Below are 144,179 nucleotides of genomic sequence, written 5' to 3'. Positions count from 1 at the left end.
GTGTGGGGGGCTGTGAATCGGTTGGGCAGAGGGGGGGGGGGGGGGGGGTGTAGACATGTCGACTATAACACTATGAAAGTAAATATGTACACTTTTGAACAAGTTCACACTGTTCACAGTTACATTTATATTTATGAATTTGCCGAACACTTTTATCCAAAACGACTTACGGTTTGTAAATTGGGCTTAATAAATTATTATTAAAAATAAATTATTACATGCTCTATTATTTGGGCTAAAGAAATTATTATCCAACATGCAGCTTGCAGAAAATCTGTAGAAGCAGTGAGAAATTGACCTGTTTCATGTGAACATATGAAACTTAGGAGGCAATTAAGCTGGAAATGATGTCGACATCAAATGGCAGTTCAACATGAATTTTCATTGAACTAAAAACAGCAATAGAGATAAGTCTCTCTCTATGCACTTTCAGTTAATTGTTCATTTAGGGACAGAGACAGAGTCTGCTTGTACCCATAAAAAAATGTTTTTTAAATTAATTTCAGTGAAAAAAATAATATTTTTTTGTCATGTTCTTGCATGATTCTAAACCAATCATGAAAATTAATTTTCACTATTAAGTGTGAAGTTTTCCTTATTTTCTGATTTTGATCTCTGGTGGTGGTGTGTGTGTGTGTTTCGGGGGGGGGGGGGGGGGGGGGGGTAGTGCTCAAGTCACGGTTTGGGGGGGGTAGTGCTCAAGTCACTCAGCAAACCAAACCTTTCTCACTCAAACATTCAGTGAGTGCACTCCCGGATGCACAGTTTTACTGCAGCCGGTCATGTTTTAAGTGAAATAACTTAAATAAAAGAGTGACGTGGACGAGTACAAATTAACCATTCTGCTGTTTTAATCGAATGTTAAATAGTTTGCTTATTATTATTCAGTGGTGTGCCGTCAGCAGTGTTGGGAACGTTACTTTAAAAAAGTAATTAGTTATAGTTACTCACTACTTGTTCCAAAAAGTAACTGAGTTAGTAACTGAATTACTCTATAATAAAAGTAACTCGTTACCAGGGAAAGTAACTATTTGCGTTACTGTTAAATTTTTTTTTGCTATAATCCAAAGAATTTGGATTTTTGTGAGCAGTTTTCACAAGTCAGTTGAAATGAGTAGAACAGACGGGTGTTTGTACATAACTTTCGATATTTATTGCACGTCGACAGACAGCAAGAGGTTTAACCTGCACTTCAAGTATTATCTTTGTAAGAAAAGTAAATAGTTACACCATATAAAGTGCATAACTCTAGCAAATTAAATTAAACTCTCTCAACCAGAGACAACTAAGAAAACAACCTGGCGAACTAGCATCTGTGGTGTTTTTTGCCACTAGCTTTGTAGATGCGCGTGTCAATGTGAGATGCTTCATTAAATTAGAGTGGCTTACAACGGATGTCGACAAAGTCTTCGCTCCTGGACATAATGTACACATTACATGCACGTTCTTGCTTTTGACCACAATGAATTTGAAGTAGTGCTTATATCTCCACCAACTTTTCATCGGATTGCTCCTGACTCGCCATCTCTGCTGCTCCGTTAAATCTGTTTAGCGGTTGTGTGTGTGTGTGTGTGTGTGGCGCCTGGCGCGTGTGCTGGCATGTGTGTAAAAACATCGGCTCTGATTGGCTACCATGAAACATGACTCTGCCTTAGCCAATCATAATCGCTTGCATCGTTATTAACCCACCTCCTCACTAGCTGTGAGCCAGCGGTGCGTTCGGAATCAGATTACACAGTTTATTCAATCAATGCATATAACGCACCGCATTTAACATCCAGTAACGTTAACGGCGTTGTAACGACGGGAAAAGTAATTAGTTAGATTACCCCGTTACTGAAAAGCCGTTATTTTAAACGCCGTTATTCCAAACACTGGCCGTCAGAGCAGCAGGGCCTTCTCTGCGTGCCCTGTCAAAATCAAAAATATATATTTTTTCATAATTAAATTAAATTGTGTCTGAACATGTCTAAATTCAAGTCTATTAGTACGTTACGATTATATTTCCAGAAAGAATATGGTTATTTTTTGTGAGTCTGAGCTGGATTTTCCATATGTCATCCAAACGCAGCTCCGTGGACCAGCGCTAGCCTTCCCTGAAGCTGCCATTTTCCATTTGATCATAACTTTGACTGGCGTGTGTTATCAGCCAATCAAATTGTGATGTGTAGTGACAGAACGCCCCAGAGGCCCAGCGATGTGTCGACGGCTAGCCCGCGCTGATCTCATCAACATGGGTGGGGGGAGGTCGCTGTATAACGTTAAATCAGACACAATACATGTGAACAATAACAATTTTCGGGAAAATAACATTACAAAATAATATTGCATTGTAATATTATTACAATGCAAAAACCAGTATTCAATATGGCATGATGTACAGTGTTAGCATGCTTGTCAAGAGTTTAGTATATAGAATAAGTTGTGTGAGAATAAATTGTGTGAATAATATAAAACACAAAGTGGTGGAAAGTAATGATTAGTTTTTCTTTCTGCTGAGCTATCCCTTTAAGACACTGTATAAAGGGAACTGTTGACATAACTTACAATTTCAACTCAACCTGATGCTGAGTTTTCTCTCAACTTGTCTTGAAATTGTCCTAACTAACACGACTTTGTTTTGTCAATTGAATGTGTTTGTTCACTAGATGCAATGCCTCTTTTAGCCAATAAATTCATCAATGCTAGAATATATTTCTCGTTTAGCAAATCTTCAATTGGTAACAACAATTAGTAACATCTCTTTATGTTGAATTGTATGTAGTTTGAAATAGCTCGCATTTCTTTGTATTTGTGGCTTAAATGTTCCCATAAACTGGGAAATATGTAGTTGCGTTGTTTACAGTGCAGACTTTACCGATCATGTTCCTGGAGATCTGCCGTCCTGGAGTTCAGCTGGATCTCAGGCGGATCTCCGGGGACATGATTGACATCTTGTTTGTGTTTGTTTCTCCAGGTGGCTGTTCACAGAGGTGATGTGCATGTGCTATGCCTTCTGTGGAGTGTTGTTTGGACTCTGCAGCCTCAGTAACCTGACCGTACTGTCCTGTGTGTGCTGGCTCAAAGTCTGCTGCCCCAACTATGGTAAGAGCTGTATGTACACAGAACAACCAAGCAGAAGATGCTGTGGTGTCACATGCATCTCCTGTGACCACCTGATTAGAAATTGTGCATTGTGTAGGCATTTATTTCATTTTTATTTACCTTTTTTTTTTTTTTTTTTCATGCGGGTATAGAAGTTCTTATTGAGAATTGACCGAGATTTAGATGTTGACGTTTTATTGAAAAAGTTTGGTCACCCTTTAATGGTGATCGGCATTTCCTTTAGTTGGGCAATTTGACTCTTGGCTTTTTATGTGAGTTTGTGGTCTTTGTAACGGTGTTTACCAAAACACATCATTTGTTGCAAAGAAAGCCAGAAACAAAGATGATCAGGTGATACAGTTTTCAGCATTGTTAGATAACTTTAATATTTCTCCTGACCAAAAGTGGTTATTTGTTATTAATAGTTTTTATTACCCAACAATATTTTCTTGCTACAGATCAGAGATTCTGAATTTATCATGTGAATGTAATCTATTAATAACAAATAACCACTTTTGGTCAGGGATAAGATTAAGGAATTATTATATTTTACGATGCTGAAAACTGTATCACCTGATCATCTTTGTTTCCAGCTTTCTTTGCAATAAATTATGTGTTTTGGTAAAGACTGTAACAAAAACCACAAATACATATAAAAATACGAGAGTCAAGCTGCCCAACTAAAGTGAACACTGATCACCATAATGGTGAATACATTTCAATAAAACAACAACATCTAAACCTCTGTTAATTCTCGATAAGACCTTCTGTAGACGTCGGACAGAAATAAGGTCAGTCTGGTCAGTAATAAGTGAAGCTGGTAATGCTGTGTGTGGAGTTGTGTAATCCTCCTCTGCTGAGATCTTCACAGATTTAATGTCTTCTTTTCTCTTCAGCTGATTTTATCTAAGTCTGTGTCTGGAAGTCAATTTTAAGGCCTTTCTCAATCTGTGTTCTTGTCTGTACTTGTGTTCTTGTGAAACGTCATCTTTTGTGGCCCAAGTACTGTCCCAATACACAAGTTTGCATTATGGCAAGAACGGTTAAAAATCCCGGAAGTGTTCTTGACACGTCCATTTTACCGAGGATGCATCGGTTGGTAACTTGTGTGAACTTGACGGCTGAAATACCCCAGCATTCATTTCGGGTTTCGAGGAAGGAGAGGCAGGTCAATACAGAAAGTTGTTTTTCTAGAATTTCGTACGCTATTTCATCACTAAATTCACTTCTGAGGACATTTGATGCGAGAAATCAACTGTGTAGATTTTAAATATTGGCATTTTTACGAAAATGTATGCCGAATCGAAAATGTGCTCAAACGTTTTCGGAAGTGAGAATCTCCATAAGCGCTTGCGGGTGTTAAGTTAGCTTGCGAGCCAACCGGCCAGTCTCACAGACTCGTGTTACCCCACGGTCAAGAGACCATTGCCTTTTACCGGCGTTTTTTCCCGCAATTGGCTAGTAATGTATACAAAATCAAACAGCAGACAAGCAGAATAAAAGGAGACAGGCGTTGCTTTATTGTTATGAATATACATTGTAGTGTACAGTTGTAGAGTAATCCCTTGAGCTGAGGGTAGGCTTGGGCGATAAAGCCTGGCTGTTATCGCCAATAATTCTCGTTATGTTTGGGTACTGCAGACGGCGTCTGTGCGGGGGTATTATTGCGCAATACCAGCAAGAAGACATCGTCTCAAACTGTCAGCAGCGTTCTGTGTGCTCGTCACCTTGTGAGTTCATTCTTCCTAGAACAACTAGCAAGAGCGTTCTCCCCAAGAACACAAGTCCGTTTTTTGCGTTCTTGGTTTTGAGAAACACCCATAGTTTTTGTGTTTCTCTTTCCTTCAGTGATTCTGCAGCAGGTGTTCATCACTAATGCTCAATCATCACTTAATTAATCACTTTATTATCTCATTAACTTTAAGACGGATTCAGAGTTACTTTAACTCTCCGTAGAGAGGGACCAAATGTTCTCTGAGCAGAGCTAATGTAACTCTGGGGATTTTGCTGTGTGCTCATTTGACGCAATTTTTTTAAATAATTGAATTTATCGGATTGGATTTTCAGATGCAAAATCTTTCTAAAAAGATATAGTATCACTACCATTATCTCTCAGGTGCTGATACTGTTCTTATTTAATCTCCCAAAAAAAAAACAAAAAAAAAACATTAAAACAATTTAATACCTGTGTTGGGTTTTCTGTCTGTTTTAGACTATAGTTTGCACTTATTAGCATCTTGCCGGGTTCTGTTGTACATTTAGCCTTTTTGTTAGTTATTAAACTTCGTGTTTATGAAACTTATGTTGCTGATGAATGAGGTTGGAGGTGTATTAAAGGGCACCTATTATGACATTTAAAATGTTCCTAATGTTGTTTAGGGAGTCCCCAACAACAGTTTTACATGCATGCAATGACAAAAAACACTGTTGTTTTCGTATAATATGCATTTATTTTTACCTGATTTGCTCACCGACTCCCAAATGATTCGTTTAACGACTCGTGTTTCAAACCCCTCCTTTGCGCGACACTAATCTGCGTTGATTGGTCAGATGACCCAGCAGTGTTTACAGAGATAATACTTATTTTTAACACGGAGTACAATGATGCTTTTATCAATTAAATTGTATTATAATAATGATTATAGTCCACTGCTTTATAGTTTGTAGTAAAAAACGAAAAATAAGATAAATAATTTAATGTTATGTTAGCGAGCATAGCCCAGAGTTCATATTGTAAAAGCACAATCAGTCTTTGTTTGCATTTGCCCGATGCATAAACATAACGTTTTTACAACAACAAAAAAATGCAGTTACGTTACTACGAGGTATTACTCTATTCTTTAGACAACTCCGAAAACAACGACAAACACTTCACATATCTCAATACAATTGTCATTGAAGACCTAGAAGCTAAACGGTGCTTACACAACAAACAAAATAATTATTAAGCATGCTACATTAAATATAAAAGCAAAAATGATTAATAACACTTACAGGTTGTGATACGGAGGAGGAAGCTGATGCAAATACACTTGGAACTGAACCTTCCTTCAATATCAGCCAGCTCGCGAATCCAAGTTTGATTGCATTTAAAAAGCAATCGTCTTCAAAATGGCGCGAACAAAGCACAAGGCTCGGACTATACTTCTGTGGTATAGTTGTATATATGATGAATTGTAGCCACTTAGTCTTCAAATGCTCCTCCTTGGGCAGATGAAAAAAGTTTGCTTTTGAGCCGCACTTCAGAACACAGCGTCTCGTCGCCATGATATTTTCCCTGCTGGCCTTGGAGAGCAATAAGTGGGCGTATCGTATTCAAATAACTTGACAAGTTGACGTCATCTAGTCAGAGAAAAAGCTTCGGTCTTCTAACGATTCATAACAATGACTCAGAGTCGACTCTCACTTTTGAAAGACAATAACTTTATATACGGTGCACTTTCATATTTCAAACTTTGCAGGATGTTTTTGTTCACTTAGATCTATGTTACACACTACATGAAAGGTAAATTTCAAAATTCCATAATAGGTGCCCTTTAAGGATATGAGACCTGTGGGTTTCATGATCTGGGAGTGTGCTGAATCTAAACTGTGTTGAGTGTCTTTAGGCACAGTCAGCTTAATTCACACTTTTTCAATCTTTTGGCTGCAAATCTGCTTGGACTAAGTATTTAAAAAACCCAGTTTCTGAACAACATTTGCCAGAGGCAGCTGGAGTGAGCCAGGTGATTACAATCGCCACCATCCACGGTGTGTTATCTTCAGTCTTCACCCCAGGCTTCACTTCTGCGAGAGATATTCTTCAGCTTTCCTAGAAATAAAACAACAACACATGAATACAAATGTATACAACATATAAAATATACGACCATAAAAGAAGATTTAACACTCAGAAATTATTTGTAGTTATTTTTATTATTAATACATTAAATTATTTATTGAACATTGCTATCTTTAGTCATATTGCTGCTGGTACTGTTTTATAACCCACAGAATCTTTGCCTGCTAAAATCTCCACAGATTTCCACAGAATTGGAATGATAATCATTTACAAAACCCCCACCCTGCAGTGAAGACACTTACATGTCTGTGTTACTTATTTAAAGTCAAATGTCAGAGAACGTGACGCCATTTTCTTGAGTGCTATAGTCCCTTCATGTCTGAATTTATAACTATATTTGTGTGTGTGTATATATATTTATATATATACACTCTAAAAAATGCTGGGTTGTTTTAACCCAATTTTGTGTCAAATATGGACAAACCCAAATGTTGGATCAAAAATGCAATTATAAAAGTTAACCCAATGGCTGGGTTTGTCCGTATTTGACCCAAAATTGGGTTAAAACAACCCAGCATTTATTTTAGAGACACTATTATCCCATTTTATTGTCATAGTCTGATTAGCATACCAATATGCCAAAATTCTTAGTATGCTATTAGGCACACCCCTTTGTCTTAATTTACCAAACATTTTTTGATGATTTGATGATTAACTCTATCAAAAGCCCTAGAGGCCTGAATAAAGCCAATTATAACAGGAATTCTGTCTTAAAATGTTGTTTTTAGGTCCCACTTTATATTAAGTGGCTTTAAGTACTATGTACTTACATCTAAAAATAAGTACAATGTACTTATTGTCTTCATGTTATATTGTAAAACACTTTTGCTGCTATTGAGGTGTGATAAGGGTAAGGTTAGGGACAGGTGTGGTGGTATGGTTAAGTTTAAGGGTGGGTTAAGGTGTAAGGGAAGGGTCAACAGTGTAATTACAAATGTAATTACATACATTAATTACAGCTGTAATTACATGCAGGTATTTAAAAAATATAGGTACAATGTAAAAACATGTATGCACACAATAAGTCCATCGTATCAAATTATGAATTTCAATGCAAGAACATAGTACTTAAAGCCACTTAATATAAAGTGTGACAGATTTATTGTCATTACTATTCATTTCTAATTGAGTATTGTTATTTCTGTTTGTTAAGAACCACTCATTCTGTGTTACACTTCAAACTACTCTGTAATACTCTGCCGTACCCACTCAACCAAACTCTACGACTGTAAATCCCTCTAGAAGCCTCAAGCCATTAAAGTGTACTTCATCTCTGATTGAAGGACTTATGTCTGCTCAATATCCACCAGCACCCACACTAGTCTTCCCCACAAATGGTCCTTTGAGCCGGATTGGGGAGGTTTCATAAGAATGATGCATCGGAGTGATCCCAGAGATGCCCACAGTCGGACCCAGACGAGCAATGCGGCTCCCTAGTCACCTGTCAGATGTTCAAGCTCACTGATCATCAACAGAGACAACAGTCAAGACAGAGAGTAGATTCTTCCCCTGAGACGAGTGATGATTCAGAATCACGAGGAGCGGCTACAGTGTCCTACTAGTGTTGCAGAAGTTGTGGAAGGAGACTGAGGAACTGCAACGTCATTCCTTTGAGCAGATAAGGAAACTGGAGGAGAGGAATGAGGTCCTGGAAGCACAGTTGAGCCTACTTGCAGTGAGTGATCGAAGCAGTCGCCATCCACAGAGTACATCTTTCCCTGTTCCTCAACCCCACGTCCATACTCCACAGATCACTATAGATGCCAGGCCCATCCCTCTGCCTCAATCCAAGCTACCTCAGAGACCAAGTGACAACGCGGCAGAATCATTCAGACAAGATCACCTGAGGCTTCAGCAGCTGGAGATGACGTCACAGCTTACCCACACAGTGTCAGTCTTTCCACCAGACATCTTAATTCAAAGTCGATGATAGCAGAAGTGGCTACAGCTCAATCAGATTACATATTCCTCACCTTATAGGGGACCAGCTCCCACCATCCCAAACTTCGTTAAGAGCCAGATCCGAGAGAGTTCTCACAGCTGCGCATTGCTCTGGAGAACATTCTGCCAGATAAATATAAGTACCAGATTATCATTGATCACCTGAAGTTAGAGGAGATAATTAAGTGATTAATTAAGTGATGATTGAGCATTAGTGATGAACACCTGCTGTTAACAAGCAGAATCACTGAAGGAAAGAGAAACACAAGAACTACAACTGACTTAAAGCCACAGCCTTAAGGCTGGTTCACACGGCAGGATAATTAGGCCGATTATAGCCCCGATTCACCCCTTCCGACAATCTTAAAGATGCTCCGATTATCGTAAAATAATCTGATCAGATATTCCTGCCGTGTGTGGTGTGTTAAGACTGCTCTCATCTGCTCGGAAGGACGTCGGGATCGCTCCGATCTCAAATCGGGGATATCCAACATGTTGGATTAATTTGGCCCGATTTCTCCTCGTGTGTGGTGTCCCCCGGGGACAAACGAGCACGCAGCTTGTGGACTGTGGTGTGTAGCCAATCAGAAAGCATGGCGGCGAGGAAGCACCGGGAAACAAAATCAAAACAGCCGGCGGCATGGCGCACCAGAAAGTCCGGTGGACGTCGGAGATGGAGGATAACGTTTTTTTGGGGGGGTTAAAAACAAACTACAAACTATCGCCACTGCATCCTCTTCGTCCGCCATGATTGTATACTCTGAAGTTGATCTCGAGGGATTTTGCGAGATTTCCCGTCTGACCTGGGAATGCTCGGGAGTCAAATCGGTTCGTGTGTGATGTGTTGATTTTGCCGTGTGGTTGCACACCACACACTGTACGACCAAAACTGTTAGACCCGTGATTTTGTATCGCCGTGTGTGGGGTCTCTCAGGTTTGAAAATCGGCCGACAATTTTTAAATCGTCCCGTGTGAACCAGGCTTTAGATTAAAAAATCGTAATAGATGTAATGATCGATCCTTTGCAAAGATGCCTGAGACGCCTAAGATCGGACATTCAGAAAGCTGCTTGGTAAACAGACCACCAAGACACTGTGCCTAGATAGGCCCACTGAAAACCTGCATGTCTTGTTGAAGATCTTTAAAGTCCTCTTGAGAAATGGCTTTTGCCCTCTTGGATGATGCACCACCCTCCATTCAGCAGTCCAGCAGCTCGGATTGACTGGTCGACCAGAAGAACTTGTACTGCGTACAGTCAGACAAGCCCTCCACATTCTGCGAGGATCTACAGTTCACTTTGACCATTGTTCCACCTCTACACCATCCAGGAGCAGATAGGGTGTTTGCTAAAGTGTGCCGTAAGTACTGGATATTGAAAGGTTGAGAAGCTATTTGGCACCACCAGAGAATGTGCTTAGATTGTAGACATTGAAGAGGCCAGCCCAGCCTTCCCAAGCTTTTCGAGACTGCGCTTGCTTCAACCGGCCTTTTACTCCACTGGAGTTTACTTCTGCCCTGACCTCATCGAGATTTGGCGCAGATATGAGAAAAGATGGGGGTTTAAGTGTGTGACAAAGAGAGCCGTTTACCTGGACCTGCTCTACCAGATGGACACAGATTCGTTCTTAATGGCCCTCCCAAGATTCATCTCCCGCAGAGCAAGCCATTTAAAATCATGTCAGACCAAGGTTACAAATTTCAGAGGTGGCGAGAGGTCGCTGACCTCCATCCTTCCCTCCAGGAGCAATTAGCCAGCCACCAGATTAGTTTTAAGTTCAACCCCCCCAGGCGCATCACACCTCGTAGGCTGCTGGGAAAGATGGATAAGATCCCTGAAGTGTGCCCTCTCTTCTACTATAGGGGATCAAATCTTGACGAAGGAAGTCTTGCGTACCATGGTCATTGAGATTAAAGGCATTCTCCATTCAAAACCACTCGGATATACATCCTCAGACGTAGCAGACCCTGACCAGTTTCTCCTAAAATGCTCCTCATGGGGCGCCTGACTCATCACTACCTCAAGTAATATACTGTACCCCGAATCAGAGTTGCTGAGCAAAAGGAGTTGGAGATATTGTAAGCTTTTAGCAGACCACTTGAGATACTTCCTCTATAACTATTTCCTAGAACTACAAGTCCGCCAGAAGTGGCACAGAGAGGCAGAGAACATTTTCGCAAGTGCTAATCTAGTCCCTACATCTCTGAATCGATCGCTATATATATATGTAAGTATATACAAACCTCATTACCAGAAGAGTTCAAACATTTTGTAAAATGTAAGAAAAACCACAATCTGTTATTTGTTCATACTCTTGAACATTTTTTTTACTGACAAAAGTACAAAAAAAGATTTTCAATGTTTTCACTGACCAACGTAATTGTATTTTGGAAACAAAATGATGGCTGCAACACACTACAAAAAAGTTGGGATAGAGGCAAAGGGTGAAAAAAAGAAAAGATTATATAATATCCATTATATAATAACAGTTTTTTAAACAGTCCACAATTAGCAGGTGAATTGGTAATAGGTGAGGGTATCATGACTTTGCAAGCAAAGATGGGTCATGGCTAACCACTTTGTGCCAAATAATGAGAGAATTATCAGACAATTTTAAAAAAAATCACATTTCTCCATGCAAGATTTCAAAGAATTTATGTTTTTCACCATCTACCTTACATAATATTGTGGAAACATTCAGGGAAACCAGAAAAATCTCAGTACATGTAGGGCTTGGCAGGAGGCCTCTGTTGAATGTGCGTGACCTTTGAGCCCTCAGATGGCACTGCATGAGAAACCGTCATGCTACTGTGTTAAATAAAGCCACATGGGCTCAGGAGTACTTTAGAAAACCATTTTCATTTAACACAGTCTGCCGCTGCAACAAGAAATGCACCTGGACTCTCTGTTATTCAAGGAGAAAGCTATACATATGTTCAATGCAGAGGTACTGCCGAGTTCTCTGGGCCCAAGCTCATCCCAGATGATCTAAAAGACAATGAAAATGTGTGCTGTGGTCAGATGAGTCCATGTTTCAGCATAAACATATATTGCCAAAGATGAAAGGGACCATCCATCAGCGGGTGCTTCAGTGCAAGCGCATGGGTGACTTGCATTTGTGTAAAGGTGCCATTGACATGGAGGCATATGTTTCGATAGTACAGAGACATATACTGCCATCAAGATGACTTATTTCCTGGGAAGCAAGACAATGCCAGGCCTGCAGTCCATATCTGCCTCTTAGCGAACATGTATGGCCCATCATGAAAAGGAGAATGAGACAACGACGACCACAGGCTGTTGAGCAGATAGATGTCTTACACCAGACGAGATTGAGCAAAAATTCTACTTGCAAAACTTCGACAATTAGTATCCTCAATTCCCAAACAAATTGGGTAAACCTGCCTCTGTCCCAAATTTTTTGTAGCCATTAAAATCAAAATGTGTTTATATTTACAAAATACAATTAAGTTGGTCAGTGAAAACATTGGAAATATTCAGCCCGATCTCATCCCAAGGCGTCATATACTGACGCTTTTGACAAATCGTCTACATCCAACGCACATGGCACCCTTTAGCGTCAATATGAGACGCAGATAGATATGGGCCAGAAGGCGCCTCCTAGCGGTCTAACCCTAACCCTACCCCAGACCTAAACCCAACCATAACCGAACAAAGCTCTGTGCGTGTCATATTGACACTAAAGGGTGCCATGTGCGTCGGATGTAGACGATTTGTCAAAAGCGTCAGTATATGACGCCCAAGGATGAGAATGCGTTGAAATATTTCCTTAGTACATCTTTTAGTTAAATAAAGCGAAGTATTTCTCAGTAGAGCATGAAAGCTTCGGGCTTTCTGTGGCACCTTTAGGCATTTACTATGATTAACTATGTCTCCCTGGACGTGTCCTAACTGGATGTTGACGCTTAGTTAGGCTGTTTTACGTTAGGTTGTGCAGTGCTCTGGCTCGCTAAGATTGTCTTTTTTCACACCCTGGTATGTAGGAATTTTAAAACGAAATATCAACTCATAAATGTAGAAAAATGTCTATTGTCATATTTAGTGAGGAACAAATGAAGAAAACACAGCAATGGTACAACATGAAGAAATTTTCAGAGGAGACTGTTGTTCAAATCAATATTTATTACAGATTAAATCTACTTTGTCATTTAGTCTTTCACTTGTTTTCAGATCTTTCAATAATTTAGACTGTTTGGCCAAAAAATAACCTTCACCTGTTGCATGAGCCACAAGCAGGTTTCATGAGAAATATGGAAGTGGATCACGAAATTTGAAATCTAACTGGCTTGATGGTAATAATGACGGTTTCATTTATTTGCCTTTTCAACCACATTTTTCAAGGAAATAAATTATTATAATTCAGTTTACTCATAAGAAGAGTTTTCTGTCAGCATCTTTTGACATTTTTGCTTCGATTAACACTTTATACATTGTATGCATCTGAGTTGTACATCACTTAGAAGATAAACTCTTTTAATTTGACTTGATAAACGTAAAATTTTGAATATAATACAGATTTTTTTTTTTTTTTTTCAATATTATTTTGGGAGGCTGAGCCTTCTTTTCCTCTGAACTGCCACTGTCACACCGCAAGAATGTGATTGGTTAGATTGGACGGGGGACAATAGATCTTTCAGGATTTAGAGTCAGGTTAGTAATTGTGTCGAAAATGTCAAAGCCAGTCTAGTTCAAGGATGAAAACAACATTTCCAGACAAAGAAACATGACATCTCAAGAGATGGACAGCAACAAAAGGAGATCAAAAAAGGAAAGAATGACAGAAAGAAAGTGCTTTTAACTTGAAAGAAGATGGTCGAGACAGACTTCATAAACTAAGAGGATTTACGGAGACCTATTTAACCCTTAGAACTATAACAAAAAAAGGTTGTTCATAACATGGCATGGTGATTTGGGGGCTCGCAGTCACACTTTGTACTTCAGTGAATATTTTTGGGTTTGTTTTTGAAAGTCAACCTTAAAGCAGGGCTCTCACATTCAAAGCTATAGATCTATACATTGTACAATAAAAAATAGGCACTCTTTACAGAGTAAGGCTGCAATATCAAGACAAAAATCATTATTGTTTATCATTGTCCTTGATACTGTAATATTGATTATTTATGTTGATTATAGAATACATTAAAACGTGTTGTTTCGTGTAGGCTACACAAATAAAAGATGAGGATTGCATAACTTTTTACATATTAGAAAATCATATACAAGGAAAAAGGAACACTTGGAACGATGACGGTCTAATTAACAGAAAAACTAAAAACTGACAACAAAATGTTGCTGGAAACAGAAGGCAGCACAATAACCTGCACAACCTTAAAGTCTCTGAGTAACAAAACACAAAGTACACAAACGAAGAAAATGGCACAACAGTTACAAGGACATTTTTTTCTGAAAAATTTACAGAATCATTGTGAAAGAGGCTTTATTAATATAGAACGTCTCGGTTACGGATGTAACCCTCGTTCCCTGAGTAGGGAACGGAGACGTTACGTCGAAATGACGACGAATGGGGGTTCGCTTAGAAGCCTATCCTCTTCGAATATTAATAAAACGAGCCAATGGCAAGCAAATGCCATGGGTCTGCTGAATTTGCATAGCGTAACTCCGCCCCACAGTGTGGGTATATAAGGAAGTGAGCCGGCAACATGCAGATATGTTTCTTCGCTGAAGGAGCCAAGCTGAACTCAGGCTGTTCCAGCGGTACAGCGGAAGTGGCAGGAAGACGTAACGTCTCCGTTCCCTACTCAGGGAACGAGGGTTACATCCGTAACCGAGACGTTCCCTTTCGTAGTCACTTCGAGTTACGTCGAAATGACGACGAATGGGGTTCCCAGTCCAATCACGCCACCTCGGCTGTCTTCCAGTGCCCTGCGTAAGTCTGAGCTCCCTGTCGTGAGACTAGCACGGACGAAGGACTCCTACTTAACACAGGAATACCAAGGTACACTGGGAAGCATATCACAGTGGAAATATGCAATCAGTGCCCGCCCGAAGGGGGGGGACTTAAGAAAACACATATGACCCGGAGGGGGGTGCATACGGATAACACTGGGGTGTCCAGCCCGTAGGGTGGAGTATTTCAACCCCAGGGGTGGCAGACTGGCTTGCCAAGGGAAAGACACATGCTCGAAGGAGGCTTACAGTGGAAATACACACGTGGGGGTCGCCCAGCGGGGGAACCATGCACATGGTGGCACCTAGCCAACGCGAAAGCTGCCGGAGGCATAACTCTGGCGTTGACGTCAACAGCGCTGGAGGAACTCAGGGCTTATCAGGCTCACCTGAGGAGAATATCGCACGTATCCAGTCCGTGGAGTGGAATGGCGAGCAAGCGAAGACACCTGAGCGGGTCCTAGCACCGGCTGGTTGAAGCGAGTACTCGGGAGGACACTGGCTCCACTCGGAGATTGTAGAATCTGGCGAATGTGTTGGGTGTCGCCCAGCCTGCAGCTCTGCAGATGTCTGTTAGCGAGGCGCCATGCGCTAGAGCCCAAGAGGAGGCCACACTCCGGGTGGAGTGGGCCGTCACACCAAGGGGGCACGGTCGACCTTGCTGCTGGTAAGCCAAAGCAATGGCGTCCACTATCCAGTGAGACAACCTTTGCTTGGAGAGAGCCCTTCCCTTCAGCTTCCCACCATAACAGACAAAGAGCTGGTCTGAGGTCCTGAAACATTGCGTTCTGTCTACGTAAGCACGGAGGGCGCGTACTGGACAGAGCAATGCCAAGGCTGGGTCTGCCTCCTCCAGGGGCAGCGCTTGCAGGTTCACCACCTGGTCCCGGAAGGGAGTGGTGGGAACCTTGGGCACATATCCAGGCCGGGGTCTCAGGATCACGTGAGAAAAGGCCGGCCCGAATTCCAGGCACGCTTCGTCTACAGAAAATGCGTGCAGGTCCCCTACCCTCTTGATGGAGGCCAGAGCAACCAGGAGCGCTGTCTTAATTGACAGGAACTTAAGCTCCACTGATTGCAGAGGCTCAAAGGGAGCACTCTGCAGGGCAGTTAGTACCACTGAGAGGTCCCAAGAGGGAACGAGAGGAGGGCGAGGAGGCTGTAGTCTCCTCGCTCCTCTCAGGAACCTGATGACCAGGTCGTGCTTTCCCACGGACTTACCATCAACTGCGTCGTGATGTGCGGCGATAGCGGCAACATATACTTTCAGGGTGGAGGGAGACAGCCTTCGCTCCAACCCATCCTGCAGGAAGGAAAGCACGACACTGATCGGGCATGATCTGGGGTCTTCTGAGTGAGAAGAGCACCAAGAGACGAAGAGGTTCCACTTCAACGCGTAGGCATGTCTAGTGGACGACGCTCTAGCGGAAGTGATGGTAGCCACCACCGCTGGTGGTAGGGTACTCAAACCTGCCTCGTCCCGTCCAGGAGCCACACGTGGAGGTTCCAGAGATCGGGACGAGGGTGCCAAAGGGTGCCCCGTCCCTGAGAAAGGAGGTCCTTCCTCAGAGGAATTGGCCAGGGAGGTGCTGTCGCGAGGAGTACAAGTTCGGAGAACCAGGTTCGGGTGGGCCAGTGCGGCGCAACCAATATGACCTGCTCCTCGTCCTCCCTGATCTTGCACAGGGTCTGTGCAAGAAGGCTCACTGGGGGAAACGCATATTTGCGGAGGCCCCGGGGCCAGCTGTGCGCCAGAGCGTCCGTGCCGAGCGTGCCCTCGGTCAGGGAGTAAAACTGGGCGCAGTGGGACGAGTCGTGGGAGGCAAACAGGTCTACCTGTGCGTCCCCGAACTGATCCCAAATCAGCTGGACCGCCTGGGGATGGAGTCTCCATTCTCCAGGAAGAGGCTGAAGCCGTGAGAGCTCGTCGGCTGCACAGTTCAGGTCTCCCGGAATATAAATGGCTCGAAGCGACCTCAGATGCTTCTGACTCCATAAGAGGAGGTGGCGGGCGAGTTGCGACATACGGCGGGAGCGTAGACCACCTTGTCGGTTGATGTACGCTACTGTCGCGGTATTGTCTGATCGGACTAGTACGTGCTGGTTCTTGAGCAGCGCCCGGAAGCGGTGCAGAGCGAGACGTACTGCCAGCAACTCGAGGCAATTGACATGCCATAGGCGGTGGGGTCCTGTCCAGGAGCCCGCGGCAGCATGTCCATTGCACATGGCACCCCAGCCCGTGGAGGAGGCATCCGTTGACACAACAACATGCCTGGAAACTCGTTCTAAGGGCACTCCGGCCCGTAGAAAGCTGAGGTTCGTCCACGGGGAGAAGGTCTGACGGCAGGTCGGAGTAACTGGTACTCGGAGCTTGCCCTGGTGCCATGCCCACCTCGGGACTCGATCGTGAAGCCAGTGCTGAAGCGGTCTCATATGAAGCAATCCGAGCGGCGTTACCGCGGCTGCAGATGCCATATGCCCCAGGAGCCTCTGAAAAAGTTTCAGTGGAACCGCACTCTTGCTCTGGATTTGTCTCAGGCAAGTCAGCAGTGACTGCGCGCGCTCGCTCGTAAGCTGCGCGCACATGGCGACCGAGTCGATTTCCATACCGAGAAAAGAGATCCTCTGCACGGGGCAAAGTTTGCTCTTCTCCCAGTTGACCCGAAGGCCCAGACGGACTAGGTGCCGGAGCACTAGGTCCCTGTGTTCGCAAACCTGGTCCCGAGAGTGAGCTAGGATTAGCCAGTCGTCGAGATAATTCAGGATGCGAACCCCGTGTTGCCGTAGCGGCACAAGGGCTGCCTCGACGACCTTCGTGAAGACGCGAGGAGACAGGGCCAGCCCGAATGGGAGGACCGCGTACTGGTATGCCTGCCCCTCGAAAGCAAACCGTAGAAACGGCCTGTGTCGAGGAAGAATGGAGACATGAAAGTAGGCGTCCTTCAGGTCGATCGCTGCAAACCAATCCTGTGGCTGCACACATTCGAAAATGCGCTTGGCCGTGAGCATCTTGAACGGAAGCCTGTGAAGGGAACGGTTCAAGACGCGCAGATCCAGGATTGGTCGTAACCCACCGGTTTTCTTGGGGACAATGAAGTAGGGGCTGTAGAAGCCGGACCTCATTGCGGCTGGAGGGACAGTCTCGATCGCACCCTTCGCCAGCAGGGTGGCGACCTCCGCTCTCATGACAGGGGCATTGCCACCGACCATAGTGAAGCGGACTCCCCTGAAGCGGGGAGGAGACCGCGCGAACTGAATCGCATAGCCGAGCCTGATGGTCCGCGCGAGCCAGCGGGACAGGTTGGGAAGCTCTAACCAGGCTCCCAAGGACTGTGCCAGCGGGGTCATGCGGACGACAGACGTCCCCGCGGGGGTGCAGCGAAGCGGAATGACCGGCCCGGACGTGGGTGGCATAGCGGCCCGGTGTGGGGGCACGGTCATTAGCCGCGTCCTGCCAGAGGGAGCCAGGGAAGGACCAGCGTTCCACGGGGGCGTGCTCTGGCAGGGGTCTGGCGACAGAAGGGGATGAGAGCGGCGGGGCCCGTGGGCGGCGCGCACTGTCATTCCCTTCTGGGGGCTCAGAGATGGGGATATCAGTTCTTTCTTTAACCACATTAGGGTGCTGCCCACCCGTGGGTGAGCAGCGGGAAGTGGAGAACAAAGGATTCTCCCCCGGCCCTCCACCGGGGGAAGGAGTGGTCCTGCTACCATCTCCTGAGAAGAACTGATGGCCATCTCTGAGCAGCCCGTCTCAGGAGCGCCGCTTGGCCTGGCGTTTAGCGGGGCGCGGGGCTGGAGAGGGCTGGGGCGCCTGCCTGCGGCGTCCTCCACGACGCGGCCCGGGTGAAGGCTGCTGCTGGGGCCGTGCGGGAGGGGCGGGAGCCGCGGGAGGGCGCCCTCGGCGGCGAGCAGGCTGAGGCGTCTGAACCGACGGCTGGGTGGAGGCAGCAGCGGGCCGTCGGGGCAGAATATGACGAATAGCCTCAGTCTGCTTCTGGGCGGTTGAAAACTGTTGGGCAAAATCTTCAACCGCTCCGCCGAAGAGGCCAGCCTGGGATATGGGGGCGTCAAGCAGACGAGTCCGCTCAGCGTCCCTCATATCGGCCAGGTTGAGCCAGAGGTGTCTCTCCTGGACCACACTAGTGGACATCACCTGGCCCAGGGAGCGTGCGGTCACTTTCGTCGCCCGGAGAGCGAGGTCAGTGGCGGCACGCAGCTCATTGAAGAGCCCTGGGTCAGTCCTCCCCTCGTGCATGTCCCTGAGCATCTGGGCCTGGTAGACCTGCAGAGTGGCCATGGCATGCAATGAGGCGGCTGCCTGCCCCGCAGCTCTATAGGTCTTCGCCACCAGGGTCGACGAAAACCTACAGGCCTTGGAGGGGTGCTTAGGATCACCACGGGAAGAAGCACTCTGTGGACACAGTTGCATCGCAACAGAGCGTTCAACCATAGGCACCCCAGTGTACCCGTAAACAGCCGCCTGATCGAGAGGAGGAAAGGCGGAGGAGGTCGCCGAGCGATCACGGGAAGACAAGGGTGTCTTCCAGGACCTCGAGACCTCCTCATGCACATCCGGGAAGAAAGGCATTGGGGTTGGACGCCGACGTGAATCGGCGGCCGCGCCCAAAAACCAATCGTCCAGACGCGAGCGCTCGGGGCAGGGTGGCGGATTGCACTCTAACCCGATGCTCGCGGCTGCCCGGGAAAGCATGGCCGTCAGCTCGGGATCAGGATCGGGCAATGCTGACGCGCCCGGAGGCGGCAGCACAGCCGACCCCTCATCTCCCGAGGACTCCTGCCCACCTTGTGATGCTGTGATCGACATAGCATCGTCATTAGGAGCGCCCGACGGCGCACTCGGTCCGCCGCCGACCGTTGGCCGGGACTGATCGAGCGCATCATCTGGTCGGCTCGCGGGTTGCGGCACTTGAGAGGGGGATGTGGCCCGAGGACGAATCGTCGGTTGTTGTTGCCACACCGTCACCCTCAGGTCACCCTGGCCACCAGCCGAAGTACCAGCTCTATTACTAGAGGGGGTAGATCGGGGTGTGGATGAGGGGACTCTCACTCTTTCGAGATCACTGAGTCTCGACCGTAGTGTCGCGATGGTCATGTTTCCGCAATGAAAACATGAGTCATCCACAAGCGCTGCTTTGGCGTGCTCTAAGCCCAAACACGCAAAACAGCGATTGTGCCCATCTAAATCAGACAGCCAGTGACCACAACCAGAAGGGCACGGGCGATGCATCTTTAAAAAGACGTGCCACGCGCTTTGCTCTTTTAGAGAGAAGGAGAAATCCCCGCAGATGCTGAAGCGACCAGGGAGAGAACACACACACACTGGCAGATCACTGCTCAGATCGCAGGGAATGTGCACTCGCTGGAACTCGCTGTCACACCAACACCTGGAGGGAAGCTCGTCTCGAAGAGGAATAGAGATGATACTCAGGATGGCTTGTGGAGTGAAGGATAAACTTGGCTCCGAAAGCGAAAACATATCTGCATGTTGCCGGCTCACTTCCTTATATACCCACACTGTGGGGCGGAGTTACGCTATGCAAATTCAGCAGACCCATGGCATTTGCTTGCCATTGGCTCGTTTTATTAATATTCGAAGAGGATAGGCTTCTAAGCGAACCCCCATTCGTCGTCATTTCGACGTAACTCGAAGTGACTACGAAAGGGAACACATAGTATATATGTTTAGAAATGTGTTTTTTTTTTTTTTTTGCCTATACAACAAACTCGACAAACAAACTGAATATCGGTATTTCAGGGAAAATCTTACACAATGACAACCATTATTGTGTGTGTTTTTAATGGATTGAGTCTAAATCAAGGATATAAAAGGGAAAGTACTGCACTCTAAAAAATGCTGGGTTGTTTCAACACAATTTTGGGTAAAATATGGACAAACCCAGCCGTTGGGTTAAAGTTTTACATTACATTTTTAACCCAACATTTGGGTTTGTCCATATTTTACCCAAAATTGTGTTGAAACAACCCAGCATTTTTTAGAGTGTGTTTATTGTGAGAAGCTCAATTTCTGAAGCACTGCCGCTTAGACATTGCTCACACAATAATTCAATGTAATCCAATTCAAGAAAAAATGAGGATGTGCATTCTCTTCCAATTTTCAACAGAGAGACAGAGAGAGGGAGAAAAGCTGCTGTGATGGAGAGCTATTTTACATCCTTTAACATGCTTCATGAACAACATGTTTCCTTTATTTCTGTTTTTGTCATTTTATTGATGGAGATTGGTATGAGATAAGACAGGAAACAACATGGAAAAGAGAGTGAACTGGCATGTGCACCACCACACGTCAGAACTTCATGCACACACTTTCACAACGACTATTTATAAAACATTTTTTTAAAAGTAGTTCACCATAATATGAAAATTCAGACATTATTTACTCATTCTCTTGTTGTTGTACTTATCCAAATGTAAATGCTCTTTTTGCTCGAACATAAAAACGGATTTGTAAAAATTGCATTTCATGTGATTTTCGCAATTGCTATATCTGATCGGATTTCAATTGGATATGCACAAAAAATTTGGACTGACAGCCTCAACATTAAGAAAATTAAGACATTTAAGATCTATATAATTTCTCTTTTTGTCTCCAATAGAGAATAAAGACTTAATAACAGGACAATAAGAAGAATGCAGATTCTGCCCCTGCCTGGCAATTTTATTTATATCTGCAGTGTTATGGTTTGATTCTTTGTGTTATCAGTCGTATGTTGAAAAGTCCAGCAGAGGCAAATTGTTTTATATCTGCAGTTTTATGGTTTGATTCTATCAGTGAAATCGAGCATATAAAGACAGAGAAAGCGGGCGAGGAGTGTGATGAGCAGCGGTTCAGTTTCTGCAACGCAGCAACCTTGAAATTGCCACCCATCCATGACTCTTGCCATTAAATGTAAACCAACTCAACAAATGATTGATGAAGGGCCTTTTTCATTCCGATTCCTTTCTGCAAGATGTCAAGGAGAGCCAAGCTGCTGTGATAAGAGCTGTCTTACACCATTTAACTAACTGGCATCATGGCCGGCTCATCCTATTGAAGCGGTGCTGTGATCATTTTGGCTATTTTTGCTGCCTTTGCCTCCCTCGATTAAAGTGACAGTGCATTGTTTATGGTCAAAATCATCACGGTTTGACATGTGAAAATGGTAATTTCACAATAAAAACATGTCCGCTGTGTTTCACGCAGTCACATTATGACTTTCAGAACTGTGTAAAACAGAGAAAACAAAAACACACTGTTGCCAGGAGTTGCCCAAAAGCATTTTAAATCTATTTGAAGTATAAGTATAGCTTAATGAAGCATCTAAACCACACTACACAGCATGTTATATGGTGTGTGTGGGAGAAGTGGACACTTTTACTGCTTCTGCTGACTCGTGCGGCATTAAACAGGCACAATACATCTCTGCCAAATGAGTAAATTAGCTACATGTTTGAGACGGAATAAGCATATATTTAAAAATTTTTACTCTCAAAATGCCAACATTTTGTGCTATTTCTATGTTTTGTTTTTAAAATATAAAAAAAATGCCCCCAAAATATCAGGAAAACGTATACCTTAACGGCAATTTAAAATACATCAAACATGTAAGCAAAATGTCTAGCTGTGTCATTGAACACACACTAAGCACTGTGTACTGTAGGTAACGTCTCCAAACTTTTTGTGTTGCTCCATTCACATGACACTATGTGGGATCTATCTCTGGTCTGTACCTCCAAACTCTGGGAGAGTAACTCTGATTCAATCTTATGAATTGAAAATGAAGTGAAGACCTCAACAAACTGAGACCGCAAAAGAAGATTATATAACATGCTCGAATCCATTGAGAGTCGAGTGAGTGCTGTGCACGGACCGAACCTCTCACTGAAGCGAGATCTGGCTCTGTAATCTGATTGGATAAGCCATGAGTGAAGTTGTACAGAAGCAAATATAAACACACTAGTGTCCACTAGTGTTGTCAAAAGACCCGGTACTTCGGTACCATTTCGGTACTAAAAAAATTAAATGGTTACGGTACCAGCTTTTCTTAAGTACCGGTGGTACCGAAGTATCGGGTTAAACCGGTTCTTGACGCGCTGTCCGAAAGGTGCACAGTTGCGTCCTCTTCATAAACACACTGAGACATTGTGACCGGCGGCGCTGCAAATGCGGTGACTCTGAATCCACTTGTTGACAAGAAAGGAGGAAAGAGCCGTTCACACAGCGCGTTTTTTGCGCGTACAAATTCGTTTTCCAGGCGCGCCTCTGTTCATGGTTGCATAGCAACGGCAGACGCAACGGGAGAGCACGCGCTTGTGGAAAGGATAAAGCGGTGCAAACTGCGCTCTCCATGATGACGAGGAAGTATCATCAAATAATTAATTGATTTCTAGCCCTTGCATTAGCTTTACTACTAGATATATTCATTGAGATGATAAATAAAAAGCCGCCCTGTACAGCTATGATCAGCTGTTCGGCCGAGCTTTCCATGTTGTTACAGAAAGGCCGCTGGTTTTTGTCACATGACCTGTTGAGATGCTTCTATTATAAGCCGCGCGCCTACATTTGAAGTAATGAATTTGCACGCACATAAAACGCGATATGTGAACGGCCCCTAAAGAGGTATCGTGTGCGGTTGTATCTAGTTTAAAAGGCCTTTTAAAATTAAATATGAACGCATTTTGGATTAAATAAAAGGTCAGTCAAGTCAAATAAAACACGTTTTATCTCCTGTTTAGTTGGTAAAACTACAATAAGATACCATTCATTAACATTACTTAATGCCTTATCTAACATCAACACATTGAGTGAACAATTTATTTTTACAACATTAATGTATGTTTGTGAATGTTATTTAATACAAACACTTGATTGTTCATGAACAGATACAACTTTTGATTTTAAAAATGTATTAGGCTACATTTTTAAATTACCCCAAGGAGAATAATTGCTTCAGTGTATATAACTATTGTTAGGTCATTTGATCTAATGTTATCTAACAAATTGATATACACTTTATATGCAAATTTAATCTAAATTAGCTTTGGTACCGAGAACCGTGGATTTTCACAGGTATCGGTACCGAATACTGAAATTTTGGTACCGTGACAACACTAGTGTCCACATATGAACTGAATTGTTATGTTAAGATGCTTCACTGTCAGAAAGAAAAAACGTGCTATACATTTTTTTAAGGAGTACAAATACAACTAAAACTAAAATGATGTGCTTTTCTAAATCAAGCAAAACAGAAGATGCTTGTCAAATTGCTACACTAGATGAGAAAGTCATTGAACAGTCTATAAATATCTTGGTTTCCTTTTAGAAGAAAATGTGTCCTTCAAACAGCATATAGAGGGTCTAACAAAAAAACTAAGAGTAAAGTTGGGTTTATATTCTCTTCAAGTACGAGAAAAACACTTATACAAACAACATTTATGTCAATGCTGGATTATGGTGATATTTTATACATGCAAATAAATCTTCTTTGAAAATGCTGGATTCAGTATATCATGCCGCACTAAGATTTGTAACTAATTCAAATGTTTGTACTCATCATTGTCGCTTGTATGAGAGTGTGTGTTGGCTATCTCTGCACAATCGCAGGCTGGAGCACTGGTACATTTTTATTTTTAAGGCCATACTTTGTAAACTGCCTCCTTACTTATGCTCTCTTCTGACTCTTAAAGTCACTATAGGAAATCATGTATGATATCCCACGAACGCGATATCCCACGAACGTCTTCGGTGAAAGTGCCTTTAAAGTTTTTGCACCTTTCTCCTGGTATAAATAACAGAATCAGCTCAAATTTGACTATTTACCAATGACACAATTTAAAATGAGGATAAAGGACTATTTGAGCACTAAATGCACATGTGCTGTTACTGAGCGCTGCTGGTGATTATGTTGAGATTATGATAAATTGCCAAAATGTCTTTTTCTGTTAAATGTTTGTATATGTATTTTTAATATGGAACTATTATTCTGCTGTCTGGGCCAGGACTCCCTTGATAAAGAGATTCAGTCATGAAACTCTAGATGGCGCTTGCTGATTGGTCCTTTGATTGTCATTGGAACCACATCACTATTTCTGGGTCCAATGCTCTATAAGATCCCGAAAGTAAACAACAGATGGTGCTAATGTTCACTCACTGTGTGCTAGTTTTACCAAAACAAATTGTGATCTAACCTTTATCTCCATGTCTCAGTTGGGCAGACAGTGATTCATCTTTTCTGAATTGGTCAAATATTGCAGCTCAGATAATGTAGTGTGCATTATGAATTGTTAAAAGTGTATCTGCTGTTCTATAAATGAATAGTGCTCATAAGTGGCTGGACGCGGAAACTGTATTTGAAACACCTCGACTCAACAAACGGATTGGCTCTTGCGGTTGCTCAACTGTGCTTGCGTGATGTGCAAAGAACAAACCTCATTGGATCTTGCACATTTATAATATTTGATTTGCTCTATGTGTGTACGAAAGCTGGTATACTGCATAAAGTCAATTCAGAAGAAATGAAAAGTCAAAGTTTTGGTCTATTAGACCTTCAATGAGGGACAGAATTCTCTCAGATTTCATTTCATGAGTTTACATGTTAATGAAATCTGATGTAATATTATAATGCGTATTTGGCTTGCTGTCCGGGGGGAGGGCTCCGAGCTCAGAATTCGGCCCGACCCCAGAGTACTCCCCCCCATAACTTTAGAGATCATAGGTATCTATGAACGGACCCAGCCGAATGTGGGGTGAAGGGGTGGAGGTGGGATGCTGAGAAATTAGTCATGAGACAGGAGGTAAGGAAAGGCTTTATTTATACTGGCTCCTTCTCGTGCTGATTGGATGATTACCTGAACATGCTCCTCCCGAACTTTGTTACATAAAACTTCATTAAAAAACATTATTTGTGTTTCTAAGACGAATAAAGGTCTTATGGGATTGAAATAATATGAGGGTGAGTAAATTATGACAATTAAACATTTCGGGTGATCCCATTAATTTGAACAAAGACTATCCCTTTAAGTCTAACATTTTAACATTGAGTTTGAACAGGTTTATAATCAATAGCATTTTAAACATTTCAAGGCAGCTGTTCTCAAAAAATAACCCAATGCACAGCTAACTGTTATTTTACTTAAAGGGACACTAAGTAGGAATTACTCCCATCTAGTGGTGAATTTGTATTTTGCATTCAAACTAATTTTGCTCTCCAGCGCCTCGCTTTTTCAAATGCGCATTGCATCTACGGTAGGCGACATGTACCAAAAAGCTTTGACAGGATGCCTTCTAATAGCACTTCGTCGAGTTTTCCTTCAGGTGAACAGGTGTGTTATTTCAAACAAACTGCAACATGACAACAAACAAACGAATGTTACAGTATGAATTACTGACTGTGAAAAACGTGAAATATTGTAGTTATGCCCAGGGTGCGATTTGTGAAAAAAACAGAGGGGGGGAATTGCAGGAATTGTAAAATCTTTTTTCTTATTAACTGAAGTAGCCTAACGCAATATTTTTACTCTAATAGCTTATCTTTCCCCACATATGAACTGTGATCATGCAATAACGTTAACTTTACATCGCGATGCTGAGCTACAGTGAAATGATAGAAAAGACATTATCTGTGATAGCAATTCGCCTCATTCGCGCAAACTGGAGTAGAATGAGGCTCGCGTCGACCGCGCCGCGCTAAACACCGCGCCGCAGGACCTCTACACATTCTTTACATTGACTTAACATTGAAATCACTCGTGCCAGATGCTCAAGAGTGAGTGAGTAATCATTTTAAAATAAAATTGACTTTAATCAAACCACGGATCCGTGATAAGTTTTGTGATCCGTCTCGCCACTATAGTAGCACTATGATCACTTTGAGGGGAGGATAAATGTATCCCCACCGGGGATAAAAATAATTAAGCAGAGGCAGGGATACATTGACCAGAAAGGGGGAAATCACACGCAAAATATTCACAACTTGAGCTAATGGATTGTTTTTGAAAAAGGAGAGCTATATAAAATTAGCCACATTAGCTACATTAACTCTTGTTTTCTGTAATCTACGCTCACGTTTCCTTTTACGTTCTATTTTTGACTTTTTTGGCGACGATGTTTTCTTCTCCTGTGGCGCGGCATATGTATGGTCCATAATAATAATGCAATCCAGACTTGTAAACTTGCCAGTGCAGTTTCAATCGCCTCTCACTGCTCTGCACCTGCGTTTCTGCTGGTTTCAGTCACGTCACGTGACCGGCTGGCTCTGAACGAAAACGCGTTGTGGAAACGCGTTGGCTTTACTTTTTGTCCCTCTCTGCTATTATAGTTTTGCAAGATGGCGGAACTACATGGAAGCCTCCGTGGACCTACCCGTGCCATTGATTGATTTTTTATTTAAAAGGGACCATGTGCAATTAAAAACATAAATGTAAACATTTGATGCATTACACCAGAGTTAGCCTAAGGCTAATTTACATCTGCAGTCCCCGTGTACAAATAAATAACAAATACATACAGCACAGGTTAAAATATAAACATTTTTCAAGAATATGTGGCATATCAAAACATAAGACATCAAACATTATTAAAGAGCATATGTATTTAATGCCCCTCACTGGCACGCACACACACACACACACACACCCACACACACACACACGCACGCACACACACACACTATAATCACAACATACAGTGGTATGCCCAGACACAGCCCCTTCTCAACTCTTACATCAACCCTGTAAGGAGGAAATGTGACTAAATAAAAAAATAGTATTACCCACTGAAGTTAGTGGATGCATTGTTGTGAAAGTTTTAAATGTTTTTTTAGATTATCTTTATCATGATATAAAGATAATAAATTCTTCATTTATAAGGATAAGTCAGATAATTGGCCGAGGAATTTGTACACCATTGAGGACATATTTATGAAGAAAAACATTTATTTTACATAATAAAATACCTAAAAAGATACTTTATTGTCCCTTTAAATAATACATCTGATTGAATAAGACATGATTAAATGTGCTGGTTTATTTAGTTAAACTAGGACAGCTTGAACTATGGTCAGATTAACACACGCACTCCAGTCCATCTTCAACCTGATTATTCATTGTAAAATACTTATTTTTTTAAGTTCCTACAAGTTTTCCTCTATATGGTGGTTCTTTAAAGCTAAAGTGCTTATAACGTGTCTCATGACTCATTGCTGTGAGTGAGTTTAGCTGGATGCCCAAACCCTTTCCTTCACTGGAGCGATACTATTCTCCTACAGGCTATCTCTGAAGCTCGCATTCAGTTGCCCTCTTTTACGGTGCATTACTGAGGCTCTGGCTCTTTTCTGTTTTACATATTGTGACCCTGTTGTGCCGAAGCTGTTGTGCCATATTGAGAATTTGAATACATTTTTTGCTTGAAAGTTCCAGCAATTAGAAATTAAATTTTCACATACTACTACATTTACTACAGGACGTGATTCAGCAAATAAGAGAATTGCTTAATAGAGTTAAACGTACCATGAATGCCATAAACATCCATGACTATGCCCTTTGCTTTCATGTTATGCATTACATTTTTATGATGGTCGAGTTGATTTTGATTGAGTGTTATTGGAGTGACAGAGAAGAATAAATCGCGGGGGTTTATGAACTGTGAGGTTTCTGAATAAATTGTATCTATGGTTGTGTTTATTTGCACATATACTGTCTGCGTTGTTTTAGCTCCGAGTAATTATGCAAATCACACTCATGTGCAAACCCTGATGTACAGTAGGACGGATCTGAGCACTCAGCGGGGCGCACGCCGCGAACGCCTGCCGTATTTATTTGGGCCTGAAGCATGACTCCATTACCATGATCCAGGAGACTTATTTGTCTATTTAAAATGCTGAAAGTGCGGCAGTCTGCGTGGTGTGACTAAATACATGCGTCATTATAATGCGGTTCCATCAACTGATCATCTTTTGCTGAGTTATTGCTTCTGGGACCTCAAGAATAATACACAAAATATTGTATAAACTACAGTAAACGAAACACTCTGTTTCCACCAGAGGACATTTATGAAAGCCATTGTGTTTGTTTAATGCCTACTTTTCAATACTAATAATTAAAAACAGTCCACAATTAACTGGTAATAGGGGAGGGTCTCGTGATTGCGTGCAAAAGGAGCGTCTCAGTTTTTGTGTAATTAAAAGGAAAGGTCATGTGACCCAGTGGTAAACATGCCTCTGTCCCAACTTTTTAGGAGAGTTTTGCAGATCCAATTTTCCATTTTAAAGTTCAGATAAAACCGTATCTGTTTAGAATAGCTTTTAATGATATGATTGTTTGAGTTTGTGGTTTGTATTTATTGCCTTGTTTTATATTGTACGGTGTCCTTGAGTGAGCTGCGCCCATAAATAAAAGGTATTATTATTATTATTATTAAGTTGGTAAGTGAAAACCTTGAACATCTTTTCTTTGTACTTTTGACAGTTAAATAAAGATAAAAGAGAATTGAATTGCCCCTATTATGCTACTTTAAAGTTTACTAATTTTATTTTGTCTGCTACAACAGGTGTACATGCATCACAGGTCAAAAAACACTTTCATTTTCTCATAATATACATTGCACATCACCACATTGTTCACCGATCCTCAAACGACTCGATGGATGAATCAATCTCTCTAAATCCCTCCTTTCCGTGAGATACTCTGCTCTGATTGGCCAGACAGAACGTTAACAGATCACATGGTCTTCTGTTGGTCATCTAATAACGTTCCCGATATTACTTTAGGGGGACGTTGCATATTGGTTATTCTATGGTCAACCAGCAACGTTACAAAGAAGACATTTGGGACGTTAGCAGAACGGGACGTTTTATTAGGGACTGCGCTGGAAATTAAAATCATAGTATATTAACGATATTAAAATAACACTGCTCTAAACATAAGCAATTTCTGTGTGTATAGTATAATGTACATGCAAATTTCTATAAGTAGTATCCTGTTCTGATCATTGTCGTGTGTGTGTGTGTGTGTCATTCACCAACTTGGATATAATTGTAAATTAATCATTCTGGTATTTGGAAGTTTAGGCCATGTCCATAAGAATGTGATCAGGGGGATGCAGTTAGGGGGGCTGCAAAAAAAGGAGGCAAAAAGGCTTGCAAAATTCTGCTCTGTTTCAGCCACCATCGGGAGCATGCAGATATGGAGACGGAGATGTTTCGTTTATCCTTAATGTGTTGAGTAGTGTTATAAAGGTGCCTGTACAAGTATGTGAGCCATGAACTGTAGATCTGTCACCTTGTCATAGACCGTTCCCAGAGTATTTGGATCTTGTTTTCTTATGTAATGTCTTTCAGATCCAAATAAAAGTATTCATGTGTGTGTGTGTGTGTTATCAGGTAATAAGTTCTCCTCGTCCCACGCCCGTTTGCTGGTGGTGGGAGTGTGGTGTTACGCTGCCGTGTTCGCCGTCGGTCCGCTCTCAGGCTGGGGTCAGTACGGGTCAGAGCCTTACGGCACCGCCTGCTGTATCGACTGGCGCGCGCCCAGCTACAGCACGCCGGCCATGATCTACATCATCTGCCTCTTCTTCTTCTGTTACATCGTACCCTGCACCATCATCATCCTCTCCTACACCCTCATCCTCGTTACGGTCCGGGGGGCCCAGCACGCGGTCCAGCAGCACGTCTCTCCTCAGAACAAAATATCCAATGTGCAAACACTAATTGTCAAGGTAAGAGTCACACACAGAGTTGAGGAGAAGGAGAAGGAGTACTCTACTGCTTTTGGTAACAGTATAACACTGGTTCCTCACTGGTGTGATTGCTTTAATTCCTTGTACATTAAAAATGTCAAGTGGTGTAAAATGAACACTCGCCACTGTTAACATCTGAAAGTCAGTCAGTGCTCTTTCATGTCTTTCTGCGCTTCAATGGACGAATTCACTCAAAATGCTGTCAAAAACCGCCTGTCTCTGCGAGTATCCTAGTAATAAATAGTCTGCTATGCCTTAGGTGAACGCAAACCTGGACCCGATGTCAACGCAGTGCTGAAGTGCCAACTAGCCTCTCCCTATGGAGGATCCCTTTACCACTCTACAGATAAAGCATTGTGGAAATTCGCGTATCTTCCCCGTAGTGATCAAATTAAATTAAATTCTGTATCAAATTTATAGGCAGGACAAGTAGTTTGTTAAGGCTTGGTTTGTAGAGAATTACAAACATGCGCACATATATTCAAACGCACATAACTATAGAACTAATTCTTGATGCGCACGTGAGCGTCATCAGTGTTTCTCACAGGTTCAGTTTAAAGTTTGTGTAGAGAGAACGGTGTCGTCTTAGCGGCCCCTAATTTAATAACTAATGATCGTTGCGACGGAAGTGAATCAATCAAAACTAACTTTAGCTGGAAAATAACATTATTCAGGAACCGCTATAAAGCCAAACAATCTGTTACCTTAAACTATACGTTTATCTCTGTAAAGCTGCTTTGAAACAATCTACATTGTTAAAAGCGCTATATAAATGAAGATGACTTGACAAACACAAAACGCATGATCCGTGAGTGCATTCAGTCCTAAAGGGACAGCATCCCAATAATCCCGCTACTGTCTGTGCGGTTTTAATGTTAACCAAACAACAAAGGACAAAAAAAAAACACTCACTGCTCTTGAACATTAAAAAGTATATGAAGACTATGCAGTGTTATTTATCGGATTAGCCTGATTTATTTTGGTACCTGAAAACTATTAGACCTGCCAGAAGAGCACTGTTAATTTCATTTGTGTGTATTGTATTGTATTTATTTGTGCTTTTGCTTTTAATTAGATTTTTTGGTCTTGTTTTATTACTGACTGTTTACTTGTCTTTTAAAATATAGGCTATTACATTTATATTAGTTAAACTTGTGGTTTTAGCTGTGGTATCAAATTGGAATAGAGGAGTGGGAATTTTCACTGGTATCTATAAATTTGGTGTCATAACTGCCTGTTTTTGTGTCATGGCTAGTAAAAAATATTTTTGGCCGGTACGTTTTCTTAAGTCACCAGCCATTGTGAGGTATGGCAAACCTCAGGCCCTGTTTACACGAGAACGCTCGCAGGTGAAAACGTAAAAATATTTTATTGGATGTGCCTTTCGTTTACACGGCGACGGCGTTTTTGGGGCTTAAAAATGGAAAAAAGTGAAACCAACCTCCAGAGTGGAAATCTTAAAAACGCTCCACCATCGCGTTCCCGTCTAAAGGGTAAAAAACTGTAAAAACGCAAAAGTCTGCTAGACAGTGAAGGCGTCGCGTACGCGTTCACAGGCATGCGCCAGTACAGGAAAATAACAAAACATTATCAAACTAAAATATAGCATTAATTTCATTGACAAAAACTAACATTTTGTCATTTTTGAGCGACACGCGAAGAGCGCCGAGGGTTACAGCAGCAGCTTTACCGTATTAAACATGAAAAACTGTGTCAGCGTTTCTTTCACTTTCAGTGCTCCACATCGCCACCTGGCCGCCTGGAGTGCACACTACGTCGAATCTCACACACTTTTGCGTCACCATATGCACGCAGATTTCCCCCCATAACGCTCGTCTAAACGCAGAATAAAAAGTGATAACGCAACGCCACTTTTGCGTTTTCTCTTCAGATCGTTTCCGTGTAAACATAGCCTTAGTAGAGGGCAGAGCAGACAGCAATGCCCTACATTACTGATCAGAGTCAGTGTTAAACTGGTTAAGATGATCCAGAAATGGTTGCCATACAAGTTTACCTATACGTCCACACCGCACTCTCTCCATGAGGAGTCTTCCAGTGAGGTACGGCAACCAGGTCTTGAACTGAGGAACTGTATCTGATTTCCAGAGCTTTAGAATGATGCATAATCACTCCACAAATATTAGTGCTTTGTACAGAGATATTATGGTCTGACAAAGAAACAGAATCTCCAAATAATGTGATCTCTGGATCAGGGTTAAACACAAAACCATACATGTCAGAGAACCACTTAAACATGTTACACCAAAACTGGTAAAGTTTAGGGCATGTCCAGAAGAGATGGGTAAGAGAGCCCTCTGCAGATTTACACCGGTCACATGTAGGAGAACCGGTGGGGAAATTGTATGTAATTTAGATTTTGAATAGTCAAGTCAAGTCAGGTCATCTTCATTTATATAGCGCTTTTAACAATGTAGATTGTTTCAAAGCTGCTTTACAGAGATAAACGTATAATTTAAGGTAACAGATTGTTTTGTCTTCATAGCGGTTCTTGAATAATGTTATTTTCCAGATAAAGTTAGTTTTGATTGATTCACTTCCGTCGAGAGGGTAATTTGTTATTAAATTAGGGGCCGCAAGACGACACCGTTCTCTCTACACAGACTTTAAACTGAACCTGTGAGAAACACTGATGGCGCTCACGTGCGAGCACGTGTGAAATCAGTCCAATGGCGTGACGGGACATCATAGGCGGGTGACGGACGCTATAAAGCGCATCCAGACCAAACAATGGGTCTCATTCGCTAATAATTGCTTGGATTATTTCGTATTTGTACGCACAGGGGAACTTCTCACAAAAAATCTCCGCCTAATTCAACACACGTTCATATGCACATGAATCTTAACACGTGAATGCACGTGTTCTTAACATTGTTCTGATGTTAGTGAGTTTGGAGGATTGTAAACCACGTGCACAAGGTTAGTCATTTGCATAAAACACGTCCAAACCATCTCCATATGTGGGCTTTCCACAAACGCTTTCCTAACAACCTTTCGTCAAAAAAAAAAAATATTACAGAATTTTGGGTGAATCGTGATTTGTTCGTAAAATCGTCCGTACGCACATTTCACACACAAAGTATCGTCGCGTAACACAGTTAAATTTGCTGAGGTTATAAGTCCACAATGTATTTTAATAATGCAGAGGGAACTGGGCAGATGGGAGTTTCCCTTACTCTCTTGTTCCTATGATCGCATACAAGCTAATTATGTGTGTCTGCAAACTATGATTTATGAGATCCTAAAATTAATATTCAGCCTGTCATTCAGACCGTGTATACTTGTCTGTTTGTTTCTTTGCTACATTTAATTTTGAGGAATTAAATGGAACATTTGTCTCTGTCATGATTCCTGTCTTGTGTTCCCCTGATCTTGTTTGTTATTTCCTGTTGTGCGCCATGCTTTGTAGTCCTTTGTATTTTTTCTTGTTGATTAGTTCCTTGATTGTTCCCAGGTGTGTCTTGTTTGCCAATAACCCCTGGTGTATTTAAACCCCAGTGTTTCTCATGTTCTTTGTCGAGTATTGTCCTACGTGAATATTATGTTTGGTGCATTCTTTCTGTTATCTGTGTTGGATTTGTTATTATGTTTAAGAAGTTTAATAAATTAAACTCACTGCATTTGGATCCAGCTCTCCTTTGTTTTTGAGTTCACCTTACATAACAGTCTGGCTTTGAGAAGATAGATGCCTATATGAAAATACTATATTCAGCCTTTCATCCAGACCATTCTTTACTTGTCTGGTTGATCTTTGGCTGCATTTAATTTTGAGTAATTAAATGATCAAATATTCATCTGACTTTTGAGAAGTTAGATGTCTGTATTAATATACATGTAAAGGCAAGTTCACACTACAGGATTTTAAAACGTCGGGCTGAACTGCGCGGTTCACAATACATGACTTGCTCTCTGTGAAATCAGGAGTGTTCAAGTTGTTGAGCTGTTCACACCACACGACACAACGTGATTGATCCGCAACAGGAGGTAACGCACTACACGAGGTGACAACAACTCTGTCATTCAACGATTATATCTTGTCTACAAACCACGTTTTGTCACGAATAATCACGCGATAAAACGAACCGGAAATGACGCAATACAGCACACGCGCCACTACCCAGCGAAGAAGAACACAAGTACACAACACGCGAGTCTTTGTTTGAATATGGACGTCAGACAGAAATTAGTGCTGCACACTGTTTGCGCGATGATTTGCTCTGAAAAAAAACCCCCCGCATATTTTCCCGGTGACCTCAACCCATGCCTTGCTCTGATTGGCTGTAGCTCATGACATCACATGTGGTTGAGTCGTGCGACAGCTCCAGATATCTAGCATGCTAGATATTTTTCTGGGCTCTGCGATGCGTCTTTGATGCGTTGTTGGCTCTTTCATACTAACAGATTGTCGAGCGTTCATCGGCCGCTAATCCCCCGTGATTTGCACGCGATAACAACCCGACCTGTCAGTGAGCTCAACGATTTGCAAATCGGGCTTAAATCGGGCTTAAAATCCTGTAGTGTGAACTAGGCATAACAAGGGGAGAAGGAGGTGGGAACCACCGATCACTTTAATCTATTCCAAAAAAAAAAAAAATGAAAGTAAAGCGGCTAAATGACTAAACGGGTTATTAATAAGGCTGTATTATTCATGCTAGGCCAGTGGTTGGCAATGTCACTTTGTAAAGAAACACTACTCACCTGTAGACTGGAAATGTATGTACATGACGTCACCTTTTTTACAAATTCGCATTTTTGTAGTTTACAAAATATGGTATCGTTTTCAAAAACATGTATTTTGAATCTCGTTTTCAAAAACATGTATTTTGAATCTCGTTTTCAAAAGTTAGAAAATTCCAGGCTCACAAAACGCAGTTGTAGTGTAAATTACCGGTCAAAATGCATTAAAAGTTTTTGTTTTTAGTTGAAAACGGCCCCTATAGGATTAAATTAAATAGGATGTAATCAAATATTTACTTTCCCTGCCAAAACATACACTGTCCCTGCCCAAAATAAATGAATTAAGCAATTTCTTTTGTTGTTTTGACCTATGTAACCTTACAATACCAACATTTTAGATACCAGTGAAATTTCACAATTCTCAATTCACAATCACAGCAAAAACTAATACTAGCCTCACTAACACAAAGTTCAAACATTAAAGACAAGTAAACACTCAATAATAAAATAAGAATGAATGAGCAATTTACAAGCAATAGCACAAATAAATACAAGAGAACAAAGATACAAATGAAATGAACAGTACTTTAAAGTGCTTGTGAAAACTGTATTATGAAGTAATTGTACACAAATACCTATTAAAGCTGCTAAAGTTATTTAGTTTAAAGGAAAACGCTGACTTTTTGGGACTTTAGCTTATTCACCGTATCCCCCAGAGTTATATAAGTCCATACATACACTTCTCATCTCCGTGCGTACCGTAACTCTGTCTGACGCACCCACCGCTAGCCTAGCTTAGCACAAAGACTGGAGGTAAATGGCTCCAGCTAGCATACTGCTCTCAATAAGTGACAAGATAATGCCAACATTTTCCTATTTACATGTTGTGATTTGTATAGTCACAGCGTGTACAAATAACAAAGTCACATGAGACACAGCCATCTTCTAACCGTATACACACTGGGAACTATATTCTCAGAAGGCGAAGCACTGCTACTTCTGCGGTGGGATTTGCTCGCAGCGCCTGAGAAGCCCCGTGGTGAGGAGCAGAGAGTTTGCTCAGTGTTGCGCTAATCACTCCGCAGAAGTAGCAGTGCTTCGCCTTCTGAGAATATAGTTCCCAGTGTGTATACGGTTAGAAGATGGCTGTGTCTCATGTGACTTTGTTATTTGTACACGCTGTGACTATACAAATCACAACATGTAAATAGAAAAATGTTGGCGTTATTTTGTCACTTATTGGGAGCAGTGTGCTAGCTGGAGCCATTTACCTCCAGTCTTTGTGCTAAGCTAGGCTAGCGGTGGGTGCGTTAGACAGAGTTACGGCACGCACAGAGATGAGGAGGGTATGTATGGACTTATCTAACTCTGGGGGATACGGTGAATAAGCTAAAGTCCCAAACAATTGGTGTGTTCCTTTAAGTTTTCAATGTTGTCTGTGTTGTGTTTTAAGACAAATTATGTGCATATTCATTAGTCAACACCACTGAGTATTTTCTCCTTAAAACGGCAGTGTACCAAAGACAGTCTCAAAAACACAGTTTGAAACCACCCTTGCTCCTAACATCACAAACATCACCAATCAGTCAACATGCTGGACAGGGCTTATCCTATCATTTCTAAGGATGATTATTAGCTGTTTGATAACGTAGTCAAGCCAAAGGCTTGTAGAGATGGGTTGTGTGCTTTCCTCTCAATAACAAAATAAGTGAAATTCATAACGTAATTTCAGGAGGAGTGAACCCATCTAATCTTTCAAATAACTGCCGGATCCGCTGTTTGGCGTCCCTCCACCTCCCCAGCTCCACCTACATAAGTTAGGCATCTTGCTACCATACTCATCATCCAAGCATTAGTAGTCCCACTGGGAGTGTATCTAAGCTCGAGTTGAAGCTGCTTCCTCGACCCCCTCCACGGCGGAAAGCAAGCCAAATACGCTTAACCTTATTATCTCAAAGATTATATGGGCAAAGGAACTCGTGAAACAACAAAAATGACAGTGGTCAGAAAATGGTAGTTAAGAAAGCATCTGACCATAGAGATACCACATACTTGTGGTATGTTTTCACAAGCTCTAAAATTCGGCACTCATCAATTCATATCACGCTTATTTAAATAGCAATTTATACAAAAGATTGCTTTAATGCAAGCAGTATTAAACTACAGTACTAAACATGAAAAAAAAAACATCATGTCAGTATTAAACAAGTCTCATTTTCAATTATACTTTTTTTTCTTCTATAAAGTAGCTCTCCAGAGTGTTCATGTTATTACTCACATCTGACTTAACAGAAGAAATGAACTGGAGAAGATTTCCACATCACAGAAGGAGGATCCCCGGAGCACACCTACCTATTACTTAATCACCACAGACCAATAGCAGTTTGTAGATGTTTGCTGGAGCATCAGGCATATCTCAGGACAGCCCAGATGAGTGAAAGTGGAGGAAAAGCCCATAGCAGGAGATCTGGACACTTGTAATCCAGGGCATCCAGACCTAATGGGCCTCGTTCCTCCTCTACTGCAAACCACAGGGAACAATGAGTTTTAGCTGTATTAATGTGTGTGTGTTAATGTTTGTGTCTGTTTCCTCTTCATATAGCTATCAGTGGCAGTATGTATTGGATTTCTGATGGCGTGGAGCCCGTATGCTGTGGTATCCATGTGGGCGGCCTTTAGTGATCCAGACTTGGTACCTCCAATAGCATTTGCCCTGGCCGCTATGTTTGCCAAGTCATCCACCCTCTACAACCCAATGGTCTACCTCGTCTTCAAGCCAAGCTTTCGGAAATCCCTGTGCCGGGATGCCACAAAATGCAAGAGAACACTTTGTCCCTGCATGTGCCAGACAGACAGCCAACAAAAAGGCACAGAAAGCCGTTCAAAACTGAACACAAAGGATAAGTGTAACCACACATGGGTCTCTAATGGACTGAATGAGAGCCACCAGACATGCAGACATTGTCCAGAAGGACAAACAGGGCATTACCTGGACATCACTCCCCAACGGACAGCACGCATCCTCATGGGCTCCGCCCACAGTGAGGTGGCAGTCAGCCAGCTCTCCAACGAGATAAACAGCGACTTCCTTTAGAAGAAGAGAAACTGATCAAAAATGAAGGAAGGAAGTCATAAAACCTTCTTTTCCCTCTGTTTAATAATAGGGGCAATAAGTATGCTATAAAGTCTCATACTTGGTAGCAAATCTGAGTGGCAAACTTGGACATATGGCATACATGCCACCCTCAGATATGCCCAAAAATGAAAGATCTGTCATTTTGTACTCTTTCTAATTTCTTCCAAACCCGTATACATGAATTATTTTTCCATAGAACATAATAAAAATTATATCAATGATGCACAAAAATCAATTATTCATGAGGTTATTGAGGTGCAACATGACAGTATGCCTCGACAGGAGACATATTTGACTTGAGCTACAGTGTATCAGTGAATAATGATTTCAATTGTGGTGTGTTTCTTACACAAAGCTGTCATGTGAATATGGAAGACGTGAAGTGCACAAGATATATGTTGTATTATAGAGCTTTTTGATATTTTTTGTGATTTTTTTGGTCGCCATGAACTATGAAAAAGAGCAGCATGAAGATTATTCAAATTATTTAAAAAAAATAAAAAAAAATAATGGCATACAGGTTTGGAAGGTGACATAAAGATGACCGTAAATAATGACAATGTTCAATTTGTTATTATTATTTTGTTAATCAACTGGTTAAAGGTAGGGTAGGTAGGATTTATATAAAAACTTTTTACCAAATTTGATTAAACTTTCTATATATATCAATGCATAATTAAAATGTAAGTACTCTGATAAAAAGAGTATAAAAATTGAGTGACTCTAGACCGTTTAATCTTCATTAAACACAGCTCATTATTTCCATTCGGGACGAATCACAGGATTGGCTTGCGCAACTGTCACTCTCCGTCGCCATGACTACCGCCGCTATTACTGGCTCTGCCCACGTGCGCGCAGTCGCGCACCCGTTTTTAGGTGGGAGTGAATGGAATTAATGAGCTGTGTTTTATGAAGATTAAATACACTAGAGTCACTCGTTTTTTTTTACTCTCTATTTCAGAGTACTTGCATTTTAATTATGCATTGGTATATAAAGACAGTTTAAACAAATTTGAATAAAAGTTTTTTTTAGACAATTCTGACCTACCCTACCTTTAACCTTTCATTCAGGCTTTTTGTAGCCAGTTAGTGGTTTAAAAAGCATGTTTTTTTTGTTTTGTTTTTTTGAGAATTTTACATCTACTGACTTTAAATTATCTTTGTGTACTGATAAAAACCTTTATTCTCATGACTTTTTTTCAGTGGGACATTGGTTATCAGTGCATGAGCTCACCACCACCTATGCATTTATTTAAGTATTTATTTTTTTATTTAAATCAAGCCTCAAATGCAAGTGATATATTATGGATAATAAATGTCAGTTTTAGTGATGGAATCTGTTTTTTCCACCTGTGAATGGAACTGAAAATGCACAATTATATTTAGACAGAATTTAAGCTTGTATATTTTGATATTAAAGTAAAAAATGTTATGATATCCACGAATGTACCCTTTATTTATTAATCAATTAAATAATTTTATTAAAGGTACACTACGTATCTTTTGGCCCTTTAGCGGTTAAAAAACAAAACGGCATGAATTTTGCGGAAGAACATTGTTTTGGTTGAGCTACAGCTCTGCATGACTGTGGATGAATATGGTTATCCCACCTCTCATAAAACATTCACTATAGGCTTAAGAGATATAACCAGTTTAGATGGAAAGGATTTTAAGCTGACTAGCTGAAGACGGTATTGTAGCTTTACCCATTGACAGATACGGTACTTCCTTGAAAATAAATTCCAGCGCAGAACTACAACAACCGTAATGAAATGACCTCTGTTAGAAAGCTATATGGCAATTTATCAATACAATAGAATCAAATATTGAGTAATAAAAACTGCATCTCCATGTCACTTTAAAAAACATTAAAATCCCTCAGTTCTCACCATCTCCGAAAAGCCAAGTCAATCTTGATTATAGTTTTAATAAGAGCTCTGTCACATTTCATTTAGCTTGCAGCAACTCCTCTGTTCAGCTTTTTTTTTAAACAGGCGATTCCCCTTCGAGATATAGCATGCTCCATGTGAACCTTTCTCGTTCGTTGTGACAACAAACCTATGCCACTCCCTCATGTATCAAAATAGCAGGAGAAACTTTTCTCTATTAATGGACCCGCACAGATGAGTGACATAAGTACGAAATTTCGCCTGAAAAAACATCCCACTCGGTCACGTTATATAAAAAGAATTGGTGTATTGACTCATTCTTTAAAATTGTAAGTTACAAAGTGCACCTTTGAAGAAACAAATAAACACTCTAATGATAGTTAGTAGACATGAAGGGGCAATGTTACTTATAGACAACAGAATGTGTTAAAGGGACCATCCAAATAAAGTGAAACCGAAAACTTTTACCCCCATTGAGAAAAAAAAATTTGATTGACCGAAGCAAGTCGATCACAGGCATGTAGGAAGTACTTCTCCTCACAGGGTTACAGTCATAACCAAGAAGTTCCCTTTCAAGGGAACTCCACACTGCGTCAGGGGTTAACGCTATGGGAATGTTTATACCCACTATGCCATACTGAGTAGTGCCTGTCCTAGTGTGAATCATGGCAAGAACAAATCTAGGGCATAAGCAGATGTGGAGTCAATGTTATAAAACCTCACACATCTGTGCAGAGAGGACCAGCCCGGCACATCACGTACTTCCTGCAGGGAAACTCCTGTATATAAGCTTTCAAAGCCGCCATACCCGTAGTCGAATGTGCTCTGAGAGCCATAGGTGAAGGTTGGTACATCTACACCCGTGATGTAGAGTGGGAATTACAATTTTGTTTGCTCACCATATTATGATATATAATGCATTGAGATGACTACGGGACAAATGAACAATAAATATGACAGACAATTCACAATTGCGGAAGGCACAGAAACTGACATTGTTTGGTCAAGATGTGTTTGATAGCTTCCTGGTCATGATGTCACATGCCACGGGATGACGTCCCACCATGCCGTTGGACTGATTTCACGTGTGCTTCAAGAAGCAATCACGTTACATATTGTTACAACATCTGATGCATCGTGGAGTTCCCTCAGGGAATCATTATCATCATTGTTAGCATAAATTACTGAAAAATTATATACAATTGTGGAGATTTCTATTGACAGAAAGTTTTATTGATTTGCTGCTTTCTTGATTTATTGCCAAGAAAGTAAAATAATAAATGTTTGTATAAGCCAACTCATACAATGTTATGAAAAAGTAAGTAAACCCCTTTTTAACATGTGGGCATTTCAACTTTTCATGGAACTTTTCACAGACAGAATTATTGGGTTATAATGTATTTAATAACACAAAATTGCTTTGAAATCTTTTTGTTTTCTTTTATAAAAATGTCTACAGAAATTGTATTGTTGTCTTTGGGAAAAATAAATAAACCCCTATATTTGGTAGGTGGTATTGTCTCCTTTTGATAGAAACAACTTCTTGTTCTGCAAGTTCACTTACAGCTTTTTACAGATGGCCTTTAATCCAAAGAGGAATACAGCAAGCGATTGATCATGAAGAGGCAAATAAACACAGGAAGTGCTCAAAATACCAAGTTTCAGACATTGCTCGGAGTAGCACAAACTAGAATAGGAAGGGATTCAAGTGAAAGTGATTTTTTTATTTAGTTTATTGTGAGGTTAAATGCTCTTGGATGAGTTTTCAGCTGTCTTTTTAATATAGTCAGGGATTCTGTAATCCAGATGAAGGCGTGGAGCTTGTTCCACCAGCAGGAATCAGTGAGCAAACATGTTCTGGAGAGTTATATCACTCTTGATATAACGTGAAATTATGATGGCAAGTTTCCCAGGCCCTGAAGCAGCAAAATAGCTCTAAATCTGTATGAGGATCTTTTTCTCAAATGGAATCATTGGTTCTGTTGATCTTCCAATACTTATTACAAAACCAGACCATTTTTTTAGGTTTTATATATAGGTGTGGCCTTCCCCTTGAATGATGTTCTTGCACTTGATTCTACTCATTGGTCCTCTTGATTCTAATTTTAGGTCTTAAAGGGATAGTTCACTTTAAAATTAAAATTATGTCATCATATAATCACCCTCAAGTTGTTTCAAACCTGTATGAATTTCTTTCTTCTGCTAAACACAAAGGAAGATATTTTGAAGAATGTCGGTAACCAGTATGCCAGAATTTCTGTATTTTTTTTCCTTGGCCATAAGTGTTAATGCGCATCCACTTTGATTCTCTAATATAAACAGACGCAGCAGTTTTCATTTTTGCAAATCATACATTATTACAAGGAAAAATATTAACACACGAGGGAAATCATTGTTGTGTCCGTGAAGATGTGAAAAAGATCTATCTAGATTTAAAAAAAATATATCTAGATTACACATTTACCCAAATTATACGCCTGTTTAGCCAAAGCTAATTTGGGTGGGTTTCTCCCATCATCCCCAATGTCACTTCTCTGTGTTTTACGGCCCTGACGAGAACGTCGGTCTCCTCGGCTGTGAACCGCTCCTGGCGTGCGCCGGCAAATCCGCCGTTATAATAGCAATCCGCCGTGGAACAAGCGCGCCGGCTCTTAAAGGGAATGTGAGAGGACGCTCTGATTGGTTTATTTCACGTTACGCCCAAACCACACCTATAAATAATGAAGCTGCTTCAGACCAACCCCTTTTAGATTTGCGCCAGGCGCAAGAGTCGTTTATCTCGCCGGGAAAATAGCAACAGCGCCGGGATCCGCCCACAAAGTTACTTGCGCTTTGCCACTTGCGTTTCAGACCGTTAAAATAGGGCCCCAGGTGTCTTCAATAATGATCAATAATCACTCAATTAATCACTTAATTATCTGACTAACTTTTACACTGCTTCAGTGTTCATTTAACACTCATAACACTTTAACACTCTTGAGTGTGGAGCCAAATAAACTCTGTTTTGGGAACTATACGGTTATCCGGACCACACGTGTGTCTTTTAGTCCCGGATAGCCCGTAATCCCTGATTGGTCTTAACCCCAGTGACGGGTAGGTTTAGGGGCGGGGTTAGGGGTAGGCCATCGTGTGACCGGATAACCGTATAGTACCCTGTTTTGATTTACTGGCACATAGACAAAGAACATCTGGCTGTATGAATCATTACAAAATCAATCCAAAATCACTGGTCACAGATCAGGCATTAGAATAACACGGTTACTTACATGTTGTCACATTACTGCTGAGTCCATATCGTGCACCAAAATGGCGACTGATTTACCAAAGAAACCACAGTGAAATGTACCGAACAAACAAATAATGCCCAACTGCGACATTCACATTTTTGAAGATAAATAAATAACCACATGCCTAGCATTAGGATCCTTTGCAATGTGGAATTTGTAGTCCATCCTGTATTGCTCTTCTCTGCCGGCAAACTGAGGCTGCGTTTACACTTGGTAAGTGTAAGTCATTTACAACACTTTCTGCATCCCCTAATGTGTTATTCATCACACGTAAACATGTTTCATATCATATCATTTACTGATCTTCATTACAAGTTATGTGTGTGTGTAACGTGATCTCATGAGCGGAGTGAGATTTCATGTGTATTCAACCCATTTCAAAACATTCAATCACTTTACCCAAGCCTGAACTTTAAAATGTTAAAAAAATTAATTGTAAATAACTCTATCATCATTTAATTATCTCTTAATACATTTTTTTTAAAATCCCATAGGACAGAAGCCATAACATGAAAACGCACCATAAACTGATCATAAACGTAGTTCATTATTTTGTGCATTTTATACCAAATCTTCAGAAGTCACATACATTACTCAGTAAAAAAAACTCAGTTTGTGCTTTTAACACAGACCAGTGTAGCGATTGGTGGAAAAGTAGCAGGCATGAGAGAGGATCTAAATGCTAGGACGTTTGGTATAATAAATGCTTCATTAACATGTATTCCTACTGTAATTCCTGATTAATTCAGGTAGTTATAAAACATGTAATAGTTGTCAGTTAACTATTTTTGTGAGCTCATCTAAAGTGAAGACTATGTAAAGCTTTTACAGAGGAGAGTTAAAGCCTCGGTTATCTTCTAAACAGACAAAGGAAACAAACACAACAAACACTTGATATAAAATGAAAAATAAACATGCCATAGAAAATAAAGAGTCCTGTACACCTCCAGAAAACATAACTGTGCAGTATACACTATAGTTGAGTGGGGAAAGTTATTTTTAGGGGCCAAGCACTGAAGGTGCGGGCACCTATTGTATCTGTTCCGGTTCTTATTAGGGGCCAAGCACTGAAGGTGCGGGCACCTATTGTATCTGTTCCCGTACCAAAAATAATTCTTCTTCTTCTTCCGCTCTGGGAGTCTATGGCAGCCCATAGAACCGATCGCGGGAAAGTTGTAATGGTTTGACATTCGGATAGAGGACAGTCCCAACATTAAATACACCAATTTTGGTGTGTCTAAGTCATTCCCTCTAGCGCCACCAACTGTCCAAAGTTTCACTCATGTTTATTCTAATAACTTTTGAACCACAAGGGCTAGAAACAAAATTATTTTTTCCTCTGATTCCTGACCTCGTGACGATTCGATTGCACCCAATGACGTCATTTTGCGCCATGAAAAGTTTTCCGCCATTTTGAATTTTCCGAAAAAGCTACTTTTTCGAACTCCTCCTAGGCCGTTGCTCCAATTTCCATGAAAATTTAATCAGATCATCTACAGACCATGCCGACAAAAAGTTATGGAATTCAAGTTGATTCGCTTAGCAATTTTCGAAAAAACCCACAAACAAATTTTACGTAGCGCTTGCGAAAACAGACGTAAGGCTGTATCTCCGCAACGCTTTGTTGGATTCAGACCAAATTTGCCACATGTCATCACAAGCATGACTTGAGGCTACATGCTGCGTTTCGGCGCAGCGCCACCTACTGGTCCGGAGATATGAAAAATGGCTATTTTTGCTTATAACTTCTGAACAGTTTGCCCAAAAATCATCAAATTGGTCTCGTTAGATTCAGGCCAACATGCTGAGTCGACTGATATCCAATTTTACCATGTCGGCCATTTTGGCTGTCGGCCATTTTGAATTTTGTGCTAAAATGCTGTATTTTAAGAACGCATGAATGGATTGTTACGAAACATGGTATGGGTCATCAGCACGATGCCCTGAAGGAGCGTGAGAAGTTTCGAAACAGCGCCACCTTGTGGTCAAAAGTTATAACAACATTTCCAAAAAGGCTAATAACCTTTGAATACATCTGCCTATTGAAATGCCACTGGTCTCAATAGATTCGCTGGGTCACGCTGAGAACATAGATACCAAGTTTGCCATATTTGGCCGAACTTCCTGTCCGCCATCTTGATTTTCAGTCAAAACCTACTTTGTCGAACTCCTCCTAGACCGAACGTCCGATTTTCACCAAAATCGGATCGTGTCATCTCCAGACTGTGCCGAGTAAAAGTTATGGATTTCGTGTCGATAGACAAAACCGTTTTCGTATACCGCAGTGGCAAAGTTGAGGCATGATGCCAAAATGACTATTCAGGCTTTATATCTGCAATGCCTTGACATATTGACACCAAACTTTGTATGTGTCATTGTCACTTCACTCTGACCACATCACATCAGTTTCGTAACTGCGCCACCTATTGGTCGAAAGTGATAATCATATTTTTAGTTATTGTATGTGATTTTTCAACCATTTTGCCAAAATTCATCTTCAAATGTCTTTAATTGCTCCTTGCTGCAGTGGGTCTCACACTCCCAGCCACTTTGGCATGTCTTGTCGTCTTGCTTGCGCTTGGCCCCGGTGATTGCTGCTTGCAGCTATATTTTTTCTTTTTTTTCTTCCGACTGGGCGTCTATGGCAGCCTATAGAACCGTTTGCGGGAAACTTATACAAATTGGCACAGTGATAGAGGACAGCCTGAACTATCACCATAGCAAATTTGGAGTCTCCAACTCATTCCCTCTAGCGCCACCAGCTGTCCAAAGTTTCACTCATGTTTATGCTAATAACTTTTGAACCACAAGGGCTAGAAACAAAATTCTTTTTTCCTCTGATTCCTGAGCTCATGACGATTCGACTGCACCCTATGACGTCATTTTCCGTCATAATAGTTTTCCCGCCATTTTGAATTTTCCGAAAAACCTACTTTTTCGAACTCCTCCTAGGCCGTTGCTCCGAATTTCACGAAAAATGAACCAGATCATCTCCAGACCTTGACGACCAAAAGTTATGGAATTCAAGTTGATTCGAATTACCGTTCTCGAATACCGCGCAAATAAATTTTACGTAGCGCTTGCGAAAACAGACGTAAGGCCGTATCTCCACAACGCTTTATCGGATTCAGACCAAATTTGGTACATGTCATCACAAGCATGACTTGAGGCTACATGCTGCGTTTCGGCACAGCGCCACCTACTGGTCCGGAGATATGAAGAATTTATGTTTTTGCTTATAACTTCTGAACGGTTTGTCCAAAAATCACAAAAGTGGTCTCGTTAGATTCAGGGCGTCGTGCTGAGTTGACTGATATCCAATTTTCCCATATCGGCCATTTTGGCTGTCGGCCATTTTGAATTATGTGCTAAAATGCTGTATTTTATGAACGCATGAACGTATCGTTACGAAACTCAGTATGGGTCATCAGTACAACGCCCTAAAAGTACTCAAAAATTTATGAGACACCGCCACCTTTTGGTCAAAAGTTATAATGAAATTTCCAAAAATGCTAATAACTTTTGAATAAATTTGCCTATAGTAATGACACTGATCTCAATAGATTCCTTGGGTTATGCTGAAAACATAGATACCAATTTTGCCATAGTCAGCCAAACTTCCTGTCCGCCATCTTTATTTTCTTTTAAAACCTACTTTTTCGAACTCCTCCTAGACCGAAGGTCCGATTTTCACCAAAATCGGATCGTGTCATCTCCAGACCGTGCCGAGTAAAAGTTATGGATTTCGTGTCGATAGACGAAACCGTTTTCGTATACCGCAGTGGCAAAGTTGAGGCATGATGCCAAAATGACTATTCAGGCTTTATATCTGCAATGCCTTGACATATTGACACCAAACTTTGTAAGTGTCATTGTCACTTCACTCTGACCACATCACATCAGTTTCGTAACTGCGCCACCTATTGGTCGAAAGTGAAAATCATATTTTTAGTTAATGTATGTGATTTTTCAACCATTTTGCCAAAATTCATCTTTAAATGTCTTCAATTGCTCCTTGCTGCAGTTGGTCTCTCACTTCCAGCCACTTTGGCATGTCTTGTCGTCTTGCTTGCGCTTGGCCCCGGTGATTGCTGCTTGCAGCTATATTTCTTCTTCTTTTTTTTCTTTTTCCGACTGGGCGTCTATGGCAGCCTATAGAACCGTTTGCGGGAAACTTATACAAATTGGCACAGTGATAGAGGACAGCCTGAACTATCACCATAGCAAATTTGGAGTCTCCAACTCATTCCCTCTAGCGCCACCAGCTGTCCAAAGTTTCACTCATGTTTATGCTAATAACTTTTGAACCACAAGGGCTAGAAACAAAATTCTTTTTTCCTCTGATTCCTGAGCTCATGACGATTCGACTGCACCCTATGACGTCATTTTCCGTCATAATAGTTTTCCCGCCATTTTGAATTTTCCGAAAAACCTACTTTTTCGAACTCCTCCTAGGCCGTTGCTCCGAATTTCACGAAAAATGAACCAGATCATCTCCAGACCTTGACGACCAAAAGTTATGGAATTCAAGTTGATTCGAATTACCGTTCTCGAATACCGCGCAAATAAATTTTACGTAGCGCTTGCGAAAACAGACGTAAGGCCGTATCTCCACAACGCTTTATCGGATTCAGACCAAATTTGGTACATGTCATCACAAGCATGACTTGAGGCTACATGCTGCGTTTCGGCACAGCGCCACCTACTGGTCCGGAGATATGAAGAATTTATGTTTTTGCTTATAACTTCTGAACGGTTTGTCCAAAAATCACAAAAGTGGTCTCGTTAGATTCAGGGCGTCGTGCTGAGTTGACTGATATCCAATTTTCCCATATCGGCCATTTTGGCTGTCGGCCATTTTGAATTATGTGCTAAAATGCTGTATTTTATGAACGCATGAACGTATCGTTACGAAACTCAGTATGGGTCATCAGTACAACGCCCTAAAAGTACTCAAAAATTTATGAGACACCGCCACCTTTTGGTCAAAAGTTATAATGAAATTTCCAAAAATGCTAATAACTTTTGAATAAATTTGCCTATAGTAATGACACTGATCTCAATAGATTCCTTGGGTTATGCTGAAAACATAGATACCAATTTTGCCATAGTCAGCCAAACTTCCTGTCCGCCATCTTTATTTTCTTTTAAAACCTACTTTTTCGAACTCCTCCTAGACCGAAGGTCCGATTTTCACCAAAATCGGATCGTGTCATCTCCAGACCGTGCCGAGTAAAAGTTATGGATTTCGTGTCGATAGACGAAACCGTTTTCGTATACCGCAGTGGCAAAGTTGAGGCATGATGCCAAAATGACTATTCAGGCTTTATATCTGCAATGCCTTGACATATTGACACCAAACTTTGTAAGTGTCATTGTCACTTCACTCTGACCACATCACATCAGTTTCGTAACTGCGCCACCTATTGGTCGAAAGTGAAAATCATATTTTTAGTTAATGTATGTGATTTTTCAACCATTTTGCCAAAATTCATCTTTAAATGTCTTCAATTGCTCCTTGCTGCAGTTGGTCTCTCACTTCCAGCCACTTTGGCATGTCTTGTCGTCTTGCTTGCGCTTGGCCCCGGTGATTGCTGCTTGCAGCTATATTTCTTCTTCTTTTTTTTCTTTTTCCGACTGGGCGTCTATGGCAGCCTATAGAACCGTTTGCGGGAAACTTATGAAAATTGGCACAGTGATAGAGGACAGCCTGAACTATCACCATAGCAAATTTGGAGTCTCCAACTCATTCCCTCTAGCGCCACCAGCTGTCCAAAGTTTCACTCATGTTTATGCTAATAACTTTTGAACCACAAGGGCTAGAAACAAAATTCCCTTTTCCTCTGATTCCTGAGCTCACGACGATTCGACTGCACCATATGACGTCATTTTCCGTCATAATAGTTTTCCCGCCATTTTGAATTTTCCGAAAAACCTACTTTTTCGAACTCCTCCTAGGCCGTTGCTCCGAATTTCACGAAAAATGAACCAGATCATCTCCAGACCTTGACGACCAAAAGTTATGGAATTCAAGTTGATTCGAATTACCGTTCTCGAATACCGCGCAAATACATTTTACGTAGCGCTTGCAAAAACAGACGTAAGGCCGTATCTCCACAACGCTTTATCGGATTCAGACCAAATTTGGTACATGTCATCACAAGCATGACCTGAGGCTACATGTTGCGTTTCGGCGCAGCGCCACCTACTGGTCCGGAGATATGAAGAATTTATGTTTTTGCTTATAACTTCTGAACGGTTTGTCCAAAAATCACAAAAGTGGTCTTCAATTTTCCCATATCGGCCATTTTGGCTGTCGGCCATTTTGAATTATGTGCTAAAATGCTGTATTTTATGAACGCATGAACGTATCGTTACGAAACTCAGTGTGGGTCATCAGTACAACGCCCTAAAGGTACTCAAAAATATATGAGACAGCGCCACCTTTTGGTCAAAAGTTATAATGAAATTTCCAAAAATGCTAATAACTTTTGAATACATTTGCCTATAGTAATGACACTGATCTCAATAGATTCCTTGGGTTATGCTGAAAACATAGATACCAATTTTGCCATAGTCAGCCAAACTTCCTGTCCGCCATCTTTATTTACTTTTAAAACCTACTTTTTCGAACTCCTCCTAGACCGAACGTCCGATTTTCACCAAAATCGGATCGTGTCATCTCCAGACTGTGCCGAGTAAAAGTTATGGATTTCGTGTCGATAGACAAAACCGTTTTTGTATACCGCAGTGGCAAAGTTGAGGCATGATGCCAAAATGACTATTCAGGCTTTATATCTGCAATGCCTTGACATATTGACACCAAACTTTGTATGTGTCATTGTCACTTCACTCTGACCACATCACATCAGTTTCGTAACTGCGCCACCTATTGGTCGAAAGTGATAATCATATTTTTAGTTATTGTATGTGATTTTTCAACCATTTTGCCAAAATTCATCTTCAAATGTCTTTAATTGCTCCTTGCTGCAGTGGGTCTCACACTCCCAGCCACTTTGGCATGTCTTGTCGTCTTGCTTGCGCTTGGCCCCGGTGATTGCTGCTTGCAGCTATATTTTTTCTTTCTTTCCTTTAATCTTAGTTAATGTTCATTCCCCTTCAGGTAGAGGTGCTTTGTTTTCTTTTGTTCGGGTCCTCCTCCCGAGGTAATATTTTTCTTTTCTTCTTTATTTTTTTAAATAAGAAAATAAAAGACAAACACGCCACTTTGAACTGAAAAATCAACATTTGGTTTTATGATTCTGGGGCTGGAGATCCTCAAAGTCTCTCCATATGTTTGTTGTTCCCCTTCCCTGTTTTCTCTTAGACTAGGAGATGACGTAACAATACTGTGCCTGTGTAACAGAGGAGATCTGGCCTCCTGGCGTTGCTGTTTTTTAATCCAACATCAAATAGAGGGTTTTTTTGTGTCTTTGATTAATGGGTACTACCAGAGCCCGTCTACGGAGAGCCTGGCCACACCCTATTAAGTCCTATTGTACCGAATTCTGGTTGTAGTTCCACCAGAGTTCCACTCGGGGAGATCGCCCATGAAATGAATGGGAGTCTATGGAGCTAGACGGCTAAATTTGTCTCTTTCATCGATTGCCGTTGAGAAATCTCAGATTTGATTGTAGTTTTTGCAAGTTCAACATGGGTTATAGGTCGAAAGTTGAATGAACGAGTACTTATGTCCTTTCCATTTCTTACAGGTTGAGTTGTTGTTGCCCATAACACGCTAGCATTCTGCTAATGAACGCTGATTGGTCAGTGAAGGACTGATTACGACCAGAGATACCGCTTGATGGCATCGTGGCATCCGAAGCGGGACCAGAATGTCTTCTAGCATAAACTCTCTTAGCACGTGTGTTTACCTGTGTCCGCTGTGTTGTGTGTTTACCTGTGTCCGCTGTGTTGTGTGTTTACCTGTGTCACCAGTGTTGTGTGTTTACCTGTGTCCGCTGTGTTGTGTGTTTACCTGTGTTTGCTCTGTGTTGTGTGTTTACCTGTGTCCGCTGTGTTGTGTGTTTACCTGTGTCCGCTGTGTTGTGTGTTTACCTGTGTCCGCTGTGTTGTGTGTTTACCTATGTCAGCTGTGTTGTGTGTTTACCTGTGTCAGCAGTGTTGTGTGTTTACCTGTGTCCGCTGTGTTGTGTGTTTACCTGTGTCCGCTGTGTTGTGTGTTTACCTGTGTCCGCTGTGTTGTGTGTTTACCTGTGTTAGCGGTGTTGTGTGTTTACCTGTGTCCGCTGTGTTGTGTGTTTACCTGTGTCTGCTGTGTTGTGTGTTTACCTGTGTCAGCTGTGTTGTGTGTTTACCTGTGTCCGCTGTGTTGTGTGTTTACCTGTGTCTGCTGTGTTGTGTGTTTACCTGTGTCAGCTGTGTTTGTGTTTACCTGTGTCCACTGTGTTGTGTGTTTACCTGTGTCAGCTGTGTTGTGTGTTTACCTGTGTCAGCTGTGTTTGTGTTTACCTGTGTCAGCTGTGTTTGTGTTTACCTGTGTCCACTGTGTTGTGTGTTTACCTGTGTCAGCTGTGTTTTGTGTTTACCTGTGTCAGCTGTGTTTGTGTTTACCTGTGTCCACTGTGTTGTGTGTTTACCTGTGTCTGCTGTGTTGTGTGTTTACCTGTGTCAGCTGTGTTTGTGTTTACCTGTGTCCACTGTGTTGTGTGTTTACCTGTGTCAGCTGTGTTTTGTGTTTACCTGTGTCCGCTGTGTTGTGTGTTTACCTGTGTCCGCTGTGTTGTGTGTTTACCTGTGTCCACTGTGTTGTGTGTTTACCTGTGTCCGCTGTGTTGTGTGTTTACCTGTGTCCACTGTGTTGTGTGTTTACCTGTGTCAGCTGTGTTGTGTGTTTACCTGTGTCCGCTGTGTTGTGTGTTTACCTGTGTCCGCTGTGTTGTGTGTTTACCTGTGTCAGCTGTGTTGTGTGTTTACTTGTGTCCGCTGTGTTGTGTGTTTACCTGTGTCCGCTGTGTTGTGTGTTTACTTGTGTCCGCTGTGTTGTGTGTTTACCTGTGTCAGCTGTGTTATGTGTTAACCTGTGTCCGCTGTGTTGTGTGTTTACCTGTGTCCACTGTGTTGTGTGTTTACCTGTGTCAGCTGTGTCGTGTGTTTACCTGTGTCAGCTGTGTTGTGTGTTTACCTGTGTCAGCTGTGTTGTGTGTTTACCTGTGTCCGCTGTGTTGTGTGTTTACCTGTGTCCGCTGTGTTGTGTGTTTACCTGTGTCCACTGTGTTGTGTGTTTACCTGTGTCAGCTGTGTCGTGTGTTTACCTGTGTCGGCTGTGTTGTGTGTTTACCTGTGTCCGCTGTGTTGTGTGTTTACCTGTGTCTGCTGTGTTGTGTGTTTACCTGTGTCAGCTGTGTTTGTGTTTACCTGTGTCAGCTGTGTTATGTGTTTACCTGTGTCCGCTGTGTTTGTGTTTACCTGTGTCAGCTGTGTTATGTGTTTACCTGTGTCCGCTGTGTTGTGTGTTTACTTGTGTCAGCTGTGTTTGTGTTTACCTGTGTCAGCTGTGTTATGTGTTTACCTGTGTCAGCTGTGTTATGTGTTTACCTGTGTCCGCTGTGTTTGTGTTTACCTGTGTCAGCTGTGTTATGTGTTTACCTGTGTCCGCTGTGTTGTGTGTTTACTTGTGTCAGCTGTGTTTGTGTTTACCTGTGTCAGCTGTGTTATGTGTTTACCTGTGTCAGCTGTGTTTGTGTTTACCTGTGTCAGCTGTGTTATGTGTTTACCTGTGTCCGCTGTGTTATGTGTTTACCTGTGTCAGCTGTGTTTGTGTTTACCTGTGTCAGCTGTGTTATGTGTTTACCTGTGTCCGCTGTGTTGTGTGTTTACTTGTGTCAGCTGTGTTTGTGTTTACCTGTGTCAGCTGTGTTATGTGTTTACCTGTGTCAGCTGTGTTTGTGTTTACCTGTGTCAGCTGTGTTATGTGTTTACCTGTGTCCGCTGTGTTATGTGTTTACCTGTGTCAGCTGTGTTTGTGTTTACCTGTGTCAGCTGTGTTATGTGTTTACCTGTGTCCGCTGTGTTGTGTGTTTACTTGTGTCAGCTGTGTTGTGTTTACCTGTGTCCACTGTGTTGTGTGTTTACCTGTGTCCACTGTGTTGTGTGTTTACCTGTGTCAGCTGTGTTGTGTGTTTACCTGTGTCAGCTGTGTTGTGTGTTTACCTGTGTCCGCTGTGTTGTGTGTTTACCTGTGTCTGCTGTGTTGTGTGTTTACCTGTGTCAGCTGTGTTTGTGTTTACCTGTGTCAGCTGTGTTGTGTGTTTACCTGTGTCCACTGTGTTGTGTGTTTACCTGTGTCCGCTGTGTTGTGTGTTTACCTGTGTCAGCTGTGTTGTGTGTTTACTTGTGTCCGCTGTGTTGTGTGTTTACCTGTGTCCGCTGTGTTGTGTGTTTACCTGTGTCCGCTGTGTTGTGTGTTTACCTGTGTCCGCTGTGTTGTGTGTTTACCTGTGTCCACTGTGTTGTGTGTTTACTTGTGTCCGCTGTGTTGTGTGTTTACCTGTGTCCGCTGTGTTGTGTGTTTACCTGTGTCAGCTGTGTTGTGTGTTTACCTGTGTCCGCTGTGTTGTGTGTTTACCTGTGTCAGCTGTGTTGTGTGTTTACCTGTGTCAGCTGTGTTGTGTGTTTACCTGTGTCCGCTGTGTTGTGTGTTTACCTTTGTCCGCTGTGTTGTGTGTTTACCTGTTTCTGCTGTGTTGTGTGTTTACCTGTGTCAGCTGTGTTGTGTGTTTACCTGTGTCCGCTGTGTTGTGTGTTTACCTGTGTCTGCTGTGTTGTGTGTTTACCTGTGTCAGCTGTGTTGTGTGTTTACCTGTGTCCACTGTGTTGTGTGTTTACCTTTGTCAGCTGTGTCGTGTGTTTACCTGTGTCCGCTGTGTTGTGTGTTTACCTGTGTCAGCTGTGTTGTGTGTTTACCTGCGTCCGCTGTGTTGTGTTTACCTGTGTCCGCTGTGTTGTGTTTACCTGTGTCAGCTGTGTTGTGTGTTTACCTGTGTCCGCTGTGTTTTGTGTTTACCTGTGTCAGCTGTGTTGTGTGTTTACCTGTGTCCACTGTGTTGTGTGTTTACCTGTGTCAGCTGTGTTATGTGTTTACCTGTGTCCGCTGTGTTGTGTGTTTACCTGTGTCCGCTGTGTTGTGTGTTTACCTGTGTCCGCTGTGTTGTGTTTACCTGTGTCAGCTGTGTTGTGTGTTTACCTGTGTACGCTGTGTTGTGTGTTTACCTGTGTCCGCTGTGTTGTGTGTTTACCTGTGTCAGCTGTGTTGTGTGTTTACCTGTGTCCACTGTGTTGTGTGTTTACCTGTGTCAGCTGTGTTATGTGTTTACCTGTGTCCGCTGTGTTGTGTGTTTACCTGTGTCCGCTGTGTTGTGTGTTTACCTGTGTCCGCTGTGTTGTGTGTTTACCTGTGTCCGCTGTGTTGTGTGTTTACCTGTGTCAGCTGTGTTGTGTGTTTACCTGTGTACGCTGTGTTGTGTGTTTAGCTGTGTCCGCTGTGTTGTGTGTTTACCTGTGTCCGCTGTGTTGTTTTTACTTGTGTCAGATGTGTTGTGTTTAACTGTGTTCGCTGTGTTGTGTGTTTACCTGTGTCTGCTGTGTTGTTTACCTGTGTCCGCTGTGTTGTGTGTTTACCTGTGTCAGCTGTGTTGTGTTTACCTGTGTCAGCAGTGTTGTGTGTTTACCTGTGTCCGCTGTGTTGTGTGTTTACCTGTGTCAGCTGTGTTGTTTGTTTACCTGTGTCAGCTGTGTTGTGTGTTTACCTGTGTCCGCTGTGTTGTGTGTTTACCTGTGTCAGCTGTGTTGTGTTTACCTGTGTCCACTGTGTTGTGTTTAGCTGTGTCAGCAGTGTTGTGTGTTTACCTGTGTCAGCTGTGTTTGTGTTTACCTGTGTCAGCAGTGTTGTGTGTTTACCTGTGTCAGCTGTGTTTGTGTTTACCTGTGTCCGCTGTGTTGTGTGTTTACCTGTGTCCGCTGTGTTTTGTGTTTACCTGTGTCAGCTGTGTTGTGTGTTTACATGTGTCCGCTGTGTTGTGTGTTTACCTGTGTCCGCTGTGTTGTGTGTTTACCTGTGTTCGCTGTGTTGTGTGTTTACCTGTGTCCGCTGTGTTGTGTGTTTACCTGTGTCAGCTGTGTTGTGTGTTTACCTGTGTCAGCTGTGTTGTGTGTTTACTTGTGTCTGCTGTGTTGTGTGTTTACCTGTGTCAGCTGTGTTGTGTGTTTACCCGTGTCCGCTGTGTTGTGTTTACCTGTGTCAGCAGTGTTGTGTGTTTACCTGTGTCAGCTGTGTTTGTGTTTACCTGTGTCCGCTGTGTTGTGTGTTTACCTGTGTCCGCTGTGTTTTGTGTTTACCTGTGTCAGCTGTGTTGTGTTTTTACCTGTGTCCGCTGTGTTGTGTGTTTACCTGTGTCCGCTGTGTTGTGTGTTTACCTGTGTTCGCTGTGTTGTGTGTTTACCTGTGTCCGCTGTGTAGTGTGTTTACCTGTGTCAGCTGTGTTGTGTGTTTACCTGTGTCAGCAGTGTTGTGTGTTTACCTGTGTCAGCTGTGTTTGTGTTTACCTGTGTCAGCTGTGTTTGTGTTTACCTGTGTCCGCTGTGTTGTGTGTTTACCTGTGTCAGCTGTGTTGTGTGTTTACCTGTGTCAGCAGTGTTGTGTGTTTACCTGTGTCAGCTGTGCTTGTGTTTACCTGTGTCAGCTGTGTTGTGTGTTTACCTGTGTCAGCTGTGTTGTGTGTTTACCTGTGTCAGCTGTGTTGTGTGTTTACCTGTGTCCGCTGTGTTGTGTGTTTACCTGTGTCAGTTGTGTTGTGTGTTTACCTGTGTCAGCAGTGTTGTGTGTTTACCTGTGTCAGCTGTGTTTGTGTTTACCTGTGTTCGCTGTGTTTGTGTTTACCTGTGTCCGCTGAGTTGTGTGTTTACCTGTGTCAGCTGTGTTGTGTGTTTACCTGTGTCAGCTGTGTTGTGTGTTTACTTGTGTCCGCTGTGTTGTGTGTTTACCTGTGTCAGCTGTGTTGTGTGTTTACCCGTGTCCGCTGTGTTGTGTTTACCTGTGTCAGCAGTGTTGTGTGTTTACCTGTGTCACCTGTGTTTGTGTTTACCTGTGTCCGCTGTGTTGTGTGTTTACCTGTGTCCGCTGTGTTTTGTGTTTACCTGTGTCAGCTGTGTTGTGTTTTTACCTGTGTCCGCTGTGTTGTGTGTTTACCTGTGTCCGCTGTGTTGTGTGTTTACCTGTGTTCGCTGTGTTGTGTGTTTACCTGTGTCCGCTGTGTAGTGTGTTTACCTGTGTCAGCTCTGTTGTGTGTTTACCTGTGTCAGCAGTGTTGTGTGTTTACCTGTGTCAGCTGTGTTTGTGTTTACCTGTGTCAGCAGTGTTGTGTGTTTACCTGTGTCCGCTGTGTTTGTGTTTACCTGTGTCCGCTGTGTTGTGTGTTTACCTGTGTCAGCTGTGTTGTGTGTTTACCTGTGTCAGCAGTGTTGTGTGTTTACCTGTGTCAGCTGTGTTTGTGTTTACCTGTGTCAGCTGTGTTGTGTGTTTACCTGTGTCAGCTGTGTTGTGTGTTTACCTGTGTCAGCTGTGTTGTGTGTTTACCTGTGTCAGCTGTGTTGTGTTTACCTGTGTCAGCAGTGTTGTGTGTTTACGTGTGTCAGCTGTGTTTGTGTTTACCTGTGTCAGCAGTGTTGTGTGTTTACCTGTGTCCGCTGTGTTTGTGTTTACCTGTGTCCGCTGTGTTGTGTGTTTACCTGTGTCCGCTGTGTTGTGTTTACCTGTGTCAGCTGTGTTGTGTGTTTACCTGTGTCAGCTGTGTTTGTGTTTACCTGTGTCAGCTGTGTTTGTGTTTACCTGTGTCGGCTGTGTTGTGTGTTTACCTGTGTCCGCTGTGTTGTGTGTTTACCTGTGTACGCTGTGTTGTGTGTTTACCTGTGTCCGCTGTGTTGTGTGTTTACCTGTGTCAGCTGTGTTGTGTGTTTACCTGTGTCCACTGTGTTGTGTGTTTACCTGTGTCAGCTGTGTTATGTGTTTACCTGTGTCCGCTGTGTTGTGTGTTTACCTGTGTCAGCTGTGTTGTGTGTTTACCTGTGTCAGCTGTGTTGTGTGTTTACCTGTGTCAGCTGTGTTGTGTGTTTACCTGTGTCAGCTGTGTTGTGTTTACCTGTGTCAGCAGTGTTGTGTGTTTACGTGTGTCAGCTGTGTTTGTGTTTACCTGTGTCAGCAGTGTTGTGTGTTTACCTGTGTCCGCTGTGTTTGTGTTTACCTGTGTCCGCTGTGTTGTGTGTTTACCTGTGTCCGCTGTGTTGTGTTTACCTGTGTCAGCTGTGTTGTGTGTTTACCTGTGTCAGCTGTGTTTGTGTTTACCTGTGTCAGCTGTGTTTGTGTTTACCTGTGTCGGCTGTGTTGTGTGTTTACCTGTGTCCGCTGTGTTGTGTGTTTACCTGTGTCCACTGTGTTGTGTGTTTACCTGTGTCCGCTGTGTTGTGTGTTTACCTGTGTCAGCTGTGTTGTATGTTTACCTGTGTCAGCTGTGTTGTGTGTTTACCTGTGTCCGCTGTGTTGTGTGTTTACCTGTGTCCGCTGTGTTGTGTGTTTACCTGTGTCCGCTGTGTTGTGTGTTTACCTGTGTCTGCTGTGTTGTGTTTTTACCTGTGTCAGCTGTGTTGTGTGTTTACCTGTGTCCGCTGTGTTGTGTGTTTACCTGTGTCCGCTGTGTTGTGTGTTTACCTGTGTCAGCTGTGTTGTGTGTTTACCTGTGTCCGCTGTGTTGTGTGTTTACCTGTGTCCGCTGTGTTGTGTGTTTACCTGTGTCCGCTGTGTTGTGTGTTTACCTGTGTCAGCTGTGTTGTGTGTTTACCTGTGTCAGCTGTGTTGTGTGTTTACCTGTGTCCGCTGTGTTGTGTGTTTACCTGTGTCTGCTGTGTTGTGTGTTTACCTGTGTCAGCTGTGTTGTGTGTTTACCTGTGTCAGCTGTGTTGTGTGTTTACCTGTGTCAGCTGTGTTGTGTGTTTACCTGTGTCTGCTGTGTTGTGTGTTTACCTGTGTCCGCTGTGTTGTGTGTTTACCTGTGTCCGCTGTGTTGTGTGTTTACCTGTGTCTGCTGTGTTGTCGATGCCTCGAGAGAAAAGAAAGCACCAAAGTGACTGAAGGATTGCCGTAAAGCAGTATCTCTGCTCGTACGATGTGTATGACGTCATTGACATTTTAAAAGACTTTTTAAAGCAAATAAGTGACTCTAAAAAATCTAAAACCCAGCAATGTGTAATTTCTTTGCATCTCCTTTCGAATATAACATTCAAATTACTTGACAAAAAATGATATCCTGAGAAAAGTGGATTATGAGGGGTATAGCTCCATAGACCTCCATTCATTCTGCACTCGTCCTGTGAGTGCCCTCATGTGGAGCCAGAGTGGATCTGCAACCAGTTCAGAAGCCTGAAGTTTACTGAGAGTGGCAGTTCTCCCCTTACTAGACGTTCTCTGGTACTACCATTTAACACACACATTTAGATATACATTTAACATTGTACTTATGTTTAAAAAATACCAGCATGTAATGTCAGCTGTAATTTATTTCTGTAATTATACATCTATACACTGTTGACCCCTTAACCCTTAAACCGACCCATACCACTAAACCTGTCCCTAACCTTACCCGTGTCACCTCAATAGCAGCACAAGTGTTTTGCAATACAAAAACAAGTACATTTTACCAAACTCTTTTTTTTATGTAAATAGTAATTAAAGACACCTAATATAACCTGTGAGCGGGTATTTTGTAATAATATATAGCCTATATATATATATGTCTTTTGTCTAAGGATTACGGCACAACATTCAGTTTAATTTTCAGTTAAACAATATAACCAAAATCTTAAACCCTGTCATTTATCCGTGACAATGACTTTATCCCCTTATATTGGCACAGTCATTACATATTTAAAACAGTAATATTCTATACTAAACCTAAACTAATCTTGACAAACTATATATCATTTGAAAGCTTACAATCTCTAGTTTACATATTTGGTGACTGATTTCCAAAATAAATTACAGAGGAGCCATACTTTATCAATTTGCAACAAGAATATTTTCATACTCCTAAGACCTTTATTTTGAAATAGTGATGAACATGAAAAATCATGAAAGAATGGTAGAAACCTCAGTTTGTTTTCATGCCAAGAGTTCAAAAGATAGCATCCGTTCAATTCTTTTAGAAAAAAAGGTCTGAAAATGTTTTGAATATAAAGAAAAAAATAATAGATTCAGCCTCAGTTTCTTAGAGGTTGAATTCATTTTAAAATCTGCCAAACTTTTGCCAAACCATACTTCTGAATAGCATGTCTACTTCATAAATTGCATGAAAATTGTAAAAATAATGGTTCGGATCACTCAAACAACATATGGAAATGAAGGCGCCCTTATATGGGCAGTAATGTCCACTAGTGGAGAAGTGTGGTACTGCGGCCAAACTAAATCTCACTGAAAGATATCAAAGTTGAAACACAACTCGTTCTGATTTTTGGCTTTGATTTTTTTTTTTTTTAGAGTCCACCAGGTTTTGAAAATATATATTTTATATAAAATATGAATAATTAAATGTTTAACCCATTGTACATTTTCATAAACTCAAACTTCTATAACTTTTTCTCTGTTTAACTTTCTTAATTTATTTCACTTCTACAAAAATTTGCCAAATGTCTTCTTTAAAACAAGACCAATCTTACATCATATTCCAAAGCATTCTTGAACTACAACCATTTAAGTTCGAAATGTGCATTTTCATGTCTATTAAAAAAAGGGGGGTGACACTTAAGGGGTTATTTTATTTAGCCTATTTATTTCTTTCTTTATTTATTTATTGTCATCAACAATGAATTAAAAAAAAACATTGGAACATTGAAATATGGTTTCATTTCTTCGCTTCTAATTCATGTGACAGAACACATTTAATACAATAAATCTCAAAATATAGGCCTAATTAAATAAGACATTACATAAATATGACATTTGTTTGTGTAATTTAATACTAATTTAATCACGTATACTCCAAATAAAAATGATTAATGATAACTAATGATTTTAAGTAAAGACTACTAACGTAATCTTGATTTGTACCTCGTCCACTTAGAGTTTTATATTTCACCTTGTGTAAAGACGTGTGTAAAGACGCGAGTAAAGACGTGTTTGCACACACTGTATAGGGATGTTCGCCGTGACGTCACGACGCGCTCTGGTTGGCAGAAGGAAAGTAATGACCGCTTAAAGCGCAGCGCAAACACAGGAGAAAAATGGTTGTATCGTGCTTTGTGATCGGCTGTGTTAACAGGTTCGATAAGAGTAATAACCACAAGAGCTTCTACCGCGTACCTAAACAGCCTGAATCAAGAAAGAAAGCTTTGAATTTCTGCAATTAGGCGTCTATACCCAGCGGAAAACAATGGGAGCCAGCGGACCACGATCGCGTCTGCTACATTTTGCGTTAAAAATTAAAACTAATTTTGTAAATAAATGTTACTAGTAGGTTCTATCGCATTGATGGGTTAATTAATGAATGAATAACTGTACAAAATACCGCGGAAGACGTGACAAAGTGTTTGTTTACATAACTTTTTGTGCATGCTGTGACTGAGCAATGGAAGTATAATAACACTGACATACCCTTATAAATTAAGGGCAAATTATTGTATTTTCATTCATACATTTTACTTATATGTTAACCAATGTTATATATCAGAGGTAAGATAATTTTGATTCAAAATATAGCCCATGGATAAATTAAACCTGTATTTTTACTCTAGTTGTAACATATTTACCAGTTATCCTTAGTTACAACAAGTAATATTCGTAATTATTACTTAATTTATAGGCATCTAAAGATTTGTATGCCTTCATCGACTCTCTGGTAAACATAGATGGCGTGTCGATGAGATACAGATAGATGTCGCCGAATGTCAAATCTGGCCATGTGTCCGGGCTTTTGCTCCAATTCTCACTCAGGTGATATTGATCAGGCAGAGAACATGAACCCTGGTTATATAAAAGCTTAACCTTATATCTCTTTTTTGGTTCTTCGGACAAATAATTAGCATATGCTGACAAAACACAGGTAGACTGCTGCGAGTCTGCGACATGTTTTGGTTCTTTCTGCCAACCAGTTCGCGACCACGCCCATATCGTGACGTCACGTGGAGTCACCTGACTCGGTCAGAGAGAGTGCTTGAGATGTGGCGGTTTGTGGTTTCACGCCGAAGGGATTCACACATCTCTAGTAATGTGTCACAGAAACTGCAATGCTGCAACGGCAGAAACAAACACTGAAAAGCAAAAACACAATGTCATTTATTTCAACAAAATTAACAGATTATTTCAATGTGTTTAGTTGCATTTCCTTTCAAAATAGTTAAACACAAATAGATATCAGAGCATTGGTTGTCCAGTTGCAGAGCGCCCTCTTGTGGTGACATGTGGTCTGTCTCTCATTATAGTAGAGAGTAAAGAACCGTTTTTCTACACACCTTAACCATTCAATATCTTACATGTGAGCATATAAGTAAAATTACAGATTGTATTCAGATTTTTTTTTTTTTAATTGTAATGTATGATGACAAATAGCCTAGTCTATTAGGCCTAATATGGCGCTTAAAGGGATAGTTCAACCAAAAATGAAAGTCCTGTCATCATTTACTCTGCCTCCAGTTGATCCAAACCTGTATGAGTTTCTTTCATATGCTGAACACAAAAGAAAATATTTTGAAGAATAGTAACCAAACAGTTGATGTCCATTGTATTGTTTTCCATAAGGCAATGGGGCCCATCAACTGTTTGGTGACCCATATTCTTCAAAATATCTTGTTTTGTGTTCAGCAGAAGGAAGAAAGTCATCAGTTTTGGGGCGACATGAAGGTGAGCGAATGATAACACAACTTTCATTTTTGGGTGAACTATCCACATCACATGGTGCCTTTAACAGGGTTTCTTTCTTTCTCATAATTAATATAGGATCACCCACAAGATGGCAGCAAAAATGTATCTAATCTAGAGAGCAGTGGTTTGAGTCCTGGTCCAGAAGACCTGCACGTGTCTCCCTTGTCAAACTGCGGAGGGACAGATGCAGATTATTGGATTCCGCCAAAAATGGGAAACACTAAAGTAAATAAACTAGTGTTTGGAAAGGGCCATATTATACTAGTAGCCTATGTCCAGTCATGCAGGAGCGCAAAGAGATCACAGAAAAATAACAGGCTGGTTATGTCCAGACACTTTTGTGTGTTGCAGTAAAAGAAAGTTAAACCACTGCGCGTGCTTTATCGGGATCGTGTGCCTTGATCTTTCGCAATTATAATCCGGGTATGTCATGGAGACGACTTGCATTTAATCATGTTTGACCAAATAAACGGTTAGCCTGTTTTACGACTTTAGGCTATAGCTTTAATAAAATACACACTAAGGTGCCTGCTATCAGTCGCCACACTGCAGAAGATTTACATAAAATTATGAAAAACTAAATATAGCCTTCTAAATATAGAAAGTCTAGGCATGTGGGTTTTCTGTTGGATGTTTTTTTTTTTTTTTAACAAATCGTATGCAAGAAAATAGGCTTATATATAGCCTACGCTCCTCTGGACTGCTAAAACTAAATGGCTTTCGAGTTTCGAACTTTTTTTTTTTTTTTTTGCTTTCGAGTTTCGAACTTCATTATCAGTTCTATATTCTCACTGCGGTCACGCAAACTCGTCATCACGCTGAACGTCAGTGTTCCGAGCCTGTAGTTGTAGACCCGTGTAGATCTGTTCAACCCGACCATCGCAGAAACATAGGGCGCAGCTTTGAGGTGTTTATTTACATCTCTGTACTTTGTTTTGCATCTGTGTAGGCTACTATGATTTAGTGTAAACATGTGTGTTCATTTGTTCTGAGAGAGTCGCCGTTTCCTGTGACTCAGAGTTGACTCAGTAAGAGTGAATCACATTTGAAAAATGGCGGGGGTTTGTTAAATAGTTTCTGTGCTCCACTTCCTTCCTCAGGCTTCATTCAGAAATATATAAATGTTCGCTCTCCTCCACTCTCTGTCCGCGTGCCAGCCCAGTGTGTGTGTGTGTGTGTTCAATGTTCAAGTGTCCGTGACTCAGACTAGAGTACCGAAACACACAGAGCTGGGGAAGTGGTTCTGCGATCAACACTGAGTCCAAACACAAACAAAAAGAAAGTGCAAGAAAACAATAGATGTGGACTATTAGTTATCGATTGGAAAAGCAAAACAGGAAAAGCGGACAAATTTTCTTAAAGGAACAGTTCACCCAAAAATGACATTTCTGTTAGCGTTTGCTCCCATTATATATAGAAACTTGTTTCCGCCACAGAATAAAAAAAATATAATTGCTAAAAAAATCTAATCTAAAAAAATGTCTTGCAATTCTGACTTCTTTTCTCAGAATTGCGTGATATAAAGTCACAATTGTGAATTATAAAGTGAAGAGTTGCGAGATATAAATTCGCAATTCTTTTTTTCTTCAGAATTGAACTTTATAACTCGCAATTGCGAGTTTATCTCACAATTCTGACAAAATTAGTCAAAATAGCGAGTTATAAAGTCAGAATTGCGAGATATAAAATCAGAATTAATTTATCTTTTAAAAAAATGTATTATGTGGCGGAAACAAGCTTCATATGAAGTTATTTTGCAGAATATTCAGGTGGATCTTAACAAAATAATTTCTGTCTGTGGTCGTCAAGCTCCAAAAAGTGACAAAATAGTATTTTAAATGTGGTCCATATTTCCATTTGGTCCATATTTCAAGTCTTGTGAAAACACACGGCACTGTGGATCTTGCAGGATCTTGACATTTCTTGCAGGCTCTAATGAAATTGTGGAGAGCAAGACAAAAACAGTTCACAATGCAAGTAATAAAATGCAACTATTCATACATTAATGCATAAGATAGCAAAGATGTGTTAGTTTTCTAAAAGGAACACTCTACGCCCATATTGGTCCCAATATTGTTAATATTATTGAGGAGTTTTCTTTTTTGCAGGTATTTACCCGTATTTTGAATTATGCATTGCATTGTGTAAAGACATCTTTTCCATTTTTCTATGGATTTTTTATTTATTTATTTTTACAGTGAAGGAGAAACGCTTCCAATATCATTAGTTGTGGACGTCAAAGATCACGTGTCCAATCAATCTTCTCTTTATTTTAGGAAATGTATAATTTGCTTGGTATAGAGATCAGATTCCAATATGAAGTTACAAACTACATTACCGGTTACACTTGCAGAGGATAAACATGGTGTATGCCAACCATAATGTGTGTTTATCTATCTATCTATCTATCTATCTATCTATCTATCTATCTATCTATCTATTTATCTATCTATCTATCTATCTATCTATCTATCTATCTATCTATCTATCTATCTATCTATCTATCTATCTACACTGTTAGCCCTTACTGTAGAAAAAGCCCACATTCTTACAATATCATACCATTTTCCATTAAAACAGTAATATACAGGAATATACCTACAGGAATATACTGTGAATTAACAGCACTCAAAGTCGACACTCAGAGGCTGTTTTCCCAATTACACCCTATACCCTCATTCACTATTCCCTACATTAGTTCATTAATATAGTCCACTTGAATGAAAAGAAGTGAGTGAATTGAGACACTGATGAACACCTGATAAGCAGAATCACTGAAGGACAGAGAAACAAGAACAGAAAAAAGAGAAACACAAGAACTACAACTGACTTCCAGCCACACTGAGTGTGAAACCAGTTTAACATTATTTATTTCAAGTTCTTGTTGAGAATGAACAGGGATTTAGTTCATAATAAAGTTTGTTGTCACCATGATGGAGATCAGTATTTGCTTTAGTTGGTCTCTTGTACCTTAACTCAAAGACTTTGTTCATTCATCTCTCTTCGGCTGCTGTGACAGTGAGTGTATAAAGCACATTTGTTAGAGCAAGACAAGTCAAGGGGAAGTTGATCAGGAGTTTTTGGTTTTGTGATTTCAAAATCATACATGATTTATTACTTTTTAATATATGTGAGCTGTGAATTTCTGGTTTAATACCATATATCGGATAATCTACAACATGAAATACAGCAATATTTCTGAAATCAGGTCAACTGAAAATTTTTGAAATCATATAGTGCATTAAAATTGTATTAACTCCTGCTTGACTCTGACACACACAGACATCAACAATCATCATATGAATCTCAACAATGGTGATGATCAAAAGTTTCATGTCGCAATGCATGCTGGGTACCAGGATAGTATAAAACTCCCAGCATGCTCTGCTGCATGAATAATAATTAAAAATATATTCCTACCATTGTTGAGATGCATGTTCTAATTTGTGATATTTCTGTGTTTCTACAAGACAGTGTAGCTCTTTTATTTTTGGTTATGCTTGTGTTACAAATAAATTACTCATTGTTGCTGTTGTTTCACAGTGGTGGTTACGTAACACTTTTGATTGAGAATTAAACTTATCTGAATAAGTGAGAACTAACTTCTTAGTGAATGGACATGTCACATAATGATTTTGTCATGATAGTGAATATAACCACAATCATTCACAAACCGTGTGTGTGCACAAGTGTGACTTGCAAAAACACAGCTCAAGGAACAAGAGAAAATATAATGTTTTAGCATCAGCAACCTAACTAAAGCAAACACTGATCTCTATAATGGTAACTTCAAATCAAACATTTTCAATTAAACATCTCAATAACAACTTCAGTAGATGTATGACAGAAATAAAGTCATATAATAATAAGTGTAATAATGTGTTATGGCTGGAAGTCAGTTGTAGTTCTTGTGTTTCTCTATTTTCTGTTCCTCTTTCCTTCAGTGATTCTGCTTGTTAACAGCAGGTGTTCATCACTAATGCTCAACAATCACTTACATATTCACTTAATGATCTTAATTATCTCACACAACACTGCGTCAATGTTACTTTTTACTCTTTGTAGTGCGGATGTTCCTGTGGGGTTGAAAGGGTTAACAGTGTAAGATAAAAAGACACACCCACAAAATGTATTTTAACAGTAATAAACTGTAAGTTATAAAACAGGTTTATACTGGCAACACTGTTGCCAGTAGTTTACTGTAAAATTTTGTTTTTTTGGGTCACCATTGTGCTGAAGAGTAGAGCCTGTGCTTCAGTTCAGCAGAAGATCTAGACACATCGATGATAAGCTGCATGTTGCTTTATTTAACAGAATGTAATTGCTGGTTCAGTGGAAATCTTTTTATGTACTTAAGTTTTTTAATGGTTTCTAATGGAAGTTCTTAACTCTTTTCTCACATTATTAATGCATTACACATTTTAGTTTTACACATTTAAATTACAGTTGGGCAATTTAAGGCAGTCGGTTTCTTATTAGTTAGTTTTTCTTATAAATTAGTTTTAAGTCAAATTTTAATTTAGTGCATTTTACAGTAACAAACTGTATAATACAGTAAAGAACTGTACAAATAACAGTAAATTACTGGCAACAGTGTTGCCAGTATTTTACTGTAAAAAAAACCCGGTAAGGTCTAACAGTGTATCTATCTATCTATCTATCTATCTATCTATCTATCTATCTATCTATCTATCTATCTATCTATCTATCTATCTATCTATCTATCTATCTATCTATCTATCTATCTATCTATCTATCTATCTATCTATCTATCTATCTATCTATCTCTGTCTGTCTGTCTGTCTGTCACAAATTTGTATAATGACATGTGTATTACACTGGCATTACAACTTAAACGTGGTTTATGAGGACATTTCATGAGTCCTCTTAATTCAAATAGCTTAAAAACATAAAAAACAATGTTTTATTAAAAATGTAAAAATGCAGAATTTTTCCTGTGATGGGGCAGTGTGTGTGCGTGTGTGTGTGAGTGAGTGTAGGAGTGGAGTGTGTGTGTGTGTGTGTGTGTGTGTGTGCACGTGTGCGTTTAAGTGTGTGTGTGTGTGTGTGAGAGAGAGTGTGTGTTTAGGTGTGTGTGTGTGTGTGTGTGCTTGAGTGTGTGTGTGTGTGTGTGTGTGAGAGAGAGTGTGTGTGTGTGTGTGTGTGAGAGAGACTGTGTGTGTGCATGTGTGCGTTTAAGTGTGTGTGTGTGTGTGCACGTGTGTGTTTGAGTGTGTGTGTGTGTGTATGTGTGTGAGAGAGTGTGTGTGTGTCTCTGTGTGTGTGTGTGCGCACGTGTGCGTTTGAGTGTGTGTGTGTGAGAGAGAGTGTGCGTGTCTGTGTGTGTAAAAATTTTCATTTCTGAGTGAACTATCCCTTTAGTTCTAAGAAATCATGAACAATATGAAGTAATTTATATTCATTGATGAGAAATAGCGAGAATATATAAAAATGTTCATAATAAAGTCCAACATTACACACATATTGAACTTGGTGCACTTAAAAGCACACATACTGCAGTGCATCTACATGTAATACGAGAACAGCAGCTGAGTGAACCGAAGCACCATCGGCTCGCAGACGGACATCTGGATCTGCCTCTTCATCCCTCAAACAAGTGAAGGTGTTTCTTGAAGTGTGTATCTCATCACACACAGGCCTATTGTTCCTCACAAAGCCAAACACTTTCTGTAAAGTTGCAGATTCAGTCAAAGGGTGACTTAATATCTCTCAACAACACACTTTATATTTAGTTACTGACCATAAAAACAGCATTTTCATACACTAAGTCATAAACATCTGGTCTGATATAGCAAACATCACTGCATGCAGTAAAAAGAGAAGATATAAAGAGACGAGTTGTGAACGGCGGGTCTTTTCCTGTTGACGGCTGAAGGCCACAATGTCTTCACATTTACAAGACAAAGCGAGGTGTGATGCAGCTCTCGGCGCCCCTGCTCCGCTCATAACACATTGTGTTGCAAATGCAGTGAAGCACAGCACCGTTCAGCAGATCTGCCACAGTTTACTTACCTGCGTTTGCACAATGGGCCATTTGCTTTAAAATGCTAAATCATGCCACTTATATCCCATGCAAATTACATGACTAATGCCCCCATTCATGCGGTTTACAGACGAGTCATTGTGAGTCAGTGTGGATTCACTAATCAAATTATTGGCAGGTTTGATTTTTTTTGTGTGTGTGGAATGTCTCGATGACAAAGAGACAAAATATTTACGCTGTTTGCCATCAACTTCCTGAATAACTGAAGATAGAGTTGTGTGAGGCTGTTTTTCCGGAGTTATTTGTCATGTCCGCTCCTCGGGTGACGGAGAATATGAATGAACAGCTGTAATGCTTCTCTCTGCTCAGCATGTGCTCTATGTTCTCCGTGCACACACACACACACACACACAAACACACACGGTCAGTTCATGGTCAATGTTCACACTCGCGCATTACTTAAATGGACTTTGTCTTCTATAAAAAAGCAAGGTAAAGGTGACTGAATTAATATGGCCTTTAAAAATTATGGAAAATATTTTAAAAAACACTACAGTGAAAATAAAATAATAAACACAAAAATGGTTAGGGATCTGATAAGAAAAACAACAGTCTGTTTGCTTCACACTTTGAAGATATAAGGTTATGACACACACGCTTTATAGTGTTTTGAGGACACTCTGTATTTATTTATAGAGGACAGTGTGAAGTGCAGACCGGAGGAGAAGTGAAATCAGTCAGATAAAGTCATAGTTGGTTTTTACAACATAGCAGAGTGTAAATAATCAGTGGGGTTGTATATGCTTTTTGAAAGAACTAGTTTTGCGCACTCACACACACACACACACACACACACATATATTGTTGGAATCAAAATTATTCAACAGAATTTTATGAAAACAATTCAACAAAGGCATCAGTAAACTACTAGAGAAAGTTTATTAAAACACATTTGAGTGATTCTGAGAATGTAGTTGAACAAATCAAAATCGCCTTTAAACATTCATGTACAAAATTATTCAACCCGCAAATGTCAAATTTTGTGCAGAATATTTTATTCTTCGTAACCTCCAGTAACCGCTGCTAGACGCTTCTGTCATCTCAATCTCGGCCCATTCCTCGCTCGGAGAAGCTTCAGATCATCTGATCATCTTTGGTTTTCAATTTACCTTCAAATCCCACCAAATATTTTCAATGAGATTTAAATCTGAAGATTGTACAGGCCAAAGCACTCTACGGCTGACCCCTGACCCACACTTCAGACTTGTATGCGATGTTTGTCCTGCAGGAAAGTCCATTGACCGTCGATCTTCAGTCTCGGCACCAAGCGCATCCTCATCTTTGCCAAAACTGATACTTCAGGAACTCATGAAGACAGCACCACACAGGACTGGACCTCCTCCTTAAGTCACCACAGAGATCTCTGCTCAGAGGCGTACACTGCTCACTGCACAACATTTCCAGTCTGCTCAACTTAGAAACCAAAGTTCACCTGCTGCCGCCTTAAAAACACGAGTTAACTCAACTTAATATTCTTTGTTTCAACTCAAAACTTGTGTTTTACAAGGTATCTAGCTAACGAACATTCGTTGTTTCAACTCGATTCTCTGAGTTTAAACAACTTACTAGGTTACATTATTGAAAACTCATAATCAACATAAATCGTCTGCTCAAAAATATTTTTATTGTAAAAAGTTCAACGTTGCATAAACTTAGCATTGGTTTTATGATACAATTCATAGGAAAACAGGTTCTAAGTAAGGGATTATTATTAAACCGCTTCATTACGACCCCGTTCACAATTCAGATTTTTTGCTCAGATCCGATGTTTTGTTTGGCTGTTCACATTACCTTTTAAAATGTGGCCTCTATCCGATTCCAGTGTGAACTGGCGGTTTCTGACCCGCATGCGCACAAGAACAATACCAATGGCAGCGGACTCCAGCGCGCTGTTGCACGACTACAGTTGGAGAGGTTATGGAGGAAGTGAGCATTTACACTTTTATTTCAAAATGTTTGTGTACAGCCGTAACATTATGAGCAGGAGCTGAGGAGGAGAAGAGTGAAGAGAAAGAGAGCAAAATTGGCTATTTTGGCCTTTAGCGGGTTATGGCTGCAAACTCACTACAGAGGAGTGTGTGGATGCGGAGACGAGGCCGGGACTGTCTCCTGTGTCCCCGTTCTTCCATGTCGTTTGCTATTTTTTCAAAAACGGAGCGGTTACGGTATGATCCTTCTAGTTTTTATCTCCCCATATACTAATCAGGTCTAACACCTCCCTCTCCCTCCATTGACTTGCTCCATCACACATCACTGTTCTCCATGTTGTAGGCCTATACACTGTAAAAACAAATTGCTGTGATTATTTATCACAACTTAAAATCCAACATTGTTTCAACTTTAAAAAGTATGTGTTCATGCTTGACTTAAAATATTAAGTTTAGTTAACTTTAGTTTGGTTTAGTTAGGTTGGATATTTAAGTTATCTCAACAAATTTTAAGTTGTTATAACTAATCGCAGCCACATTTTTTAGGCCTATAGTCAAGTTTTTACCTTTACTGTCTGTGTCTAGGGCTAACTTGTGACAAATGTCAATGTACACTAAAAAAAATATTTTCATGATTTGTTATCACAACTTTTTATCTTATGTCAAATCAACTTCGATAACTAATGTGTGAAGATTAAAAGACTATAGACAAAATAGACAAAATACTATTTTGTATGTTTATTTCTGTTTATTAAACCATTCTTCTTCATTGTATTAACTCAAATTTTTTATTACAACGAACTCAAAATTTTAAGGCAAGGTAACTTGCTTTTTTAAGTTAAACCAACATTTTTTTTTACAGTGTAGATTGACGTAAAAGTCGCATCAAATCCGCCTTGGTTGTTCACACTGCGGCCGCATTGAACAAAAATCACCACATATGGACGTGGTCTAAATCTGATTTGAGCGTTCACACTACTTCTGAAGAAGTCTGACCTGCACTTGACCCCCCAAAAAATCAGATTTGGGCCATACTGCCTGCAGTCTGAACGGGGTTACCTAGAATTATACAACCATTTCATCTTTCACATACTTTCTTACAGGAACAACGAGTCTTTGCAGTTGTGAATGACAACACCAGCAGTTTAAAACACTTTTAAAACCAGCCAAACGTAGAAATGCCAGATCGCTTTAAGAACAACTCATGCCGTTTCCTCGCAGAGCAACTGTGTTGATGAAAAAGTAAGCAGAATGCAAAGTAGCAATAAGTGTCCGCTCAGCAAACGCTTCAGACATTTTTAAAACGAACAACATTGTTTTAAAAACACATCTAAACATTTATGCTTCTGATATTTTTCAGCAGTTGGGTTTTACTTGTGGTCGGTAAGTGTCACGTAACTGAAGTGTCCTCCTGCAAATGTAACAACACGTTCCCTGCGATATATATGGGTTGAGACCAGTAAATGATATCTCAGTGTTTGTTTCGAAGTCCGGGTATCTTGGCAGAGCAGTGGTCAGTTTTAATCATGCTCCAAACGTGCCAGTTTGGTCTCATCACTCCATAAAACACTCTTCCAGATCTCCACCGGTCTTTATGTCAACATCTGCCTTTTCTTCTCGGCATTCGGCAAGACATTAACATACAGTCCATGCTTGTAGATATCTCTTCTGCATTGAAATGTGTCCTCCTTTCATCCGGTCATCTTGCAGGTCTTTGGCAGTAACTTAAGAGTTTTTCTTTTCTCTGATCAAACATTTTATTTCCCTTAATGATATTGTGTTATTTCTTCGACACACACAAGTGTTTTCTGGTACTACACATTTTAGACATATAAGGCTGCCAGCTGTGTCTCTTTTAGGAGTTTGGAAATCTTCTTGTAGACTTTATAATGTAATAAAAAAAAATTACTCTATAGCATTTGTGAGCGCTCTTTTGACTTGGCCATACTCAACTGTGGCACATGCATTTGATAAATGTGTGTTTTAAAGTTTCCACATGCTCATTTAACACACCTTTGTACCATACCATACACATTAGTGACTTAAAAACAGCAGCATTGAATATGGATTGAATAATTATGACATTTTTCCTGTATATCAAGTCAAGTCACATTTATTTATACAGCGCTTTTAACAATACAGATTATTTCAAAGCAGCTTTACTGAGATAACAGGAACATAATGCAACAAAGTTTGTTTCTAGTTCATAGTCCAGCTTAAGTAAGTTCAGTGATAGATATTTTTTGTCATAAATAAAGTTATTAATGTAGTTCATTTATATAGTGATGACAGTGATGTCATCGTCCAGCTCAGTTTTCATGATAATGTCAATGCAGGCAGATCAATAATATTGTTGAATGAATATTAAATAGTTGTACATCCTATAACTCAATAAGCATTGGCATTATCACTTTTATTTGCCTCTAAACTGTTATAGATGCTGAATAACAACAACAACAACAACAACAACAAAAACTATATTTTCAAAAAAAGCTTACTACATTTGTAAATTATTACAGTCTCTGGGGGGGTTAAATAATTTTGATTGAAAATATGTATATAAAATGCCAAGTAAGGCATAGGTCTACATACAAAATCCAACAGATCTCATGGGATATTTGATGTTTTTTTTTACAAAACTCTTTTTATCATTTAAAGATCTCGAAAGTGAAGATGTTTTCAAACTCAAACAAAAGTCTTGACCCGATGTAAGTGTGTACATTTTTGCTTGCGAAACCCCCTTCAATTTGTGCTGAAAATGGTAACAATACATTTAAAACCCTTCTTAAAAAAAAAAAAAAAAAAACCTAACAAAACCTGTGACAACATTACAAACACAAACGGTTGGTCAAGACGATCTCTGTGTTGCTCGTGTCTGGCGTGCCGCTATCGTGATTGGCTGCGTCGTGCCACCAGAGCATCTGATTGGTTCGAATTTAAACGCACGTCCTCCTCCCGCTGGCCCCGCCCCCGCTGGTCCGCGTCCCGTTGGAAGACCCCGTGAAATGCCCCTGAAACTCCCGAAGGCGATTGTTGTGTTTCATTCATTCGCAGCTCGAGACCGCGCTGGTTTACACGCTTTGGACTTCGTCCCGACCGCTCATTTTAAAAGGGTACGTTTTAAATATCTCTTATTCATTTTTAACGCTATATTTAGTATTATTACATCTCTGCAAAACAGAAACGCGAAAACAAAAACAGGAAGAAGGTTTTTAGTTTTAAAGGCTTTATTTGATAAGGATTAACAAACACTAAGCAGATTGGCGGGCTCGCGTGGCGCGTTTTTCTTCGTGTTTTATTACCCACGAGAATCTGTAGATACACTCTCTCAGTCTACATAATTCCCAAAGAAACTTTAAATACAGCAAATATTTAAATTCTTTAAAAGTGTACTTTTGTATGGGGTTTGAAAACAAAAGGCTAACATAGTTAGTTTAAAATCGTTTTAAACAAAGATCTGGTGGTATAATTCGCCTTTGTTTACCATTTACAATATTTCACTCGATTAAAGCCCATCGCAGTGTAAACAACAGAATCGTGTTTTCACGCGCTCGGGGATTTAAAAGGGCGCGAATCTCGCGCTGTGTGTTCGTGTTCCGGTTTGCGCTGGAACTGCGGGGTATCCGTAGGAACCGCCGTTCGCCTTTTTAGCTTTCTGTTTTAAAGCTCCGCCGCAGCACAGCCAACCTCCGACGGGTTTCACTTCTGCAGTTTAAAGGTATCAACACACGACGGTTTAAACGGACACGTCGTGATTAAAATATATTTGCGTATAACGTTAACCGACATTGTTAGGGTTGAACTCGCGCGAGCTCCGGCCTAGCGCGTGTTGTAAACAAACGAGAAGCCGGTCGTTCTGCACGGTTTCATTACACGCACTGTAAAGTTAATGTATACTCCATTTTTTTGTTAGTGTCTACTAAATGTTCGCGTTATGTATTTAAAGTGTCTGTTGTTTCACCAGTTACCAGCAGTGTTTGTTTGTGCTAATCCACCGACTCTGTGTTTCCCACATGCAGTTTTCCAGTGAGACGAAATGAGTGATTCCGGCAAGGACACAGTGGCTCCTAAAGAGAAAGATGGAGCAGAGAAAAGAGGACGTGGAAGACCACGAAAACACCCACAGGTACTGCAGTGCTTCCAAGGGCGGTTTAGATGGATGTGGCATGGTATATTTCACATAGGAGAGATGAAAACCCTGCCCTTGGTTTGTATTTTAGGTTAAAATGACACCAGAGGGTTGTTTTTTACGTTTAGATGTCTGTACTGAGGAAATCTGAACCCATTTTAGTTAAATGTGATGTTTAATGTAGAAAACCACCTTGTTTTGGTGCATTTACAACCCAATGGCACACGCTCTGCATGTGCAGTGGTCATCTGTAGTGGCAGGACGACCAAGGCCTGTAACATGATCTCTTTAAACCAGCAGTAACCCATTTACTGATTCAGCTGCTCGCTGATTGGCTGTTGAGAAATGCCAGCGTTGGATTGGTTCATCCTCCTGTCACTCATAGGGCCTCAAGTGCATTGGGTTTAAAGTTTCTATTACTCACCCTTGTAATCAGAGCCTTTGAGTAGTAATCCATGGCCACCATCATCTAAGATAAATTACTCATTATGCACCACTATCTTTATTTTTTACTAAACTACATAACTTTGCCGTTAGCCCTTTTGAAGCAATGCTACATGCATGAGTTAATTGCTTTTGTAAGTAGTTTGTGCTGATTTTAACCATATTGACAACATCCATAAGTTTAATTGCAGTGTATATATATTTCGCACATAATAACTCTAGCGGATTCTCAATTTGTGCTTTTGTAGGTGATTAATTTCAAACTAATTAACCAAGTACGCAACATTTAAGTAGAGATTAATTTTGGTAATTGTAACCGTATTATTACTTTGAAAATGTACATTTTGCCGGCACAGCTAACATATGCAGTGTACATTTATAAACCTTGGTCATTTGCCAGTTAATAAGCATGTCGTTCTTTTCACACGTTCACACACTCTTCTCTCTGACGTAAATGCTAGTCCACATATTGATAAACTTGGTTTTCTGTCCTTGAGACCGTTCAATGTCTACATGCGTGTCTTGTGGTTTGCTCAGCATCCAGATGCACATGTTTATCTGCTAGTCAGGCTTTAATGGTCTACACTGTATTCGATTCTCTTTTGGCAGCCAATGACTGCATGCCACCTGTTGGTCTTAAAGTAGCGCCCAGTTGTGTTGGCGATGACCAGCACATGCTTTATGAGTTCTCCTCCAGGATATGGGGACCCTCACTTGGCTTGTGTGTGTAACCGTGTTTATTTCGATCTTCTTGCAGCAGGAGCCGAGTGGGTCGCCCACACCGAAGAGACCGAGAGGACGACCAAAGGGCAGCAAAAACAAGCCCAGCTCCTTGACACCGAGGAGCAAAGTGAGTAGATGCTTCAGTTTGTGCACAACTACCACCTCTGCGATATCACACACACACTTGCATCTGTCGGCCGGCCTCCTACTTACAAACAAAAAATACTTTATATTTATATTAGGGTGGGGCAACGATTAATTGCATCCAAAGTAAAAGTTTGTTTACATATGTGTGTGTACTGTGTATAATTATTTTGTATATATAAATACACGCATGCATGTATATACTTAAAAAAATATTTGCATGTGTATATATATTTAAACATAATTTCTTTTATATATATATATATATAAATAACACATTTTTCTTAAATATATACATGCATATGTGTGTATTTATACAAAATAATTATACACTGTCAGCACACACACATTATGTAAACAAACTTTTGTCTTGGATGTGATTAATCATTGCCCAGCGATAATTTGTAGTGGAGAGTTCTTGAGGCCATTTAATTGTTCCTTTAATAACTGTTCACTGCAATGTTCTAAACTGCTGCTTTATGCAATCACTGTAAGAACCTTTTATTTATGTAAACATTCTCCTTTAGAACCTTTTATTTATGTAAACATTCTCTTTTAGAACCTTTTATTTATGTAAACATTCTCTTTTAGAACCTTTTATTTATGTAAACATTCTCCTTTAAAACCTTTTATTTTTGTAAACATTCTCTTTTAGAACCTTTATAAACATTCTCTTTTAGAACCTTTTATTTTTGTAAACATTCTCTTTTAGAACCTTTTATTTTTGTAAACATTCTCTTTTAGAACCTTTTATTTTTGTAAACATTCTCTTTTAGAACCTTTTATTTTTGTAAACATTCTCTTTTAGAACCTTTTATTTTTGTAAACATTCTCTTTTAGAACCTTTTATGTAAACATTCTCTTTTGGAACCTTTTATTTATGTCCACATTCTTGTTTATAGTCAGTTTCTTGGTGCCCTACTCTTGTTGTGTGCGACGATCACAACAGTCTGTTTTTCGAGCCTGCAGACCAAAACATTTGCTCTATTCCGGTTGAACTTCCTGCTAGAGCTTCCTGTGGCGTAGCTAGCGCTGTGTGTTGCAGGTGCACGAGCAGCAGAGATGATAATACCCCCCCCCCCCTCAACTCTTCCTTCCCCGCCATCTATTGTCATGACAACAGCTGTCCCTTCGACCCCTCCCCCCCCCATGAGCACACCGCCTTGGCCTTTTGTGTGTGTGTGTGTGCGTCTCGTACCAGCTGTCTCCCCGCTCTGCACCAGGTGGCTGAAGTGCACCGCGTGCTGCTCGTGTCCGTTTCCAGTATAATGACCAGTGAACCCGCTGGCCCGGGCCGCCTGCCAGCACCGGCCCAGCGCTCCCTCTGCTGCCCGTGTGTGTGTGTAGCACCTCACTCACTCTCTCTCTTTCTTCTCTTTCAGAAAGCGGCGCCGGCGTCGGCACCTGCAGGGACAAAGCGCCGCGGACGACCCAAGAAAGCCGTAAGTTCTCATGTGTGTCCTGTGCCTTTAAGAGTCTGTTCTGTGTGGCGCTACGGCACACACCACACGGCTAACCAGTGTTTATGTGGTGAGAAGTTGCCACGGGCAACAATGAAAATATTTGTCTGCTTCTCACGGGAGATTTCCGTCTCGCCCTCAGTTTCTCCTGTAGGTCTTGTTTATAAGAACAGATCAAATATCTTGAAACGTTTTATTTTGCTCTGTAAGTGAGTTTGGCATGTAATCCGCGCCGCCCTGCGTTTCCTCGACAGCTCACGGTGTAGTCATCACCCCTGTGTGTCTTTACACTGCGTTCCTCTCGCATGAGCCACTGACGTGTCCTCACTCAAACGTGCCTGCAGGAATCCAGCGAGTTGAGTCACAGAAACCCCAGGCTTTGAGTCACGCTGACAGTTATTGCTGCCATGCTTTGAAAGCCAGGGCATTTCCTTCACTTCATCATCCCAACTTCGAACATGGGAAGCTTTGATTTTAACCGCAGGAATGCCACATTTAATAGAGAAGTGTTATCGAATGAGCATTTGCACAGTTTAAGTTGGCAGCAGTCGCATCGTGACCTATAATTACCTAAAAGACTGTATTAAAGTAAAGAAAGCAGCGGAGGTTATGAGTCAGTTGCGGTCTCTGCACTTGTCTACGTGACGAATGTCCTGTATCTGGTTAAGTGGGCGTGAGGACCACAAGTGTGTCGATCTCTTGATTACCTGATGGGACACCAAAATGCAATTGTTTAGAGCTTTTTGATTTTCAATACTTTGCATTTAGTTAGTAGTCCCTATGTAACAGAAGACAGTTTAGAAATTGCAATGCTTCTAATTAAGTGATAAAAAGCAGTTGTGCATAATGCACTAATCTTTGCAACACGTGTTCACAAGAGTCTTGCTCGGTTACTTCCTGTCGTGTGCAAGTTAAACCCATCGAGACTCTGATCGTGTTGAGATTCTTTATCCTTTCGGTTTTGAGAGTAATTCACAGGGTTCGTACGAGTGCTTGACTTTCTGAAGTAAGTCTTGGAGAACCCTTGAAAACAGCCGTATTAATGGAAAGGTTGCTGGAATTATTGAAAGACATAACATTTCAATTTTTTTCCTATGATATTATGCACTATTTTCATGCAAAATGACCTCCGCAGCCTGTCTGATATAGAGAGATTTCGCATGGCTATGAGCATAATATTGCTCATATAAATATCCAAGTATATAATACAGCTTTCTTTCTTCAGGTCAATCATATACCGTATTGTCTGGACTATAAAGCCTGTTTTATGCTTCTGCGTCGACTCGACGGCGTACCCCCGCAGACCCCTCTGCGTTTCCGCGAACCCCTCTCCGCCGTAGCTCGACGTGCACCTCCAAAAAATTGTAACTGCGCGTCGAGGCGACCCAGACCGCAAGGGCTGTGATTGGTCAGATTATACATAATTTACGGAGTGTAGCTTTTCCGGTTTCCCCGTCCCGCTATACCGCCATTTTTAAAGTGACCACTGCACTGTTTGTTTCAACGACGTCGTCTTTTTCTTCTGCGATTAAACATTTGAAATTAAAATAATTTGTTGTTCAACGTCGATTAGCTCCAGCTGCAACAACACTCTCTCTCTTTCGCTCGCCATTGTCGGAAATGAAAAGGCGGAACCGGCGCATGGAATCAAAACAAACTAGCAAAGAGATTTGCGAACCACCACCTCCCCCCCCCCCCCCCCTAGCGTTATGGCGGTGAAATGCAACACAACCCGACGCAGAACCATGAAACGACCACGATGCTGTAGGAGTGACGGCGTAGCTAAGCCGCGGAGTTGATGCAGAAGCATAATGAGGCCATAAGTCGCATCAGTCAAAAAATGCGCCATGAAGAGGAGAAAAAAAACATAAGTCGCACTGGACTATAAGTCGCTGAACTATGAAAAAAAGTGCGACTTATAGTCCAGAAAATACGGTATTCATGAAAAACAAAATCAGTTTGAACAACGAAAGTCATAGTATCCTTTCAATGGGTCGTTGCATACTGTCCATGTGCTGCACATTATTTGTACCATTTTGTTTTATTAGTATATTTTCAATTATCGGTTTACGTTTTTTTTTTTTTTTTTTTAGAGAATAAAGATGTTGTTTGATAAGCGAGATCTCTGATTAAAGTCCTGGCGTTTAATTTTACAGTTTCTGTACGAGTCCCGAATTCAGTAGTCGTGTGAATTGAGTGACCATTGCATTCTTTAGTATTTTGCATGCTTTGATACCAATATAAATGTCTTTCTCTCACTGGACTGTCTTCTTCTCTGCAGGAGAAAGAGGAGCAGCCATCCAAGTCCTCTGAGGAGGAGGAGGAAGAGGAGGAGGAGGAAGAGGAACAGTAACCAGCAACTCGTGCTACCTCACAATCCAACGTTATTTCTTCCTGTTGACCAGAGCTGGACTGACCCCCCCCCCTCTTCCCCTTACACTAGTGCCACCCTCGCCCTCAACTCACCTTTACGCTCTAGCGCCCCCTAGTGTCAGGGAGGACTGCACACTTCATGCGCCTTCTCTGTGTAACACCACTGGAAAAAGACTCAGAATACTGTATGTCCATTCATGGATGCATGCACATGTGTATGCACATCTGTATATGTCTCGCACTCAATGGGTAATTGGTCGAAAAAGCGTCTGCCGTTATACTGGACAAAGATATGCTCTGATGGCGGCTTGACGCAAAGCGATTCGCAAAATACTGACGTTTTCTCGTTTTTCGCAAACAACAGCTTCAGGCCTTGAGAATTCAAGTTTATTTTTACAATTCAAAGTCTAAGATATGTGGTAGGTTGTGTGAAATTCATGTCGTTGTGTACTGGACAAAGGTGAATTGACCTACTCGTTTGTTTTTACTTGGGTTGTGTGTGCGTGTGTGTGTGGTAACTCGATGTCTCCAGTTATACTTTTTAGCTACTCCGTGATTCAAGCTAGGAATAAATTGAGCATATTTTTTTGAGTGCGCATAATCTAGAGGTCTTTTAACTAGTAATCTACATATCATTGAATGCTTTGTCGTGAAACCTTTTTTTGTTTTTCAAACCTCTCGCCACCATCATGATTTCACTCTCTGCGACGAGTTAACCGGCGCCGGCGCGAGCGCTTGCCCCGTTCTCAGCTTACCGGATCTAAGGAACCGATTGCCTGATGGGTTTTAATTCTGGAAGTGACTTGATTCGTGTAATCACCAACTTAAGCACGCCAGCCTGATGGTAATCCACAAATGCACCGCGAATGATTTCCCGCCAGCAGTGCGTTTATCAGTAAATCTGTTCATCTTGCATGCAAATGTTAAACTTTAAAAAAAAAAATTGAAAATGCTAATCATTCCATTTGCTCTCTATTTCCTTGCGTACGTCCCAGCCGTGTCCCTTCTGTCCTATAACGGTCCTCTCGGACAAGGTTCGCTCTCTTCAAGCTGTTTTGTCTTTTTTTTGACGTGTTAAACTCCATGTCAGGGAACGCTGATCGGTCCAGTGACTGGGTCTCCTCTCAGAACTTAATGCTGCTACAAACATGGTTAATTAAACCCGGAAAACTGCAACCAGGTCAGTTCTACTCTGGACTTGACCGTCACGTTCATACCTCACTTTACAACAGCCGGATTACTCTCCTCTCTCAGCTGGTCCCGGTGTCTGATCCACTTATCACGGTCTCCAGTGTGTTTGCTTTTACTTTTGGGTTTAAACTGTTTTTTTTTTTCATTTTCATGTATAAACATCTGGACACGCCACAGGATTTACTGCATTGAGTCACAGAGATGCAAAACAAGTTCAGACTGTGGTAGAGATATAGGTTTGTGTGTTTTGTTAGTTTATTTTTCTATGCGTATTCGTTCTGTGCACTGAATTGACTTTGATTTGTTGTATCATGGACACGATGATTTAGCTTTCTCTGTAATAAATACGCCGCCTCCTGCTAGCTGCCTCGCTCTGACCCCCGTGTAGTCGATCATGATGGTACTACGGCTGGTTTTTAACATGCCCCCCCCCCCCCCGCCCTCAATACTGATGTCTTGTTTTTATGTGCCCGTGCACAACTGGTTTGGGATCAGTCTTTTCAATGTATACACTCTGCATTTTCTATTGTGGACTGCAGGAATTTATACTCAAAATGGTAATAAAGTTAAGAATTCGTACATATCTTGGTCTGGCTGTGTTTCTTCAAGTTATGGCTTGGAACTAATGCAACTATTGTGAGAATAAATGTGTATTTCCGTCTGAACGCTTCTCTCTGATTAGCCGTGATGTGTTACCCTGTCTCGGTCAAACCTGCTTGCTCTGCCATCCCCGTCCACACGCTTGGGCCGCGGTCACGGTTCGCTTTTCTGCTTGGAAAACTTTTCTTTTTTCATTTAAGTTATTAATTGTAAAATTACAACCTGTTATATTGCCCAACATGAATTAAAAAAAGACCATTTGGTTGATTCTCTCTGTCTCTCTCTGTACTTTGATGGAAGGGGACTTATATTTTTCTCTGTTTTTAAATTGAGGATTATAATTTAGGATTTATAATGTGAATTTTTTTTGTAGCTTTTTTTTTTTTTAAGGTCTCTTAAATGTGTCACTACATTCATTACATAGTCATTACATATTTAAAACAGTAATATCCTATACTAAACTAATCTTGACAAACTATATCATTTGAAAGCTTACAATCTCTAGTTTACATATTTGGTGACTGATTTTTAAAATGCATTACAGAGGAGCCGTAATTTATCAATTTGCGTAATTTATTGCAATTTGCAACAAGAATATGTTCATACTCCTAAGGCGTGTTCAGACCTTTATTTTGAAATAGTGATGAACATGAAACATGAAAGAATGTTAGAAACCTCAGTTTGTTTTCATGCCAAGAGTTCAAAAGATAGCGTCCATTCAATTCTTTTAGAAAAAAAGGTCTGAAAATGTTTTTAATATGAAGAAAATAATAATAGATTCAGCATTAGTGATGTGGCAGCGAGCTATAATGCACATACGGGATCTTTTGTGTTTCTTCCGAGGTTGAATTCATCTTAATAGTATGTCTACTTCATAAATTGTATGAAAATTGTAAAAATAATGGTTCAGACCCGAACCACATATGGAAATGGAGGCGCCCTCATATGGGCAGTAATGTCCACTAGTGGAGAAGTGTGGTACTGCCCCAAACTAAATCTCACTGAAAGATATCAAAGTTGAAACACAACTTCAGATTTTTGGCTTTGATTTGTTTGCAGTTTTAGGGTCCTCCAGGTGTTGAAAAAATATATTTTATATAAAATATGAATAATTTTTTTTTTTACACTGTTCATTTTCATAATCTCAAACTTCTATAACTTTATTTCTGTTTCACTTTCTTAATTTATTACAGACAAATGTCTTCTTTAAAACAAGACCAATCTTACATCTATATTCCAAAGCATTCTTGAATTACAACCCTTTAAGTTCGGCATGTGCATTTTCACTTAACACTTTTTTTTTTTAGGATCGCCGTTACAGCAAATTAAACTAAAAATGTCCAGTTCACCATGTATATCAAGATTAAGGGTCCATGTATGAATCAAACATGTCACACTTTTAAGATTTCTGCATTGCTGTTCACTCTTGCTGAAAGTGAAACATGCTTGTATGCTGCATGTTGCTAGCCTGGCAAGCCAGACTTACATCAAGATGTTTAGTCTGGCAACTCTCCATAGACGCGGCTCAATCCGAGGGGCGTCCCTCTGCACGCAATAGGATAGCGCTACAACCAATCAGAGCAACGAAGACGGTGACGTAGTCAGAGCGGCAAAGATCCGGTCCGGCAAAACTCCGAACACTTCTTCCTTTTTTAAGAATGACTTTAGTGCCGTTCTTTGCTCTTTTCTTAAAGAAGAACTTAACTCCAAGTCCTCCAGAGTCGCGGCCAAAGCCGATTCCGCTGTTCTCCATCCGCAGCCGCCATTCTTTGTTTTCAAGTGGCAGCCGTCGCAACTCTGTCGTCATATGTTGAGCCCGCCCCCGCCTACTCTATACACGACGTGATTGGCCTGACCCAATTTAGGTTTTTGCAGCTAGAAGGTCTATGGAGAGTTGCTCGACTGCCCTGGCTGCAGAATACACTTTGCTGCCGCTAGGGTGCGTCTAGATTTCTAGGCTAGCATGTTGCGGTCGATGACTAAAGAGTGAATGCAGATGTTGTAACAACAGTAGTTTTAATAGTTCAACAGAAATACACCAATAGAGCTGAATGTGCAAGTACATGGTAGCATCTTAAATCAAAACTGTTCCAATGGTCATGAAAAACCTTGAAATATAAGAGAACTCGAAACTGCTTAATTTACTAGAAGTGTTAGAAGTTGTCTCTCTATAACGATATATCCCAGTAATGGACTAAAGATTATCAGCTCTCCAGGATCTTCAGGATGGAAACCTCAGACCGGTGTGAGGAGCAGGACTGATGATAATCCTGTTTAAAGATGGTTGCATGTCTTAACAAATGGAGGCGCCGTCACAATGGCGTCTGACGTCGTGGGAACGTTTGATCGTTTGGCCTGATATGAACGAGTTTGCCAAGTAGACTTGGACAGCCCAGAAGTCATTGCCTTGACTCGACGCTAGCGCACTCCTCTCGAGTGCCACCAGGTGCTGGATTCAGGACACACCGAACAGATTTGACATGATCACTTGATTAACAGAAGAAATATTTGATAGAACCATTTGATATTTAACAACGAAGCACCAGACTGTGAAATATGGAAGCTTGTTTCCGCCAAAAATGCGATTCGCAATAGCAGGAAATAAAGTCAGAGTTAAGGACCTTAACGAAGAAGCCTACATTTACTTAAGAACACTTTTTTGAGTATATATAAGTTAAGTCATAAGTTTCCATATATATATATATATATGTATATTTGGAAACTTATGACCAGTGTTTGGAATAACGCCGTTTAAAAGAACGGCGTTAGGTAACGACGTTATTTTTTCAGTAACGGGGTAATCTAACTAATTACTTTTCCCATCGTTAAAACGCCGTAAACGTTACTGGACGTTAAATGCGGTGCGTTATATGCATTGATTGAATAAACTGTGTAATCCGCTTCCGAACGCACCGCTGGCTCACAGCTAGTGAGGAGGTGGGTTAATAACGAGGTAAGCGATTATGATTGGCTAAGGCAGAGTCATGTTTCATGGTAGCCAATCAGAGCCAGTGTTTTTACACACATGCCAGCACACGCGCCAGGCGCCACACACACACAACCGCTAAACAGATTTGACGGAGCAGCAGAGATGACGAGTCAGGAGCAATCCGATGAAAAGTTGGCATTTTCAAGGTGGAGATATAAGCATTACTTTAAATTCATTGTGGTCAAAAGCAAGAATGTGCATGTAATGTGTACATTATGTCCAGGAGCGAAGACTTTGTCGACACCCGTTGTAAGCAACTCTAATTTAATGAAGCATCTCACATTGACACGCGCATCTACATAGTGGCAAAAAAACACAGATACCTCCACCACAGATGCTAGTTCGCCAGCAGTGTTGCCAGATTGGGCGGGTTCCCGCCCAATTGGGCGGTTTTGAATTTGATTGTGCGGGTAAAAAGGGGTTTGGGCGGGTGGACAAAATTTGGGCTGGTTTGGGGTCAGTTCGGCGGTTTTCAAACATCTACATTTTAAAGTATAATTGGTTAAAAAACTAAACTAAAGTGTGCATGTAGTGCATAAAATCGGTCATCATGACATTACAACACACACACACACGCAGCGCAGAGTCAGCTGGCGTTGGTGTTGACGTCACCGGCGAGCACGCACTTTCAGCCAATCAACGAGGGATCAGCAGGAAGACGCAATTTAGCGCGATAACTTGTAGCTGTATATTCAAGTGATCGCTAATGCCAAAGTGACATGCAGTAAATTGCATCTACAGTAAAAATTTAGATAGTGAGCAATAAACGTACACATGTGGGGGTTGATGACTTGATGGTGAATAACTGAGAGGAGAGCACAGTTGAATTACTTGAATTGAAACTGAATATGGGACGACAGAGTCATTTCCATGGTCATGTCATGTGCACACTAGCCTAACCAGACATCTGCCATTTTTACACCGTCCAGACTGCATGCACTCTTGTCCCTGAAAGCTGCTGAAAAAGGTTTGAATCAACGATGAATCAGTTTTGACTGCTAAATTCTGCGTTATGTTCTGCAATGTGTTCTTCCGAGGGCGTAAGTCATTGTTCATTTCTTGATTGCCGTTTTGACAGTGTCCACCTGGACATTTAAAGTCATATTTGCTAATTCTCCTTAATTATTGCCCTGGTTTGATGCGTTTTCCTTGGAAATTTGTTTATTTTTAATTATTATTTAATTTACCATCGTTATTTTGTTTTAAGGAGATACAAATTGTGCTTATCAACCTTGAATGACATGGCCATAAAATTCTATCACATTATTTTGGTAGTAAAATTTTGGGCGGTTTTTTCTTGGAGTGGGCGGGTTTTGGTGAGCTGTTGGGCTGGAAATCACGGTCCCAATCTGGCAACACTGTTCGCCAGGTTGTTTTCTTGACCAGTTGTCTCTGGTTGAGAGAGTTTGATTTAATTTGCTAGAGTTATGCACTTTATATGGTGTAACTGTTTACTTTTCTTACAAAGATAATACTTGAAGCGCAGGATAAACCTCTTGCTGTCTGTCGACGTGCAAAAAATATCGAAATTTATGTACTAACACCCGTCTGTTCACTCATTTCAACTGACTTGTGAAAACTGCTCACAAAAATCCAAATTCTTTGGATTATAGCAAAAAAACAAATTAACAGTAACGCAAATAGTTACTTTCCCTGGTAACGAGTTACTTTTATTATAGAGTAATTCAGTATCTAACTCAGTTACTTTTTGGAACAAGTAGTGAGTAACTATAACTAATTACTTTTTTAAAGTAACGTTCCCAACACTGCTTATGCCTTTAACTTCACTATATTTGTAAGACAAACATCATACTCTTCACTCTTACATTTCTATCGAGGTCCTCGAGTCCGTGGTTTCTGTCGCAGCTTTGAAAGACAGTGGACGATTTCTTGCTTCTTTAAAACATGATTGTTTGTTTTGTTTTGTTTTTTTTCCGACAGCCAATCAGTAATCACTCTTGTAGGGTCACGTAAAGTTAAATTATTTCCCTGTTTTTTTTTTTTTTTACTGATTCGTTGACGGCAAAATGGAAGAAAACGCGGTTCCTCGGTAGCCTGGTCCTACAAGACTCTCGTTCATTTCATTTGTACAGAGAGTCTGGCCGCTCTCCATTGACAAGCGTTAACTTCCTTGTAGGCGGGTCCTCTGTTGAAGTTTAAAACTATTGGATCTGCCATAACCAATCGCTAACGTTTGGTCGTGACGTATGACGACTCAAACTAGCGCACGACCTCAACGTCATCGTTCTCAGCCACTCCCTCTGTTCGCTGATTGGACCGGTTATATATTAAGAATACACCACAAACCCGGACGTAGTTCTGAAGGAAAATGAATATTGAGCGGATGTACGTAGGAGGGCGGAGCCAGGCTAGTTCCTCAGCGCAGTGCGCGCACAATAGTTTGTTTCAGATTAAAGGTTTGCTTTGTTTGCCTAAAGTGAACCATATCACAGCCTTCACAAGTGTGCTGTCTAATCTACAAAAGCATATTGAGGCATCATGTAAACGTATAATTTCTGGTGAATTGTCTGTGCTTTTAGAGCTAAAGTTTCGGTATGAAGCAGTGATCATTTCAATTTCAATCATTTTCGTCATAATTTTCATAAACAACATATTTTCATTGACGAAAACGAGACAACAACTAAATAAAAAAACAGTTTTGAATGACAAAAATCTATTGACATTTGCATCAATTAATAAAAAAACGAGATGAAAATGTTCTCTACTATTTGGGAAGAGATCCAGAGAACGATGTCCTGCATGAGATGGACAAATGTAAATGTCTGGGAGAAAGAGAAGAGCAGACATATGGATAAATCTGGAAAAGCGCAACGAAACAAACTAACAAAATGTCAGTTCTGGCGAATATTCACGTAAACACAGTCGAGTATGCCTGAAGTTAACAGATATCGGATGTGCATCTGGATCCGTGCATCCGGTCTTAAAGTGACAGCAGCCTAATAACAGAGAAGAAGAAGAGAAATCACTCAATGTTCTTGCCTGAATAACTTTAATAGCTTTCATAAGGGTTAATCTATATCTAATTTATACAAATAAATGTCTGTTTGAAAGAATGAAGAAATTTAAATGTTAATTTAATTCTTGTTTCTTTATGAGAAGTGCCGTTTTATAAAATTTTTAAGATAAATAAAGACGTTGTATGTCACAGGATTGCATGTTCAAACCTTAATATAATTTATATTAGCATGTTTACTCCAGAAGTTGACTATAATATGAGTTTTGAAATTTGAACTAAACCCATTCGATTTTAGTCAAACTAAATCTACTGTATATTTAGTCTAGAAACTAAAACAATTCAGATGACTAAAATTAAATCAAAATTTGCAGTCAAAATGAACACAGCCACAGCCTTGTGGACACGCCGCGGCGCTAACACAAAGGGAACGGTTCCACAACTATGACGTTAGTTAGCATGCAAAACCGTTGTTGGGCTAATAACGTTAAATGACGTTCTTTCAGAAATATGTTTTCGCATAATCTTGCCAATAAACACAACGTAGAAACCTTTCTTTTATAGTTTTCGACTTTAGAAAGAGCTTTGTAACTTTTAAACGAGTATTTAGATGAGTTTAAGCTAGTCGTATGCTAGCATGGTGGCACAGCCTGCATTCATAAATGCAACAATGCGTCGAAAGATAACATTTGATGCGTAAATACTTATAAAAGCAAGTACTTCTGTACTTTTACTTAAGCAAAAATCTGCCTTTTTACAAATTTCACTTGTGACGAAGTAATATTTGTAATTAACTCTCTGGAATGGCGAGATATGAACTGACTTTTTATCACAAACTTACAATTGAGAGAAGGAGATTTGTGAGATAAAAAGTCACAATCACCTTTTTAATTGTTTATTCCATGGCGGAGACAAGCTTTCATAGTAAACTCCTTGATAATATCAGTTCATTTCAGTGGAACTTCAAAATGAAAAGAATAAATAAATAAATGAAAAACCCTAGCTAGATTCACTCGCGTCACATTGCACAAAACCTCACATTTAACAATCAGTCTTTCTGACTGCACACACACAGCCAAATAATTACATATCCGTTAGCTTTGAGGTCATCTCTATACAATTGTGTCGACAAAATAACTTATCAGCAAATACGTTTGATAAGTTACGCAATATGTGTACATTTTTCCATCAAAACAGGCTAAAAATATTGATGGCTCATCTTGCACTCGCGGGCATATTCACATTTCTGTCCAATAAAATGCTCTCTAGAATGAGAACGACTTTAGCTTCTGACTAGCATTAGCAATTACTGTGTGTTTGTTGGTTGAAAAAATGTGTTTACTTTTAATTTTCTTTTCCAACCAACAACTGCAAGAGGGAAGAGGATTAATGAACCCAGTTGGAAAAAGACTTCGCAGCTTTTGTCCATGTTACAATAATGGTTTTGTAGTTTATTACATAAACTAAAGGCATTTTGAGAAAATGTCCCATTATTTTTTGTCTATACAATTACATTTATTGGAGTCCAATGTTGTTTGTTCTTCAAAATGTCTTCTCGTGTAGTCCACAGAAGAAAGAAATAGACACAGGTCTGGAACAACATGAAGTTTGACGATGTTTAGCTACTTCATTTAGTTGTTTTGTTGAATTTCCCAGAGCATGAGTGCATCCAGCGTAAGGAAACAAATGGTGGAAACATGCTTTAAACAAGTTGACAAACAAGTTTGCTTGGCGAATATAAAAAAAACACAGTTTTTTGAGTGCTGTGATAGTTTAGCACGATGACCTTGGGTCTCGGTTTACTCACATTCATGCGCACTCAGTAAAATAAACAGCTCTCACAAGGATTTAATAGCACAGAATATCAGCAAAATACATCAAATTAAAATAAATAAACTCATTGTAACAGTGGCACATGAACGTCCTTCTTGTTCAGGCAGCAAAGCAGCACTTTAAATGGACTATATTTGCAAGAGGAGACCTGAGGTATGATCCCAGCGCTTGAGTCATTTCTCATTTCACTAAAGCTCTTCTAGGCTCATCGCTTCAAACCGCCGTGGAGAAAACAGTAGCTTATTGCTCAAAAGTGTCCATCTTGTGAATCTGCAATACAGAACGATGAGACACAACACATGAAGTGACTAATTATTGGCCAGATTAAGAGACTGGGTCTCATTCATAAAACATTTGTAAATATGTGAGTGATTTGCGCGTAAAGAGACCTTCCTGAAAACTCTTCTCCTGATTCAGAAATACTTCGTAAACGTCAGATGTGCAGTTACTGGAGTTTCATCTGTTAATCGAACAGTCCCAGAAGTGAAGAGAAAATGGTTCGACATGAAGCTTGACTGCAAAAAAACTAATTAGTTCACTTCGAAAAAATATAGCCCAGCCCTATTGAAAGCAATTAATAATTTGATTAAAGTGTTCAGTTTGCAGATGCTATCACTGGCTCTCATAATAAAAGTAAAAAGAAAAAACATATGTAATTACTATATATCATATTTTTTCAAAATGCTGTGTAAATATGTACCCGATTACGGTGAATTAAAATGCAGCCTTATTAATGAGCAAAGCGTTCGGATGTTAAACGCATATGTACGCGTGGCTGGGAGCAGGTGGAGATTTCTTTCGTAAACTAACATTTGGAAAATACGAACATTTTAATGAATCCGAAAATTTACGCCAGAACCACTTTACACACGATTTACACAAACATCCGTTCTGCTCGTGTTTCATGAATGAGACCCACTGTGTGTAGAATCAGCAAAATGTAAAGTAGTTTTTGTGGCAAACCTTTATTTTCATGCATCAGGATTCTTTGAAAGCAAGGGTCTGCGCTGTTGATAGGTCCTCATCCAACCCTGGACCACCTGCAGATACAAAACAGGAAAGCTTCTTATATTTGAATGTGGCTTATTACATTTATTGGGATTAAAGGGTTTATTACACCGGAACATTACATCGTGAGACCAGGTGGCAGTGAATATTTGGAAATATGTGTAAATCCACTTGTCGTAGGTCTGAAACATATTCCTTTTTCTTAAAGTGCACTAATATGCCTTTTCAGATATCCCCTGTCATGTAGTGTGTTTATAGCTGCTTGTGGATGTAAATGAAAAATTGAAAAATAAAAACAATCAAAGTGCAGATAAATGGAGCTGTTGTTTCCCAAAAGAGAGAAGCGATTCTACACTGCCCGAAACCAGTCGTCAGTGACTCCAGTCTTACTTCCTGATCAAACCAGCGTAGGTTTGTGAGACATTTGCATAATGCCAGCCTATGGTCTTCATTGGCTGTCTGCGGACAATGTTTACTGTGACCCTCAAACACTGTAGTTGTGGCTGAGACTGGAAGAGTTTGGTTCGTGTCGAGAAGATGCTGTTTTCTGTGGAATCTCGGGCTGGAATTAATGCAATACAACCAACGCCTATGTTATTGTTCATATCACTGTGTATGAAGTGATGAGACAGAGGAAATTCAGATATGGTAATGGACGTTTAGTTTCTGACACACTCTGTAAGCCTTCGAACAATCACAACAGACCGGGCCATCGGACCAATCAGAGCAGAGAAGACCAATCACAACAGACCGGGCCATCGGACCAATCAGAGCAGAGGAGACCAATCACAACAGACTTGGCCATATGACCAATCAGAGCAGAGTAGACCAATCACAACAGACTGGGCCATCTGACCAATCACAACAGACCGGGCTATCTGACCAATCAGAGCAGAGTAGACCAGTCACAACAGACTTGGCCATATGACCAATCAGAGCAGAGTAGACCAATCACAACAGACTGGGCCATCTGACCAATCAGAGCAGAGTAGACCAGTCACAACAGACTTGGCCATATGACCAATCAGAGCAGAGTAGACCAATCACAACAGACTGGGCCATCTGACCAATCACAACAGACTGGGCCACCTGACCAATCAGAGTAGAGTAGACTTGGTTGTACTTGCTGTAAAACACTGCACTGCCATTTGCAATGCAGGTGCAAAAATACGTTAGTCTACATTTCTAAAAATAACTAAATAAATACTGAATTAAATGTAATATTTAAATCACTCTTATTTATTTATTAAGTGTCAGACTTAATTACTTTTAATAAACTGCAATTCAAAGTTCTGAAGATGTAAGTTAACATATTTTAAAGGCATCACACTGTGTACAGCTGCATGTATAGCCCACTGTGTCACAGTCACAGATATACGTGACCTAACGTCCAGTTAACACACAGTAATATGAGACAGATCCGTAAGCGGTCAGTTATGGACCGGTCGCGCTGCAGTCCAATATTATCAGCTTTGTAAGACGTTCCAGAGCTTAAATATTGAACTTTAACTTAATTTCTTGCAATATATAATGTCTGTTACACAATGGGTAAAATAATGCACGTCTTTCTTTCTTATACATATTATAAATAATATTGTATATAATTTAAACATTTATGATTAGGAGTGGTGAAAAACATGTCCTCTTCAAACTTCAGGAAAACACACATCACAGAGCATCACATTAACAACACATCATTATACAATCTTGCTTCGACAAGACGGATGAGAAGCGGAAGTAAGCCATGGTAACTCTTGCATCTGCCCAGGCCGGACTGTGACTCCATGGGTGGATACGCTTAATGAACCGGCAGAGGAGGAGCTCCTGAAGGTCTCCTCCATCTCCTCTAGGTCCTTTCCCACCAACAACAAACTGGGTTTTTATTGAGCTCTTCAATCCCTCCGAGGAGGAATGCGGTACACGTGTCTTCGTCCCCTATAACGGCGGTTAATTTCCCCCGTCCAGGCATTGCGACGTTTTCTTATATTCGCTCAAATGAAAGGACAGAATCGGAGGGTGAAAGGGGTTCCCGTCCTGCAGGGGTCATATGCTTTCCTTCATGAATCTTATTGTAGGAATTCTCATGGATTCAGAAACGTCTGTTATGTAAAAAAGATGAAAAATCTTGAATTAAGAGGATTATCTGAACAGAGGGGTGTTATGATTTAGGTCAAATGACCACATATCAGATACATTTTTAATTGAAAATGTAGTGTCATAAACATGGGTGCACATAACTTTTTCAGTGAGTTACTCAGGTGAGCACCAGGAGATGGTGTTTGGTACTCGCCCCATATGTAGCGTGGCCACCGCTGTCAATCATGACGTCACATTCACGTTTTTATAGCATTAAAAAAAACTAAATAAAACCAAACTTATTAAAAAAAAAGAACACTTAAATTTACATCAGATATTTGTTCAGATATATTTTTTTGTATAAAATAAATATAATTAATCCTTATTAAAGATATTAAAGAGCAGTGAATTTTCTCTTTTTATTTTGTTGTTTGATCAATATTAAGCTACAGAAGGCATTAGGTTTATTACGCACTGTCACTTTAAGACCGAGTGTGCAGATCCAATCGCACGGATGCACGGTACGTTCTGTAAAGACGACTGTGTTTATGTGAATACTCTCCAAAGCGGACATTTAGACATAATGTTGTGTGTATTTGTCCATTCAGACGCGAAAGAGAGCTCAATTCAGTCCTTGCGCGCAGCACGCTGTATAGCTGTCTATGTGCTGCACGCTTCGGTTCGTGTGTGTGTGTGTGTCAGTGTGTGTGTGTGTGTTCGCACAGAAAAACATACAGAATAAAGCTGTCTTTCGCGTCGTCACTCTTATTCAGATCTATCCATATGTCTGCTCTTCTCTTTCTCCCAGACGTTCAAATTTTTTAATGATTTGAGACATGCATCAAGCGCATGCCAACTCGTGTGCCGCCGGTAGATCGGCACGTTACAATTCAAATGTGCGCATCTTCCACACGCAAATCAGTTCTGAGTCTGACTGGATCACTTCCTCAATCGTCCCTCCCTATCATTTCCGTCTAGTTTTTATTCGTTGACGAAAATATCAATACATTTAGTGGTCGTCATTCAAAACGGGTTTTTATTTACCGGTAGTTATCGTCTCGTTTTCGTCTGTGAAAAAATGAAATTAACACTGCCTAGGTTGCATTTTGGCGACAGTTACCCTTAAAGTATACAAAGGCGCGCAGTAACACAAGTGGCATTACACATTCCTGATTTTTGTCGCGCATGCGTACCTGCGTACCAGTTATGTGCACCCCTGGTCATAAATGCTGTTCACATGAAGAAAAAAAAAAAACACAAAAGTGGTTGTCAGTGTAAATGTTTACTAGCCTGGGTACCAGCCCGAACCCCGCTCACAACATTTTTTGGTCGGGAAGTTCGGTCTGGACTCGATCCGTTGAGGAGTAATTATGCTCGGCTCCCAGAAGGCTGAGCCAATCGAAATTGCCAGGGCGGGCTTTAATCGCTGATGGACAGATGATCTGCGGTTACGATCACCACGTCATCAGAGAGCGGTTGGGTTGAACTGGTTTTCCACAAAGATGAAGACGACTGCAGCTGGAGAACTGAGATGTTTGGATTCCGCTATCGCGTCTGTTATAAAATAAATCGACAGCGCATTCATTTTAAAAGACGAACACAGAACCGCAATCAAGGCATTTGTCGATCGGAAAGATGCGTTTGCCGTCCTTCCTACGGGATTCGGCAAAAGTTTAATTGATCAGCTGGCTCCGGATCCGCTCACGATCTCTTTTCTCTGAAGCCTCAGATGAACACGCTTCTTCAGCCTGGTCTCTTTCGTCGTCTTTACATTTTTTTTTATCAGTCAAGTCGTGTTGCAACCGTGTTATAAAGTTGAGACCGGGCCGACAAATGCGAGAAGATCTAATCCTAAACGGAGAACTTGTTCGTATATACACACACCTTTTGTATTTCTCTCAAAAATGCTATTCGTGCTTGTAAGTACTCCGCGAAATCTTCAATTCTTTTTACAACAACAGCAAAGATCGTTTACACTCATTAATTTACTACTTTTTCCAGCGTGCGTGCAGTTGAGCTCTGTGGACAACTATGCGTCGCTCAAAATACGTCACTTACTGAGTCGCTCTGATTGGTTGTAGGTCTATCCAATTGAGTGCAGAGGTTTTATTTTCCTGGTTCGGTTAAGACACGCCTTATAATCAAAGCCCTATGGAGCAGCATCAGACTCACTTTCTGCCTAGAGTATGAGTATGACGAAGTCAGGCTAAATGTTTGGAAACAGAACTGAAAACTTCCTTGTTAGTCCAAAAACAGCTTTTATTGTAAGCAAGCCCAGAGAACGACGTGAAAGACCGCCTCTGCAGAAGAAGATCAACGGCTACGTCCTCATCGCAACTTTGGCCCCTCCCACTGGCGTCTGTAGATGGCGATGAGAGAAGAGCGACCATTGAAAATAACATTACCTTCCAGAGGATCCTAATGCAAAGAGTGTGGATATTTATTTTCAACTCTGGGTCTTAGTTGGGCATTATTTGTATTCTGTACATTTCACTGTGGATTCTTTGGCAAATCAGTCGCAATTTCGGCGCAGGCTTTGCAAAATGACTATTATGATATGGACTCGACAGTAATGTGACAACATGTAAGTAACCGTGTTATTTCTAATGCCTGATCTGTGACCAGTGATTTTGGATATGTAATGATTCATGTACAGTCAGATGTTCTTTGTCTATGTGCCAGTAAATCAAACCAGTGAGTGACTTTACTGTCACCTTCACATTGTTTTCTTAGTAGGATGAAAATAATCTGTTATTTAAACTGTGATTATATATAGAAAGCGATCAAAGAATGCCCCCTTTACAATCGCTGGAGCTGTCAATCAAACAGAGCGAGTTTATCAGTGACTCTCGCCAAAACTCCCGCTATAACAAAGTCCATTTGTATCTATTTTATCACAGTTAGTTATGATGAAAGAAATCGAGTTGCAATGACGAGATCACTGCATTCATGTCTGTGATCGGCTACATGCTCATCATCACTGCAACCTTTCATGCCACGATATAAATGTAATGCCATAGATCTAAATATAATGCTATCAGCAACACTTCACACGATTAGTTAACCTTGAAAGCTTAATTGTAAAAAACTTTTACACTGAAGTCCCACAGCCAATCACAGCAGTGGGCCATTAATAATAAATAATTCATTACATTTATATAGAGCTTTTCTGGACACTCAAAGCGCTTTACATAGAAGGGGGGAATCTCCTCAACCACCACTAATGTGCAGCATCCACCTGGATGATGGGACGGCAGCCATATTGCGCCAGAACGCCCACCACACACCAGCTTACTGGTGGAGAGGAGACCGTGATGAAGCCAATGAGCATATATAGGAGGAGGATTAGGAGGCCATGATGGACAGAGGCCACTGGGCAAATTTGGCCAGGATGCCGGGGTTACACCCCTACTCTTTCGAAAGACATCCTGGGATTTTTAATGACCACAGAGAGTCAGGACCTCGGTTTAACGTCTCATCCGAAGGACGGCGCTCTTTGTCAGTATAGTGTCCCCGTCACTACACTGGGGTGTTAGGACCCACACAGACCACAGGGTGAGCGCCCCCTGCTGGCCTCACTAACACCTCTACATTACACTGAAGTCCCATAGCCAATCACAACTGAAGTCTCACACAGACACACACCAAGAGGAAACATTACCGTCTACAGCCGCGAGAGGGCGCTCTAGTTAGCGGAGTTGTTCAGAAGCGACACCGAGGAAGAACTCAATGGATTCAGTGTTGAGGAGTGAGATCGGGAGCTTGGTGAACTTGCTGACCGGTAACTTGTTGGACTCGCTGGCTAATGTTAATTTAGCCTATTCAGCCTCACAGGTATATGTTCTTTATGCTGTTGTGCAGCGGAATAACTGTTAATGTGTTACGCTAACACACCGGACACTATTCAGCCTGTTGTTCTGTGTGCTGTTGTGGAGCTGAATAACTGTTAAAGGGCACCTATTATGACATTTAAAATGTTCCTAATGTTGTTTAGGGAGTCCCCAACAACAGTTTTACGTGCATGCAATGTCAAAAAACACTTTTGTTGTCGTATAATATGCATTTATTTTTACCTGATTTGCTCACTGACTCCCAAATGATTCGTTCAACGACTCATTTTTCCAAACCCCGCCTTTGCGCGACGCTAATCTGCGATTGGTCAGATGACCCAGCAGTGTTTACAGAGATAATACTTGTTTAATACGGAGTACAATGATGCTTTTATCAATTAAATCGTGTTATAATAATGACTATAGTCCACTGCTTTGTAGTTTGTAGTAAAAAACTAAAAATAAGATAAAGAATTTAATGTTATGTTAGCGAGCATAGCCCAGAGTTCATATTGTAAAAGCACAATCAGTCTTTGTTTGCATTAGCCCGATGCATAAACGTTTTTACAAAAAAAAAAATGCAGTTACGTTACTACGAGGTATTACTCTATTCTTTAAAGCAGCACTCAGTAAGATCGGGATTTCTTTGTTGTATCCTCGCGTTTTGCTCGGAGGTTTCTCTCTAGAGCTCCCCCTGCAGCTTCGGAATAGATATTTGACAACAACTGTTAAAAACTCGCTGGCTATTCTCAGACACTAGAGGCTTAGTAGATCAACGACATCAAAGCAGATGGGAAACTCTTTGCAACGTCGTCTTCATTCGGGTTCCAACAGCGTGAGGGAGCGCAATAATGACAGCATTATAGCAGATTTCTTTTTGCAGTAAAGCAATTCTTTACCTCGCGAGACTTGGGATCACACGATACTTCCAGACGAAGAGGCCGGTGAGCCGCCGGCCCAAAGTTGCAAATGCTGTTTTTCCGCTCACGGGCACCAGGGGGGTGCGAAACCACCACCATTCAACCCAAAATAAGTAATATAACCATTCCAGTGACTCCGAAGTTGATCAGTTAAGGTAAAAAAGTTACTTAGTTCACCTTTAAGACAACTCCGAAAACAACGACAAACACTTCACATATCTCAATACAATTGCCATTGAAGACCTAGAAGCTAAACGGTGCATACACAACAAACAAAATAATAATTAGATATGCTACATAAAACATAAAAGCAACAATTATTAATAACACTTACAGGTTGTGATACGGAGGAGGAAGCTGATGCAAATACACTTGGAACTGAACCTTCCTTCAATATCAGCGGCTCGCGAATCCAAGTTTGATTGCATTTAAAAAGCAATCGTCTTCAAAATGGCGCGAACAAAGCACAAGGCTCGGACTACACTTCTGTGGTATAGTTGTATATATGTTGCAAAAATGCTCCTCCTTGGGCAGATGAAAAAAGTTGGCTTTTGAGCCGCACTTCAGAACACAACGTCTCGTCGCCATGATGTTTTCAAGCTTTCCCTGCTGGCCTTGGAGCGCAATAAGTGGGCGTATCGTATTCAAATAACTTGACAAGTTGACGTCATCTAGTCAGAGAAAAAGCTTCGGTCTTCTAACGATTCATAAAAATGACTCTGAGTCGACTTAGACTTGTTCACTTAGATCTATGTTACACACTACATGAAAGGTACATTTCAAAATTCCATAATAGGTGCCCTTTAATGTGTTACGCTAACATACCGGACACTATTCAGCTGTTGTTCTGTGTGCTGTTGTGCAGCTGAATAACTTGCCTTTCCAGATTAAATGTCTGTTCTTGGTCTTGGATTTTGTGAAATAAATGTCTAAATAAATGCGACTTATAGTCCAGTGCGACTTATATATGATTTTTTCCCCTTTCTTGCGCCCGAGCTTCATTTATAGACTGAGGGAGACGCACACTGTAAAATGTCTCATCCGCGACATGCACATTTACGCACCATTAAATAATGATAGCCACACAAACAATGTAGAATAGCTTGAATATAGCGTGCGTCTCCCTCAGACTGTAAACGAAGCTCGGGCGCACCAGATAACACGTCATCAGCGTCTTCCGTCAGCAGCGTCACTGCGGAGTCGTGAACGCAGATTCACAACAGACCCGGGAGAGAATACAATGCTGAATAAAGTCTTATTTTTGGACCAAAAAGTATTTTCGATGCTTCAAAAACTTCTAACTAACCCACTGATGTCACATGGACTACTTTGATGATGTCTTTATTTCCTTTCTGGACATGGACAGTATACTGTACATACATTTTCAATGGAGGGACAGAAAGCTCTCGGACTAAATCTAAAATATCTTAAACTGTGTCCCGAAGATGAACGGAGGTCTTACGGGCTTAGAACGACATGAGGGTGAGTCATTAATGACATTATTTTCATTTTGGGTGAACTAACCCTGCTAACACACTGCTCTTACTGATGGAATGTAAAACCATTGTAGATTGGTCAGGCCGCGCATATAGGCGTGAATCCCCCAACACTATATTGGCCAGTGTATCACTTTCATTGCCTAACCCCTGTAGTTAGGGGATGGGTACCGAAACCTGCTATTAAACGCGCCCGGGGCTCAATTATCAAAGTAGGTATTATTATTAGTCGGTACTAGAGAAATTAAGAAAATGCAAGTACTATTTGTTATCTTGCAAATTATATCTTTCCAACCATTCCTATGTGTGATCATATTAAAACATCTTTGGTATTCACAATCCAGAAGAAAGATCTCTCTCGCACGGAGCCACAGCGTATATAAAACACATAAATTGCCTGCACACTGGTGCATAAACAAATATATATTTTATATTAGTTTGTTCAAACATTGCTGTTTCTTTTGCTATAGATATTTTTTTTTACATTTCAGAACATAAAGCAATGTTAATTATGTTTTAATTTATTTATTTACAGTTTTTTTTTTAAATAAAAAAATAATATATATATATATATATATATATATATATATATATTAAAGGGGTCATGACATGAGAAACCAAATTTGCCTTGATCTTTTGGTATATAAGAGGTCTTTGTACCATTAAAACGTCCTGCAAGTTTGACTTCCTCCCCATTATAAACGAATCATTTATTTAATCAAGCTCTAAATACAGCTCGTTCTGGATCCATGGTAAGAAGTGACGTCACGGTACGAAGTGACGTACCAGCGTTTGCATAATGACCGCCTCCAGCACAAGACAACTACGCTTAAAGCGCAAGACAACTACGCTCATTTCGTATCATTATCGCGCCCGCGCGCTGCGCGCCTCACTAGTGTTCAGTCGACGGACAGCGAGTGGGTCTGTGTACAGTAAAATTACGATGCCGCAGATGTGCTGTTCCTGGCTGTGGACAAACAACATCTGTGAATACGCTGCGAAAGATCCAGTCGTCAGGGAAAATTGGATGCACTTTATTTTTTGCGGACGTCTCAGTCACGGCAGTGTTAGTTTAAGCGTTTGTTCTATACATTTGAAGGATGACTGCTTTGAGAACAAATCCCAAAATGATGCTGGCTCTGCCAGAAAACTGTTGCTCAAAGATAAGTCCGTGCCGACTATTCTGGGCTCAACAACGACGACGCAAACTGTAAGTAATGTATTAAAAACTTTAAACTACTTTTTAAATACGCCGAATCCGCAAATGTTCTGGCTGGGGGCGTTAATAATTGATGCATAGGCACTGATGTTAGCCAATCATAACAGTGGGCGTTAACACTGAACTCTTAAAGGGGAAACACCCCCAAAACAGACTGTGTGAATCAGAGGATGAGAAACAGGGAAAAGGTCATAAATCACTACATTTTAAAAGTTTTTTGTACAAAAAACTATAGTAATACTATATTTGCACCTAAGGGAACATAATAATAAAATAAAAAAAACCATGTCATGACCCCTTTAAATAGAAAGTTCAAAAATAAATATGAAATAAAAGCCATTTATAGGCCTAATGTTATAAAAGATTTCGATGTCACTTTTGATCATTTATTGTGTCCTTGCTGAAGGTCAGCATTAAAGCTCATGTCAGGACAGGACGGATTACCTTCGTGTCTTCCTCTTTCCACAGAATTTCCTGCTCGGCCTCGTTCAGCTCTTCGGTCGGGTCGTAAGTGTAGACCGGAAGCAGCTGATGCCGCAGTCGATCGATCCTACACACACACACACACACACACACACACACACAGAAAAAACACGCTCATTCTGACCCCTCAGCACAGGCTCACACATTCGGCCTCACATCCACTGGTGTGTTTCACTGAAGAAACCATATAGCTTTTGAGGGAACTACACTGGCGGTCAAAGGTTTGGAAAAAGTTTTTAAAAAATGACTTTTATGCTCACCAAGGTTGCATTTATTCCATAAAAAAAAACAGTAATATTGTGAAATATTACTATAGAACTTGGCTCTAGTGATGCAAAGCTGTATTTTCAGCATCACTGCTCCAGTCTTCAGTGTCACATGATCCTTCAGAAATCATTATAATATGAAGATTTCATGCTCAAAAACATTTCTTATCATTATCAATGTTGAAAACAGTCGTGCTGCTTCATGTTTGTGGAAACTCAACGGTGTGGGGTAACATTTAAACCAATCAGCAAGGAGGCATTCAAAGAATTTAAAATGTTAAAAAAGATTTATATCTCAAATAAATGCCGTTCTTTTGAACGAATGTGTCACTGTTTCCATAAAAAGATATTAAGCAGAAACAACTGTTTTCAACATTGATAAACATAAGAACCAATAATCATATTTGAGCACCAAAAATAACTGTAAACCAGAACGCTCAAAATAGTGAATTGGTTTGAGTAGGACAAACTTAAATTAAACTCATTAGTTCAGTCAAATTAACTTTTATGAGTATTTAGCACTTTCTTTTTCTTTCAAGTTCACAGAACTGATATATTAAAGGTGGGGTATGTAATTCTCTTTTTTGGCCATTTTTTCAAAATCACTTAAAATCTTATTCCTAACCCACTTACAGCCACTGAGTTAGAAGCACTGAAATAAAAATTAAGCAATTTAATCATCTGTGGAACAGGCAGGTCTCGAAAAACTGCAGCCAATCATTTCCAAGACCACCTAGAATCATTGGACAGTAAGTGCGTCAATCAATCGGTCGTACCATTCCCCCCCCTCCCCCCTCCATGTCCATGTTCTTTGAATGGGTGGAGTCAAAGGAAAGAAGGTAGGACCATTTGAGTTGTGTATTTTCAAAATCTGCCGGCCGTTTTGCAAATCACATACCCCACCTTTAAGTAAGCTGAACTGCTTCATTGTTTTGAGTTTAATGAAATGATTTATTTTTAAGTTTCACTGAAACGGCTGGGATGTCTATTTCCCAGCATGCTTTGCTGATGGCACTCGAAAGGGAGAGTAAATGCTCAAATGAAGTGTAATATATAATGTTTTTTTGTGTGCAAGATTAATGTTAAGTGGGAGATTTAGTAGTGAATAATGTTGTGTTATGCTAATTTAAAATAATTTCTGTTAATGTTGGTTTTAGGATAGTTGCCATCATGGTGACGAGTGGAGCATGCGCTTGATCTGAGAGCAAATATTACCTTTATATTGTTGCACTCATATAGCTTTAATCAACGGGCTTTAAACGACACCAGATGATGAATAAGTACGTAATTACGTTGAAAAGGTCACGCTTGACGAGTCGGTGTTTACAGATGTGCGGACGGAGGACCATACACACATATTCAAATGTCTTTGTGTCAGTTTATCGTTTAAAATGCCCATTCGTGTGTGTATCCTGGGTGTTGTAATATTAAAAAGCCTAAAAGAACATTTTCGTCAGGACAGAAATTTTTTACTTTTCATAGAAGTGTGACCTTTACAACGTAATTGTGTATTACGTGACGTCACGAACGCGCATCACAGAACAGAGCAAGGCGAGCATTTGTGCTTATAAAACTTAAACTTTTTTATTTATTTGTGAAATGACGATGGTCATTCGCTAGATAAGACCCGTATTCATCGTCTGGTGTCGTTTATCGTCTTGACCCGTTTGGGGCCCATTGAAGTCCATTATATGGAGAAATGTGTTCAGCAAAAACTGTAATTTCTTTTCAATTGAAATGTATAAGTACAAAATAAAAATATGCTAGTTCTGCATACTTAAAACTTTTAATTTCATAACTTAAAAAATTTGAGGCAAATGATATTCTAAATATTTAAAGATTATTGTATTCAGAAAAAAAATTAATAATTATAAGACAACTTGCTGTCTCTACCCAGTGAAAACTGGGATTCATATGTCTTTATACCCTGACCCCAACTTGTGGACTTTGTTTTCTTTGATTAATAATCATAATTTACAACTTATTCAATATAAGACCATGCACAGAATACATTATTACAAGATGTTTTTTTCTAATTAACCCATCAATGTCCAACGTAACCGTATTAGCCACAGACCTCCATTCTTTATGCTGATCAAAATGTTTGCTCTGAGTTTACAGAGAAATTGTACATTGTTCTTAAGATTAAAACGCCGTTCTCCCCTTATGGATTATTAAGAGCACATTCAGAGATTGATGCTGCACCACATTACGTCAAATTAGTTTATATTGCTCCTCTGTTTGCCAATAAAGCTATTCTTCAATATTGGAAAACGATACAATTATTAAATATTAATCATTGGTTAAATATACTATTAACACAGACACACACAGACACACACACACACACACACACACACACAATGGCCCTCATTTATCAATCTTGCGTCGAAACGGGCGTATATGTTGGCGTAAGATTATGCTACACTCCTCTCACCGCCTGCTTTATGAAGCTGTGCGTACCTTTGATATTCAGGTGTACGCAACACCTGCCTCTTGATACATGCCGCGGCTGAAAACGATCGTCATTAGATTAACACGCCCCTATATATTCACGTCTCCGCCTCCCCCACGCCCTCATTTTACGCCATGGACACACGGAAGACGGCAAAGAGGAGAAACTTCTCCGGTGGAAATCCAGTTTAAATCGCTGGTTGGTTGAGCAAATGACCTATCATCACAATGCATTATTGTACAGCACGAGTTTTGAAACTATTAGCGTTTAATTTCGCATGACGTCACATGTAATGGGGTGTACAAGTGATGATGATGTGAATAATTGCATGACAATTTGTAATATTCTTCTTATTAGTATTATGATTTTGATTATTAATGACGCTTATTGTTATTTAGAAGAAGAATGTCTTTGTTATTATTATTATTTGTATTATTATTATTATTATTATTTAAAGAAGGATGTCATTTCAATTATTTTGTCAGTCTGAATTATTTTTTGGTCATGGAAAGCCTTTCATTCCTGAACCCAGTCCGTGCGCACCTGCCGGCTTAACTCACGAAAATAAACACTGAAGTTTATCATTTCTATGCTGTTGTTATTTTACAGTGGGTCATAATATATCATATCTTTAGTTTGTCAGTGCGTTTTGTGGTGTTAGGAATTGTTTTTCTGCGCATCTCAGCACTAACTCCAAACGTGCGTACATGTACACCACCTCCTGAGCTGGCGTAGGATTTGAGCGTGCCGTACGCCAACGTCCATATTGATAAATCGCAAAGTCACCGTGGTTTTGGGTGTACGCTGGAAATTTGGTGTCCGCACTTTTCATAAATGAGGGCCAGTGTGCGAGTCTGCTGCTAGTATATACACGTATATAGATGTAGAAATCCTTACATTTCATTGTATGTATTTCTTTCATAAGAAATTGATGTACATTATATATATATATTTAGTTTTTACATTTTTATACATATATTTTACATTTTGTTGAATTTAGATACACATGCTATTTGGTAGAATTAATTTAAGGCATGACTTTATATTATTAGGTATTCATTTCTGTATTTTTGAGCGTGTAAATCCAGATTAATTGAGTAATTGGCAGCATGTGTTTTGCTTTTTTCTTGTTTGTTTTCTTTTTCTGTTTCTCCTCATATTGTATTGTTGTAAATAAAATAAAAGATAATAATTTCTGAAGGATCATGTGACACTGAAGACTGGAATAAAAAATATATAATAAAAAAACAGCTTTAAATTACTTTTTATAAAAGATAAATTATATTTAACAATATATTCAACATATGCTTTTCAACATATTGCTTAGTTGGGGACATTTAATTTAATATTCAACAATATTATTGATCTGATAATGACCTCACGGTTTTCTCCAGAGCGGCTAGATATATAAATTAACTAAACTAATAACTTTTTTACAACAGAAATGAACCATCACTGAACTTACTTAAGCTGGACTGTGCCGCTATTCTCTTCGGGAAACAAACTTTGTTGGATTATTTTCCTGTTATCTCAGTAAAGCTGCTTTGAAACAATCTGCATTGTAAATAATATTTCACAATATTACTGTATTTTTGATCAAATAAATGCAGCCTTGATGAGCAGAGACGACTTCTTTCAAAAAACATTTAAAACAATCATAATTATTCGAATCTTTTGACCGGCAGTGCATTCCTCTAATGCCTTGTAGTGCAGGAGTGTGTTAACTCACCTCCGTCTCCTCCTGATGTACATCACCTGCACAACACAAAGACACATTATTATCTCCTCGACACAACGCCTGGAAAGCACATTGAATAACGTCTGTAATAATGCCAGAGATGCAGCGGACAAACGTCTGCGCACGCATTCATAACCCGAAGAAAGGCCTTTTGTCTTTCTGGATGATCTGCTCAATCACATGATCATGCGCCTTCACCTTCTCTCTCTCTCACACTCACTCACACACTCACACACTCACACACACACACACACACACACACACACACACACACACACACACACACACACACACACACACACACACACAAGCAGTGTTGGTGGGAAATGCATTACAAGTAACTTGAGTTACGTAATCGGATTACTTTTTCAAGTAACTAGTAAAGTAACGCATTACTTTTAAAATTCACAACAGAATATCTGAGTTACTTTTTCAAATAAGTAACGCAAGTTACTTTGTTTTCCCATTTATTGACTGACAGCTCTCATGTTGAGACAAATCAAAGTGCCAGAGGCGTGTGTGTGTGTGTGTGTGTGTGTGTGTGTGTGTGTGTGTGTGTGTGTGTGTGTGTGTGTGTACATGATGTTTATTGTAGTTCTAGACTAAATGTGAGCATTTACTCGTCTCACTTGCACAACAAAAATATTCAATATTCCTCAAAATGAATAAAATCAGTGAAATGCAGAATCAGAATACTATGCAAACCTCCAATAACTAAATGTGTTCAATAAAACATAAATTTTTATGCATTTAATCTCACTTTATTGACCAATGTACTTGCTTCTGACCTTCGATGATTCAGTTTAATAAGCAGAAATGACTATAGAAAGGTTTGCTTTCCTCTACTGTACACATGTCCTTCAGCCGGAGGATTATTATTTATTAGGATTATATTACATTTGCCCAAAAATAGAACTTTTGTGTTATAAAAAACAAGCCCAGCCCAGGTGGGGAAAAAAGTAACGTAACGCATTACTTTTCTAAAAATGTAACGAAGTAATGCAATTAGTTACTTTTTAAGGGAGTAACGCAATATTGTAATGCATCACTTTTAAAAGTAACGTTCCCCAACACACACACTAGTGAGAAACACCCAGAAGAAGCGGGGCACCCACCACGGCCGCCAGGACCCCGACCACGGTGATGAGGAAGAAGGGCACGAGCACGTAGCCGACGGCCACATCTCCGCTGCCGCTGTGAGGAGGAGGAGGAGGAGGAGGAGTGGTGCTGTTCATCATCCTCAGGCCTTCACTGCTCGTCTCCGCCGCACATGTGACTCCCACATGCTCTCCCGGCCCCGGGAACCACTGCGACACACACCAGAATACACTCATTCATGGACCAGGAATGCTGGGGAAGAGCTAAAGGGGTGCCATTTCAAACTGGTTTGCACTTTATCTACTAGCTAAATCAGTCATATTTTAAAGTTTCTTTAATCGGGCCTATCACTGTAAAATAATATTTTCATGATTTGTTATCACAACTTTTTATCTTTTGTCAAAGCAACTTTGATACCTAATGTGTGAAGATAACACTATTGAGTTTCTGTTTATTAAACCATTCTTCTTTGTATCAACTCAAATTTTGTAATTACAACGAACTCAAAAATTGAAGGCAACAAGGTAACTTGCTTTTTTAAGTTAAACCAACATTTTTTTTTTACAGTGCCCGTTTACAACACTGCTGGGTGTAGCGCTCAATCCAACATTGAAAGGGAAAACGTTTATTTAGCAATATTTTAAGATACAATATGTAGCCTGATTTAGATCCATAATTTTCCCCATTGTGCCAATGGCAATTTCCTTGCGTCTGAATGTTTTATAGGGTTTTCCCTTCTAATTTCCTTGAAGATTTGTGTTGTATCTTAATTTTTCTCATTACTGTAATACAGCAAAACATTGTTTTTTTATTATTATTGCTATATAAATCAGCATGTACATAAAGGCACTACAACAAATACTACAATAATGTAAGTAATACGAGTTTTGAGCATTTAATGAGCATTAATGTTGTATTATTATTATTATGCTGTGTTTTTGAGGTATTCTTTAATCATGTAAATAATACAGTAAAGGCTATAACATTACATGAGTGAAGGTGAACTAAAGCTCTGTATATGGACAAAAGAGCCGTTGACATATTTTAATACCACACAATCTGCATAACGCACAACTTCTCTTTATTAGGGAAGTGTGACATTTTGATTTAATACAAAGCGTCCAGACTGCTTTTTAATACACATTTTACAATGACAAAGCGTGTGTCGCACATGACTTTGTGCGAAAAACTACGCATTCAATGACATTATCTGCTCCCGTTTGTTTACATAACGGTCGTTGCTTTATTACGGTGACCAGCACTGATATGCTATCATTAATGTCGCGATAATTATGAGCGGTAATAATAATAATAATAACACTGGTGTCTGCTGACTCACGTGAAAACATCATGACCAGGCAAACTTCACCATCGAGGCATTAAAGTAAACACACTTGATTCCGTCAAAAGAGCAGACTGAGTGTCACTTAACTACAAGACGACTCCAGATCCAGTTATTATAACGCAAGTCATGGGTTTGCCTGACATGAAACCCCCACTGGCAGTGTTTACGGAAGCAAGTCCTGCGATGAAAGGAAACGGTGGTGATGGAGCTGGAGGGAGGAGTTATGATGAGTTATCAATGCACGATATTGATCAGCAGATGTCGCCACTGCATTCAATCCATACTGTCGATGATTAAATCATACTACTGTAAATTATATCATATCGTATCATATTATATCATTTCATATATCATATCATATGTCATGTCATGTCACAAAGGTTAATACAGGTGAAACCAATACCCAGCTAACAATTTTACGTTTCCCAGAACGTTCTGGGAACGTTAGTTTTTGGTTCCCAGAACGTTCCCCTAACCTTAAGGGAACTTTATTTACGATAACCAATAGGGAACGTAATGGGAACGTTCTGGGAACCTACTCGGAACGTTCTCCTTAGGTTATAATATTATAATATATTTAAATATTTAATATATTATTAACATTATATGATTGCTATTCTATAACTGATATTTTTTTGTAATTATTTAATTTGCAGGTTTAAGGATTGGAGAAATAATGTAGCTCCGCTCTATTTGCATTTGTGTATGGTATTTTGCAATAACATTAGTAGATTATTAGTAGATTTACAACAATATTTTCAACTTATGAAACCTTGACGTAATCAGAAATTGCAAAACACACAAAAGCCACGCCTACCAAAGACATGCCAGCCAATCTGATGTCAGCAATTCCAAACGCCCATAGTGATTGACAAGCAAACTGCGTTCTCTGATAGGCTGAAAAGCGCGGGCCGCCCCCTGACTCTTTATTTTAGAGATTTCACAAAGGTTTCAGTGAGCTTTCAAGTTATAAAGATAATAGATTCCTGTCACAATTATATAATAACAATAAATAAATAACAAAATAATAAAATATTAAAAAAAAATAACCGTGACATTACGGTAGTGTGTATCAGTGCGCTCTACTCTACTGCGCAACATCATATTCACAAACAGGAAACGCGCTTCGGGGTTGTGCTCATGCTACGCAGTTTACGCAGAGCTCAGAGTAATGGCGTCTGTGCGACGACACCAGCTCACAAGACTCACAAAATGAAGCGACGGAGGGAATATTCGTGTTAGCAGAGGGTCTTTAGAGGGGTTTGTGGCTGCGGGACTGCATTGAGAGGCGCAGAGCTGACAGGAGTTAAGGACTTTCACCAGTTCAGCGCGATGATAAAGCTCAAGTCCAACCAGACGCGCACGTATGACAGAGACGGCTATAAAAAGCGCGCGGCCTGCCTGTGCTTCAGGAGCGAGCGCGAGGAGGAGGTGACGCACGCCAGCAATCACTGCGGCTTTATTTTTACTTTAAAACATACTTTAACTCTAAATATAATCAGCGTATACATTTAGCAGTGTTAGAAGTAGAGTTGTACGTGTGTGTATGATGGATGTGTGTATTGTAGTACGACCACAGAACGATATCTGCTCAAATCTGTTTTGTTTTCGATAAAGTAACGTTATTTCTGTAGTAAAACTTACCGTGGTTAACGCTACTATAATTTCTGTCAATATGATACGGTTTTTGTTACTACTGTAAACACAAATTACTGTGATATTATATCTCCCTCAAAGTGTTGCTAAAAAGTGGGTTTAACTTCTGTGGGTTTAAAAAGTGGGTTTAAATCTGCATGTGGTTAATCTCATGCGTTTTAAACTATGTAAATATCAAATACACTGGTGTATGATTATAAATCAGTACAATAGAATTATTAATATATGAATATTGTACCTTAGTACTGCCATAGCTGTGTTTTTATTATGACCACAGCCTATTTTTATGACCATGTTGGCTAATACCAGGAAAGCACAGCTGGAGTAATTTAACAATCTCAAAAGTATCTCAAGTAGTAACAGTATTCAATACAATTATATATATAACATTTAGTGTTTATTTGCCATGTTAAAATATTCCAGAGTTCAACAAGCGCACTGTTTGTTGTCAGTTGTCACTATCAGTTTATTAATTAATTTGTCAGTATTCATTTACTTTTCCATAGCCTTTAAATGCTTCACCCTCACTATATCCGTATCAGTGATTTTGTTCGGCTAAAGCACTTAAAATCTGAAACACAGCATATGTTAGAAGTAAAACGAGTTATGAATCGTTGCATCTTGACTTTAAAGTTGTCTCCGCACATTAAACCAGGATATGAGGAGGAGGAGGGAGAGATAAGGTTGTGTGGCAGATCATTGATCCGCATGTCTCCTCTGCAGCGCTCTGACGTGTGCGTGTGTGTGTGTGTGTGTGTGTGTGTGTCAGGTGCTGTTGGTGAGCAGCAGCAGTCACCCCGACCGCTGGATCGTCCCCGGAGGAGGGATGGAGCCGGAGGAGGAGCCCGGAGCCGCTGCTGTCAGGGAGGTGTGTGAAGAGGTGGGCTCTCCTTCTGTGACACACTCATTACTGCGGTGACGGACTCATGTGACATCAAGCAGAATCAGTTCAAGGGTCGCACTAAATCACTTTACAAGCCAGAATGTACAAAATTGTGTAATGTTAATGCATGTCTGTTCATTATGCATAATGTTTTTATTTATACAACGGAAATTAAAGGTGGGGTATGTAATTCTTTTTTTTGGACATTTTTTCAAAATCACTTAAAATCCTATTCCTAACCCACTTACAGCCACTGAGTTAGAAGCACTGAAATAAAAATTAAGCAATTTAATCATCTGTGGAGCAGGCAGGACTCAAAAAACACCAGCCAATCATTTCCAAGACCACCTAGAATCATTGGACAGTAAGTGTGTCAATCAATCGGTCGTACCATTGATTGGTCCATGTTCTTTGAATGGGTGGAGTCAAAGGAAAGAAGGTAGGACCTTTCAAAATCTACCGGCCGTTTTGCAAATCACATACTCCACCTTTAATTGGATACAAAAAAGATTAATAAATGCCGTAAAAGTATTCTTCCTCATACTTCCTCATGATGCCCAGTGCATTAGCTAATGTTTGCTGAGTGAACTTCACTGTAAGTATTACCGGTTTAATGCTCTATTCCTTTCTTACAGTTTCCCTGACTGTACGTCTGCATCGTTAGTCATGCAGTTTTCCAAGCTTAGTCGAATAATAGGAATTGCTCCACATGTGAGGATTACTCAGAGCCACAAACACAAATCATCTTACGTCTACTTGACGAGCTCTTTTGTTTGCTACAGTATTTGCAGAACATATAGGGCCAAATCTGTTTTGTTTTTGTTCTATATTTTAATATGGTACAGTGATTTAGATGAATTAAAGGAGAACTCCGGGCAATTTTTAAGTTAATCTTGATCGTTATACCTTAGTGAGTCTCGCGCTGAAGTCCCGTGGGAACTCCCGTTGTAGCCGGAAAAGGTAAATAGAAGTGTGCAGGTGGAGGAGCGTCGTGTGTGTGAAGAGTGTGAGGCTAGTTCTTCGTCTGAATACTCGGCTTCGAATAAATAAGGATGACCATCAAACTCAAAAGCCTCTTCCATGTGTTCAAAATCTTCTATATTCTCCATAGTTACGTTACGAACCATTTCTTCTTCACTTGTGAGCAACTCCGATCATCACTCTTCACACACATGACGCTCCTCCACCTGCACACTTTTACCTATTCCCCGCTACAACGCGAGTTCCCACGGGACTTCAGCGCGAGACTACAGCTAGCCGTCTCTAAAACACTATTTAGGTGAATTTAAACAATGGATAAGTTGCTAAACGCATGTTGTTGTCATGTAAGGACCCTGTTCATGAACAGACATTTTAATTGCATTTTGTGTCTGTTAAGAGGTCTGGGTAACACTTTATTTTACGGTGCCCGTGATACAGAGTAATTACATAATTAAGTACTTAGTAGTAGATGTTGTAATAACATGTAACTACATGTACTTAACATGTAATTAAGTTATGGAACAGCCTGTACTTACACATTGTAATTACGCACATGTAATAGGCAGCTACTGTTACACATATGTAACAAGCCGGGTCAGTTACATATGTGTTACCGACTTGGTACAATGTAATTATATAAGAAAGTACTTAGTACTACACAATGTAACAAAAAGTGCTTAAATATTTTACTAAGGTGTGAAAAAGCCTGCAGGGGTAACATGGGCTGTTACGCCTATGTAATGGTCAAAGTCTGTTACAAAGCTGTTAGTGTAACCGGGGGATTCAGATCTGTACTTTAGTTCGAATTAACTCACTAGTTCACAGCATAAATACATGTAGTAGTTTCCTAATTACATTGAAATTACATAATATTACACAGGGATACGCTACGTAAAATAAAGTGTATCAAGACTGTACTTAAGTGTACCTCATGTGTATCTACATACCTTATCCATCTGTACTGTAGTTTGGATTAACTCACTAGTTCACAGCATAAATACATGTAGTAGCTTCCTAATTACATTGAAATTACATAATATTACACAGGGATACGCTACGTAAAATAAAGTGTATCAAGACTGTACTTAAGTGTACCTCATGTGTATCTACATACCTTATCCATCTGTACACATGAGGTACACTTAAGTACAGTCTTGATACACTTTATTTTACGTAGCGTATCCCTGTGTAATATTATGTAATTTCAATGTAATTAGGAAGCTACTACATGTATTTATGCTGTGAACTAGTGAGTTAATCCAAACTACAGTACAGATGGATAAGGTATGTAGATACACATGAAGTACACTTAAGTACAGTCTTGATACACTTTTTGTTACATTGTGTAGTACTAAGTACTTTCTTATATAATTACATTGTACCAAGTTGGTAACACATATGTAACTGACCCGGCTTGTTACATATGTGTAACAGTAGCTGCCTATTACATGTGTGTAATTACAATGTGTAAGTACAGGCTGTTCCATAACTTAATTACATGTTAAGTACATGTAGTTACATGTTATTACAACATCTACTACTAAGTACTTAATTATGTAGTTACTCTGTATCACGGGCACCGTAAAATAAAGTGTTACCGAGGTCTGTAAGTCTTAAAATGTATTAAATCAGATTTAGGCCTTAAAAGGTCTATTTTTTACTTATGAGAGATCTTATATTTTAGATGACACTATGACTTGGACATATCTAAATCCTTTACCAAATTAAAATGATCTAATTAGCATACATATTATTTTTATTATTATTTCTTTGTGGATTTGCTTTTTCACGTGACAACTCACGACATTTACGACAGTACGTCTGTCTCCTGCCCGCGAAAGGGAGAGTGAAGGGAAGAAGTGGGTAAATGTGAGTTCGATCGTAAGTTCATTGTTTGTGCGTATGGGTGTGCGATATATAGCGTCTATGATGATATCGCCATTATTTGTTTTATATGTTTTAACGGTGTGTGAACGATCGAGTTTGTCACTCACGTGTTCACTGTGTGATGTGATGTGATGTAAGCAGTTATATTCTATATATATATATATATATATATATTAGTGCTGTCGAAGTTAATAACGCGTTAACGCAAAGTCATATTAATGGCACTATTTTTTTTAACGCAGCGCATATTTTCTGTTTGACCCGTGGCGTGGCCCAACCACTAGTTGGAGAAATGGAGATACACAGTGTTGGCAACTTAGCGACATTGTAGACCCCTTTAGCGATTTTTCTTTCTTTTTTTTTTTTTTTTTCTTTTTTTTTTATCTTCAAAAAAAAGTGCCCAAACCTTATTTAGTTTCTGAGAATCGCCGGTCTCTCTCTCTCTCTCTCTCTCTCTCTCTCTCTCTCTCTCTCTCTCTCTCTCTCTCTCTCTCTCTCTCTAGTAGAGAGGAGCAGCGCTTTAATTCAGTTAAACACAGATATTATGTTGCTTCTCTTATTTTACATGCCAGTATTGCCGAAATCACAGCACAGATATTGTCTTTATCACCGTGTCCTAACTACACGCGACGCGATAAAATTCCAGCGACAGCAAGTGTGTCTGTCCACACTAGACGCGACTGTGAGACGCCACACGTCAATCAAAAATCACAGCCATTCAGAACAGCGTGTGGGCGGAGTCTCTCTGTGAAAGCGCACTGCTGGCCCGCACTCGCATTGGAAATGGGTAAGGACATAATCAAATCAAGAAATAACATTATTAAAAATCAAAACATTAACAAAATATACTCATTGACTAATTTTGTTATGAAGTACAGTTGTATGTTTGCATAGAATTCAGTTTGAACGCTATATTATATGCTTTCAAAATCTGAGGTAAATTATCCATTATCGCTTGTGGCACAGTGACCTATTTTTAAAGGGCACCTATTATGACATTTAAAATGTTCCTAATGTTGTTTAGGGAGTCCCCAACAACAGTTTTACATGCATGCAATGACAAAAAACACTTTTGTTTTCGTATAATATGCATTTATTTTTACCTGATTTGCTCACCGACTCCCAAATGAATCGTTCAACGACTCGTTTTTCAAACCCCTCCTTTGCGCGACGCTAATCTGCGTTGATTGGTCAGATGACCCAGCAGTGTTTATAGAGATAATACTTATTTTTAAAACGGAGTACAATGATGCTTTTATCAATTAAATTGTATTATAATAATGATTATAGTCCACTGCTTTATAGTTTGTAGTAAAAAACGAAAAATAAGATAAATAATTTAATGTTATGTTAGCGAGCATAGCCCAGAGTTCATATTGTAAAAGCACAATCAGTCTTTGTTTGCGTTAGTCCGATGCATAAACATAACGTTTTTACAAAAAAAAAAAATGCAGTTACGTTACTACGAGGTATTATTCTATTCTTTAGACAACTCCGAAAACAACGACAAACACTTCACATATCTCAATACAATTGTCATTGAAGACCTAGAAGCTAAACGGTGCTTACACAACAAACAAAATAATTATTAAGCATGCTACATAAAACATAAAAGCAACAATTATTAATAACACTTACAGGTTGTGATACAGAGGAGGAAGCTGATGCAAATACACTTGGAACTGAACCTTCCTTCAATATCAGCGAATCCAAGTTTGATTGCATTTAAAAAAGCAATCGTCTTCAAAATGACGCGAACAAAGCACAAGGCTCGGACTATACTTCTGTGGTATAGTGAATTGTAGCCACTAGTCTTCAAATGCTCCTCCTTGGGCAGATGAAAAAAGTTGTCTTTTGAGCCGCACTTCAGAACACAGCGTCTCGTCGCCATGATGTTTTCCTGCTGGCCTTGGAGCGCAATAAGTGGGCGTATCGTATTCAAATAACTTGACAAGTTGACGTCATCTAGTCAAAGAAAAAGCTTCGGTCTTCTAACGATTCATAAAAATGACTCAGAGTCGACTCTCATTTTTGAAAGACAATAACTTTATATACGGTGCACTTTCATATTTCAAACTTTGCAGGATGTTTTTGTTCACTTAGATCTATGTTACACACTACATGAAAGGTAAATTTCAAAATTCCATAATAGGTGCCCTTTAACTAAAAATAAATAATGTGTACTCATAACCAGTGTAATTTCTTCATATGACAATCAGTTTATCAATCAATGAGATCTCTCAGTCGCAGAAATAGGAACCGTTTCTAAATTAGAAACTTTGCGTGTCGCCGTCGCGTCTGGTTAGGACAAAAACTCTGATTAACATGGAAAAGATACCTTTTATCGCGTGTCGCGGCGTCGCGTGTAGTTAGGACACGGTGTCATGTATTTGATTTCATCAAACGACGGCTCGATTATCAGGTTTTTTTGTACAGATTAACATCTTGGATGGGAGAGCTGGTTATGTCTTAATGAGTCGCGTTTCAGTCACTATTTCATATTCATTCCGTTGTTTGACAACAGAAACAGTCAAATATACTAATTAAAATAGTTTTATTGAGAATTGAGCTTCATCACAATGGGCACAGAGAGAGACAAACTAATGTAATAATAAATGTACATTCAGCATTTTCAGAAGAGCTGCCCTGTCATGTTTGCTTTAGTAAATTGATCAGTGCAAAGAAAGAGAAGTAATGGGAACCTGGTGTTTCTTTGCTCTTTCTTCATGTGTCTAATAGACATGAACAAGTTCTTTGAAAAACATCCATGACCTTTGAAACATGTCTCGTCTTCATGCTCTATGTTGAGTCTCTATCTCTAAGTATCAATTTAAGGTACATTTAGAACAAATAAAAAATGTGTGATTAATCGCGACAATCATGCGATTAATTGCGATAAAAAAATGTACCGGTAATCGATTGACAACCCCTATATATATATATATATATATATAACAATTAGTTTTTGTCTTAGTTATATCATATGATGTAGTTATACAATATTACACGAGCAAGAGTGCCGTTTTCAAATGCAAAATTGCAAATGTGATATTTATTTTATACAACAGTGAAATGTTAACATTGTGAGTTACATTTTAGACACAATATTGTTTTAAATTTTTTTCGCCAACAAAACTTTCAAAATGAAACCCCAGCAGAACCGAGTCTCCGAGCAACAACAGAAATGATTTTCTTTACTGACCGAATCCGTGTTTTGAACGAATCCGTTTAATTATTGATTGAATGATCCTTTGAACTTGCTTCGTTCCTGAATAAATCAGCCGTGTGAACGAACCGGTTGAATGAACGACTCACTGACTTGCCAGCGCCGCCACATACTGGCAGTTTCAGTTTCATATTTAAAGTGCCTGTTAATTAAAAATCTGTAATCATTTCATATTTAAATATTGAATTAGATTCATGCAGACTAATTGTAAATGCAGTGTAAATATATGAATGCCACTTATGCACTGCAAAGCTGGATTTTGTTGATGCTTTCATTTGATTGGTAACAGCCCTATTCTGTGTTATTACTTAACATAATTTAGTTTGAATGTTAGAATTTGATATAAAAGGTGATGCATACATCTAACAAGGTAAAAAAAGCCCTTATATAGATAAAATACCCCTGGAAATCACTTTAACACAGCGTCACTGCTGTGAACTGACCATCACATAGAGAATATGAATGTCTTCATGAGTCAGCCGTCCACAACTGGCCTAAACCAGCCACCGTACCCGCACAAAACACACATGGCGAAATATCATCTAATTATTGTTATCAACAAAATCTTTGAAAATATCAAGATATAATTTTCTTTTCAATACCGCACACCTCTAATGTACAGTATTAATGTGAGTTCATCCAGGTCTTAAAAAGCCTTATATTGCAGTGCTATACCCTGTGCTGAACGCCCGTGTCTCACTCCGCATGTTCTCTCCCACAGGCCGGAGTCAAGGGCACGTTAGGAAGATTGCTCGGCGTTTTTGAGGTGAGCATTTTCTGATGTGAACAACAGCCAAAAACAAATTGTCACCACGCCAAGTCATGTTTTGAGAATAATCTCATAGAAGGCATTCTACAGGAATAACGTTTTGAGATTAGTAGTAATTATTTAGTAAAGTTTTTGAAGTAAAAAATGACGATAATAATGTTGCAGCATTATAGATTTTTATTTTATTTAATAACTAATCGATAATGGAAATAATCAACAGCAGATTTGATGATCGATTAATCATGTCTGCATGCTTTGAATGGTAAACATCCATCAGCCGCGTGTGGTTATTTACAGTAGTGCTGATTTATTACTGATTTCTGTGTATAGAAAGTCACACAGTACATAGACATAAAATGTAGGTTTCAAATTCTACACGTAAAACAAGCACTAGTGTTTATATGATAGCAGTAACTGTAAAAGTGCTATTTTAATCGAGTATATAACTGTGTTTCGATCGGTGTGTGTGTTGCTTCTCGTTACATGCAGTCTAGCTTTTGTTTTGTTCATAATTTAAGTTATTTTAAGTCCTGCTTTAAATTGGTAAGCAATTGTAATTGATATTTGAGTTTTGAATGTATGGTTTTTGCAAATTGCTCATTGTTTGAAGGACAAGGACACCATTGGGCAGGATGTGGCATAAAGAAAAAAATATATACTTTTTTTTTGTTTTTAAATTATAATATTATATATTTTGGTACTATACGGCTATCCGTACCACACAATGGCCTACCCGTCACTGGGGTTAAGACCAATCATATGATGGCCTACCCCTAACCCCACCCCTAAACCTACCCAGTCACTGGGGTTAAGACCAATCATACGATGGCCAACCCCTAACCCCGCCCCTAAACCTACCCGTCACTGGGGTTAAGACCAATCATACGATGGCCAACCCCTAACCCCACCCCTAAACCTACCCGTCACTGGGGTTAAGACCAATCATACGATGGCCTACCCCTAACCCCGCCCCTAAACCTACCCGTCACTGGGGTTAAGACCAATCATATGATGGCCTACCCCTAACCCCGCCCCCAAATCTACCCGTCACTGGGGTTAAGACCAATCATACGATGGCCTACCCCTAACCCCGCCCCTAAACCTACCCGTCACTGGGGTTAAGACCAATCATACGATGGCCTACCCCTAACCCCGCCCCTAAACCTACCCGTCACTGGGGTTAAGACCAATCATACGATGGCCTACCCCTAACCCCGCCCCTAAACCTACCCGTCACTGGGGTTAAGACCAATCACACGATGGCCAACCCCTAACCCCACCCCTAAACCTACCCGTCACTGGGGTTAAGACCAATCATACGATGGCCAACCCCTAACCCCGCCCCTACCCGTCACTGGGGTTAAGACCAATCATACGATGGCCTACCCCTAACCCCGCCCCTAAACCTACCCGTCACTGGGGTTAAGACCAATCATACGATGGCCTACCCCTAACCCCGCCCCTAAACCTACCCGTCACTAGGGTTAAGACCAATCATACGATGGCCTACCCCTAACCCCGCCCCTAAACCTACCCGTCACTGGGGTTAAGACCAATCATACGATGGCCTACCCCTAACCCTGCCCCTAAACCTACCCGTCACTGGGGTTAAGACCAATCATACGATGGCCTACCCCTAACCCCGCCCCTAAACCTACCCGTCACTGGGGTTAAGACCAATCATACGATGGCCTACCCCTAACCCCGCCCCTAAACCTACCCGACACTGGGGTTAAGACCAATCATACGATGGCCTACCCCTAACCCCGCCCCTAAACCTACCCGTCACTGGGGTTAAGACCAATCACACGATGGCCTACCCCTAACCCCGCCCCTAAACCTACCCATCACTGGGGTTAAGACCAATCGCACGATGGCCTACCCCTAACCCCGCCCCTAAACCTACCCATCACTGGGGTTAAGACCAATCACACGATGGCCTACCCCTAACCCCGCCCCTAAACCTACCCGTCACTGGGGTTAAGACCAATCATACGATGGCCTACCCCTAACCCCGCCCCTAAACCTACCCGTCACTGGGGTTAAGACCAATCATACGATGGCCTACCCCTAACCCCGCCCCTAAACCTACCCGTCACTGGGGTTAAGACCAATCACACGATGGCCTACCCCTAACCCCGCCCCTAAACCTACCGTCACTGGGGTTAAGACCAATCATACGATGGCCAACCCCTAACCCCACCCCTAAACCTACCCGTCACTGGGGTTAAGACCAATCATACGATGGCCTACCCCTAACCCCGCCCCAAAACCTACCCGTCACTGGGGTTAAGACCAATCAGGGATGACTATACTATATTTTTTAATAATTTGTAATTATTGGGTTTTTCATCTGATGAATCAGGGCTCCAGACTAACTTTTTTCACTAGGAGCACAGTGGCCCCCAACTGAAAATTTTAGGGGCACAACAAGAAAATTTAGGAGCACACACCGTAAATCAACATACTAACCAAATATTCACATTTCTACTAATTTCCAGTGTATTACTAATAAATACTTAATAATAGATGCAGAAATTACAATGCCTTTGCGCTCTGATTTAACGTTACAGCCTCTTGTCTTCTAAAAGCAACCGGCAGTTGATTTATTAACATGTCACGGCATACTCTATGCTTGAGGCTAAGATTGTGTTTAAATATTGTGTTTAAACTGTGAAGTTCCTGCACTGTCGGCAAACTTCGTGTTCCCCGCAGTTATGGGGTAGCGACTGCAACATACGCAGTTAATGGAATTCGTCTCCTTACAGCACTACCTCAGCCAGTCTTCCCGAAAATAGTGGGTTCGGCCTCTTTCGCCACTAAAACCTCTCACTCCGAATCATCATCAGACTGTGACACTGTACTAGGGCTGCAACGTTTCAAATAGCTCACGGTTCAGTTTGTATCACGGTTTTAGGTTCACGGTTTCGCGCACAAACCTAGATGCGAGTTCTCTTTCACGTCTTGCTCTTGAATGTTTACATTGGCAAAACATAAATGAGTTTAGTTTAAACACCGATGGGAACGTCTGCAGTTCAGGTCTCGCCGGCGCTCGTGCGCTATCAACTCCCGGGTGATGACGGCGTAAATGACAGGTCATGTTCCAGCATTTGGCACTTGCATTGAACAATGTTTACAAAGAGTAATCGTTTTGATTATCGCTGTTGTAATGTATTATTTGGTAAGCCAGAAAGTGAATTTAACTGGCACAGTAGCCGGAGGTCGGAAGAACGAGTCAATAGTTCGCTTGCTCGTTGCTCAGACGCTCATAGCAGGCTGTGATATTTGTCTCCGTCTCCTTCCCACAGACGCGCGCTCGGTTATCTCTAGGGCCCTCCCCCTCCACACATTAGCCACTTACAGGGGCCATTCCCTATTCTTCTCGCACTCATTGGCCTGCCACACATTTCGGATTCATTGATAAGCCCCTTCCACGTTTAACGTGTAAAAAATTACTGGTCGCACATGTGCGACTGGATGTAAAATTCAGTCGCACACTCTCAAATTTTGGTCGCAGTCTGGAGCCCTGTGAATCAAAGAATGAATGACCAGATAAATTGATTATCAAACAGTAGTTGAAGCCCTAATTTTGCACTGTTGCATGTGATCCTTGTGATTGTAGTATTGTCTGAGAGGCGGAAACTTGTGTTGAAATGAGTTTTTCTTCACAGAACCGAGACAGAAAGCACAGAACGTACGTCTACGTTCTCATCGTAACTGAGGTTATGGAGGACTGGGAGGACTCTGTGAATATTGGTAAGATTTTGAGAAAAACTAGTAGGTTAGCTTGTGCCACAGTCATGCTGGGTTTCCAGTAGAATCCCAGAAATCTGTAGCCTGGGAAAACCCAGACCACTTCCGGCAAATTTAGATTTGCTCTGCAAGTGGGTCTGGCAAAGAGCCCATTGAAACCCATTTCCAATCCGCCGAAATCGCGGCACCAATCAGAAACGTTTTACACGATGACGACAGAGCAGAGACGGTGACGCAGATTTTGTACATTACAAAGATGGATGCCGCCGTGGAACATCACAACATCACTCGTTCGAATCAGCTATCGCGTCTGTTTCAAGCGATTTAAAATTGTCATTTTCGTTAACACAAACAGAGAATTGCTGAGAGTCTCGAGATGTTTCTCCGTCGCTCTGCATACGTCATGTCATTCATCGCTCTGATTGGTTTTAGATCTTTCCGACGTCCGTTGGTGACGCCCCTGTGGAAATGAATTGTCTATGGAGCTTTGCCAGACCCTTACTCAGTTACAACTGAGAGGGTCTGGGTTTTCCCAGGCTAAGAAATCTGCTCTTGTTTGTCAAAACTGTAGTTATATAATTTAGTTAAAGTGGCAGCAACTTTATTTAGGTTGAATTTAGATTAGTGCTGTCAACTTTAAAGGATTAGTTCACTTCAGAATTAAAATGTCCTGATAATTTAAGATGTTCATGTCTTTCTTTCTTCAGTCCAAATAAAATTCCCTTATCTGTCAAACTTATTTTATTGTATTGTCCTGGACTTAATACAAGCAGAAGGCTCTTTTATGAAGTTACTTCACTTAAGGACATATTTAATGAGATTATGCCTGAAAAGGTTTTGGATTTTTTATCATATGTTAATTTTAAAAATCTTGTATAAAGACTTGCTGTTTTTGTTGATATTTGTATTTTTGTAAAAATAGCTTTGAATGCTGACATGGCATTAAATAAAATAATCTGAATATTGAGTCGAAATGAAGGTTTTTGAGGAAAACACACCAGGATTTTCTCCATATAGTGACTTCGACGGGGTTCAACGGTCTCAAGGTCCACATGTGAGTTTCAGTGCAGCTTCAAAGTCTCGACACGATCCCAGCCGAGGAATAAGAGTCTTATCTAGACAAACCAGCGGCCATTTTCTGAAGAAAATAAACATTTATATACTTTTTAACCACAAGTGCTCATCTTGCACTAGCTCTGTGATGCGACACACATTACGTGATCACGCTGAAAGGTCACATAGGCAGAAGAACCGACCCATTGTTTACAAAGTGAACGTGCAAAGACAAAGTGAAATGCTATTTACAAAAAAGGTAAAGCAATGTTGAAGTTGGAGGAGAAAATGAGATGAGTTTTTCGCCCTACAAACGTGATTTTTTCAGCGTGATCACGTAATGAAAGTATATAAATGTTAATTTTTTTTTTTTGAAAATTACCAATCGTTTGGCTATTTAAGCTTTTAACCCTTTCGCACGTACGATCACACCGGTGTGATCAGTCTTGGCTGGTCCCTGGAGCGTACGATCACACCGGTGTGATCAGTCTTGGCTGGTCCCTGGAGCGTACGATCACACCGGTGTGATCAGTCTTGGCTGGTCCCTGGAGCGTACGATCACACCGGTGTGATTAGAACGGTCAGCGCATCACGTGATCAACTGCTAAATTCAAATGTGCTTTCGCGCGTTGGCTGGCGCTGAGCCAGAGATGGACGTGCTCGCGCTTGTCATATATCACAACTATTCAGTGTTTTCAACCACATAATGTTTATTTTAGGTTTCAGGCATTTAAAATCACATAAGTACTAGCAAACCACTGAATTTGAGTTTGTAAAATACACACAGATGTCTATGGAAGCGCCAATAATAATCCTTTCCATTATAATAAGACGACATGTTTTATTCATATCAGATACACAATGTGTAAGTAGCTTTACATTTTACCCTATTCTTCTCCCAGTTAACCTGCCACTTACTTTCATGTATTTCGTGAGAAGTGGAGGAATTGACGTGTTGTAAATCCAGCACAAACTAACATGGCGCCGCCCATCGCGCATACAGCTCAACTAACGCGATCGTTATAAAAGTGTTTAAACAACCAAACACATCCACATGCACATATTTGACAATCGGAATATCTGTTTCTCATGCTATATCTAACATATTTTTGAATATTTTGAATCAAAAAGAGAAAATTACATAAAAGCAGATCATCATTCATTCAGCGCTGTGTTGTGTTTGCGCTGTGTCACGTGACAAGCAATGACGCGTCACCATGGAAACGATAAAGTGACAGGTTCTAAATAACGGTCGCCTTGAAAAACTCAGTTAGAATATTTTAAACTTACGTGTGAAAGGGTTAATAAGACTCTTATTCCTCGGCTGGGATCGTGTCGAGACTTTGAAGCTGCACTGAAACTCACATGTGGACCTTCAGACCGTTGATAACCAGTGAAGTCACTATATGGAGAAAATCCTGGAGTGTTTTCCTCAAATTTCTTTTCCACTGAAGAAAGAAAGACATGAACATATTGGGTGACGTGGGGGTGAGGAAACTTATCAGGACATTTTTATTCTGAAGTGAACTACTCCTTTAACGCATGTGATACATTTTTCCAGTTTAACGCATCAAAAAAATTTAAGCATCCGTTTTTTGTCATCCTTCGCCTACCTTTACATGTTCACGTTCTTCTTCATGCAAATGCTTTTAAACTATTCAAGCGCGACAAGACAAAGAGAATGTCCTTACACACACACAACGCACAGAAAGACGCGTGCCAGAATCAAGTTATCTTTCGCGCTTGAATGAACAATAACAACACACAATTATGCCAAGATGCCCGTTTTGTCGAGCATCCTCATAAGAGACGTCTTAATTAAAGTCTTAAATGAACATAAAGAGAAAACGTGCCGCTTGTGAGATCTCACTAATGCTGTCCGTCAATAATGCTAATCAAAGCAAAGTACTCACTGCTCCTCACTAAAGAACTTTTGTAGCTTTAATAAGGATTCATCTAAATATAATTTATAGTTTTATGTAGTGCATTTGATAACTTTATTCAATTTCTGTATTTTCTACCTGTTAGGTTGGAAGGGCACAGGTAAATATGACATTTATTATGGGTTTATGTGAGGATTGTTTGACATTTACTTAAATTAAAAATTGTTAAAAAAATGTAAAGCCTAATAAATGTAAAAAATAAATACAAAAGAAGATCGCTTTCAGTTACACTTGTAATTAAGGCTGTAAACGATTAATCACATCCAGAATAAAAGTTTTTGTTTACATAATGTGTGTATTGTGTATAATTATTTTATAAATACACACACATGCACATATATATTTAAGAAAAATGTGTTAACCCTTATGTGCTGTTGTGGCTGTTTTCAGCCACTATGGGGTATTTTTGAGTCTTATTTTGGCCATAACTTTTTCCGTGTTTCAGCAAATGGAATGATTTTTGGTGACAAAGCTTATTTTTACACATATTTTAGGAAAATGCTTTGAAAATTTTCAAAAACTCAACAGTACACTCTGGGCAAATTCACTACCCTTTCGTTATGTTCGTGGCTGAAAACAGCCACTACTTTAAACTGCTGTAAAAATTGATCAGATAAATATTTTTTTGCCATTTTTTTTGCATAAATCTATTAATCAACCTCAGTCCTGTTCAAAACTACTAAATGTTTTAAAAAAAATCAAGATTTTAACTCTTTAATTGCCAAATTCATAAATTATGTAACTGATTTGGGAGGGGAAAAAACACAAAATTACTTATTTTCAATATAAAATGTGATTGTGGACTGGATTTTTTTTTACCTTTTATCACAGTCTTGGACATGTCAAAGATTAGAAACAACATTGGTTTTGATGCATTGTTAGTTTTTGTGCAGCATCAGATTTTAACTTTTTCTCCCTCATTTACTGTTCGTGGCTGTTTTTGCCCCATTGACTTCCATTATAACCACATTTTTTGATTGCAAAGCCATGACACCATAAAATCATGCATTTTTGATTGTTGGTGGTTTTCCCTGTTGGGAAGAGGTAAAATTTGTAATTTTTACTGTTGATAACCAGGTGGCACCATTAACCCTTTAGATAGGCCTGTTCAAAAAAAAGCTTAGTTTCTGGCTTTTACATGGAGTTATATGGAGTATAATAGCATAATAAAGTGTGTGTGTGTGTGTGTGTGTGTGTGTGTGAGAGAACTCACCTTGATGCGTCTGAGAAAATCAAAATATGCACCTCAGCTCTCAGAACTACATGGAGTAAACAAAAACAAAGTAAGTGTATTTATGCATCTGCCTTTTGATGGTGAGAAATGCAGACTAAACAAAAACTAAGCAAGTGGAACACTTGCATGCAAGCCTGCTGGTCATTTGATGGTGAGAAGAGCAGCAAGCAACATGAGAAAGGGCTTGACTTGCAGTGAAGTTCTAGAGATGATCATGCAGCCGGACCCTCCAGCGAGCTGCAGGATGTATTGTCTTCTCCCTCTGACACCACAGACTCAGGAGACTCAGATCCTGATTTGGATGTGGCACCCTCATCATCCTCTCTAGCTTCCACTGAAGGCGAGGGGGATTCGGAAGATCCTGGGTCTGGGTGGATTGGGAGAAACGGCGAAGTGTGGTTTTCCACCAACGGGGAGACAACTCCCTTTCTTCAGCCTGCCAGAGGCGTGACTCCAGGGCCGACGAGATGATTGACCTCATTGTCAGCATGACCAACCTCCAAAACGCAGAGCTCTGGTGATTTCTTGAATCTTGAGAGGGACATGGTGGCTCTAAAAATCGCACGACCACTGTGATCATCCCACAGGCAACAGGTGGACTCCCCTCTGGACCTGTAGACGCCGGCCAAAATCAGTAGCCCCATGTAGGCACGGAGATCTGTGGAGTCCACCCCGGTCCAGTTTCTCATTGTGCGGCGCCCGTAAAAAACAGATTGAACACAGAATCAATGTTCTGGACCCTTGCGATGGCATAGCGCGTCGGCCATGAAGTCACGCCTCTGGCAGGCTGAAGAAAGGGAGTTGTCTCCGCGTTGGTGGAAAACCAAACTTCACCGTTTCTCACAATCCACCCAGACCCAGGATCTTCCGAATCCCCCTCGCCTTCAGTGGAAGCTAGAGAGGATGATGAGGGTGCCACATCCAAATCAGGATCTGCCTCTCCTGAGTCTGTGGTGTCAGAGGGAGAAGACAATACATCCTGCAGCTCGCTGGAGGGTCCGGCTGCATGATCATCTCTAGAACTTCACTGCAAGTCAAGCCCTTTCTCATGTTGCTTGCTGCTCTTCTCACCATCAAATGACCAGCAGGCTTGCATGCATGTGATAAAGATCCACTTGCTTTGTTTTTGTTTAGTCTGCATTCCTCACCATCAAAAGGCAGATGCATAAATACACTTACTTTGTTTTTGTTTACTCCATGTAGTTCTGAGAGCTGAGGTGCATATTTTGATTTTCTCAGACACATCAAGTTCTCTCTCTCTCTCTCTCTCACACACACACACACACACACACACACACACACACACACACACACACACACACACACACACACACACACACACACTTTATTATGCTATTATACTCCATATAACTCCATGCAAAAGCCAGAAACTAAGCTTTTTTTTGCACAGGCCTATATAAAGGGTTAATTGTGCCACCTGGTTATCAACAGTAAAAATTACAAATTTTACCTCTTCCCAACAGGGAAAACCACCAACAATCAAAAATACATGATTTTATGGTGTCATGGCTTTGCAATCAAAAAATGTGGTTATAATGGAAGTCAATGGGGCAAAAACAGCCACGAACAGTAAATGAGGGAGAAAAAGTTAAAATCTGATGCTGCACAAAAACTATCAATGCATCAAAACCAATGTTGTTTCTAATCTTTGACATGTCCAAGACTGTGATAAAAGGTAAAAAAAAATCCAGTCCACAATCACATTTTATATTGAAAATAAGTAATTTTGTGTTTTTTTCCCTCCCAAATCAGTGACATAATTTATGAATTTGGCAATTAAAGAGTTAAAATCTTGATTTTTTTAAAAACATTTAGTAGTTTTGAACAGGACTGAGGTTGATTAATAGATTTATGCAAAAAAAATGGCAAAAAAATATTTATCTGATCAATTTTTACAGCAGTTTAAAGTAGTGGCTGTTTTCAGCCACGAACATAACGAAAGGATGGGAATTTGAACAATGCACAAGGGTTAATTATATATAAAATGGTTGTATTTATATATAATATAAATTATTAAAAAATATATATGCAGTATATAAATGCAAATATTTCTCAAACATGCATGTGTGTGTATTTATATATACAAAATAATTATACACAACACACACACATATTATGTAAACACAAACTTTTATTTTGGATGCGATTAATCGTTTACAGCCCTACTTGTAATGTTGAATGACTATAATTAATGTTTAAAATTGGGGGGGAAACATTTTCATGAGACATTAACAGCTGTATTAATATCAGTGATACTGTCCCTCATTCATAAAACGATGCCATTAATCAAGTATTTACTGTCTTTATGTTGTTTCTACATTAATTTGGAGATTAACTGTAATTATTACATTATGAAATCTTATAAAAACATGTTTTTAATCGTGATTAATCACTGTAATTAATTTAGTAAATCGTTTTTAATTGTGATTAATCACTGTGATTAATCTTGTCAATTGTTTTTAATCGTGATTAATCACAGTGATTAATCTAGTTCATTGTTTTTTAATCGTGATTAATCACTGATTAATCTAGTTAATTGTTTTTAATCGTGATTAATCACTGTGGTTAACCTAGTTAATTGTTTTAATCGTGATTAATCACAGTGATTAATCTAGTAAATTGTTTTCTAATCGTGATTAATCTAGTTAATTGTTTTTAATCGTGATTAATCACTGTGATTAATCTAGTTCATTGTTTTTAATTGTGATAAATCACTGTGATTAATCTAGTTAATTGTATTTAATCGATTGACAGCACTAATTTAGAAGTAACTGTTTGCAATTTAGTTTTTGCCAATGTTACCCTGGTGAGCATACTTGGATTTATTTATTGATTCATTGATTTATTTTAGAAACACATTAGTGAACATGTGTCTGATCGCAGTGAGTCGGGCACAAGGTGAATGCAGACTGTGTGTTGTGTGTTGTTCACAGGCAGGAAGAGGGAGTGGTTTAAGACTGAAGATGCCCGGCGTGTGCTGCAGTCTCATAAACCCGTGCAGGCCTCTTACTTCCAAGCCCTTCAGCAGGACTGTGTGTCCAGCAACGGCACATACCACATCAACCAAAACTCTCTCTCCGGCATCAGATAACCTGCACAATTATCCCGTGTCCTACCTTTTCTTACCCGACTCAACCACTATCACTGTTTTTTATTTCAGCACATTAATGACAACATTGAATGAAATCTGATTGCGTTTTACCAGCCTTTTTAGTGTTCAGACACAGAATACAGTCTGAGATTAGAGAAAAGTCCAAGAATCGTTTGCAGATGAAAGGTTGTGTTGTGTTTTAAGGAATACTTGCATGAGATCCTCATTTCCTGACGTCAGGCTTATTGAATGCAACTACACTATTGTGTCTTGAAGTAAGTGGTGTTTAAAGAGAAAGCTGTCAGAAGTGTTCATAATGATGATGTTTTGTGGCCCTTTGGTTCTGCTGTGTTTGGATGTGCTGTTTTATAGAGTTGGTTGAATTATTTGCATGAGCATGTCGCACATTAATGATCTTAAAATACGGGGAGTCTTAGGCTTTCGTGATGTGATCTAAACCGAATGTGGATGTTTTCTTGGTCACAATGATGGACGGGGCCATTCAACGTTCGTTTGTTTGTTTGTTTGGTGGTAAAATCTCATATTTAGTTTTAGTTCTTTAAACTGCTAAACAAAATGGGTTTCATGTCTTAAATTGATCAAAAGGAGTTGAAATCAGCCAATATTACACAGTCATGTTGGGAATCCTCACAAACGCAGGTACTGGCAGATAGGTTTACAAATACACGTTTGCAAAATGTTCTAATGTTGATGGGGTTTAGTGGTAAGTAGACCGCCACTTTTACCATTGAAGAAAATCGTGATGGAAATTGAAGGAAAGACACTTTTCTGTGTCTGCAATCCTAGATGTCCTGGTGAAAACGGTTTCAGTGAAAAAATATTTAATTAGGTGGCTTAATGTCCAGCTCACTGAGTGCACTTGTTGTGTTGTGGTACAGGATTGTATGGAAGAGAGAAGAGATTCTGAAGTTGAGTTAAGGTGAAATGAGCCCGTTCAGGACATCATTAGCATAAATCTCATACGCTGGACCTCTCCAGCGACTGCTGATGTTCATCCTCACTCTTCTGAGGGGGTTGCACCCGTAATCAGAGCACAATAGCAACAAGCTACAAATGTCTCGTTATTTCAGTTTTAGTTGTAATAATTTCAAATTATTGTTTGTCCACTCATTAACTATTGTGTGTGTGTGTGTGATAATGTGAATGGTCGAAAGACTTGATGCCAAGGTTAGTCGTCTGTCTAATGAATTGCCTCTCGTAAGGGGATGATTTTGTTTGAAATGTTTACAACTTGATTGTAGTTTCTCTTCAGACACTGGATATTCACTGACCTCTTTTCATTTGTTGTTGATGTCTGTTAATAATGTGTCATTTCATTTTTAAAAGGCAAAAGCGCCTTGGTCTTAAACTATTTCATCTGTCCTAATTATAAATTGTTTCTCTTTCTTTTTTTTTCTGATTTATACATTTTTCACAAACATAATTCAAATGAGAATTGTTTAGGTCTCAAGTGAACTAGTCTTATCAGTATTTCAATGTATGTTTTTGAAATATTAATTGGAAAGCTAAAAAGATACTGTTTTGTAATAAGATTAATTGACTAAATCCAATCCAAAGTTGGTCCTCCAATGTGTGTATAAAACACTTATTTCAATGGTAAACTTAAAATGGACTGCATTTAATGGACTGCATTTTATATAGCGCTTTCACAGACCCAATGGCCACCAAAGCGCTTTACATTTTGCCTCACATTCACCCATTCATACACTGACTAAAAGCTGTGGCCCAACAACAGCGCATTTAAAGGTGCAGTATGTGATTTTTCACTGTTGTTATTTGAAATCAAGCCAAACAAACACATACCCCTGCCTTTATTGTTCAGCCCCAAACTGCTAAAAACATGCAATTAATGAGTAGGTGTGTCTTTATCATAGCTGAAGCCAAGCAAACGGCTGATTGGCTCTCTTAACTCCTCCCCCATCATGAGTGAACACACCCCATTTGCTGATTGGCTCACTAACTTCTCCCATCATGAGTAGGCACGCCCCCTATTGCTGATTGGCTCACTCTAACTCCTCCCATCAAGAGTGGACACGCCCCGTATTGCCGATTGGCTCACTCTAACTCCTCCCATCAAGAGTGGACACGCCCCATATTGCCGATTGGCTCACTCTAACTCCTCCCATCATGAGTAGGCATGTCCCATATTGCTGATTGGCTCACTCTAACTCCTCCCATCATGAGTAGACATGCCCCCTACTGCTGATTGGCTCACTCTAACTCCTCCCATCATGAGTGGACATGCCCCATATTGCTGATTGGCTCACTCTAACTCCTCCCATCATGAGTAGACATGCCCCCTACTGCTGATTGGCTCACTCTAACTCCTCCCATCATGAGTGGACATGCCCCATATTGCTGATTGGCTCACTCTAACTCCTCCCATCATGAGTAGACATGCCCCCTACTGCTGATTGACTCACTCTAACTCCTCCCATCATGAGTGGACACGCCCCTACTGCTGATTGGCTCACTCTAACTCCTCCCCCATCATGAGTGGACACGCCCCTACTGATGATTTACAAGTGTTTCTCAGAAATCATTTACTGCACCTTTAGCAGCAGTGGCAGAGACTGGCGATGCCCATCTAATGATGATTAATATGATCTTTCTCTACACATTTATTACAATCATTAGTGGAATGTGAATAAGCAATGAACAAAACACTCTTCGTACTGAAATAATGCCAGATTTGTTCCTGAATTGTAAATGCTGCATTATTTGAAAAAGTGTTTACACTTACTCAATTTTTGTGTCTTTAGAGAGAGACTTTTTTTGTTGTGTAAAGTATTCAAAATCATTTCAAGAATCTACAATCTTTCCTCAGTCGATCCCCTTTTGTAACAAGCCCACGGTTTGCCCCGTATCGCTCTGCTGTATCTGATATTGGGGACAGAAACTCGACTCAAGACTGTATAACACTTGTGTCAACAATCTATTAATAAAACAAAAATGCTACATGCATATCATGAATTACAGGTGCAGTTGTCAACATTTGAAGTGGATCAAAAAAAATCATGAATATATAATACACACATCATTTGTAACAGAAATCAGGACTTCTACCTTGTAGCCATTTCAGAGAAGAGCAATTAGGCAGCATTTTAAATAAAGAGGTGCGCTTCGGCTTAGCTCCAGGTTACCTGAAAATTCATTTTGAGATAAGTTAGCAAAACAAACACTGCTGCTTTTTTTTTATTATGCTATTTTTTTTTTTTTTTTTGCAAGACAAGCTTAAAACCTCCTACCCACCCCAACCACTCCCCCAGGCATTCATACCACAATCACAACCACAATCACCACACATTCAGTGTTATGACAGGAAAGCATACTGTAAATACAAAGCAAGCACAAAGCAAACAAAATTAATAACATAAGAAAATAAAAAATAAAATAAATCAATAATACTGATCAAAAATCAATAAACAAAAAATACAATACAATTAGCAAAACATTTATCACATAACACATGGTACACCTTTAAAGATAAAAAGCACACCTAATATGTATATCTCTAACTCAAGTAAGCAGACATTCAATTTCTTATCATGCTCAGTTATTTTGTTGCTATAATTGTTTCCAACATATACTGATAATAAACTCTATTCTTAAAGTGTTTTACACATACATTTGATAAAGTTTTAGCTTTAAAAATAAACATTTTACCCATCAAAATAATCATATTCAAAAAGTGTGTACATTTACCCTCAAAGACACATAACAGAATATTATATACTGACCCGTATACTGACCCAAAACTTAGCCACATGTGGGCAAAAATAAAACAAATGCATCAGGTCCTCCTCCTCATGCCCACAGAACCTGCAACATTTTTTTTCTATCTGCCATTTGAACAGAGGTTTTTTTCTGCTGCTTTTTAGGCAACGTATATATATATATAATTACAGCGTGGTTTGTTGGGTTGAATTGCTTTCTCACCACAAGTGAACCACTCCAGAGTTCGTGTTCAAGCGGGCCAAGACCTTGTTCAGGGGATATCGGACTGATGCGAGTGTGAATGCCATGTTCATTCCTAAACGAACCAAACTATGCGTCCGGTTTGGAAACCATTGCTTCAGACGAGCCAGGTGTCAAACGCCCTAAGAGACTCTGGAAGAAACCAGAGCCTGAAGAACCGAAGCGTGACACTTCTGCCGGCCTGGGGCTGTAATGCAGACTGAGCAGTGGAGACACTTTGCTTTTTCATCACTACACTCAAACTACAGGCTGAAACTGTGATTTTTCACATGATATTTCCTTTGATTGTGTACTAAGATATCATAAATCAATAATATCCATAAGTAGTTTATATTTTCCACAATTAGGAGAAACTCGAGAAATTGGAATATGGTGCAAAAGTTCATTTACTTCAGTAATTCAACTTAAAAGGTGAAACTAATATATTATATAGACTCATTACATGCAAAGTGAGATATTTCCAGCCTTGTTATAATTTGGATTATGGCGTATAGCTTATGAAAACCCCAAAATTAAAATATTGTGAAAAGGTTATCATAAGCTGTAAGCCATAATCATCAAAATTATAACAAATAAAGGGTTGAAATATCTCACTTTGCATGTAATGAGTTTATATAATATATCAGTTTCACCTTTTAAGTTGACTTCTTGAAATAAATCAACTTTTGCACAATATGAATTTTTTTGAGACACCCATTATTATTGCTCTAAAGCTGGATAACCATTTATTCCAAATGTAAAAAAAAACTTTTTAAAATGACACATTATTTTTTTTTATTCAATTTCATTAATTTTCTTTATTTCAGTTTATATAGAAATTAACTAGGGAAAAAATATTGGAAAACACTGAAGATATTGCAAACAGTAATAACACATGACAGTAATAACACCGTACAAGTGGGGGGACCACTGAAGGGGGGGACTGGAATCCTCTGCTGCTTCAGTGTATATGTAATGAGTGATTATAATCAAGGTATTAATCAATGTTTCCTTCTAAATATCAAATGAGTGTAATGACTTCTCTGGAGATGTTACTCTGTTGTCGAAGTCACCAGTGTGATCACCCAAATGCTCTGTAACGTCTGTATTTGACATCTGAATGCTCATTTAGCCCGGCTTCCAGAAATTAAATCGGGACTTGTTTTGTGTTTGAGAAAGTTCTTCAACGTGTGTTAAAACATACAGGGGTCATTGAAGCCTTAGTTTAAGGGACCATTCCTCAGTTAAAGCCTTACTTTCCAGTCAGACTGAAGTGTATCTCTCCTTGAGAGAAAGAACGCATTATCTTGATGTTTTGAGAAAACTCCTGTTTATAGTTAAGAGTCTGGCCAAATCTAACCTTGGAGAAACAGTGATTCCCTTGTGTGTGTGTGTGTGTGTGTGTGTGTGTGTGTGTGTGTGTTGGATGTCCTGTATAGGAGCTATGGACACTTCCCTGCAACAACAGACTCGAAGACGCCTTTCCCCGACCGCCGAGGTCACCGCAGACCTAAATCGTGCGACAACTATCTTGACTAATGGCGACATACTCTCCTATCTATCCATGTGTGGAAATTTGCTTAGACTATATGTGTTCTTAGCCAATCAGAAGCGGCAGCCTGAAGCGAGGACGCGGCGTAGACGCTGGTGAAGGGTATGGGTGGGGCGGTCCTTGTCTTGAAGCTGATAAAACTGCAAACTATCTTCAGTAAAACTTTTCTTTCATTTATTATAATTCTGACTCCAGGTCTTCATTCATCATATCTGGTTCTGGGTCTGGGTCTTAGGCCTCATCCACACTACTGCGTTTTAGTTTAGAAACGGAGAATTAAAACGAATACAATCTCCGTCCACACCAGCGTTTTAGCTGCGTATTAGAATTGATCTCCGTCCACATTAAAACGACTGAAAACGCGGATCACGTGACCACTCTCCAACACTGGGCATGTGCGTGCCGGTGTACACAGGCACATTTATAGCATTATAAAATGCATTATTTACTTGCACAACAGCTGCTAGCAAAGACATCAACGTCAGTAACGCTTGTAATTCGTTATCCATGTTGCAGTCACTAACGTTACGTAGTCCCAGGGACGGGTCATGTGATCGGTGGCTGACGAATCAGGGAAGGATACGCCATGACTGATGACGCCCGATCATAGAGCCGAGCGTGAGTCTCTGCGTCATCGTTTCTAATGTCCTCTGCTTTGACCGTCTTCACTAAAACGCCCTCCGGAGATTCAAAACGCAAAACGGAGTTTCTAAACTTCTCCGTTTTAGGTCTTCGTTTTTGCCGTTGTAGTCTGGACGGGAGGTGCAAACGTAGCAAAAGGTCTCCGTTTCTAAACGAAAACGCAGTAGTGTGGATGTAGCCTGGGAAAACCCAGACCACTTCCGGCAAATTTAGATTTGCTCTGCAAGTGGGTCTGGCAAAGAGCCCATTGAAACCCATTTCCAATCCGTCGAAATCGCGGCACCAATCAGAAACCTTGGGGCGGGCTTTACACGATGACGACAGAGCAGAGACGGTGGCGCAGATTTTGTACATTACAGAGATGGATGCCGCCGTGGAACATCACAACATCACTCGTTCGAATCAGCTATCGCGTCTGTTTCAAGCGATTTAAAATTGTCATTTTCGTTAACACAAACAGAGAATTGCTGAGAGTCTCGAGATGTTTCTCCGTCGCTCTGCATACGTCATGACATTCATCGCTCTGATTGGTTTTAGATCTATCCAACGTCCGTTGGTGACGCCCCTGTGGAAATGAATTGTCTATGGAGATTTGCCAGACCCTAACTCAGTTACAACTGAGAGTGGTCTGGGTTTTCCCAGGCTAGTGTGGATGGGGCCTTAGACTGTAAATCCCCTCACAACAGTAAACACCACAAACTAATGTTCAGTCACTCACAGTGTTGGCATATGCAGTAGAGGACACTGGGTACGGTTGATAGGTCGTGTCTCAACCGTACCCCGCTGACCTACTCGCACATTTCTCCAGATTGTTCAATGGCCTTGCACAATGTCATGGAATATGTCAGTTTTCAGAGTTGACTGTTAAACGTAACTTATACCGCAAACATTATTCTGTATAAGTTACGTTTAACAGTCATAAAAAGATAATTAGCTATTCATTGTGGAAGGGGACATGGTGAAGTGAAAATCTTACCTTGGAAAAAACGTTGGCGATATCTTCGGAGCTGAGGGAAGCACGTCTTTCCAATTTCCCACGATCGATCGAAGAGAACAATACGCATGTGCGGAGCAAAAACCACGGCTCAGGCTTCCTGTGCCAGAAATGTAAACTCTGTCAGTAATTACTCTTCCTCATGTTGTTCAACCCCGTCAGACTTTCCTTCATCTCCGGAACAGAAATGAAGATATTTTTGATGATATCTGAGAGCGCTCTCACTCCGCCATCGGCTTCTTAAGGGATTTAAACTTGCCGGCGCAGAAAGTTATTAAAGACATCGTTAAAAGTGACTACAGCGGCTCAACCTTATGTTTATCAAGCAACGAGAATACGCAAAAAAACTAACTTTATTCCACTATTCATTATATTCTCAGTGGACCTGAGTGTGTTTACGTAGTATATCTGCACAGCGCGTCTGTGTTGCACGTCACACACATCACACACATGACCAGCGTCGGCCAATGGTGAGCCTACGTGGTGACGTGCAACACAGACGCGCTGCGCAGATACTACGCAAACACACTCAGGCCCACACTGAAGATAATGAATAGTGGAATAAAGTCGTTAGTTTTGTTTGTTTTTTTGCGCACAAAAAGTATTCTCGTCGCTTGATAAACATATGGTTGAGCCACTTGGACTATTTTAACGATGTATTTAATAACTTTCTGCGCCGGCAAGTTTCGATCCCTTAAGAAGCCTATGGAGGAGTGAGACCGCTCTCAGATTTCATCAAAAATATCCTAACCCATTCAAACCTGATCACACATCTGTGTGTGTTTACCTTTAAGACCGGATCATGCATATGTGTGTAGTCACCATTAAGATTTTTTTTTTAAATGCAGTTGAAGATTATGGCCAAGCAAGTCAGTCAAGTTGAAAGCCAAAGAAGTAAGCTCTCAAATGCTTTTTATTCCATGTTTTTATCTACTATAGAGCCTGAGAAATTAAAGGGGTCATGACATGTTTTTTTTTATTTTATTATTATGTTCCCTTAGGTGCAATTATAGTATTACTATAGTTTTTTTTACAAAAAAACTTTTAAAATGTAGTGATTTATGACCTTTTCCCTGTTTCTCATCCTCTGATTCAAACAGTCTGTTTTGCGGGTGTTTCCCCTTTAAGAGTTCGGTGTTAACGCCCACTGTTATGATTGGCTAACGTCAGTGCCTATGCATCAATTATTAACGCCCCCAGCCAGAACCTGTGCGGATTCAGCGTATTTAAAAAGTAGTTTAAAGTTTTAAATACATTACTTACAGTTTGCGTCGTCGTTGTTGAGCCCAGAATAGTCGGCACGGATAATATCTTTGAGCAACAGTTTTCTGGCAAAGCCAGCATCATTTTGGGATTTGTTCTCAAAACAGTCATCCTTCAAATGTATAGAAAACGCTTAAACTAACACTGCCGTGACTGAGACGTCCGCAAATAATAAAGTGCATCCATTTTCCCCTGACGACTGGATCTTTCGCAGCGTATTCAAAGATGTTGTTTGTCCACAGCCAGGAACAGCACATCTGCGGCGTCGTGATTTCCCTGTACACAGACCCACTCGCTGTCCGTCGACTGAACACTAGAGAAAAGATGTTGTTTGTCCACAGCCAGGAACAGCACATCTGCGGCATCGTGATTTCCCTGCAGACCCACTCGCTGTCCGTCGACTGAACACTTGTGAGGCACGTGGGGCGACAACGATACGAAATGAGCGTGGTTGTCTTGCGCTTTGAGCGTAGTTGTCTTCTGCTGGAGGCGGTCATATGCAAACGCTGGTACGTCACTTCGTACCGTGACGTCACTTCTTACCATGGATCCAGAACGAGCTGTATTTAGAGCTTGATTAAATAAATGATTCGTTTATAATGGGGAGGAAGTCTTAAGCTATGAAACTTGCAGGACGTTTTAATGGTACAAAGACCTCTTATATACCAAAAGATCAAGGCAAATTTGGTTTCTCATGTCATGACCCCTTTAAGATTTTAGGCTTTGACAAATTTTGACAAATATTTCTGGAAACCCTTAGGTTTTGGAAGGGGGTTTACAGAAAAGTACTTAGGCATAAAGCATTGTTGAATATTTGCGTATCTCCCCGTAGTGATAAAATAAAATTCTGTATCAAATTTATAGGCAGGACAAGTAGTTTGTATAGGCTTGGTTTGTAGAGAATTACAAACCTGCGCACATATATTCAAACGCACATAACTATAGAATTAATTCTTGATGCGCACGTGAGCGCCACCAGTGTTTCTCACAGGTTCGCGTTTAAAGTCTGTGTAGAGAGAACGGTGTCGTCTTAGCGGCCCCTAATTTAATAACAAATTATCCTTTCTACGGAAGTGAATCAATCAAAACTAACTTTAGCTGGAAAACAACATTATTCAAGAACCGCTATAAAGCCAAAACAATCTGTTACCTTAAATTATACGTTTATCTCTGTAAAGCTGCTTTGAAACAATCTACATTGTTAAAAGCGCTGTATAAATGAAGATGACTTGACTTGACAGGAGACCTCAGTTCTGGAAGACTGGAGATCATGAGCAAACAGGAGATGAGAGCCAGTTTGATCAACTCTGAACCAATGAAAACAGCTGCTAGTGTGGCTGTCAAGACCTAACCATGTGAGGATCCACCCCTCAGAAGCACGGCCCCTAGATAGAGGAGGGGACATGTGGACCCGAAACAGACGGAGGATCTCCTGCAGTGGAAGAGGGTTGAGCTGAGCCGTGCCGAGAGCTGAGAGTGAAGGCCTGAAGTTCAGCAAACCTGATTCCTGCGTATTGCACAGGCAGTGATCCTGCAGCTCGCAACGTGTTGGTTAGAAGCAAGAATGAGCGTAACTGGTCAGTGACGAGCAGCATTTTAGAGACACAGGTTGAAGAATGCGCACTTGGTTTAATGGTCACTGTCCCTATGAACACACTTCAGAGCAAACAGCAGATACACAAGCGCCAATCTGGTGCAACGGGAAAACAATTCTCACCTGAAATGACTGAAAAGTGATTATAAAATTATAAATATGGATATTTTCCTCACAAAAATGCTTGGAGCCCCTGGAGTCGTATGGATCACTTTTATGATGGATGGATGCACTTTTGGAGTTTCAAAATCTCGTCCTCCAGTCACTGCCATTATAAAGCTTGGAAGAGTCGAGTCATTTTTTTTTATATATAACTCTGATTGTGTTTGTTTGAAAGAAGAACGTCATAAACAACTAGGATGGCTTTAGGGTGAGTAAATCTTGGGATAGGTCTCAGTTTTGGGTGAACTATCCCTTTAATGCTTGGGGCCAACAGCTAATCACAGTATTGCCATGAACTTCTTAGTCACCGTAAAATCAAAATGGACTGTTCTTATTTTTCATGGAATATTGCAGGATTTATCTGTGCAGTTTATTATTATTATTATGAATATTAAATGTGTGCCTTCGTAATCTTGAATCAAAAAAACCTTTGCTTCCTCCTCGCAGTGACATCTACGGAGCCCCTAAAGGGACATTGTGAAAAATAATCAATGCTTGTGCATTCTCTCGTAAATGTGTTGCGTTCCCCTGAGTAGCTCTGTGTTATGCGAGCGAAATGACGTTTCTCTGGGGAACGCACAAGGTTTGGGGAACGCAAAACGCTTCTATGATGACATTTTTACTGTTGCGAGCAACCTGTCACTCACATGAGACCCACCGATTCCCCATGGAAAAAATCAAGCCTACGTTCATTCTTATTCGACAAGTCGGTTCACTCGTGTATATGTCACAACAGGGAAGAAAAGACTTTAAAATATAGCACGTCTTTAAATCATAAACATTTAAACATTTTCTAACTGTCTATTTAACATTTGACAGGAAACGTCTTGGAGACATATTGAAAATGCAGACATCTTATAGACGTCTGGGTGGTGTGTGTGTGTGTGTGTTCAGAACAACGAGCACTGTGAATTGTAACAGCTTCAGTTACAGAGAAACACTCGATGCGTCACCTGGCGATACTCCCACACAGTGGATCAGGTGGTGAAGATTAATTTAATGCTTAGAAGAAAGATGCCATGTGATGAAAGAGTACTTTGTACTAATGTGTTTTACATAATATCTATATCCTCTGAGCAAAGATTATATAACTGTTCAAAGTTTGGCCAACCTGAGGGGCATGGGTGCACCACTATAGGCAAACACACACAGTGTTGCACTATTTTCCTGTTATTAAAGCAGCTTTGAAACAATATGTATTGTTAAAATATACATAAAGGTGACTTGACTTCACTCGGTTAGTATTAGACTGAAATGTAAAGACTCTCCAGAAGAGGAAGATGCAAGATTAGAAGATGCATCTGAAGGTGGAAGTAATGTTATCTAAAAAATAATATTGTAGGCCTAATATTTGTTTGACAGCAAAAAAGGAATAAGGCATAAACAGATAAAACACGAATAGATTATCCCCGTGATATAAAAAATAAAACAATTCAAACAAAAAAATCATAGGCTGCTACATTTCTTCCCAAATATGAATAGTATTGTAGAAATAAGCAGCAGGCGCGTATTTTTCTTTCATCCTTTGGGAAAAGCGTCGTGGATGGCGGTGGTCCCCTGTTCCCGGTTCCCGGTGATTGACAGCGCCGGTTGGACCATCCCCCACCGGCGTGCGGAGAGTGCGCGAGCGCGTCGTTGCGCACATCGTGATCCGGTGGATGCGGAGGGACACGCGCGCGCGGGGTCACCTTCCATCACTGCGAGCGAGCGAGCGAGGAAACCGCACGCACGGCATTCATTTCGGTAGGAAACAATCTTATTTTCATGTTACGGCATGGCGAATATTATTGTATGGTGCATATTTTCACTGGGTGTTGCTGTGTTGATGTGTTTCTTCTGTTCAGACCTCGCTTCCTTATTATACCTTGAATATTTGTTCGTGCTTGTGCATGCGGTATATTTCGTGCACATCTTGGCACGAAATCATGTTAAATACCGACATGTCCACGCGAAGAAAATAAAAGCGATCGCGTTAACCGCGCGTCGTTATGGCTTTACTGACCTTTGTTAAAATATTCAAATCAAGCTATCCATCCATCGAGTAAATAGGCTTGGTTGAAATTAAACATCACTGTAGTGAATGAAATATAGGGGATTTCATTAGAAAAGAAAGGTCACTTTGAATAGCCTATACAGCACAAATCATGCCAAAGAAAAATCAGAGCAAGCTTAGGCCATGTTGATGATCAGGATCGCTTATTTCTAACGTTATGAACATCAAACATGAAATATCACCTATGATAGAGACGGTTTATCTTCAAGAGCACTGCTGGTTAGCCAGATGGCGAGAGGTGATCAACAAAACAAATATCACCAGATAATATAGAAATATCAGTCAGTTCGGGATTATTTCGTTCAACATTCGATGAAAATCATTCAGGCATCGGGCACGTTTGCTGTAAAACCTGTCGGAAAATAACGCAATTCAAGGAAGGCATCTCGACTGGTCGTTATGTAACAGCTAGCAACAACAACAACACTGAACACTTGACAGTCATCGATGAAGAAAAGCGCGAACCGTGACATAATCTGCGATAATTACCTCACGGAAGACATGTGAACGAATTTGTGTTTTTATTTTGCATTTATTTTGGTCATAGACTGTGATAATTCATCGGTACGTCCTCTAACCGTCTCATAATACACGAAAAGCACACTTGACTTATATTGGCAAAAGGTTGTGTGTATCGATCAGAAGCACCTCCAGGAGATTTTGATGGACGTTGACGCGCCCTTGCGTCATCATCCATTGCATGTTTAATACAGATCATTTTGGTAGCCAAACAATAAAAATAAATAAATTGGTAGCCAATCATACTGCTTCATTCTTTCAGATGACCACATAAGATCTATCAGGCTCTGTATTTTAATATCATACACATATTAATTTGATAAAGCAACCATGCCTCGAGTTTGAGTTGTTTGGTCGGTCACTGGCTATATTTTTAAAACAAAATATCATCGGTATATTTAAATATGGAATTATTTCAATGTAATTGTATGATATTGCTGAGGTTAAAAAACAGTAGTCCCTAAATCTTCTTTTTTTTTCAAGTTAATTTATGTTGCTCAGTCATACTACATACTTGGAGATGTCTTGCAGTGTTATGACTTTGCCTGGGTAAATATCCATTTGTTTTGCTGTGTCTATTGAATTGTTTCTGGACGTTAGCTGTGTGTCGGTCGCTGTCCGCGGTACTGAAAGCAGATGTGTCCTCGAGAGTTTAGAAAATGTCTTAGCTCGTGTTTCCATTCATATTTTCATGAATGTTTTGTAAAAATCAACAACTTTCTCCAGCGTTCTCACCAAAAGGACAGTGTACTATTAAACATTAAAAGAAACAAAAATAAGATATTGGCGGAAACACAGGTGTGTTGAATTTTCTCACACATTGCACAAGTTGTGTGTGGCAGAATGAGACGCATCGGGTTCGTGCATTATATCATTATATGAGTATTAAAATGGATATTCCACAAAACACAGCAGAGAGGAAATAAGCTTTTCTCATTTAGTGTTTAACTGTGTTTGTGTTCTGTCGGAAAGATGATTATTTGACTGAATATGGAGCTGATGTCAACTGAGCCATAATTTGGGTATATGAATCTCGATCACACAGCCAACAGTGACTGAATGGATTTGATCTTTTAGACTAATGAATGTTTGTATGTTGAAGCTTCAGGCTAATGAAGAGTGTAAAGCTTTCAATATGTCAGTCCGAGACCATCCGAGCATTTTAGAGCTTTTATTTCAAAAGCCTAATTGAAGAAGAAGAAGAGATGGGAGAAATATATGCAATTATCAAATCTTCATGTATCACCGCTCCATCAGGCTGGGTGTATGTGTTTCCATGAACGCCATGAACTCTCAGCCTCAGTCCCTCTGGAGTAACCCGGGGTTATGTGTCTCGCTCAAGGGCGAAATGGCTCATCGGTTTTGAGATTTAACCATTAAACCACACTATCTACAACAGAAGGAAGCTTACCTTCATAACGCTCCTGTCTGCTATGTAGACAACCACTGAACGAGCAGGACAGGCTGTACTCTCCTTCCTTTGCCCCCTCACACACTACATAGCGTCGTCTTCTTAGGCGCTCACCATCAGCGTCATTCCCTGTAATGTGTGTGTGTTTCTACAGCAGTTGTCTGTCAGATTCAGTCTGACTTCAGATCATAGTTCAGTTAGATCAAGTTCATACACCCGAACCCTGCTGCACGTTTGCTTCAATCATCCCTTCAATATTAGCCTCTTTGTGGAGCTGCTGTGCGTTGATGTAATGATCAGACTGAAATGATTTGGGATCTTGTTAAAAAATAAACTTTGACACTTTTGGAAGTCTGAATGTTCATCATGTGAATGTTCTCCATGTGGTTCGTGAGCACCACACACTTCTTAGACTGAAAAAAAAAAAACTTTCCATTTTCTGCTTGGTCACTTATGAATATTAGATTCAGGGTGAGTTCAGTTCACAGTTCGCTTGGTTGGTTTAGGCCGGACCAAAAAATAACTGGTGTAGTCGTGGTCCACTTAGCGTTTACGTTGGCACTTTTAGTATCAAACCTAAAGAGACCGAATCTAAAGGCATAGGGAGACTGTATGTTCACAACCTGACCGGTCGGCTTATATTACGTATTTTTCAGGACAAAATTTACCGAACCTTCAAAACAATGCTGTCTTCTGGGCTAAAAGCACTCGGTGTATGTGCGCAGCTACATATGATGGTATTTTGACCAGCTGAGAACTCGTGAAGAGCTTATATAATGTGTAAAGGAGTCAACAGCGTCAGAAATCCCAGTTTAGTTGGGAACGGGGCCCGGTTCGCATGAAAAGTTGGTCATGTGAAAGCGGTCATGCGGATCTGGGAGTGCGCCGGGGTACCGAACCCGAGATTTCCTGAAGGAGGAGTGGGGTGCACTCGAACTGTGCCACGATTCGCGTGAATGTGAAAGACACCTGGACTCGGCAGCGCAGTTGTTCAGGAAGAGTGTGAAACTAGACCAACGGTGCGGGGGCGCCGGGAACAATTGACCCTTCGCAGGGAGTTTGATTGACAGGTGATCTGACCAATCATACTTCGCCATCCGCCATTTTGTCCGACAAAGCAGTCAGGAGAGTTAGTGGATGAACATGGGAGGATTTGAACTTGAGAAGCGGAGTGTACTGACGCCTTTCCGCGGTTAAAACCACATTCCTTCTGATGTTCATTCATGTTTATTTGATGCTATAAATGAACTAGAAGGAAGAGATGATCGGTTCACGAGCAGCTTTAACTGAGGCTCTACAGCGATCTGTCAGACACATTAAAGAGCCACAAAACACTATTTATTGTTTACATTTCTTTAAAAAAAATACCAAATTTGAAAGGTGAGACTTTGTTAAATATCAAAAGTAGCCTGGTCTGTCCTGTCTGTCAGCGTGTTGTCAGTGTCCTCTCTGCTCAGCAATGTTTTTTTTCACTGCGTGAGAACATGGTGTGTGTGTGTGAGAGCGGTGTAGCTTGTCGGACATAGCAACAGTAACTAAAGGGGACGGGTCTTTGCGAATGGTCAATTGCGTTCGGAATCGGACCGCAGCAAACGCAGCAAACCGCACCAGAGTTTGTTTGGAAGTGGACCGATCTTTTCAGCAACCTGCTTGATTGGTGCGCACCAGGCAGCGTTCGGCAATCGATCGCACCAGGGTTTGTTTTAATCAAACCAGTCCCAGACAGCAACATAGTGTCGGCCCAGATCCGGCCCACATCTGGTACAGGTGGAGTTCACATGATGTGTACCAGATGTGGCCTGGATCTGGGTTGACACCTGGGAGAAAAAACACCTGCTAAATAACTCAACCAAAGAACACACTAAATGCTGGGAGAGTGTGCCTGTTAGCCTATATATATTTGACAAATATGTTAGTGCTGTTTTCTACATTAATAGGCCTATTCATTATATTCTAAGTAACTTTAGTTGTCTCAGATTCAGATGACTTCTTGGGTGGAGAAGGTGGGACTGTTTCCATTTTTACCCCCACCACATTCACGTCTCGAGAGTCGAGAGCATCCCTTAGGCAGCTGTCAGTTCCTCTTCTTCAGTGGCAGGACTGGTTCCCAGCATGCACTGCAGCATGGATGACTCATGCAAACTACTGTGCTGCTGTTTACTGAGCTGCAGGCACTGATGTTGAGTTTGTTGCTCCTTTACGGCATGGTTATTGAGCGTCACCATTACGTTTATCAATCGCTTCCATGGGACTCAA

The 144,179-nt window shown here is 40.4% G+C and overlaps 5 protein-coding genes and 1 long non-coding RNA gene across 11 annotated transcripts in view; 4 read left to right on the top strand and 2 right to left on the bottom strand.

Annotated features, from left to right (window-relative positions):
• The window catches only part of opn7b (opsin 7, group member b), a 121,158-nt gene extending 82,295 nt beyond the window's left edge, over nucleotides 1-38,863 (top strand). Inside the window, exons 4-6 of the mRNA XM_079588245.1 lie at nucleotides 2,957-3,084; nucleotides 30,188-30,522; nucleotides 37,841-38,863. Coding sequence (XP_079444371.1) covers nucleotides 2,957-3,084; nucleotides 30,188-30,522; nucleotides 37,841-38,332 — 955 coding nt within the window. The 3' untranslated portion in view covers nucleotides 38,333-38,863. The remainder of the gene's footprint in view (nucleotides 1-2,956; nucleotides 3,085-30,187; nucleotides 30,523-37,840) is intronic.
• A 34,431-nt stretch (nucleotides 38,864-73,294) lies between these two features.
• On the top strand, nucleotides 73,295-81,803 carry hmga1a (high mobility group AT-hook 1a). 2 transcript variants are annotated; one of them, XM_079589402.1, is made up of 5 exons: nucleotides 73,295-73,577; nucleotides 74,484-74,590; nucleotides 75,795-75,887; nucleotides 77,287-77,346; nucleotides 79,646-81,803. In XM_079589402.1, exons 2-5 carry the CDS (start codon nucleotides 74,501-74,503, stop codon nucleotides 79,715-79,717), a joined length of 315 nt encoding a protein of 104 aa, XP_079445528.1. In that variant the 5' UTR covers nucleotides 73,295-73,577; nucleotides 74,484-74,500; the 3' UTR covers nucleotides 79,718-81,803. The 2 variants fall into 2 exon arrangements, with proteins under 2 accessions (XP_079445528.1, XP_079445529.1); XM_079589403.1 differs by lacking the exon at nucleotides 73,295-73,577 and adding an exon at nucleotides 73,644-74,182 and having other exon boundaries at nucleotides 79,646-81,801.
• A 1,726-nt stretch (nucleotides 81,804-83,529) lies between these two features.
• Nucleotides 83,530-107,514, bottom strand: smim29 (small integral membrane protein 29). Its single transcript, XM_079589401.1, has 7 exons — nucleotides 107,253-107,514; nucleotides 105,931-106,122; nucleotides 104,807-104,832; nucleotides 100,318-100,423; nucleotides 90,288-90,364; nucleotides 86,285-89,594; nucleotides 83,530-84,250 (listed from the first exon to the last, which is right to left on the bottom strand). The coding sequence occupies exons 2-5, from the start codon at nucleotides 106,051-106,053 to the stop codon at nucleotides 90,296-90,298; spliced, it is 324 nt and encodes a 107-aa protein (XP_079445527.1). The 5' UTR covers nucleotides 106,054-106,122; nucleotides 107,253-107,514; the 3' UTR covers nucleotides 83,530-84,250; nucleotides 86,285-89,594; nucleotides 90,288-90,295.
• Nucleotides 107,515-108,332: 818 nt separating this feature from the next.
• On the top strand, nucleotides 108,333-129,372 carry nudt3a (nudix (nucleoside diphosphate linked moiety X)-type motif 3a; the record flags this gene model as incomplete). Of its 4 annotated transcripts, none has more annotated exons than XM_079588246.1 (6): nucleotides 108,353-108,689; nucleotides 109,684-109,794; nucleotides 116,613-116,657; nucleotides 120,332-120,416; nucleotides 123,495-123,509; nucleotides 127,598-129,361. In XM_079588246.1, exons 1-6 carry the CDS (start codon nucleotides 108,591-108,593, stop codon nucleotides 127,753-127,755), a joined length of 513 nt encoding a protein of 170 aa, XP_079444372.1. In that variant the 5' UTR covers nucleotides 108,353-108,590. The 4 variants fall into 4 exon arrangements, with proteins under 4 accessions (XP_079444374.1, XP_079444372.1, XP_079444375.1 ...); XM_079588247.1 differs by having other exon boundaries at nucleotides 108,456-108,689; nucleotides 109,684-109,782; nucleotides 127,598-127,755; XM_079588248.1 differs by lacking the exon at nucleotides 123,495-123,509 and having other exon boundaries at nucleotides 108,333-108,689; nucleotides 127,598-129,372.
• On the bottom strand, nucleotides 128,072-131,133 carry LOC306985698. Its single transcript, XR_013794842.1, has 3 exons — nucleotides 130,148-131,133; nucleotides 129,483-129,732; nucleotides 128,072-129,377 (listed from the first exon to the last, which is right to left on the bottom strand). It is a non-coding gene; the product is annotated as an uncharacterized lncRNA (long non-coding RNA).
• An 8,386-nt stretch (nucleotides 131,134-139,519) lies between these two features.
• Nucleotides 139,520-144,179, top strand: part of pacsin1a (protein kinase C and casein kinase substrate in neurons 1a) — a 56,432-nt gene continuing 51,772 nt past the window's right edge. For both annotated transcript variants that reach the window (XR_013794913.1, XM_079589049.1), the window contains exon 1: nucleotides 139,520-139,683. The gene's annotated coding sequence lies outside the window, so the exon portion shown is untranslated. The remainder of the gene's footprint in view (nucleotides 139,684-144,179) is intronic.

Source organism: Phoxinus phoxinus, assembly GCF_949152265.1.
Source record: "Phoxinus phoxinus genome assembly, chromosome: 18".
Classification (NCBI taxonomy): domain Eukaryota; kingdom Metazoa; phylum Chordata; class Actinopteri; order Cypriniformes; family Leuciscidae; genus Phoxinus; species Phoxinus phoxinus.
This window is presented reverse-complemented; position numbering and strand designations above follow the sequence as displayed.

Bases quoted from the DNA above. Each gene is read 5' to 3' on its own strand.
- hmga1a (XM_079589402.1), top strand. From the start codon at position 74,501: ATGAGTGATTCCGGCAAGGACACAGTGGCTCCTAAAGAGAAAGATGGA. The intron at 74,591-75,794 runs GTACTGCAGTGC...ATCTTCTTGCAG, and splicing joins GACCACGAAAACACCCACAG to CAGGAGCCGAGTGGGTCGCC. The intron at 77,347-79,645 runs GTAAGTTCTCAT...TCTTCTCTGCAG, and splicing joins GCGGACGACCCAAGAAAGCC to GAGAAAGAGGAGCAGCCATC.
- smim29 (XM_079589401.1), bottom strand. From the start codon at position 106,053: ATGATGAACAGCACCACTCCTCCTCCTCCTCCTCCTCCTCACAGCGGC. The intron at 104,833-105,930 runs GTGGGTGCCCCG...TGTGTTGTGCAG, and splicing joins TCGGGGTCCTGGCGGCCGTG to GTGATGTACATCAGGAGGAG. The intron at 90,365-100,317 runs GTAATCCGTCCT...TTGTATCTGCAG, and splicing joins GGAAAGAGGAAGACACGAAG to GTGGTCCAGGGTTGGATGAG.